This window comes from Martes martes, assembly GCF_963455335.1.
Source record: "Martes martes genome assembly, chromosome: 6".
Classification (NCBI taxonomy): Eukaryota; Metazoa; Chordata; class Mammalia; order Carnivora; family Mustelidae; genus Martes; species Martes martes.
In genome coordinates, this window is record NC_137893.1 from 68,850,834 (window position 1) to 68,990,158 (window position 139,325).

General features: G+C 39.2%; 2 protein-coding genes across 3 annotated transcripts; one reads left to right on the forward strand and one right to left on the reverse strand.

The window, feature by feature from the left end:
- The first annotated feature begins 2,734 nt into the window (after nt 1–2,734).
- On the forward strand, nt 2,735–5,898 carry CCN2 (cellular communication network factor 2). Its single transcript, XM_080806896.1, has 5 exons — nt 2,735–3,035; nt 3,157–3,379; nt 3,563–3,814; nt 3,950–4,161; nt 4,550–5,898. Exons 1-5 carry the CDS (start codon nt 2,970–2,972, stop codon nt 4,844–4,846), a joined length of 1,050 nt encoding a protein of 349 aa, XP_080663022.1. The 5' UTR covers nt 2,735–2,969; the 3' UTR covers nt 4,847–5,898.
- Nucleotides 5,899–45,633: 39,735 nt separating this feature from the next.
- Nucleotides 45,634–117,013, reverse strand: ENPP1 (ectonucleotide pyrophosphatase/phosphodiesterase 1; the record flags this gene model as incomplete). 2 transcript variants are annotated; one of them, XM_080806496.1, is made up of 25 exons in its annotated part: nt 45,634–46,500; nt 49,449–49,611; nt 51,594–51,726; nt 52,600–52,680; nt 53,815–53,944; nt 55,523–55,677; nt 57,322–57,373; nt 58,450–58,619; nt 59,754–59,841; nt 60,546–60,615; nt 61,917–62,044; nt 62,989–63,020; nt 64,843–64,974; nt 65,942–66,050; nt 68,397–68,469; nt 68,993–69,058; nt 70,491–70,600; nt 71,657–71,776; nt 73,016–73,095; nt 74,972–75,069; nt 77,252–77,312; nt 78,191–78,316; nt 79,113–79,229; nt 80,698–80,770; nt 116,774–117,013. In XM_080806496.1, 25 exons carry the CDS (start codon nt 117,011–117,013, stop codon nt 46,330–46,332), a joined length of 2,778 nt encoding a protein of 925 aa, XP_080662622.1. In that variant the 3' UTR covers nt 45,634–46,329. The 2 variants fall into 2 exon arrangements, with proteins under 2 accessions (XP_080662622.1, XP_080662623.1); XM_080806497.1 differs by having other exon boundaries at nt 45,640–46,497.
- Nucleotides 117,014–139,325: the final 22,312 nt, after the last annotated feature.

Sequence of the window (139,325 nt, forward strand, 5' to 3'; positions counted from 1 at the left end):
GGAATTTTGATCATAAAGCCTCACTCTAACCTTATAATGCCCAACATTATTTTTCCTATTCTGAGATTCCATGTTCTATATATTTCAGTATATTTCCTCTTAGCCAATACTAAAACCATCCATTTGGAGCTAACTAAGGACTTTTAGAGACTTCGAGGGACCATGTGAATTTTATAGTAAAACCATATTCTTTTTATAATGTTTTGTTGTTTTTAACAACCCAGCAGAATGGTGGTATCCATGCTACATTTGTGGAGGAAAAGGAAATCAAGAAAAATGGTGGGGGGCGGGGGGAACACCAACTCCCTAAGAACTTTAATCCAATTAACCATCATTAAATCCTGGGAAATAAAACATTCTCATTATCCTCATTCTAATAATGTCAGCTTGGAAATATGGCTCTTACTTCCTTAAGATTTGTGAATGGCAGTTCTAAGAATATAAACCAGGTCACCTAACTGTAAGCCAGTCCAGCAATTTATCCCTTCCATGAATGAAAGTCTCCACTCTCCTGTACATGAGGCTATTGGTGGTGGCTCTCAGACTCTCCAGGGCATTCAAAAATTCCCAACCATTCTCCCATCTACCTCACCCCCGCAAGCCACGAGAGATCACCACCAAGCCCACATCCCACCTTAGGTGAGGCTCCGACTTCACATCCCTACCCTTCCCCAACTACCACACCTTCCCAACCATTAGTGGCAGACATAATTCGGTGTTTAGGTCTTGAAAGATTTCACTGTGGCTTCCCACATATTTTGGACTTTAAAAATTATCCACGAGGGAAGAAGTTGGGGGCCAAGTTGCCTTTAATACACATGTGGCTATTAACATAACTTGGAATGTTCCATCTTTAAATAGGAAATTTTAGGCCTCTTCTCTTTGAGGAATGCTTGGAAGGAACACTAAATAACAATGTTGAAAATTCTTCTGAGCTTCAGAGTCCCCCCCCCACCCCCCTTTGCTGGCCACTCACACTTGACAGGCAACTACACTGTACAACATGGGCACTGCTTAGGGAGGTAATTGTGTACAGATGATGTGGTCGATGCTGAAGTTGGAGTGGTTCTTTTCTTCTTGGCTCTTTTTCAATAGAATGAACTGAAATAGTAAAAAAAAAAAATGCGGCCACTTTAAACAGGCTGTTTTCAAATTAGAAATCTGTAGTGTTGTTTCTCAATCCTCATCTTTGCATCAGGAACAGGTGTCTTTATCTTAAACCTATCCAGTGAAACATCAACAACTGAAATGAGTTTACTCACTGGTAACATCAGTGTCAAATGATTTGGCCCCACAATGGGGGGGGGGGGGAAGGCAGGGCCCTAGAATCACTCTTTACATAAATGGTAACTGGAATTAACAACAACAACAACAAAAGCAGTTAAACCATAGATTCTAAATGAAAGCATGGTTAATTAAGTCCTTAGTGAAGCTAACTAGCAATACTAAGAAATGGAAATGTGCTTAGACTTTATCTGCTGTGTTTGACTTCTGTGCACAAGCAGAGAGAATGAAACCTGTTGTTTCCTTGACCTGATCTCACTCCACCAGGCTGCAGTCTCCTTGGATAGTAAAAAGTCACAATCGCTATTCATAGAAGTGTAGAGAGTTATTACTAAATTATCTTATTCACTGACACTCTTAGTTTATAACCAGCAATATTAGGGTCCACTGTTCTTGTTAATATTATCAGATTTTTTTACTGCAAGACAAACCAAGTCCAATCCACATTCGAAGATTATAGGTTTCAGTATTAAAAAATCACCCATTTCTCAAAGACCCAAACTGAATTTAGAACACCCCAAGTAAATCCCAAGCTTCTTGCTGGCCCTGCTATCTGGTTCCCCTCTTTTCCCAACACCCAGGGCCTCTACCTACTCAACACGTAATCATTTGCTCTGACATAACAACAGATCCACTTTTCTGGAAATACTGATCCGCATTCATCTCTTTTTTTTCTTCCCTATACCCCCAACAATAAGACTGTTACATTTATTAAGAGAAAACAAAGCAAGAGTGCTGGAAATCTCCCCTGGAAAACTGCATCCATACTCTTGACCTCTGGCTTTGTTCTCTTTTTTTGTCCCGCAATAGGCATCCAGACCGTTATCTCAAGTGAGAAAAGACCAAATTCCTACATCTCCCATATGGAATGTAGACTTCGCAGGTAGGCTTCTTGGAGATCTGAGCTGGTCAAAAGCAACTAACTCCTTTTCTGCTCCCTGAAGAGTGTCAAAAGGCAGACAGCCTCTAAAATTAAAATATTATAAAAATAATACAAAGGAAACCCTTTGGAATTTTTTTAGGACTCCCTGCTGTTAGCCTCTTCGGCTACCTACCTCCTAAAAAGCATTTATGTCAGTGGGTAGAGCTGGAACAGCTATTCGAAACAGAAGGGAGTGGAATGAAAAAATAATAGTAATTGCTGATGTATTTTTCAATGATATAAATCAGGAGTAGTGGGAAGAAACATGGGGAAAAATCCTATTTGGTGCTGGAAATACTGAGCCTTTTTTTTTTTTTTTTTTAAGCCGGAGTGTGCCAGCTTTTTCAGACGGGAGGAATGCTGAGTGTCAAGGGGTCAGGATCAATCCGGTGTGAGTTGATGAGGCAGGAAGGTGGGGAGGAATGCGAGGAATGTCCCTGTTTGTGTAGGACTCCATTCAGCTCATTGGCGAGCCGGGGCCGCCCTGAGCGTATAAAAGCCGCGGGCCGCCCGCCTCAGCCTCACACAACAACTCTTCCCGCAGAGAGGAGGCAGCCAGTGCAACTCCAACCCCGGCCACCGACCGCCTCCCCCACCTCCGACGGCAGCCGCCCTGGCCCGACAGCTCCCAGACCGCAGCCCGGAGCGCCCAGACACCGACCTCCGGCCCGAGCCCACGACCCTGCGCCGGGACCGCCGCGCCCACCCCATCACCGCCACCGCCGCGCCCTCTGCCCGGTCCGTCCCGCCCGCCGCGCCCACCATGTCCGCCGCCGGCCTGGGCCCCGTCCGCTGCGCCTTCGTGCTCCTGCTCGCTCTCTGCTGCCGGGTAAGCCGAGAGCCCCGCGGCGGCGGCGGCCGGCGCCCGGGGGAGGGCGTGCGGGCGGGGCGGGGCAGTGCCCGGGGCGCCCGGCGGCGTGCGCCCGCTGACCGCCCCCTCCTCCCCGCAGCACGCCGCCGGCCAGGACTGCGGCGGCCCTTGCCAGTGTGCGGCCGCGCCGGCGCCCAGCTGCCCGGCCGGCGTCAGCCTCGTACTGGACGGCTGCGGCTGCTGCCGCGTGTGCGCCAAGCAACTGGGCGAGCTGTGCACGGAGCGCGACCCTTGCGACCCGCACAAGGGCCTCTTCTGCGACTTCGGCTCTCCGGCCAACCGCAAGATCGGCGTGTGCACCGGTAAGAGCTGCGGCCCGCGCCCCTCACCGCCTCCCCCGGCGGGGGTGCAGGGAGCCCCGGTGTCCCGGGCGCCCCCCAACCCCACCCCTGGAGCCCTGCTCCCCCCGCATCCCCGACTCGCCTACTGCTACCGATGCCTGACACTTGCATCCCACTCCCCCTTATTCCCTCTGTCTCCTTCAGCTAAAGATGGTGCCCCCTGCGTCTTTGGAGGAACGGTCTACCGGAGTGGAGAGTCCTTCCAGAGCAGCTGCAAGTACCAGTGCACTTGCCTGGACGGGGCAGTGGGCTGCGTGCCCCTGTGCAGCATGGACGTCCGCCTGCCCAGCCCTGACTGCCCCTTCCCGCGGAGGGTCAAGCTGCCCGGGAAATGCTGCGAGGAGTGGGTGTGCGATGAGCCCAAGGACCACACGGTGGTTGGCCCTGCCCTTGCCGGTGAGTGGAACCTGCCTCTCAGTCACTGTTGTGATCCTACCCCCAGGGGCTGAGTCCTCCCTAACTTTGCCAAGGGAAGGGGGAAATGTCTTATCCTGGCTTCTTACCTTGTGTTTGGGTGCTCTGCTCTCACAGCTTACCGACTGGAAGACACGTTTGGCCCAGACCCAACTATGATCCGGGCCAACTGCCTGGTCCAGACCACAGAGTGGAGTGCCTGTTCCAAGACCTGTGGGATGGGCATCTCCACCCGCGTTACCAATGACAACGCCTTCTGCAGGCTGGAGAAGCAGAGCCGCCTCTGCATGGTCAGGCCTTGCGAAGCTGACCTGGAAGAAAACATTAAGGTACATTTTCTGTTCCTATTAATCAGTTTTCTTGGGATCGTAATGGACAGGACCAAAGTTGGGTCTCACCGCCCTGGTTATTATAGACCTTTTATCTCCAAAAATATCTAACCATGGAGCTGTTTTGCTGGAATGAGATGTTGTGTAATTGGAACCACCAGCTTTCCACTAGGAAATTCTCCACACTGTTAGTTAATTCAAGACATCCCAAGAGAGGCTGTCACTATTTTTGGAAAACTGGCAAATGAGACGCAAACGTCCTCTCTTCAAAATATAAACAAAAGTCAGACAACTTAAGACTAAAACACACAGAGCTTGAAGAAAGCCACGCCCCTTATAGAGTCATTGATTTTTTTTTCTTCTTCTTCTTCTGCTTTGTCTTCCTTAGAAGGGCAAAAAGTGCATCCGTACCCCCAAAATCTCCAAGCCTGTCAAGTTTGAGCTTTCTGGCTGTACCAGTGTGAAGATGTACCGGGCTAAGTTCTGTGGCGTCTGCACCGATGGCCGGTGCTGCACCCCCCACAGAACCACCACTCTTCCTGTGGAGTTCAAGTGCCCCGACGGGGAGCTCATGAAGAAGAACATGATGTTCATCAAGACCTGTGCCTGCCATTACAACTGTCCCGGAGACAATGACATCTTTGAGTCCCTGTACTACAGGAAGATGTATGGAGACATGGCATAAAGCCAGAGAGTGTGAGAGACGTTGACTCATTAGGGTATAACTTGAACTGATTCGCATCTCATTTTTGTGTAAACACGATTTCAGTAGTGCAAGTTATTTAAATCTGTTTTTCTAACTGGGAGAAAGAAAAAGTCCCACCAATTTCAAAATATTGTGCCATGTGACCTTCAAATAGTCTATCAACCCAGACACTGGTTTGAAGAAAGTTAAAACTTGACAGTGGGACTACATTAGCACATAGCACTAGAATGTATACGGAGGTGTGGCTTTGGGAGCAGTGGGAGGGCACCTATAGAAACTATTATCATCTTCAAGTAGTAGGTGCCTGGTCTTTGTGGAGTGTAATTGAGAAGGGAAATTTTAGCATGCTCACTGACCTCCAGCGACAGCTAGGATGTGCGTTCTCTAGCCTTCATGAGGCTGGGTCAAGTTCTTCTTTAAGTCAGAACACAGATTCAGCTCTGACATTCTGGTTTGAATGATACTGTTCAGGAATCAGAATCCTGTCTATTAGACTGGACAGCTTGTGGCAGCGTATTTGTCTGTAACAAGCCAGAATTTTTTTTTATTGATACTGTAAATAATGTGTGTATATATATATATTTGTACAGTTATCTAAGTTAATTTAAAGTTGTTTGTGCCTTTTTGTTTATGTTTTTAACGCTTTGATATTTCAAATGTTAGCCTCAATTCTGAACACCATAGGTAGGACGTAAAGCTTGTCTGATAATTCAAAGCATGAAATGGATATTCAAATGGAAATTCTGCTCAGAGAGATAGTCCATCAAAACAGATGTTTACTGAATATGGGGCAGTGATGTCCTTGGAAGTCTGATCTGTCAGTTGGAAATGTGGTAGCCTCACTATTAATGAACAAGTAGCCTTTATGAAAACACAAGTGGCTCTGTATAGCTGATCAGTTTTTCCACCTGGAAGCATTTGTTTCTACTTTGACTATGACTGTTTTTTGGACAGTTTACTCATTGAGAATGTGACCAAAAGTTACATGTTTGCACCTTTCTAGTTGAAAATAAAGTATATATTTTTTCTATAAAAAATGTGGTTATTCACTTATTCTTCTAAACGTTTGAGTTTTTCTTGAGTATATATGGGAAGCTTTTATTTGTCTTAGAACAATTCATCTATAACTTTTTAAATCTCTTATCATATATACTGATAAATTGGTTAATCAGTTCAGTAGACTTTTACATAAACTATTTCACACTGAATCGAGTGTCACAAACTTGCAGGCATACGCTGTGTGCGTGTGTGTGTGTGTGTGTGTGTGTGTATATAGATAGTAGATAGATATACTGAGCACACAGGCATTTTGTTACCTTCACAGTACTCTATAGACATTTAAATTAAATTCTCTTTAGGTAATTTTAGTCTCCAACAACCCCTATTGATTACACTTGGTCCTGTTTACATTTAATACCTCTGGCCATTGAAGGGATTTAATTTACAACCTTTCACATCACCAGCTAGTCTATGTGCCTTACACATAGGAAAGATTGTAACTAGTTTTTGAGTTTGTATGCTCTACTATAGATCTATTTCTGAACTTCAATAATCTTACTGTTAAATCTGCAAAGGATAAAATCTGCATTTAAATGGAACCATTTGATAAATTGCATTTTTGTATAATTCTGTTTTCAGTGGCCATGATAACCAATCAGAAATAGATGATGGCCCAAGTAGAAAAGGAGCATAATTTCTATTAACATTAATGGAAATTTGTCTTCAATTAAAAGCAACTCCTTCATTGCCCCAAGCTTTGGATTATCAGATTTCAAGATCAATAGCTTAGCAAGTGGCTGGTAAGTGACAAAATGAAATTGTTCAAGAAGCCTGGAAATGATACTGGACCACTGCAGGCTTCTACCAAAAAGTCAACTGAAGTAAATGGCAAACAAAAATATTCCAAAGACAACCAAAAGTACGGTTTTCTCCACATCGATATAGCTGTGAAATGGGGGGAGAGGGGGGTGTTGCAGACAAACTAACCCATCACAGGGTAATTAGCAATGTTGTAGTGCCAGCGTCATTCCAGGAGACAAAAATACATCTGAAAATAAAGACTAGTTCTACAAACAGTGCCCCTGCCACAAACCAAAAGGAAACCCTCCCATGTTCAAAATGTGCAAAGTATTTCTGGTCAAAACACTGGACTTTAAGGATACACCCACATATGTATATAACAACACTGTTGGCAGCTGTACCCCACTTCCCCAAATAAACCCACATGTACACACACACACACACACACACACACACACACACAGAGTACACAGGCTAGTCTGCATGTTCTTTCTGGTAATATACTCTGAGATGCAAAGATGAAGGGCCATAGTAAATGAGCCTGAGTGTTTTATATGTTTTTAAAGATTTTATTTATTTATTTATTTATTTACTTATTTGAGAGAGAGTGAGAGAGAGAACACAAGCAGGGGGAAGGGCAGGGGCAGAGGGAGAAGCAGACTCTCACTGAGCAGGGAGCCCAACATGGGGCTCAATACCAAGACCCTGAGATAATGACCCAAGCCAAAAGCAGATGCTCAACTGAGTGAACCACCCAGCCACCCCAAGCCTGAGTGTTTTAAAAAGAGTTTGAGAATTCTGGGAAGGTAGAATTAGTAACAGAAGCATATATTTTAAAGTTTTCAATTTCCCACATAAAAACAGAATAACTATATTGCAATATCAAAATCCCATGGGCATATTTACAACAAAATCCCATGGGCAATATTTACAACAAAATATTTACAAAATATTTACAACAAAATGCAAGGCATCCCTTTAATCCCAAAATGTTAGCGGGAGAAAATCATTAACCGCCAGCAGATGTCCACTGTGTCAGCGTACATATGGGAACAAAGAAATGCAACAGGATATTGGATACTTCTGAGAAGAGAGCTCCAAAATAGCCAACAGTGAAGTGTGGGAGACCAATTTGAGGGTAGGGGTTCTGCCCAGTCAAATAAATCTTACAAACCAGAGCTCCCACAGGAGGACTCTGTGCTTGTGGGAATGGAATCAAAATTGAGATTTGTTGTCAGAGACAACAAAGACATTGAAAGAGAAGGTCTAGGTAAAAATGAGGAGAGAAACAAATGTGCAAAATCTGAAGAAGCAAACTGCCATATTTATAAAATCACATGAAAACAATAAAAGAGGGATCTCTATGAAGTTCAGAAAGCTGTCTAAACCAAGCGTCCTTACTGAATAAAATTCAAGAAAATTAATTTCACATAAAAATAGGAAAACAAAATTATCAAAGCCAAATCCCATACATTATTACATGAAAATAATAAAGGGCATAGTAAATATTTACAGATAATGAAAGTATGTCAGAAATACATGCGAGGAAAAAAAAAATCAAAACTATATTATTTCAAAAGAACATTAAGAAAATGAAAGTAGACATAAATGATAAAAAGGAAACAACTAAGAATATAAATCAGAGTTAGTCAAACTTAAAAATATGTTGATAAAACTCAGTAAAGAATTGGAAATTTAAAAAAATCAAATAAGAAGGAACAAAAGAATGAATAAATACAACAGATAATTCTTTAAGAGAATATATGGTTGAAGAGGAGGGAAATTTTTTAAATAAAATAAAGGAGGGGAGTGCCTGGATGGCTCAGTCATTAAGCTTCTGCTTTTGGCTCAGGTCATGATCCCAGGGTCCTGGGATTGAGCCCTGCGTTGGGCTCCCTGCTCAGCAGGGAGGCTTCTTCTCTGTCTCTCTCTGCCTGCTGCTCCCTCTGCTTGTGTTCCCTCTCTTGCTATGTCCCTCTCTGTTAAATAAATAAATAAATAAATAAAATCTTTTAAAAAAATGAATGAAAGTGTTCCAAGAAAAATTGGTAAGTATTGTAGATAGGCAAAGAAGATCTAACATACGGAGAGCAGGAGGTCCTGGAAAAGAAAATAAAATCTATAAATCAAGAAAACTTTACGGAAATAAAAAGTGATTTGAAAACATATTGAAAGAACATCCCATGTACCTAGTAAAATTCACCAACACCAAAATGTATTCTAGTAAAATTTCTGAAATATAAAGAAAAAGGAAAAATCATCAGAACATCTAGGCAAAGAGAACAGAAATCTTTTAAATAAAAGAAAACTCATCATCAGGCTTTTTGATAGCAGCTCTCTCCCTCCCTTCCTTCCTTCCTTCCTTCCTTTTAGCAATGCTTTATGCCAAGAAAGTGGATTAACATTTAGGATGCTCAAAGAAAGAAAATATGAATTAAAGAATTTTTATCCTCCAGAACTGACATTCAAACAGACAAACTGCCAAAAAACATGCAAGAATTGGGGCACCTGGATGGCTCATTTGGTTGAACAGTCAATTCTTGATTTCAGCTCAGGTCATGATCTCAAGGTTGTGAGATCAAGCCCCACATCTGGGTGTGGAACCTGCTTGGGAGTCTTTCTCCTCCTTCCCTGCCCGTGGTCTTAATAAATAAATAAATAAATAAAATTAGAATAAAACATGTGAGAATTCATAGCATATTGTTCCTATGGGCCCTTTTTGAAAAACCCTACTAGAGAAAAAATTCAGAAAACAAAATTGCCTGAGAGATATTAATGTAAAAACTGGTATATGAATATTAAATACAACTTATCTTGAGGACTAAGATTAAAAGAAGGTTAAAGAGGAGAACATATAGTGTAGAGTGGGTATACATATCATGTTCTATCATGTAGAATGCAACCATATAGGGTGGGGGAGAATGGACATAGTGGATGCCTCCCCCCAAATACTTAACTGATTTTATTGGTGGTGGTGGTATTGTTATTCAGAGACTATTGGGTGTATAATATGGGATAAGCAAGTGAACCATTATGGATATTCTAATTCTATCCCTAGTGTCAGTGAGTACTGGGATTCTTAGTGAGGAAGAGTCAAAATACAGATATAATATAAAAGTGGTTAAGTTCCATATTTCTTAATTTGAACTAGAAATATCAGCATAAACTTGTGATATGTCTTATCTCCTAACACACACACATTAATTTTTTCCTACATCTGCTCCCTGAAAAGGCTTAGATACAAGAACAACTTAAAAGGAATGAGCACCCCTAGTCCACTATTGTGCTCTTGAAATACTGTTTTCCACTGAAAGAAACTAAGGTTTCTTGGAGAATGGCCTCCAGGTCTAGCACAAGGAATGTGTATGATAAATACATTTATTCAAGGACTACCTTTTCATATTGGATAAAAATGAAGCTAACAAGAACTGTAAAGATCATATCAAAAAGGTACAGGAGGCAAATTTAAAAGACTACTATTAAAGGTGGGACAATTTGGGGTGACTGAGTGGCTCAGTGGGTTAAGCCTCTGCCTTCAGCTCAGGTCATGACCCCAGGGTCCTGGGATTGAGCTCCACATTGGACTCTCTGTTCAGCAGGGAGCCTGCTTCCCCCTCTCTCTCTGCCTGCCTCTCTGCCTACTTGTGATCTCTCTCTCTCTCTATCAAATAAATAAATAAATAAATAAATGAAATCTTAAAAAGAAAAAAAAAAAAGAAAAAAAAAAAAAGAAAGCATCTGCTTTCAGCTCAGGTCATGATCCCAGGGTTCTGGGCTCCCTGTTCAGCAGGGAGTCTGCTTCTCCCTCTACCCCTCCCCCCTGCTTGTGATCTATCTCTCTTTCTCTCTTTCTTAAGCGCCCCCTCTCTCTCTCTCAAATAAATAAATAGAATCTTAAAAAAAAATAAAATAAAGGTGGGGCAATTTGAGTAGCTATAAGGACAAGAATTGCCATACATTAAGGCCATCAACTCTCCTTAAATTCTTAGTTCATTCTGATAGTTAAAGAAAAACACCTAATTGGTGACCTGAGAATGACAGAGAACCTATTCATTTTACACAAGCTCTCTGATATTTCAGTATCAGATTTTTGGTACTCTACACATTTTACAGCACCTCAGAAGTACTCAGCCTAATCTGTACCAACAACTCCAGACATAACCCCAAGATGACTTTTAAAAGAAATAAATCTCTTAATTTATGGTAATCATCTCATGATGGTTAGTTTAAAGTAATTTTATATTCTTTTAAAATAATCTTCTGTATTTTTCCAAATTCTCAGACATGAACACACATTATTTTATAATCAGAAAAAAGATTTTTTAAAATAAATCTTTCCTCTCCTTACTAAAAAATAGCAGAGAATATGACAAAATATGCTTGAAGTTTTCATGATTTGGGGTTTAATAAACTGTTCACAACATATAAATAAATAAGTGGCTTCGTTATTCAAGCCACTATTCCTTAATTAGCTGTGTGCCTAGGAGCATGGGCAACATGCCTGTAGCCTCTAGAGAATCCATATATATTCGTACATATTGGTGTATTTTTGTACCTTATTCTCCCATGCCATAAATGAAATCACGGAAGATTTTCCTTCATAAGTTTTTAATAATTATTCTTTAACTCATGAATCATACTGATTATATATAGACTGTTGCTAAGACTAAGCATAAACTGTGTAAAATATATTCTTAAAATACAAAGTCAAATTCCAAATCCAAATATAGGATCTGAAGAAACAGACATGAAGACCCATCATCTATATCAGATGTTTAAAGATACTTTAAAAAGAGGAAGAAATGTCGAGTTAGTAAGAAATATTATTGATTAACTAGAATTTATATCTCAAGAACATAAAGCATATTAAGACTTGCTTTTGTGCAACAAATGCTAACAATTTTTGTCAGCGCGGTGAATGTATGTAATTCAGACCAGTATAGTAACTGGAAAACTGTATGTCAGTATCTACGAAAGTGAAATACAAAACTACCTGTGACACAGTAAACTTCCATTCTTAGATATCAATCCAAGAGAAATGAACAAAATAAATAAACAAAATTCTCAAAGCAGTTCCATCCATCCCCAAGCCGAAAACAACCCAAATGTGTATCAACAGGAAAATGGATAGAATGCAGGATATTCATACAGAGGAATAACACACATCAATTAAAAAAAAAAAAAGAACCACTGACATGCAGAATGAAAGAAAGCAAATACAAAAGAATATACACTGTATGATTTCATTTTCATGACACTGAAGGGTAGGGAACACTAATGAATGGTGATAGAATTCAGAATACTGTTTTTTTTTTTCTCCCCACTCTGAATTACTCTCTAGCTAATTTTTTTCTGGTCTGGGGTCAGTATGTCTTACCCTCTTTCTAGTGAGGAATTATGAAGTACTGCAAATGACATTAAATCCAGTAGTTTAGAAAAATTACAACATGAATGCTTTTCTTTTTTGCATTTTATTTATTTGTTGATTTTTAAACTTTATCCATAATTTCAGCTGATGAATCCCAGTGTGAAGATTCTTTCATGTCATTCATAATTTTTAACTTAGAGTTATTAGGCAAGTTTGCATATTTAGGTTAAGAAATTCTAAAAGGTCTGGGGCAATTTCCAGGACTATGTTTGCATAGATGCCTCAATGTAGAGATGTGATGGGAGAAAGGAAGTATTTGGGGGATGAGCCAGACACTATAGTTCCATGGACTTTGAGAGGGAGTTATGGGCTTTATAGGGTGACTTTTGGGAGATAACCTTCTAGGGAAGACAGGGGCTCCCCTGGAGCGCTAGGAAAGTCAGTTCATGTGTTCTGCCTCAGTAAATGGCAAAAGAAAGTGGGAAAGACAGTAGACATGGCATCCTGAGTGCTATTATACACACTCGTAGTTCATTCATACAATATGGGTGGCTTTCATGGTTTCTGGTTTGAGTCTTTGTCAATTTTCTACAATCTGTTGTGGTAGTCTTTGTGTCACACTATTCCAAACATGGTATAGTTGTCTCGTGACCTTCTACACACACAGATTGTTCAGCTAACTGGAGTACATAGGGGATCCCACAATGAGAAAAGACACATCAGTCTTTCAAGCCAGAAGCCCGGCATCTCCATCCGTGGGATTCTTCTGCCAGAGGTCTGCGGAGTAGCCAGTGGAGATAAAAAGAACTCTGGAAAAACAGCGTCACATTATAACTGCCCCTAAAACGTGAACAGGGAGCCTTTTAAGAGCTGGCCTTGAGGAACGATGCTGGAAGTCTAAGGGTCCCATTAGCTACTGAGGAAAACCAGGAGCTTTTTTGAGAAGGTCTTTGGAATTCAAGTTCTTTAAAATTTAACATTTTAGGGACGCCTGGGTGGCTCAGTTGGTTAAGCGGCTGCCTTCGGCTCAGGTCATGATCCCAGCGTCCTGGGATCAAGTCCCACATCAGGCTCCTTGCTCCGCAGGGAGCCTGCTTCTCCCTCTGCCACTCTGTCTGCCTGTGCTCGTGCTCTCTCTCTCTCTCTCTCTCTCTCTGACAAATAAATAAATAAAATCTTTAAAAAAAATAAAATAAAATAAAATTTAGCATTTTAAGTTTTAATGGTATTGCAAGGAAATAGAAGTCAGGAGCTACAGGCAATCGCTTGGAGCAGTGTTCACCAGCAGGAAGATCTGCTGGGAGGTATTGCCACTGGTTAGGACCTGTGACAATGTGGGTGGCCACTGGAAGCTGCTGCTATGGAAACTCGTGCTAACCACTGTTGGAAGGAGTGGTCAATGGAAACTGCCATGGCCAAGAACAACAGATCCAAGAGCCAAGAGGCTCTACTGGGAACGTCGACTAGAAGCATTACGTGTCCCTAATAGAAAGCTGTGTCTGGGGTAACCTACCTGAGTTTGGGGGGAGGAGGTGGTTTGTTTCCTTTAAACATGCTTAGCTGAGTCATTCTTGATGTTAAGGGAAAAAAAAAGTATACTATTGGTCTCATTGCGCTCCAAACTAAAAGCATCATAATTTCCCTCAAACCCAGCTTCTCCATGTGATTCTGCATTTCCCCTAATAGCACTATTAATCTACTTGTTTCCCAAGTGGAAACACTCTGTGATCATGGAATCCTCCACTTCCATTTTTCCCACGCTCAGATATTTTAACTTTTGTTTATAAACTCATTTATAGGGAAAGTAGTCTCAGACCCAGTCACAGTGGGCTCCATGCGTTCATGAGTTTTACCTCCAGGAGGTCTGTGAATATTGAAGGAAAATCCCCTCTTGCTTCATTCAGAGGAAAGGGAAAATTAACCATTTTTAAATATACCGAAGCACTCTCTTCTTAACAAGGTCAGCCTTCTGGAGAAATTATTTTTATCACAGCCTAGCCTATTGGGGTTTTTTCAGAACTTAACCTATCTACAGAAAGATAAATACCTAATTCCAGAATCCTCTAGCTATGTGGCCACACCTAAGGAGTGAAAATAAAAACTGAGAAGTATTGGTGAAGTTCACAGGGGCACAAGCTCACCAAAGGACTGAGACCTAATCCTAAAACTATAGAATGCTTCCCCTCCCCCTACATCTTATGACTATGTTACTAAGGGCTTATTTTCTGTAGTTTCTTTTATTCAGTACATCATGTGTACCTTCCACAAAATATTACAAATCATAGGGCACCTGGGTGGTCCAGTCAGTTAAGGGTCTGCCTTTGGTTCATGTCAAGATCTCAGAGTCCTGGGATCGAATCCTGTATTGGGCTCTCTGCTCAGTGGGGAGCCTGCTTTTCCCTCTCGCTCTCTATCTGTGCTATCTCTCAAATAAATAAATAAAATCTTTAAAAAATACTAATGTCTACTTTCAGACTACAACAGAATTAAACTAGAAATCAGTAACAGAAAGCTAGCTAGAACATCCCCTAGTACCTGTAGATTCAACAATACACTTCTCAATCACACATGGGTCACAGAAAAAAATCTCAAGGGAAATTTTAAAATATTTTGAACTAAATGACTGTCTAAGCAGAGCTTCCGGGACCCAAGTAGTCACTGGGTATTTCTGTCATTTCTGCCTCTTCTTAACCTCTCAGATGCTTCAGTGAGGAGTGGAAACCACTAAGGTCATTCTTTTCTCTCTCTGAAAGCTTCATAAACTGATACTGGGTTGGTCGCTCCTCCATCGTATTTCACTTTGATGGTTGAAAGCTACTTCTGCGAGCTATCCTGTCTTCACAAATCTCTAGACAAAAAGTAGGTACTAATCTCTATTCACGTGCTTCCAAACTGAAAAAATTCTAAACCATCTTCCAACTTTCCATGTTCATCATTCTTATCACAGATCTCACTATTTGTTGCCAATGACATTTGTTTGGGGCTGCTAATTAGCTTTCCTGTTCCTCCACAATTTTCCCTCATTAATGTCACCACCTTAGTATCTCTGGTCCCATAAGTTTGATGCTCCAAAACAGGAAGCAAAAATTATTGTCAAGGTAAACACTATCCTTTCAACGTAGCATTCGAAATCTTCCACAAATTGATATCAAAGGACCTAATCAGAATAATCTCCTATGACTTTGGTATACTTCTTATGCCAAAAACCAAACAGACTTACTCGTATTTCCTAAATAGTTTCACTCTGACTCAATCTAGTCGCTCTATCTGTAAAATTCTTTCACAGCTCCTTCCATAACTGTGTGCATGCGCACACGCACGCTTACATACACATTTTTATTACAAGTTTTTATTTAAATTCCAGTTAACATACTGTGTAATATTAGTGTCAGGCATAGGATTTAGTGATTCATTACTTACATACAATGTCCAGTGCTCATCACAAGTCCTGTCCTTAATACCCATCACCCATTGAAGCCACCCCCAGCATATATTTACATATAAATCAACCCTACCCACCTTTTAAGCTCTTCCCATAAGTCACTTCCATGAACCCTCTCACCTGCAATGCCTCTTTTTCCTTTAAATGCTCTACGAAACACTCTGTTTATAACTGTTTTATGTCACTTAGATCATTTTAATCCATACTCTAGTTCTTTGCTGTCCAGATGGTAGACATAGACACATATGGTTATTAAATTTGAGAAAATAAAAATTAAATAAAATATGAAATTCAGGTTCTTTGTGACACTAGACATGTATCAAATGCTGAGGAATGACATGTGGCTACTGGATTCCACATTGGATGATACAGATGTAGAACACTTTCATCATCTGTGAGCACAGTCAGCTTTACCCCAAGCACCTAGGCTAAAAGCTGGGCAATGATGGTTCCACCAATGCAATGATCAGCAATTTTTTTTCTATAGAAGTTCCCATAATAAATGCTTTACCCTTTGGTAAAAAGTATGGCCCATACAGTATCTGTTTATTTGACTCTACAGTTAGAGCTTAGAAGCAGTCATGGATATCACATCAACAAATAGGTATAGCTATGTACCAATAAATCTTTCTTTACAAAATAGAAAGATGAGCCAGATTGCACCTCCAGGCCATAGTTTGCTGACTCTTGCGCTAGAGAGAAATTGAGTACAATTATCAAGATGGAAGTCAGGGAACAAGAACAAACAACAAATGTCTACTATATAAGTAATATAGTATAGATATGCCTATTTTCTGGGTCTTTGAGCCATCTCCTCCTTTATAATAAGAATCTTAACAGATGACTTTTAGGAGGCTGCTTTTCTTCCAAATTTACCCAGCTTCAAATCCAAATGTTCTACTGAGTGTCCAGGGGGCTCTTGCAACTCTTAGAACCCAGGAGAAAGAGTGATAGCTGTCATGGTAACAAGCCTGTGGACAGTGGCAGCTCCAGTAAAAAAATAATTTGCCTCTAGACTACAACAATTTCATATGTTAAGACATGCAATGTCTCCCCCTCAGCCTCCCCCAGATAATCTGCTACTTTCCCAATCTTTCCCATGACAGGTAATGGTACTGCCTTTTACCTAATCATCCAGGCCAAAGCTGAAGTGTCATCCTTGACTTTTTTCTGCTCACACTGCAGAGTTAGCCAGTCACCAAGTTCTATATCCAGATTACATACTGAATCTGACCCCTTCTTCCTACCTTCACTGCCACAACTCCCATCCGTGACACTACAGACCCTCTCCTAGGTTCCTCAAAGAACCTCCCCATGGGACTCCCTCCTGCTTGTTCTTCTACTATCCTTTCTCTATTCAGCAGTGAGAGTGATCTTTCTCAAACATAAATCTTCCCATGGCTTCCCATTAGAATAAAATCCAAATTCCTTAGCATAGTTCACAAGGCTTTCATGACCTAGACTTTCTCAACCTTCCCAGTGACAATGACTTCTTTCATTCCAGCAAAGTTGTCTTCTGGCCATTCATTAAATTCCCTGTGCTCAGCTCTGTCTCATGGCTATTCCCTCCACCTAGGCAGACCTTGTCCTGAGAATTTCTAAATCCACTAAAACAAGGTGTTCTCTTATTCTCTACCATATCTGCAGGGTACAGAACGGTACTAGAGATAGTCATTAAATATTTTCTGAATGAATGAATATAGAGAATATGGTAAGACAAATGTGGGTGAATTTATAGACAATGGAATAACGCAAAAATGTGCCAATCAATGCAATAATTCCAAGGTTCCAAAAGACAGATATCTCTGCTTTGTTTCACTCCCTAGTCAGGTGGCTACATTAAGAAAACTTAAAAGCAACATTCACTCATGGGGTGCCTGGTGGCTCAGTGGGTTAAAGCCTCTACCTTCGGCTCGGGTCATGGTCCCAGAGTCCTGGGATCGAGCCCTGCATCAGGCTCTCTGCTCGTCAGGGAGCCTGCTTCCTCCTCTCTCTGCCTGCCTCTCTGTCTACTTGTGACCTCTGTCTGTCAAATAAATAAATAAATAAAATCTTTAAAAAAAAAAAAGTAGCATTCACTCGATACATAAAAATAAACCAGAAACAACAACAACAAATCTTAGTAGTTGCTACTCTGCTGTGATTGATGAAAGGTTATGTTCTCTGAGTCAAGGTACTTCATTTATCTAGAGTTCAGAAAAACAGCTTCCCACCACAGAGAAATAAGGACCAAACTAAATTAAGCCACTGGGAAATGAGTTGACTTAATTAATGCTGATTTTCTCAGAAGTGCAGAAAGAATTTTGCAAAGAATTCCTAACACTAGCAAAATTGGCAACAAAGAATCTTTCACACTTGTAATTGAAAAACGTAAAATGCCTATGTCAGTAAATCCCAAAAGATATCATTAAGGACAAATAAGCCACTTTATTAGCCATTGAAACAGTTCCATGACCTCACTCCAGGCATCCTGACATGGACTGTTGTGGCTATGTGACATGGGTGGCACAAGGATTAACTTTAATGTTAACTTTCTAATACCATGCTAATTACTGTAAAGTATGTACAACATAATTATGGAGAGAGTGGAACATGCTGGTTTTCTTTATTGCTGATTAAAACAAAACTCTTTTTTTTTTTTTTTTTTTTTTTTTTTTCAAATTAGTCCAATGAAAGGACAATGAGTATAGCCCTCTCTCTCTCAGGGGATCTTTCTTCCCGAACACCCGCATTAATCAGCTCTCCTGGAGTGACAAACCAATCCCATATCTCATGGCTTTTACCAACAAAATTTTATTTCTTACACAATTCCATGTTAGCAGCTGCACCTCAGCAGCTGTGGCTCTGCTCCCACGTGCCTTCTCATGCCAGGATCCAGGCTAAAGGAACAGCCCCTATTTGAGACACAACATCATTATTAGGCTGAAGGTAAAGGACAGGAGATGGAGCCAAATCACACAAGGGCCCTTAAAAGCTGTTGCTTGCATGTGGCATTCACACTTCCATTGGGTGGAGCAAATCACATGGCCAAGCTGATAGGGGCAGGAAATGTATTGTACCCATAGGCTGGCTCAGCAAGTTACATGACAATAAGTGGGAATGGATACACACCCTACAGGGAGGGGAATGAGTCAGCAGAGACAATAACACAAGCTACCCAAGAGCCAGGAGCGCAGTCATGCTGAATTATCCTTCCCCTGAATTTTACAATGTTTGAGCTTCTGCGGCCTCCTACAGTTTTTAACTCCTTAATGAAATCCTTGGCCTTGAGTTCCATTCTATTCCTCTGTTCAATTCTGTTCTCCCATAAGGCACAAGAATGTAACCCACCTCTTTTTTGTAGACTCTACTACCTAACTACTAGGTACCAGACCCACTTGTCGTCTTATGTAATCCTCTGTGTGTTCAAATAAATAGAAGTCTGAGACACTAGTGAAGTTGCCAGATTTCTCACTGCTAGAAATTGATATGTCCGGGATGTGAATTCCACTGACTTTCCAACACATCATACTGTTACTATGTGAAGCTGTCTTGTCCAGGAAAGGGAAAGGCTGAATATTGGCTGGGTGGAGAGTGGTTTCCAGGGTCATTTTAAGGCCTTGGTAAGCTTTGAATTCTTTTACTATGGAGGCTCCACTCTGCATCATATAAAACATATCAAAACAAACCCTCATCCCACACTAAATATAATTTGCAGCTATAAATTTTTTTGAAAGGATGTTTATAATTTTACTTTTAAAATTATTTGGCTACAGGTAGCATTTGATTTATGGTTGGCTATGATTTGTTAGTTATTACTATGTATACTTAGGAAGTATTTCAAAGTAAGAAATCCCAACTTCCAAAATTATATTCAAATGCAACGAAATTTATATAAATACTAAAATTGACAAGACAGTTGACATACAGTTATATCTGTAGATTTTAATTAATAGCTTATTACTTTAAAAAAATTTTTTTACTTTATTTGAAGCCCATACATGTTGTTTTTTTCCCCAGGACTCAAACATTTTTCTCAGTCTCTGAGAAGCTCGTAGGCTCCAGGATTTGTGCCTATGTTGCTCAATGGATTGAATAGCCCCGAAGATGATTTATCCCAGAACCATTCTGGGTGAGGAAAAACGCATCCTCAAAACACGGAGTCCAAGAAAAGACAAAGCCTTGAGAAAAAACTAAAATAAGTCAAATATTGTCAAAAAAATCAAAGAATAGAATCTATGTGTGAGAGAGCAGGACAAAAGCGAGAAATCTGAGCTTAAACCTGAGGAATGGGAATGAGTGGGAGGGAGGGGGAAGGGAGTACTTACACAGAGAGATCACTGTAGGCACTGGTGTCTCTGTGCCCTCTGTGGAGATGGGCCTGCTAGAAAGCTGGCATTTAAGAATGGCATCTTTCTGTGGTTGACCTGGGCCAAAAAAATGTGCCTTCACATTCTCACTCCAGGTGACTATTCCCCAGGACTTCAGAACTCCTGCACTGGCACAGTTCTTACCCTCCTAAGTTTTCTGAGAGCTGTACCTCCCCTTCTGGTCTCCTTCCTTGCAGGAGGGACTCCCTTCCCTGAGTTTCCTCCCTTGGACCTTTGGCTGTCCTGAATTTAGAATGAAGGGCCATTGACTCTGATCCTGGAAAAGACCGCATCTTTTCTGATATGTTTCTTTCTTCTTGACTGGACTTATCCAATGGAAATCGTCTGTTCTGTTGTTGAGGCAGATTCCTTCTGTGGGTGAAGTTGATTTCTGCTCCCGAGATTCAAAGTGATGTTCATGTCCACACTCTCTCCCTTATACTTCCACTAACTTTCTCCTAGTGCCATATGGCCTCAACAATGAAAGGGTGTCTCTGTGCTGGAACAGCTCATCCCTCTAACTTTTCCCCTTTCCCACTGAATTCATGTTTCCAGTCTGAAGAAAACCACTAGGTTTTCATTTGATTTCAAAGCAGAGATGATGGATGTATCATCAGTAAAACTGTTTCTATAGCTTCTCTCTAATGGTAAAACCAAGTGTCTGTTTACCTAATGCCTACAAAAGAACTTCTGGAACATAATTTTTTTTAAACTAAAAAGAAATATTTTTTTCGTCTATAGTAATGAGACCTGTTTGATGAGGAGTTTGATGACCCTGTTTGATTATGAGTCTGACTCCCAGGCCTTATCTCATCCCTTCTTGACCGTGGTGGATGAGGATAAGATTTTTTTCTCAAGCTGTCTCTGATCATGGAGTCATTATGTAGGTATGTCCAAGGTAAAACTCTTCCCAAAAGAAGTATCCTCAGAGACAAGTTGGCTGCCTGCCCTGCCAGATGTGGAGAAAGGTTGAGGAGATGGAGCAGAGCACGTCAAGAAGGAGGCTAATGGAGGGAGAATCTGGAGCTAAGGGTGACCTCTATGTCTCAACCCATCCCACCAGGCTTCAGGTGAGGAGGCATCTGACCTGACAGTAACACTAGAGGCCACTGGCTGTGCGTGACAGTGTGAGTGGCGTCCCTTGGAATTACACAGTGCACCATCTTTGCAATTGCCCACTGTGGACCTGACAAAGGGACCTCAGCCTAGCAACAGAGAAATGGTGTTGGAAGCAGGACAAGCCAGCAGAGGGCAGAGCCTCTGTTGTGCTGGGATTCAGAACAGGAAAAGCCAACCTGTGGGTCTGGAAGAGACCTCATAGTTTGAGAATTGATGGAAGTAACTTTACCACAGTGATGTCCCGAATGGCAATTGTTGAGCATTTGAAATGTGTCGAGTGTAACTGAGAAACTAATTTTTAAATTTATTTAATTTTAATTAATTTTAAATTGATATTCAATGCAGTTGTTGGAAAATTTCATGTGACTGGAATAACTTGGGCATGTGAATCTGTTTTTCAGCTTTAAATTTACGCAATCTAAATGCATCACATGTTTGTCCCCAAAATTTAGTGTCTAAATTGAGATGCGCTATAAATGCAAAATACACACCAGATTTCACAGACTAAGTATGAAAGAAAGGTAAAATATTCAATCATTTTATATAATATCATGTTAAAATAATAATGTTATATTGGGTTAAATAAAATATATCATTAATTATTAAAATTAAAAAGTAATTAAAGATTAATGTATTATTAAATGTATTCATATAGTAACTTAATATATACTTACATATAAATGTCAATCATTTACATATTTTATATAAAACAGATAATTACATATGTAAAATTAATGTGTTTAAGAATAAATTAATATATCATTACAATTAATACATTTTTCTTGTTTCTTTTTACTTTTTAAGCATGACTTCTAGAAACTTAAAACTTACATGTGGTTCACATTTCTATCACCTATTCCTGTGTGTCCTCTAAATTATTTAAAAGTTTAATTTTTCATGGTAAAATACTATATGAACTATTGAATAACCTCTTCTCCACTTCCAAACATGCCAAGAACATCTTCTCCTATGAATAGGTATCATCTGTGATCTCATCTGTGCTAAAATATATGAGACATCCTTGTTTATTGGCATGAGCTTCTTGCTGAGAAGGCTGCATGAGTTGAATCTCCATTCCTTAACCAGACTTTTTCCTAAAATATTGAGGGTGGAGAGCTAACAAGTGGCAGAGTCCTGGACCATTCAATGACATGTGTCTCCAGATGTCTACTCCAGGAGTAGAGTCGTGGATGACATATTTATGAGCTAAACCTTGGCATCTGCCCTGGCTGCAGGAATGAGAACAGACTATTGTCTCTCAGTGGTAGCTGTGAGCTATTCTCTTGCACAGGCTTATGATCAAGCAATAACACTATTTTTAGGAGGTGACTCTGTATAGTTGACAAATCCTGCAATAGTCACAGACTGCCTCTAAGCAACTAACACAAAACAGATCGATGAGACTCGCTGCATTTAAAGAAGTATGAGAGAACAGGGAGTAATAAAGTCTCAAAACAGATTTTCTTGTAAGAAACTTTCCCCTTACATGTCAACTTCAGAAGTTCAACTCAAATATAACCAACCTAGACTTTTCATCCATAAAGGATAATTATTTTGTACATGTGCCGACATAGACTAACACAGAAAAGCTTTATGACTTCTCAAATTTTCAGGTCCCAAAGCAATAGTTAATGGCACCCATATTCCTTGCAGAGTAAAAATTGTTCAGAAACAATACTCCCTGACAATTCTACATCTCGGAGAGGTAGCACGGTAGTGTGGAAAAATCACGAGTTTCTAGTGCCTCAAAGGCTGGCATTTAAATCCTGAATGCACATTCACTGGTTGTGTGACCTTAGAATATAATTAAAGCTTCCTAAACCTCAGTTTTCCCATCTGTAAAAAGAAGCAATAATAAATGCCTTATACTTCAATATGAATATTAAATTTATTTGATATTTGCATTCAGTGGATTCTCTCAAGTACTCACATAGTAACTTATACATAATAACCAATCAGTAAATATTCTTTTTTTTCCCACCTCATATTACTTGAACATCTAATCTGGTTAGTGAATACACAGGTAAAAGAGAAAAGATAAGGAGAAAATTGAAATAAAGCCCAGCACCATGCCAGTGTACACTAATAGGACAACATGTTGTCTGTTTTTTTTTTCTTTCTACTTGCTTATAATTATTTAGTTTTAAAAGATATTTTAGTGGAAGTCTACTGAAATATAATCATTTGTTCTTTCCTTTAATTATACTGATATTTGTTGTCATCTAAACATGTCTTTAGGAATTCCTGGGTGTCTCAGTGAGTAAAGCACCTGCCTTTGGCTCAGGTCATGATCCCAGGGTCCTGGGATGGAGTCCCACATAGGGCTCCTTGCTCAGTAGGGAGCCTGCTTCCCTCTCTGCCTGCTGCTCCCCCTGCTTGTACTCTCTCTCTCTGACAAGTAAATAAATAAAGTATTTTTTTTTAAGTAGAAAAAAAGTAAAAATGTCTGGAAATTGACAAAATATAATTCCCGTATATTAAACCTGCAAAGATGCCAGATGAGGAACTGAGTCTCTACATTCAAGAATTAATCAATAAAACAAGATGGAAGTATACACTTATTTTGGGGGCTTTATTACACATCATATCAAACATATTAAAATACACCCATAATCTTAATTAAACACCCTGTATAGATAATTATGAGAACTGAAATTAGCTCACTAACTGGCATGTTGTTTTGTGTTACAGATAGTAAATGAGCTAGTTATTAAATCTGATTTACAGTTTGGTATTTTCTTCTTTGACATGGAGATCAAACCTGTTTATCAAATTACAAATATTTTGTAGGCCTGAGAAAACTTTTGTCCCTGGGCAAGTGTTTATCTGGAATACCCAACAGATGAAAGTCCCTAACGTGTTCTAGGGCAGGGCTTCCCATACTTCAGTGATCACCAGAATCCCTGCAATACTTATTAAAATAAAAACTGCTGGCTCCCACCTTCTGAATTTTTGACTCAGGAGGTCTGGGGTGAGATCTGAGATTTGCATTTCTAACATGTTCCCTAGGGATGCTGTTACTCTTGATCTAGGGACCACAGTTCAGAAATGTACTAGAATCCTGACATTCTAGGACAGACCCCTAGTGAGGGGAACTGCACTTGTATAAGCGAGGATGTGTGGAGCATCACAGAGGATATTTGGTTTTTACCTCAAATTGCTTACTGTGTGGCAAAACTTAGTGTCTGAAAGACATGGTGTTGGTGCAAGGACCAGTGTAGTTCCATTTTTTTAATCCAATTGTAGAATTCTCTTCGGAAAGTCACTTCCCGTCTCTGGGCTTCCAAGGTGTCTGCGTAGAGTGGGTGTGGAGTGTCAGTGAATTCTGAAATGGTAAGGCACGACATCGATGAACGTGATTCTTTTTCTTAGGACTGAAAATGAAAAGAAAGGAGAGCTTCCTAGCCCTGGAAGAATATATGCCATCTGAACACTATTGCAAAGCAGAAGGGCAGGACAAATCTGGATGAGAAGGAGCCAGTGTGGCACAGTGTTTGGCTGAGACTAAAGGCCTTCTTCTGTCACAGCTTTAGAACACAGACAGCTGCTGAAAATCTGGGAGGGAACTAAAAGAGCTGTAATCTTGCTGTCCAAATGAGGATACCAGCAAGGAAGAAACTGTGGGAGTCAACAACTGGTCGACCCAGCAGAACCCATGTCAACAGAAACACCGTGTGACAATGACTGACAATAGCTATGCTGAGGGACAGAACCATTCTCTCAGTCCAGGGCTTTGGAAGAGGACTGCCTCCCTTTGTACTCAATAATCCCTAGGAGTTCTTGAATAATTTGTTGGTGGGAGTGGAGCCTCAAAAGAGAGACATTGGGCTCTTTTAAGACAGGTGCTTAGATTTAAAGGGATAACACAGAATAAGAAAGAAAAGTGATTATATTTGTATGCTAAAATTGGTGATTTGGTTCATGCCTGAGCTGTATTATTTGTTTCTGCCATGGGGAGGATCAGTAGGACTCAATTTTCTATATCCCAGACCCGGAAAGATCCAAATAATCAGATAAGAAACAGCTGTCACAGGTATTAATACCCTGTTGTCATATGTGTCTATGGATGCTAAGGACTGCTTGAATGACATCAGGTATTAAGGATTTGCTGGATAGATTTCTGGTTTTTGGAAAGTAGAGAACTTGAACATTCTCCCACTACAAAGCTAGAAATTCTGGGTAAAATATAACCAACATTCTTTAAAATGCATTGTTGAGCTCTCAAGAAAAAAAAGGGGGGAATTTTATAGAACTTTCAAATTATAAGAAATTTAAAAAGCAAAGCTATGAGTGCAAAATAACACAGAGGCTACCTTGGAAGGGAAGAGGGTTTCCAGTCCAGTAACCAAAAGTCTGGGATCTTAGCACCCACATAAGCACAGAATATGAAGCCCTTATACCAGGAGGTGGTGATGAAAATAAGACCACCACCTTATGCTTTTCCCCCAAAGGCCTGACTACTTAAAAGTGTGGCCTAGGAAAAAACCAAAAACTAGAAAACCATTAGCACAGGAGAAAAAGTTTTGTCTGACTGAATAGGAAAAGTCCCTTCTGGCATGCATAACCATTGGCATCCCATGAGCTGTCTGAAGTTTGAAATAGCCCTATTTATGTAGTCTGGTTAGAGGGTTAATATAAAGTTGGTTTTACAATGCTAATGTCCTCAGTGTAGCTGACTAAAGCAAAGTGGAAATCTTTGTGAAGAGACATGTTCCCAAGGAGGCTGTGAATCAGTTCCGTAGATAAAGATGAATTCACAATTCAAAATTACAAAACATATATTAAAAGAATCTCTCGGGGTGCCTGGGTGGCTCAGTGGGTTAAGCCTCTGCCTTCGGCTCAGGTCATGATCTCAGGGTCCTGGGATCGAGCCCCACATTGGGGTCTCTGCTCTGCAGGGAGCCTGCTTCCCTTCTCTCTCTGCCTGCCTCTCTGCCTACTTGTGATCTCTCTCTCTCTCTCTCTCTGTCAAATAAATAAATAAAATCTTTAAAAAAAAAAAAAGAATCTCTCATAAGGGAATGTTAGGGCAGAAAAATTGGACTTTTAGATCCCTAAGAATTAACAAAAAAGAGAAATAGAACAACATTTTGGGACAGGGTGGGGATGAGAAATAGGTCTCTACTCTGCAAATGGGAATGACAGCTAGCGGCTCCCCGAGCTGTGTTGAGAGGACCCAGAGGCCATGTCCAGGCTCAATGGAAAAGCCTCATTGTCATGTATGGTGTTCTCTTCCTATCAGAAAAGCTTGCTTGTTTTTTTTGTTTTGTTTTGTTTTGTTTTTTGTTTGTTTGTTTGTTTTTTAAATCTCTCTCATCAGGAATGACAGGATCTCTCAGCGATGAAAAAGTTTGTGACCAAAAGAGAAAGAAGTCGCAGCGAAATGTCAGGTCCTTCCCCAGCTCAGTCCCTCCTGTATGTTCCCATTGCACTCTGTACACCTGTTTTGATCACTTTCAGGGACTAAGGTTAGAAGCTTACAAATCTGTCTCCAGCAGGACACAGTGAGCTCCCTGGAGAAAGAGGAACAATATTTCATCCAAGTGTGTCTCCCTTGGGCCGACCGAAGTCCTTAGCACCTAGCATGGGTTTAAGGAAGGTGTGCAAAATTTTACTGAAGAAGAGGGGTGAGTGAGCAGAATTAAAAGCCAGAAGGCAGAATCATTTCTAACATAAGTGATCACCTCATTCTCTACATCGTCTTCCCAAAGGAGAACCATTCACCCTATCCAGAGCATCCAAAAAAAAAAAAAAAAAAAAAGACTCACATGTTCATTTTTGTATCCTTTCCCTCCCCCAGCACCTGTCACTATTTTTTGCACATAACAGGTGCTCAACACTTTTTGGGTAATTGATTGATAGGTCAGCTTTCCCAAAACAAAGCTTCTTGAACTACCTGTCTTTCTGGAATCCTTGAATCCATGGCTTGCGTGGTGATAACATTTGGTTAGAGGTATAGAAAGCAGCAGTCAGCCCTAGGAGAACCATCCCAGTGGGGCACAGGAAGTCGGCTAATGAAAGGGTGAGCAGGAGAACTGCCTCATAGGCCACGTAAAAAGCCACTATTTTTACTCTTCAAGGTATTTTCCACTTCAGGATTGTTGACTTTTCTTCCTTGATCTATCTCTTATTTCCCAGTTCAGTCTCAGGCTTGCTTTCTTCCAGTTTCAAACCAAAATTCCCTCCCCAGAGATATCTCTCCAAACATGGTTTTATGAGGAAGGCTAACAGAGCCGGGCTGTGGGCATCTTTGATACGGATGAGAGCACAAACAGCCCTCTCGCCTCCAAGGAGGGCTGCCAAACAGGCCGCCACTTTAAATAGACAGAACTCCAGCTCTGCCGGCCTTGCCCTCCTCCTGTTCATCATGCCCCACATCCGAAATCTCTATCCATCATTCACACTCCTGTTTGGTCTGGACAAGGGAGTGACTTTGGCAAGGCTCTCAGAATATTCCTCATGACCTCCGGCATTCCTCTTTGCGGTCTAGCCAACCACAGGGGATTCATTCAGTTTCCCATTTTTAACAGAATTTCAGGAGTTAGTGGACCAATTTCAAGACTTCTGTCTTGAGAGATCAGATTACTTAGAGTGGCAGAATCAGAAGGATAAGGAGAGAAAAGCTCCATGGGGGGTGGGGGGATGGCATTGGAACAAGAGCTGAAGGAAGTGGGGAAGACACCTATGGGGACAGGGAGAAGCAGACACAAGGACAGAGAAGGTGGGAGTTAGCTATGGGCGTACCAAGGACCTCAGTGTAAGTAAAGTGTGACAAATATAACTGGACGAATGAAGATGAGGAATAAAAAAATCATGTTAATAAGTTGGTTGGGGTCAGAGGTGAAAGTAGAAGAAGTACAAAGTTATTTTGTGGCAATCCCCAAACCACACCCATGTCACTATCAGCTATGCGCCAAGTTCTACCGTAGCCACTGAGGTTCCATGATGTCTCAGACACAGCCCTCAAAGTCCCCTCTAGGAACCTACAGTCTACTATCTAGTCAGGAGACTCTTGGGAAACACACATTACAGAATAAGGCTATTTTAACCTGCAATGAACAAAGTGCCTCAGGAAGCCAGAGGTACAGGGAAAGTGGGCATGGGGGGTGGGAGAGCAAGTTCAATGTCCCTACAGGACATTCACCCCTACAGGTGAATTTTGTTTTGGCTTTTATATTTTGACCACCTTCACTCATTTTCCCTACCCCCACCAATCTGTTCTCTGTTTCTATGAATTCAGGTTTTTTTGTTTGTTTGTTTGCTTTTTTAGATTTCACATATAAGTGAGATCATACAGTCTTTGTCTTTCTCTGCCTGACTGATTTCTCCTAGCATAATGCCCTCAGTGTCCATTCATGTTGTTGCAAATGGCAAGTTTTGTTTCTTTTTTATGGCTGAATAATATTTCATTGCATATAGATACCATGTTTTCTTTATTTCTTTATCCATCAATGGACACTTAGTTTGTTTCCATGTCTTGGCTCTTGTAAATAATGCTGCATTCAACGTGGGGGTGCAGATATCCCTTCAAGATAGTGATTTTTTTTTCCTTTGGATATATACCCAGAAGGGGGATTGCTGGCTAATATGATAGTTCTATTGGTAATTTTTTGAGGAACCTCCATACTCTTTTCCATAATGGCTGTACCAACTTACATTTCCACCAATAGGGCAGAGAGTTTCCCTTTTCTCTACATCTTCACCAATACTTACTATCTTGTCTTTTTGATGATAGTCTTCTAAAAGGTGTGAGGTTTTCATGTTGTTTGTGGTTCTGGTTTGCATTTCCATGATGATTAGTGATGTTGAACACATTTTCATGTACCTGTTGAATGTCTTTTTTTTTTTTTTAAAGATTTTATTTATTTATTTGACAGGGAGAAATCACAAGCAGGCAGAGAGGCAGGCAGAGAGGGCGGGGGATGCAGGCTCCCCACTGAGCAGAGAGTCCGATGTGGGGCTCCATCCCAAGACCCTGGGATTATGACCTGAGTCAAAGGCAGAGGCTTTACCCCACTGAGCCACCCAGGCACCCCTGCTGAATGTCCTTTAGACAAATGTCTACTCAGTTCCTTTGCCCATTTTAAAATTCAATTATTATTAGTATTGTTATTAAGTTTTCTGGGTTCCCTTATATATTTTGGATATGAACTCCTTTCAGACATATGGTTTGCAAATATGTGAGTTCCTTATTTATTTTGGATATTGATCCTTTATCAGATATATGGTGTACATTTTTTTTCTATTCTATAGGTTGCTTCTTAATCTTAATGATCATTTCTTTTGTTGTGCAGAAGCTTTTTTTTTTTTTAAGATTTTATTTATTTATTTGACACAGAGAGAGAGAGAGATCACAAGTAGGCGGAGAGGCAGGCAGAGAGAGAAGGGGAAGCAGGCTCTCTGCTGAGCAGAGAGCCGGATGCGGGGCTCGATCCCAGAATCCTGAGCTCATGACCTGAGCCAAAGGCAGAGGCTTAACCCACTGAGTCACCCAGGTGCCCCTGTGCAGAAACGTTTTAGTTGATATAGTCTCACTCACTTATTTTTGCTTTTGTTGCTTTGTGCTTTCAGTGTCATAGCCAAAATATCCTTGCCAAGACCCATGTCAAGAAGATTTACCCCTCGGTTTTCTTCTAAGCATTTAATGGTGTGAGGTCTTACATTTAAGTTTTCAATTGATTTTGAGTTTAATTTAGTGAGTGGTGTAAAATAGGGGTCCAGTGTCATTCTTTTATATGTGAACATCCCATTTTCCTGCAACTATTTGTTAAAGAGACTGTCTTTCTCCATCGAATATTCTTTGATAATATTAGTTGACGATGGGAGGAGATGAATTTGAACTGGGCTTTGGAGAGTGAGATAACCAGAGGTTTGGGAATTAATAGGACACTTGAGTAGGAGAAGAAATATAGTTAAGGGACAAAACAGCCATGTCTGAATTAGTGGAATACAGGTAAATATTTAACAGCCAGCCGAAAGAGGTGGAAGGTCCTGGTTTACAGCAACAGAAAATTTCTGGTGCAAATGCTTCCATGAAAGCCAATTTCAAACAACCAATGTGAAGTCCATCAGCTTGCAAAATCCCTGACAAATTAGCAGTTGGCTCTGTTGAACCCCTAGAAGCTGGCCCCATCACACCCTTGCCTAGTTTGAACATACTAAATTTGAGATGATTGTCAGACATCTAGATGAAGGTGTCTGGTAAGAACTACAAGTCTTTTGTTCCTCTGAGAAGCTGCGCTAAGGCAAGGTCTTCAAAGTCTCAAGGGTCTGCTATATTTGGGGAAAGGGGCACTGAGAAGTGAAGCTCTTAGCCTCATGTGCCTATTCAAGGAAAGTAGATGTGTTCTAAATCTGTTTTATGCTTAGAGTAACTATCACTTCGTCAATTTAGAGGCACCAAATAGAAGAGTATTTCAGATTATATTCACATTGAAAGCTAGCTGCAGATCAGCACCATGTCCAATATGCTTTTGGAATTACGTTTCCAAATGTCCCGGCTCCTAGGTTCTGTACCTAGATGCCTGTTACAGATTTTCCATAATCTCTTACTGCCACCTGGTGGGTGAAGGGGTGCAGCACCCAAGGTCAAATGACCTAAGCATCAGTTGATCTACATAGTTATAACTTTCGGGCTATACAACTAGATACTCTAGTGTCATTGTTATTGTTAAAGGGAAAGCCATTTGGAAGAAGATAGTCCCCGCAGTTCAGAGAAATGTACCCGGTGGCAACTTCAGTTATTGCTGGCCGTTCTCAGAGTTTCAACATGGCTGGTGAAGATCTCCGCTGATTTGCCCAGACTTCAGTGACCTTTGAGATACAAGGGAAGGCACTTCTTGCATAGGATGCTCCTGTAAATAGCTCCTCTTAGTGGTCAGTGCTCTGGATGGATACTCAAACAGACACACCATGGTTCCCAAGGAATTTCTATGGCATCCGTACATTTAGTTCATATGTCCCTAGCATTTCCTAAATTTAAAGATATCCTATGGTGATATATCACTGAGATCTAAGGATATTTTTAAAAGTTCGTTTTATCCACTTTATTCTATCAATAAGACGAGAGTCTTTTTTGGCAAAGTCATTATGCCAAAAAACAAAAACAAAAACAAAAAAACAAAACGCCACACCAATTTTATATATACCCAATTATAAGGGCCAACTAACCATTTGCTGATTTATTTTCTTTTCTTTAATTCATAAGGATGAGAACTTCCTTATGAAAAGAAAAACAAGAGACGACACAAAAGGTATTTCAATTTAATTGGTTAGGTAACTAAAAATGTAATCACTGTTTTTCATATAATTACCACAAGGTGAAATTTAAAATTATTTATGAATATGCTCATATGGTTATTATAAAATCTGACTAGGAATGCCAGTTTTCAGTATTATTTATTTTTCCCAATTTTTAAAAAAACTTAACTGTTTTTACACACAAAAAGAATACTCATCTTAAACATAGCAACTAACGTTCAGATTTAATTTGAGCAAAATTAAATAAAATGTCATTTCTTGCATTTTAGAATGGTAGATAAATGATTACATACGTTTCTATCAAGAGAAAACACCAACATTTGTCAAAAAGACTACAACTAACATCATTGTTAAGGGTGAAAGACAATGTTTCGGGGTGCCTGCGTGGCTCAGTTGGTTAAGCAACTGCCTTCGGCTCAGGTCATGATCCGAGAGCCCCGGGATCGAGTCCCACATCGGGCTCCCTGCTCAGCGGGGAGTCTGCTTCTCCCACTGACCTCTCTCCTCTCATGCTCTCTCTCTCTCATTCTCTCTCTCTCAAATAAATAAATAAAATCTTTAAAAAAAAAAAAGAATGAAAGAAATACAATGTTTCCCTGCTAGGACTGGGAACAAGGTAAAAATTCCGCTCACCACTATGACTTCCCATGATCCTCTAAATTCCAGCCGGTGAAATAAAACAATAAGAAAGGAAATAAAAGGAAGATAGATTGGATACAAGGAAAAAACTGTCCTCGTTTGCAGGTGTTATGATGGCCTACATAAAAAATCCCAAGGAATGTGTCCCGAAAGTCAGACACAAATTGTGATGTATTTCTACAAAGTTCCACCAAGTGTGCCTGCCTCTCCTGCCTCCCCTCCCACCTCCTTCTTCTCTGCAGCCTCTGCCACCCCTGAGACAGCAGGACCCCAACTCCTCTTACTCCTTCTTTATGATGTTCCACTTACACGTAATGAATAGTAAATAATCATCATGCCATATAGTTCAGCAACCCGTCTGTTGCATATGTATGAGTGCCTTCATGTGAAAATCTAATAACTATGGCAAGAACTGTACGAGATGTTTTTGTGTCTTCCTTATTATCAACTAAGTCATTGTATAGAACATTGTGTGTAAGACTGGTATGGAAGTGGATAGCCTACCCTCAAGTAGGCATCAGGTGAGTGATATTTAACATAGAATAACTAATGTGTAAGTTTTCTTCCTGTTTTATAACTTTGTTTTTAAAGAATTATCTTGTCATACAGTATGACATAATTGGAGAAATGGTAGGTCAGCTCCTAACACACACAAGTTTTTTTTTTTTTGAGACCATAACAATGTTTCCAATGGCTGTATGGTAAATAGGACTGTAATGTTGTATGCTATGAAATTTTATGATGATCTATTACTGTAGAAGCTAGGCTACTGGGAAGCAATCATGTTGATTGTACAAGGCTACCATAAAGCAATCATATTGCTACTTCTTCATTTTTGCTGCATGAATCATGACACCTGTAAATAAATATGAATTTCTTCCTCACATTATCTCTTCATTTTTTATGTCTAGTGTTAGTAGTATGTGTAACATTTACACATATGATACAAATAAGATAATATTTATGTAGGTAGGGCAGAGATTTATCCTGTAAATGGATGACAAATCCTTGCAGTATGGATAAGTACATACTATCCTGTAAGTGTATATTCTCTTCCTTATGATTTTATTAGTAACATTAATAACATTTTCTTTTCTTTAGCTTACTTTATTCCAAGAATACAGTGTGCAATACATAACATACGAAATATGTATTAACTATTTATGCTTACTGATAAGGCTTCTGGTCAACAGTAGGCTATTAGTAGGTAAGTCTTGGGGAAGTCAAAAGTTGTATGAGGACTTTTTGATTTTACTGGGGTTGGCACCACAAACCCCCACACTGTTCAAGGGTCAACTGTAATTATTTAAAAATAAAAAAACTGCTTAAAAAAATCCAACTAGAAAAAAATGCTCATTGACAATTAATATATATGTACCGATATATGGTCAGATAACCTCTTATTACTGAATTCTAAGGGCAAGAATCCAATATACAAATTATACCTCTACTGAACTCTTTCACTGCCCTGTTTATGCCCCAATTCTCATACTCCAGTACATGAGCAACTTCTTAACTCCTTAATGCCTTTGATTTAATGATTCACATGTGTATATCATTCTATTAGGTGTCAAACCCAGGTCCACACCAACGTCATCTTTGAAACCTGAGTGTATAGTACAGCGCCTGGCCTATATTAGGGTTATATAAAGTCAGTGAATGAATGAGCTAGAGCCAAATAAACTGTATGTTAATTTGAAGAAATGGAAGAACGAATGCATGAAAAATTTCAGATAACGGCAACAAGAGTTTACAGGAAATATTGTGGTGAATGGAAAGGCAGACATTTTCACGACAGGAAAATCTTATAGGGAATGTTCCTCACTCTAGCTGCCCTGGTCTTTTCTAAAACTGAACAATTCCAAGATGACCAGCAGGGGGAGAACTACTCCTTAGTTTAGAGTCAGAATCGGAACCATTTAACAGGTATCTCCAGCTTTTTGAAAGTTCACATTAGGCAAATTTGCTTTTACAAAATAAACCTACATGAGTACCTGTTTTTGCTAACCAAAAGAAATAAGAAGAGGATCTTTGGCTTTAAAAAAAAAAAAAAAAAGCAAAAGGAGCATTCAGCATTTGTTTTGCAGTGCATCTTTACCAGGGCAGCACCCGCAGCTGCAAGGGGGGCTCACACCCCCAGCAGGGAGAGGGGCTCACACTTCCCAGCAGCAAGAAGAGCTCAGCCAAGTTCCTTCCCCGGAACTACCCTCATCATCTCAGCATCAAATTGCCACAGCTTAGAACCGTATGTGAGCATCTGTGTTTTATCCCGATTTATTTTGTGCCTGTTAGCGAGAAGGGTCTTAAGGTATCAGAAAAGCCTAAGAGGGGTCACCTGGATGACTCAGTCGGTTAAGCGTCTGCTTTCAGCTCAGGGCATGATCTGAGGGTCTTTGGACCCAGTCCCATTTCAGGCTCCTTGCTGGGTGGGGAGCCTGCTTCTCCCTCTCCCTGCTTGTGTGCTCTCTCTCTGGCAAATAAATACATAAAATCTTTTAAAAAAGAAAAAGAAAGAATGAAATAAAGAAAGGAAGGAAGAAAAGCCTAAGAGAAGATATTTTTTGGGTCGGGCAATGCTCAAAACAATTTCCACATAAGTTAATGGTCATTGCTTCTTGTCTGTATGCCATTTCTACTTAGGAAAAGCTTCACAGGAACGTTCCACTTTCGGGGAGTGGGGGAGACCCATATTTGTGGCTCTGGTAATTTCCTATGTTCAATTTTATCCAATGCCGGCATTTTGGGGCTAACAACGTTTCTAAAGTGACAGTTGTTTTCTGGTATTTTTACTGCTGTTACACTTACTGCTGTGAAGCATAGTCATAAACTTGCTGATTCCCCCGTCCACAATCAGGGCTTACCATCTATTCTGTCATCATGTCCTTCTCCTTCCTCATTTTTAAAAAAAAAATTATGGTAAAACAAATAAAAACATATAACACAAAAGTTGCCTTCTTAACCATTTAAGTGCACAGTTTCATAGAGGTAAGTATATTAATATTGCTGTTCAACAGATCTACAGAAATTTTCCATCTTGCAAAATTGAAGCTCTGTACCTATTAAATAACTCACATATCCTTCCTCTTCCCATCCCCTGGGAACTACTTTCTACCTTCTGTTTCTATGAGTTTGACTGCTCTCGAAGGTTCATGTACATAGAACTGTACAATATTGGTTTTTTGTGTTTGGCATATTTTACTTAGCCTAATGTCCTCAAGGTTCATCTATGCTGGAGCATGTGATGGATTTTTCTTCCTTTTTAAGGCTGCATAATATTTTATTGTATGTATAGACCACATTTTCTTTATCCATTCATCTGTCAATGTACATTTCAGTTGCTTTCACCTCTTGGATATTGTGAATAGTTCTGCTACAAACATGGTTTGCATCAACATGGCTTTTTAAGTATAAAATCGATCCACACACACAAAAGACGTGGGTCTCAATTTTTAACTCAGCCTTGTTGTTTTCACAAACAACAGAAGATAGATTTTTGAAGCATCCCGACATTCTTAGCACATAATAACATAGGTGGTCCTTTCCTCTGCCTTCAACAGTCTTTGTACCATTTTCCAGCCTCTGCCTACTGCCTGGTCCCAAAGCCAATGCCACACATTTCAAGTTGCACTTAGTACCACCTACTCTCAGGTATCAAATCTAATGCATTGCATAAAAACACTCCAAGACACAGTAGCTTAAAAGAATGATTTAATAATTCTCATGATTCTATGGTTGTGCTTAGCAGGGTGGTTCTTCTGGTGGTCTCCTTGGGGTCATTCACACCACTGCAGCCATCAGGCAGCTCTATTAGGGCTGGAGGGCATGGAATGGCCTTACCCTCTCATCAGGGGCCTTGGTGCCAGCTGTGAACCGAGGCTCTCTTCTACACTGTCTCTTATCATCCAGTGGGTTGGCCCTGACTTCCTTCACTGGTGGTAGGAACATTTTCAGAGCCCAAAGCATAAGGTGCAAGGACCCTTAAGGACAATCTCATAAGTGGAAAAATGTCACTCTGGCCACATTCTATAGGTCAAAGCAAGTGCCAAGGCTAGCCCACATTTGAAGTTTGAAGCAACAAGGTCACACTGAGAAGAAGCATGCAGGACAGAAAGAGCAAACTCTATTCCAATGGTGAAATGGGGAATGTAATGAGACTGTTCTGGGAGAAAACCCAGGGACATAGGGAAAGAGAAAAAGTGGTTGACAGAGATGTGCAATCTTTTGAGCATGCACTAAGTTGAGGAAATGAACCACAGTCCAAGTGTTTCCAACACAGGAACTGTTTATACCCCAACAAGGTGAACAGTTGTATGAGACACAATCTCAGAAGAGGGAAGGAAACAAAATATCATAGAAAGTCGAAGATAACTTCAAGTCCTCTTTTCTCCCACCACTACTCGAACCTTGGGCTTCCAAAAAAAAAAAAAAAAAAAGGATAGGAAGCAAAATATTTCTCCCTGAAACCATAGTTTAAAGGAATAAACAAATGACTGTCAGATACAATTGGAAGATGGTCACCAACTCCATCTCTGAGTAAAACAGAATGTCAAACAGGGGTAAGATAAAAAGAAATGGCATTAAACTCAGCAAATATACTCTGGACTAAAACAGGAGGGAGGAGGGACGCCTGGGTGGCTCAGTGGGTTGGGCCTCTGCCTTCGGCTCAGGTCATGATCTCAGGGTCCTGGGATCAAGTCCCGCATCAGGCTCTCTGCTCAGCAGGGAGCCTGCTTCCCCCTCTTCTCTCTCTCTGCCTGCTTCTCTGCCTGCTTGTGATCTCTCTCTGTCCATGAATAAATAAAAATCTTTAAAAAATAAAAAAAAATAAAAAACAGGAGGGAGGGAGGGAAGAAAGGAAGGAAACAGGCAGAGTGGGAGGGGAGGAAGGAACGTTTATTTCATCTATTCTGCCTAGATGAAAACATAGGTCAAACGATAAAAAGAAAATAGACACATGGATCCAATAAATAAAAATAAATTCAAAGAAGATATGATAAAACAATAAAAGGTTTTTTAAAAAATATTTTATTTATTTATTTGAGAGAGAACAGGCAAAAGTGGCACAGGGGAGGGGGAGCAGAGGGAGAAGCAGACTCCCCACTGAGCAGGGAGCCTGATGTGGAACCCCATCCCAGCACCTCGGGATCATGACCTGAACCAAAGGCCGATGTTTAACTGACTGAGCCACCCAGATACTCCTAAAAGGAGATTTTAAAAGAGAGGATAGCATGCCTAAAGAAGTAATACACAAATAATAAATTACAAATAGCAAAGAAGAGAATAAACATGCTGAAAAATGGAATCAGGGGCAGACAGGGATCCTTGAGATAATCACAGTGATTGGAAATATATTTAAGAAAGATTAATGCAATAATCGAGAAGCTAATAAACGGATCCAGGATGTTAACAGTACGAGGCTGTGTGAGATGATGGTTATTTTGCTCCTTACGCTTTACAGTACATTTTTACATTTCCAAAATAAAAATGAAATCTGTCAGTGAGGAAATCATTGTTCTTTTTTAAAAAGAGAGGTTAATGGAAGACGGGGAGGTGGTCAGAAACCAGGTTATTGGAGTTTCAAACAAGGGGAGAAGTTAGTGAGGAAATAACATCAGGGAATGTAAGCCAGGCACCTGTTGGTCCTGTCTCACTGGACCCTGAACTCCAGGGACAGATGCAACATGGCAGACGCTGTAGGGAAATGGAAGGACAAGGACATACTCAAAAGCAGAAAGATGGCAGCAGCGAGAGGTGGGAATCACAGATGTGTGGCTGAGGAAGAAAGGTTAATAACAAGGAAAACAAAGCCCTGGAGGAAGTGAGAATTCAGGTCTGAGAAAATAAAAAGGAATCACACTTTCTCCATGAGAGACAAGAAGGAAGGTATGTAGGTGTGAACCCAGAAGCTTGGAAGGGAAAGGAAGATGGCAGAAGACAAACGTTTTGTGTAATCTGGAGGAATTCAAGTCCAAATGTGCTTTTCGGAACTGTGTTAATCTCATCACAGTGAACAGCAATGTGATGAGGGAATATCATTCACAAAGTGTTAATACGCATCTATTGATACCCGAGGTGCTGGACATTTTCTGCTCTTTGGATGCTTATCATCACATATACAGAAATGGGTGAAGACACTTCAAATACATTATAAGATTCAAGAGTTATTTTTTTTTCTAAACAAATTCTACTGATTTTTTTTCCACATTATATAAGTAGTAAACTATAGAGGAATAAAAAAGTGAGGATCACAGTAAGCCCCAACATGCAGATATAATCCCTGTAAATATTTTACGGCATCAACTTCCAGAGACAACAAGAGGGGAGAAACTGAACAGGAAAGATATAGAAGAGGAAGGGAAGGAAGAGGGATTTTAGTTTTCCTTTCACCAAAATGGATACATTGTTATATGCTATTTTAGAAGCTCTCATTGTTGATTGCTGTATTGTGAAGTTTTCCACTTTAGTAGACTTAGATAAAGAACACATCTCTGAGAATATTCTATTGTAAGAATACATTATACTAGTACTATTTTCTCCAACAAGAGTCAACCATTTCAACTGAGCATCATTTGAGGTCTTCCTACAATTGTACAATGGCTTCCTCAGAATAATCTGAGGGAGCTGATACATGAGCCATAGTTTATGAACAGTTTTTAGACTTTTGGAATGCAATTATCAAATTACCTTCATCTGGGCCATAACAACTTGTGTAGCCACCCTCAAGGTGCCACTACTGCAGACTAACTTCGCAGCACTGGAGATCCGCATCTTTTAAAATTCCCACATGGTAAGCCCCAAAATAATGTCACTTGCATATTTTTAAGAGCTAAAACATTTTTATGTTTTTGTTTTTTACAGCTCTTTTCCTTATGAATTTTTTTTTAAGATTTTTATTTTATTTATTTGTCAGAGAGAGAGAGGGAGAGAGAGCGAACGAGCACAGGCAGGCAGAGTGGCAGGCAGAGGCAGAGGGAGAAGCAGGCTCCCTGCCGAGCAAGGAGCCCAATGCGGGACTCGATCCCAGGACGCTGGGATCATGTCCTGAGCCGAAGGCAGCCGCCTAACCAACTGAGCCACCCAGGCATCCCAACCTTATGAATGTTTTAATGTAGACTTTTGCCCACTCTTCACTTGAGAGTTAACATTTTTTGGTTTTGCTTTTAAGTGTTTTTATTTTTTTTTAAGATTTTATTTATTTATTTGACAGAGAGAGAGATCACAAGTAGGCAGAAAGGCAGGCAGAGAGAGACGGGGAAGCAGGCTCTCTACTGAGCAGAGAGCCCGATGTGGGGCTCGATCCCAGGACCCTGAGATCATGACCTGAGCCGAAGGCAGAGGCTTAATCCACTGAGCCACCGAGGCGCCCTTAAGTGCTCTTTTTAAATGGTCATATTTCATGCTATTAATACGCTATTAATGAATTTAATTCTGACTTGGAATTCGGTTGCTGATGGAGTAGAACTTGACGAATCCGAACATTTTCAACATATTCTTCAAGGAGGCAGTGTGACCTGCTGTTTAAGTATATGAGCCTAACTAAGACCTGGGCTCCAATTCCTGCCAGTGATAACCCACCAGCCAGAGCTAGGATTAGTATCTTCACTTTACAGAACTGTTGAGAAAATTTATATCAATCATTTAGCACAATGTCTGGAACCAAAGAAACACCCAGTTAAGTAAGTTACTATTGTAATTATCACCATATTTGATCTAGTTTCAGAGATGTCTTTGTTATCATAATAATGTGACTGATTCATTGGATAAATGAATAATCAAATTTGTTATGGTCAACCTTCCATGATGGAAAGGGAGGATTTCGCATCACTAGTACTTCTCTGTCCGTCACTATGTTAGCCAATGTGAGATACCATGGCCCTGAATTTCAAAGATAGTGAGAAGAGGTAGGAAAATCTCTCTCCTCTGGAGTACAGCAAAGTTGCCTCAAAATGTTTGTTCTAGATGCTTCAGCAGGGTTGTTACCGCCAACTTATTTCATCCAGGCTGATGTGTTTTTCCTCAAAGCAAAAGCTATTCCCTAAAGTTGATGGATGTGAGGACTGAGAGATGCCCCCATGTGTCTCCACATTTGCCAGTAAACATTTACAACAGCTCTTTGTGGCTGGATGGACATTACACACCTTGTAGAGAGGTTCTCATATGAGATGTCAAAACTCTGAGAAGTTCATTCTTTTCCTCTTCAGTTCACCACGCATGACACTTCCCACAGTAAAGTCAATGAAACTGTGAGTCAATGAAACTGTATAGTCCACGAAAGGCATTCTTGATCTTATATGTATTGTTTTTTTATTTTTATATTCATATTAGATTTATTTTTAAAATTCTACCTTGTGTACTAGGAAGATATCTAGAGATGCACTCCTTTTGAAACATACCCCAGGGAAAACACTGTCTGGTATTTAAAAACTAGGGATGCAAAGAATAATTAATGTCAGTGTGGTTGTCCTCTAGCTGCATTTCAATAACCTGTGATTCCTGAGCTGTCTTAAATGGATATTTTGGTAGGATCAGCTTATTGGGTTTTATTCATCTGGACATTGTCTTTATTAACCAACTACTATGTGTCAGGCACTGTTCTAGAAACACTGGCTAAAAGATTATGTCTGTTCTCAATGACAGATGACTTTGGAGACAAGACAAAGAAATTCCTGAAAAGGAATCTATCAATTTAAAACACATATGCTTAAATGTCAAATGAGAGTTACAACCACTGGGGGAAAAATCCCACAGGACTGAGTTGTATATCTTATGAAACAGCAAACCCTTGACATAAATCTCATCAAAGTTATAGTTTTAGGGAAGAAACCCGAAGGGTATAGTCTTAGCAAATGTAACAAAAGATCACCAGCTGGAAATGCTTAGATAGTGCAGCTTCTTGGGATTTCTTAATTTCCTTATGATGTTTGTGTAATGTGTTCTCTTTAGGATAAGATCCTGCCACATCCAGAAGCCCTAGGTGGAAGCAAATGATTCTCTTACACCCATAACCACATCACCCTGAAATTACTTCCTTGTATGGCTGCAGACTACCTTTAGCAAGCCATGCATTTGGACCAAGTATCAGGGGCTGAGTATAATTTCTTACTAGATCACAGTGCGATCTAATAACATTTTGTGCAGATTAAAGGACAATAAAATGCATCACACACAGGCAGCTGGTCGCAATTACAGAACAATGACTAGCCTGAAGTCCTGTGCTCTGTCATCCCCAATGTCTGGGAGGGTCTGATCACATGACCATGTTTTAGGGGTAAAGAGAAGACAACTAGTGTCAAAAGGATATAGGCCTTGGGCTAGATCTTGAAATCAAGGTAAAATGTTGGTAAGCACCAAGGGGGCAGGCATCTTGTCTATTCTGTTCCCCAATTTAACCCTAATGTTCATTTCCTTAACAGAGTTAACACAGCTTTGAAATCTGTTGTCAATCTTGATCTAATTGAATCTAACCTAGTTGAACGTGATAAAAGTGTCCTATTGAATTAAACAGTGGTGAGATCTTAAAAACACAAGTACACAAAGGCCTCACAGGTTAACCACTGTTTCTGTACTTTCATAAAAGTGAGTAACGCTTCAAAACAGTGACATTGTGTCAAGATCTTGAATAGTTTATGATAGAGAATGCAAAATTGTAGGTTTCGATCTGAGATTTTTTAGATTGTAAAAATTTGAGCAGGCAGATCTGTTCATTGAACTGAGAAAATTTTGGTCTCATTTATTTAAAATAATCTCCAGTCTCTGTTAACTTATAAAACTTCAGTTCTGAAAGTTTCACTTGTGTTATATTACACTTAGCACAATGTCATTTAAGTGTAGGCATAAAAAACTTTGATAGTGAGAAATACCCAGATTTCTTAGGGCAAAATTATTAAGAGATATAAAAACCTCATTATCTGGATATTTATTGTTTTGTATCTCTAGTCTGTGAAAGCTGAAGCCTATTCTGAATTTGATATATAACGAAATTCTATACGAGTTTTAAGTGAGTGTGTTATTTTTATTAAAATCTCTCTCCCTGAGTTCAGGTTTTATGGGCAAGTATGAAGTTAAGCTTAGAACTATGACACTGGGATGGAATGAAAGGTGCATTTTTTTCTGTTGCTTCCTTTTGACATCTCATGTGGGTAATACAGATTCCAGAGATTCTTTAATTTCTAGCAGACTACAGTTTCTACCATGGCTGCAATTTCTACTAAATATCTTTATTTTTCCTTTAATTGCTGTTTATGGAAAGGATAAGTACAAAAATTTCACGTTGAAATAAAATCTATGGAAGTTACAAATTAGATACTTTCCCTCTGGTTTCAGACCATTCTAAAAACTAGAAGGATATTTATACATGCTTTTTTTTTTTTTTTTTAACCTAGAAGTATGATTGCAAATAATTAAAATGCTGAAAACAAGGATATAGGTCACAAATCAGAAATAGATGTTTACTCTGTGACCCTGACATGAACTTTGGATCTTTTTCCTCCTTCCAACAATACAGTCGGGGTTAATTGTCTACAGTCCCTGCATGCAGTATCATCCTGGGAAAACACCACCACCCGGTTCCCTGTCCCCACCCTACACACACACACAATACACACAAAAGCAGCAAAGATTCTGTATATAAAATTTTTATTGGTAAATCCACATTTCTTAGTTTGGAGACATATTCTACAGACTTCCCCTCTCCCTTATAGATTGCCAAAAATCAAGGAAAATGTCATTGGACTGTAGCCATGTTACAATTTTACCTAACCCTTATAAAATCACCTGTGATAGGCTTTGGCATGAAGTGTAATAACCACATTTAGTTTCAAAGTTCAAATGCCTGTTCCTGATATAGATAAGCAGGTACCCACAGGGCAAGGCAGGACAGTCAATGCAGCTAATGACAGAAAAAAGTCAATGTTGGGGCTGGTAACAGCCTTTTCTGGAGGACTGGGTGATCTTAGATACAGTCTCATCCACCTTCTCTCCTGAAACAGGATGGGGCCAGCTGGCCTAACAGCCCTCTACACACTGACCTACCCTGCTGAACATTCGCCTTCCCCCCACCTAAGGTTTGCATTCTTTTTTCTGAAACTTCCAAATAATTTTTAAGTTCCACTTGATTCTTTGCTTTGTCATGAGTGGGCTGAATTAGCTATGAAATTTTATATGGAAGTTACTTATCTCATTTAAGAAGTACTGATCAGAGGCATGGCAATAAAGTAAGGGGAAAATAAAGGTTTTGCGTTGCATATGAAAAGCAAAGAACAGCCTTTATTATAGACAGTAGGCTAAAGACATTTTCATATATAGCCATGTAAATTTACCATTCAAATTGGGGGACTGGAAGCCAGTCACATCTTTTAAATTGATCAAACAGTCAAAGGAGAGATCTGTTTCAAGACAAGAAAAGAAAAAGAACATCGTGTCTGAAGAAAACAAACTAAGTAGGAACAGATGTGGATGCTCTTTACTTTAGAGTCAGCATAGCATTAATAGTCTGGCTTTTAAGAGCAGGAGATGATTATAACAAAGCAAGAAAAATAAAGTAGTTGTATGTCATAAGTTGGTCATAGCAACACTTGTAGAAAATATCAGAAGAGTAAATGGGAAAATCCCAAAAAGTATCCATCCAAAGGATGTTAGGATGTCCTTTCCTTACCTGTTCACCTGAAGAGCTCCAATATGCACCAAGTTCTAGCCCAAATGTCACCACCTCTGGGAGTCACTGCTGAGACCGTCAAGCAACATCCAGTGTCTCCTCTGTCCTCCCTAGCAGATGGCTCTGCCTATGGCTCCATTAAAACAATTACCACCCCTTAGGGATCATCTATACTTCTGCTCTGTCCTCTCCCTCTCTAGTTTCAGGATTATTAGTAAGGATTATTACTTGTCTTTCTTTGTATTCCTGGTGACTGGCAAAGGGGAGAGGCATCTACCTCTTTAATCAAGATCTGCTAAGAGGCTTTACATAGAGGCAATCATGTGTCTGCATGTGTTTTGAATACATAAAAATCAATGAGACACTTCTATAAAGTAGATATCCTTCTGCTAAATGCAGATAAGAAGCTTAGATATTATATATGAAACAAAAAAAGTATTCTGAAAGGTGGAGAGAAGTCAAGCAGGCTAGGGACCTTGGGACCCAAGGGACAAAACTGTGATGAGTTCCCCTGTGTTTTTGCTTTTTAGCTCAGATGTCCCAGACTTGGAGCTGAAGTGGTGAAATGGCAACAGAGCACATGTAAAGAAGAAAAGGTCTGTTCTCCAGCCAAAGGACTGGAAGAGTAATGGCCTAGCAAGAGAGAAAACAGGAAATGCTCCACTCTAGCAAACGCTACTGGAAAGACCATAGACCCAAACAGGCCAGTAAAGGCCAAGTGGGGAGCCTAGACTTCCAGCCTCGATGGGCTGTCATGCAGTACCCTAACTCCCCTGACAGGGTGGGATCTGAGAGGGTTGAGTAAGCAACTGGTCAATTCATCCCCACCTGGTCATAATGAAGCATCCCCAGCATTCCTGCCCACGGTATCAGTGGACACCACAGGGGAGCAGTGACAAGGCCCCCTGCACACCCCAGGCAGGAAGGCATCAATGGAGGCCCAGTGGGGAACTGAATTCCCACCCTGCGCAGCAATGACATGGGTCCCATCTTGTTCCAAGTGTCACTGGAGGCTGAGTGGGAAACCTGGACTTGTAGCTACACCTTGGAGGAACTACACAGTGCCCCTAAGTCCCCCACTAGACTGATGTCAGAGAAAGTCAGCTAAAACAGAAGGTTTAAATAAGATCCACAGTCATGTAACATCTAAAATATTCAGGTTTCCACCGAAAATCATTCATCATGCCAAGAACCAGGAAAATCTTTTTGAATGAAAAAAAGATAACAGATGCCAACCCTGAGATGACACAGATGCTGGCATTATTTGAAAAGAATTTTGCAGCAGCCATTGCAAAAATGCTTCAGTGAGTATCTATGAATTATACAGAATAAATGAAAAAATAAAAAATCTTATCAAAAAAATAAAAATTCTCAGCAAAGAAATACATGATATAAAGAAGAACCAAATGGAAATTTTAGGGAAAAAAATTAAAAATAGAAAACTCAATGGGGGGGTGCTCAATAACAAAATGGATTAGAGAAAGAAAATAACCAGTAAACTTAAAGACAGGACAATAGAAATGACCCAAACTGAACAACAGAGAGAAGACAGATAGGAAAAAAGCAATATACAAACCCTCAGGACCCTATGGGACTATAACAAAAACCAACAAAACTTCCTAAATTATTAAATAATTTTTAGTACAAATTATATTATCTAAAGGATTTTATGGCCTGTAGTCTGTTCAAGAATGATCATCATAGGAAGGACAAATAAAAAAATTTTGGTGGACTAATATAACACCTAAATCAAACCCACATAGCCTACAAGTGACGGAAGCCCTTGAAGGTTCACAGGTATACTCACACTAAAAGGTACAGTCTATGTGGAGGAGAGGTCAGGTTCATTTATCATGACCACAAAGAAGATGTAAAGCAATGGTTATACATTCTTTCCAAACCCAAGAAACTTCAAGATAAACAGCTCAGCACAGTTCTGCTGCTGGTGGGGTCATTTTGGGGCACAGAGGAAAACATTCCTGCCGTCTTGATGGAAAATGCTGCCAGGCATGCATTGGCAAGTTCTCTGAAGTTCCATGAAGACATTTTTAATAGTCTAAAATAACCACTTTTAGAGCTATTTTCAACCTATGTTCACTACCAGTGAATGGGATGGGAATATCTTTCTTTCTTTTTGTACAAATGCAGAATAAAATTTTATAGCAGGTAGACAGACTGAATTACTCAATTCACAGATCTTCCCTCAAAGTTTAACTTATTAAAAACATTAAATCCGAGGAAGCCCAATCACAATTTACAAAAAACCAAACCCACAGGATTACATATTTTGGTTTTGAATGGGTGTCGGCAAAGACAGAAAGAGGGCCTTGAAACATTTTTGCTTCTGCTAATTTTTTTCAGTTAAAACTCAAATGAATGAAACTCCAAGTTGGAAAGAATCCAGAATCACCTTTAAATCCTTGTGAAAATACTAAGGTAAAACAGGCTATTCCAATCCTATCCATTAATGCTGAGCTTGCCAGTTCCATAGAAGTTTATTAGTGAAAACAAAATTCAAATATCTGGCATCCAGACAATGTTCACAGCTACTTTTGCCCTTAAGAGAAGTAGAAGAGCAGTTTTAGGTATGGTGTGTCTTTATTCCCCAAGTTGGAACAATTCTTACACATTCAAACATGTGCGAGACTCAGTAAGAGTATTTTCCTACTGCCGGGCGGAGGCCGCGAGGTTCCCTGAGATCGTTGTTATCACAGAGGATTCTCAGCTCTAACTCTGGTCGGCAGTTTCCAAACAAGGCAACAGCGTGAATAGAGGACTGTATAAAATAAAGGCTCTTTCAAAAACATTTATGGTTTTGGAATAAAAAAAATATCAGTCTTCTTGGTCAAAGGTTGGCAACCGTGTTTTCAACTTTAGAATGTCTGCAATGGGCTCTTTTCGTTCTTGAAGGAAGCTGAGTCCAGTGATGAGTTCGACGTCCGTGATCCGAGCTCTGTGTAATTTCAGTAACTCCTCCACCCATGACGACTCGTGCTTCCCCTGCTATGAAGGTGGGGGGAAAAGAAACGTCACTGGAGAACAATCCGCGTTCCCTACCAGCACTCCTTCTTCCCATTTCAGTGAGTTCTGACCCTCTGGCTCCCAAATGGCAGATGCTCTGAGCTTTGTCGGCATGATCCCTGTTCTTGAAGAGCTCACCATCTAATATATATGATGCGTCTTTGTTGAATTAGATGTGGGAATTCCCAAATTTCCCAATTTGGGGAAAGGCAAGTATATGTGGAATCAGTGCTCACGTATTGCATTGGTGCAAGAAACGTCAACAGTGTGACGTTGACTGTTGGAAAACAAAAGCAACGTGGCATGGTGGAAAGAACATGGGGATGAGCGCAAAGAAACTCAGACCAAAGTCCGGGTCCTACCATTACCGTACCATGTAAACTGAGGCCAGTTATTTAACATCTGAATCTTGATTCTCTTACCTGCTCCTCCCTTACAGGAGTGTTTTGAGGATTAAATATGATGATGTGTGTAAGTGCACTAAAAGAACACCTGTTCTTATCAGAACCAGTTACGTACATGGGTGCAATGAAGAGAGGGTTGGGGGGTGCAGTAAAACGCAGCTCCATTTCTGGGGAAGTAGTGAAGTCTCAGCTAATAGATCAAATGATAAGTAAAGGCACATGCTCTGACACATGCAAGCAGAGCAGGTAGCTGAGGCAGGGAGCAAAGATGGAAATCATACATTCATGGTAAGTATGCGTTTCTCTGAATATGGCTCCTGGAGGAGGTCAGATGAAGAAGGTATCCACTGGTTGGTGGGCTGCGATTGTCCATTAAAGACATCCTCCAATAAAGACTTCTGTACCCTTGGGACATTATTAGTTGGAAATGATAAATACAGACTTTCCACATAAAAGGGGAATAGACCAATAATCTCCATTTTCCCATTAGCCTCCAATCATCACTGTATCCAGGGCTACTTACTGCCCCACTCAGTCTCCTTCTCTGCAATAACCTTCACTCTGGCTCTTGGAGGAATAACCCTGACTCAGCGGACTACTTGGCCAGTAGATATTTTCCATCTGTCCCAACATATACATGAATAGATAAAAATTACAGGCAAGGCATCTGATGTCTCAGGCCAATGTACTGCTAATCATTAGTCACTACTTCAGAGATGAAATAGAAGGAATCCGTCAAGATGTGTGATATACCTTCAAATAATCGTCTCCCTGGTTCACGTCCAATATTTAGTGTCTTCTAGGTACACTGCTATTATAGAATTTGATAAAATATTTGCATTTAAGATAGTGGCACAATAGTTTTGGGAATGGTAGAGATGGTGAAAAGGAACTCAGAGCTTCACTCATGATACCTGGCATCATTTTGGTCAGGGAGACCTCAGCATAAGTCTCTTTGAGAAGAGGGCCCAGAATTTAGACATGATATCTAGAGAAGAAACCATCTTTGGCCCACGTGTGCCACATGCTAAGAATAGTGGTGAAGGAAGACAGGAAAGGTCTGGGTCCCTCGTAGTGTTATTGACCCAAGACTGTCTACTTCCAGACATCCTGTCACCTGAGGTACCCGTTAATTGCTCAAGTCACTGTAAACGGGTTCTCCATTATTTGCTGCAGAACATACTAACTGATAACTTTAGTGACAATTCAATCTCTTGAGGAAGAGAAAGCAATGAAGAAGGGAACACTTAGTATGTATCCCACGGTGTCCACAACAGTGACCAGCTGGTAGATGTAGCTGCCCAAAGGACATCCACATAGGTAAAACCCTGTTATTCCTTTCTTAATCCTGAAGCATAAGGAAAAAGAACTTAATGAGAAATATGTTCTATGAGGACTGGTCAATTCATTCTCAGTTTATCAGAGAAACAATTAAATAAGAGAATATCTTCATGAATTTTAATGAATGACACAGACTCTTAGATCAGGGATGACAATGGATCTCTGTATTCTACTCCTGGGCCCACGGCAGAAGCTACTGTCTGCTTTGTTCACTGCTGTGTCCTCTGGACTAAGAGTACCTGGAAACATGTATTTATTAAAGGAATGAATGGCTGGATCCAAGAAAGGATCAATGAATAAATGCAGGGAGGAATGAATGAGTGATGAGAGCACTCTCTCCTGCTGAGCTCAGACTGGGGCCTCAACATCCTTTTGCCCAAAGGACTCCCAACTAAACCACCCATTCAAAGGAGGCTGGTGAGAAAGCTACGTCGCTTTGCCAACTTAGGTCTACACTTACATTGTGCAACTTCGACGGACAAAAAAAGAAAAATGGGAGGGAAAAAAAACAACTAGAAAAAAAACTAGAAAAAAACAACAACTAGAAAATCTGGGAAGTACTCTGGAAGAAAAAAAAAATTGGCTCACTATGGGGGAAAAAAACTTCCCTAAAATTTTAATACAGTCTTGATGTTCGAAGACTAGGTTTTGTTTGTTTGTTTTGGTTTTTTTTTTAAAATTCTGAGCAAATAAGATTAAAACAATTATTTCCAAACACTGAATGACAAATGAATAAGAAAAGATAATTAGGAACAAACATGACTTTTATAATAAAGTGATATAAAGAAAATTAATCTGAAATACTAGCTAACCATAACTTTAGGACTAATTTATAACAGTGCTGACACTTTAGGAATTATAAATCCAGGTTTCAAACAAAAATAAATTCGTAGTTCAAATAAACCTAGAATTTAGTGGCTAAACGGTATGCAGGCACTAAGTTTTTACATTTTGATTTGTTTTTTGTGTTTTAATAGGCAAGGGTGGTCCTCTCCAAAGATATACCATCTCAGAGTATCAAATTTAAAATCATCCTGCAAAGTACAAGTAAAAGCACACTCTTTCAAAGTACGTGCATATTCACATTCCGTTTTCACTCACAGTGATGTCAGACACGACACACGCAAATATACTTATATTCATATGGTCAACGTTTAAGGTGATACATGAACAAAGGCTACTTACCACACAGCTCTCACTATTGTCAGTCCTGTGAGGCAAAATGAAAGCTAAGGTGTCTAACTCATCACACTGGGAGGGAGTCTGGAATGTGTTTTTACAACTTGTCAGCACAATGAAGAAGTGAGTTGGGATCAGAATTTCTTGATTACGGATGAGTCTGCTGTTTCTGGAAAATATGACAATCTTCACTTTAAGAAAGAAATAACTCTCTTCTTTTTAGTGACTATTTCGGTAAAGTATATTTTTAATACAATGAATCTAAAAATAAAATTAAGTCAAATAATTAAATATATTGTAAGAAGTTAGTAATCATAATACCTCAACATGTTCTGCTAAATTGAAAACAAGTTAGAAGACAGGTAAACACAAGCCAAATAATTTTTATTTTCTATAAAAATTTACTGAACTTCAGAATTTTTTTTTTTAGTTCTACCTTAAGACACTGGAATTGAGACATGAAAGAAAAAAATATATCTTTCTAGAACATCTTTCTACAACCAAGATTCTGAAGCATTATTGATAGCCTTTTCAACTCTGTGCAGCTATGCAAAGACAGGAGACAGAGAGGAAAGTAGTGTGGGATTTTTTTCTATTCCAGCCCTTCCAGAGAAGTCATGTTTCTGTGAACTCTCCCTTGTTTTAAAGGGATTTCCTTTCTCAGGGCATCTGGGTGGCTCAGTGGGTTAAAGCCTCTGCCTTCTGCTGCTCAGGTCATGATCCCAGGGTCCTGGGATCGTGCAGCGCGTGGGACTCTCTGCTCGGCAGGGAGCCTGCTTCCTCCTCTCTCTCTCTGCCTGCCTCTCTGCCTACTTGTGATCTCTGTCTGTCAAATAAATAAAAATCTTAAAAAAATGGGATTTCCTTTCTCATCCCAGTAACTTCTTTTAAATTGCAGGATATTCTTCAAGATGTCCCAAGTAATACCTTACCTCATCTTAATTCTGCTTCCTTTGTTCTGAAAGCTAGGTTTATTTATTTGTTTTTCAGCATCTTTCCAAATTTAGGGTAGTGGAAGCCTCATCTTCAATTGTAATCTTACGTGGAACCATAACATATAAAACTGATTAAAATGGAGAGCTCTGGTGGAATGCGAAGATATGAAGCTCTCTCTCTCTCTAAGATTTTATTTCTTTGAGAGAGAGAGTGAGCAAGCACAAGAAGGGAGAGGGTCAGAGGGAGGAGCAAACTCCTTGCTGAGCAGGGAGCCCGATGCAGGACTCGATTCTGGGACTTCAGGATTATGACCTGAGCAGAAAGTGGTCACTTAACCGACTGAGCCACCCAGGCGCCCCTGAAGTTCTCCTCTTTACTTACTCTACTGCTGTGATCTCAGGCAGTTATGGTGGGTCCCTTACGACTCAAGGGATATAGTAAAAAACAAAACAAAAGCCTGTCATTTGACAAACTACATTATAAATTAATGTGTCACAGATAAACGTGTGTGAAGAATCGTCCCTGAACCTGCCTGAGAGAGAAGTTCTCAGGAACGAGCTGCACCTCCCCTGACATCTCATTCTCTTTATCCTGTGCCTTAATAGTAATACTGCTTCAAAAAACCATGCTGTTATTGTTTTATGAAAGATCAAATGGTTTCTAAAACATTCTGCTGCTATACTTTACAAAAACAGCACCCACTGGTGGTTTCTTTCAAGATGGTCACTCAGGCTCCCCCTAAAAAAGGGTAAAAAAGGGTAGATAAACTGTGACATTTGCCCAAGGCCCTTGGACACTGCAGCTTTATAATTCTGCTGATGCTTCCAGGCAGGATGCCTCTAGCCACACCACAAGGTTCCTTATCTTCTGGCCAGCAGTACTTAATGAAGACGGTATCTCAACAATTAGCCGCACACAGAGATTTTAAATAGGGATATTACCTTCTTCACAGATGGCAGAGTTCAGTGTTTAATCTGAGCTCAGGAATTACTCATCTAAGCAGAGTCGAGGAGAAACACTCCTTCTTTCCTCTAAAAAAAATTTTACTGAACACGGAGCAAAACATCGTAAGATATTTCAAGGGGTTTCCGGTGTAAACAGAAATGTCTTGTCTGTCAACGCAAACAGTATCAGACAGAAAAGGCTCCGTAGACTCAATTGGATGGTTATCCCACAAGATGGCTGTTTTTAAGAGTAAATGAAATATGTTCTTACTGCTTCAGCATCTCTGAGGAATCATAACATCCATCGTAATCAGAGTCAAACACAGGCCCGCTGACCACATTGACGCCATTTCTTTCTTCCGCATACCGTTGCAGAAGGGTGCCGTGGAAGTAGCGCCATATTACTGGAACAAGAAGGGCGTCAGTGTAGGTTCCAGAGAACAAAAGTGCCATGCTGTCATGTGAAATAACTCAACAACCTTATTCAAAGTTAGCATCTGTAATAATTACAGACAAAGCCAAATGTGGCTTGAGTCTTAGTGTGAGGCTAAAAACCCACTATTCAGCTCTGGCTTTTGGCCAGAAGAGACAAACGCTGAATTCAACACTATTTTGGGCATCCCTGACTATATGCCTCACCATGAACATAAAGAAACAAGGCAGGTTATTCAGATTTACTGTTAATATCTGAAATTCCCTTTGAAATATTCATAAGTATTCAACACGTAAATAAGAGTAAAAAATTTCCTTGCATGTAAATTAGAGTAAAAAATTTCCTTGTATACTCCATATTTTGAAATTCTATGTCACCCGAAGAATAATTTAAATTTATTTTTGTAAGAGTTCTAAGTACAACGATAGTTAATAATGACGCAAAAATCTATTCATTTCAAGGTCAAAAACAATTATCAACAACTCCCAAAAGTTAAATGGGAAAACAAACTGAAAGTTAATGTGTTAGTAGACTATAGAAGCCAGATAACTTAGGAAGAATGTTACATACTTTTTCCATCAAAAAATGCTGTTTACAAACAAGTAAATACAGAGTAGAATAATAGGTATTAGAATATATCATAATTCTAATAGCTGTAGAATTTTTGTGTACTGGTATCGTCAAAGTTAAGAATGTGTAAGAATGTATACCTCTAAGAACATACACCTAAAAGAACATGCTTGACAGTCATTTAATTTAGAGGATCAGTCTTAATAATATAAACTATGCCTATAATATATGGAAATTCATGGAAATTGTGAGATACAGGGTTAAAATTTTTTACCTTGAAAACTCTGGTACATTGGCACTATATTAGTATTAAGCAATGCTTCAGAATATAGTTGATCTGAACCTTTATTTAGTTCTATAAAGAAAGCAAAAAAAGACAATTATTTCATTCTTCATGAATAACATTAGAAATCATACTTTCTCATAGGAGGGTACTTGAAAAATTAGCTGAGTATCACCTTAAACCCATAAAACATTCCTAAGTACAGGGTCAAGGGAAAGTGCAATGTGTTTGGTCAGGTCCCTTAAAAAAGTAAAATACTTAGATCTTTTCTTCCTCAAGATGAATTTATCAAAGAAATAAAAGCTTAATAACAGCCTAAATTAAACATATACAAATTTTACCTTATTTGCCTATTTCAATTAACAATGTATTGTTTTGACAACCCTCTTTCCTTAAACTCTTCAACGCTAAGAAGGAAAAAGAGATTATCTGGCTTCAGAACAACACCTATTACCCAGAAAAAACATCGCAGGATTTCTGCCTCAAAATGCTGTACAAGGCGTCTTTGTAGGGATTTTCGGCTTAGAGTTGGTCTATTTTCATAAAGCAATAGCCAAGTTCTGACTTCAGACACTTACTCTGGGGACTGGCTGGATATGGAGAATATTTGAGCACCTGGAGCCTTCTGCTCTTTGCCTTTTAAGGCCAGCCTGAAAATGTCTTCTCATTAACACACAAATGTGCCACATTTAAAAACAGAACACTTAACTTCAAAAAGGAAAAAAAAAAAGCTCTTCCCTAGCAGCTCCATTTCTGTGAAAGAGCAAGCACCCTTAGGCTCTGCCTATCCCTACTTCTCAGGTGAATTACATTTTTCCTTCTTTAAAAAACATTTATTTATTTATTTGAGAGAGAGAAAGAGAGAGGGAGAATGAGTGAAGAGCAGGGGTGAGGGGCTGGGAAGGGCAGAGCCCAGAGGGAGAAGCAGGCTCCCCGCTGAGCAGGGAGCCCAACATCCCTGGACTCTGGGATCATGTCCTGAGCCAAAGGCAGATGCTAAATGGTTCATCCAAGCAAAAGCTAAAAAGCTGTCTAAAAGTCAAGCTTCAGACACTTTAAAATTGTTCCCTAAGAGTTATAGTTCTCATTCACCATTTTCACCAATAAAAAAACAACAAGATGATGCACCCGGCCTCATAAGGAAAAGAAAAGGAAGAAGAGAAAGAGGCCAAGAGAAAGGGCAAGGTCAGGGAGGTAGAAACTTACGTGGTGGGTAGAGGAACCCATAGCTCAGTTCAGCGTTATTTTTATAAAAGGAACACTTATGGACAGGACTAAGAGAAATTCGAAGATCCTGGTAAAGACAGTTGGAAAAGTCTTCTGCAGAGAAACTGTCCTGAAAAACAAAATGAAAAGGTGTCAGGCATCTAGAAGAAAAGAAGATGGCTTTATGAGTAGCTGAAGATGCGTCACACCATTTGAAAACAGAGCTCTGGCTGTCCTTCACCATTATCCCATTTTTCTAATAGTATACTCATTTTTTTCTAGGATGCAAAAACTATTTTATGATAGTAAGGATATTAGTCATTTATCACATATGCGCAAATATTTTCCTATAATGCTGGGCTAATTCAGTGTATCATGGTTTTTTTTTTTTTTTGGTCAACTGCAAGCTTTTATATACTGAAATACTGATTTTGGGGGGATCTGAGCCTATCTATCTTCCATACACAACTGCACAGACTCCAGCTGGGGGTGGGGAGCCACTGAAACATTGTAGCACAAAAACCTCAGGAGCACTGAGGACTGAATTTAAGCAGCTTTGATTACATAAATCAACCGAACATTTGAACAGAATCAAAGAACATTGTAATCATGGCATGAAACAACAGTAAATCTGATGGGAACCTACAAAACACTGGGCAGACTCCTACCTATCACAAAGTCAAGTAAAAAACGTGTTTACAGTGTTGGGAGACCGTCTTCAAAATTAGAACAATCAAACTGATGGTAGAAACTTTACGGAATTATGTGAGTATGTGTGGGTGCATAATATATATATTTTTAACAAAGAAATTACATATATACACACACACAGCCTTCTCTTTTTATTTGGCATTCTCAGTGACTATTAACAATAGTTTTATTTTTTAAATCCTGCTGCTACCCTCCATTAAGCTCTCTCAGATCCCGTTTCCACCCCTTAAGGGCATCCTGTAGCTTGCCAGACATTCAGTTTCTGAAAATCTGGTTGGTCTAGTTTAAAACTTCAATTTGATTAAAATCTCAATCTCATCCCCTCCCCCATTTCTCTTTCAAGGCTTATCTTCTGTTTTTCTTTCCACCACAGCATCCAGGGGGCAGGGGCGAGGGGGAATGGTGGTCTTATTCTGGGCTATTTGCCCCACCCCCAACCCCCAACTCTTTTCAAGGCCTTCTTGTGTTCTGGGAGGTGCACAGATCCTTGGCCTCTCTCTGGTCTGGTCTGGGTTGGCGGGGGGGGGGGGGGTCTTCCTGTAGGTGGTATATGTGGAGAGATCACTAAGCTTTTATGACCTTGCCCATCAGTGAGGGCCCCCTAAGGTGAACACAGTGGAGGAAAATCCAGACAGGGAAAATATAGCTATGTATTTAGAGATGAATCATTGCGCCTGACAGCAAAATTGATTTCATAAAATTATAAATTAGAATCCTAAAATATTAAATCAAACACAAAGCAAGGGAGAAACTTTTATTGCATGCACACCCCTCATTTCACACAAGAAGGCATCCGCTTGGAGTCTTAGAGTCACACAGCGAGTTCGTGGTCAGGCTAGAACGAGAACTTAATCTTCTAACTCACAGTTCAGTGATCTTCTAATTCAGAAACTGATGAGAGAGCCAAGATTAACTGACCCAAACTAACTCGGCTTTCAATGTTTTGCTTAATAATTTGAAATAATCACACATAGCTAAAGAGGCAACCAATACTTGCATTTCTGTGGACAGTGTAAGAGGTCCAAAGGGGCATCAGGATGTCATGGCTGTAAGCACTCACGAACTGGTGCTGGTAGAGGAGACAGACTGAGGTGTTCCTCTGCAGGACTCTGGGTCTTCCGTAAGGTAAAGTGCTGCGCTTAATAACCTTCTCTTGGGTTGTAGGGGAAAAATGAAACCACCATTCAAACATACATACTGTGAATATATACTATGAATATAACTTACAGTATATATTCTGTATACACATACAGAATATATTTTACATATATATATATAGTGAACATATAAGAACATACTTCCTTATATACTCTATGAGAGTATATAAGCATCCATTCATCCAATTCTCTACTTAACCCTACTGAAAAGTTATTTTTAACTGTAAAATAAAACCAAACACAAAGAGCAGAACCATAAAGAGTAAACAAAAGGGATTCACTGTAGTTTTTGCCTATGAAGATTCTGAAAGATGAATGTAATATCAACATATCACAAGAGAACAGTATGTGAGATTGCTACAAATTTCAGCATTAGGACTTTAAAAATATTGCTAAAATTCTTCAACAGTAATTTAATGATTAGTCTCCAGGGAAAACTCCAGACAGAGAAGTTTCTGGATGAGATGGGTGCTTAGAAAGCAAAAATTCACAACCAAAATTATGAGACTGAGCTGAATAAAACAGTAATAGTATATAGACCATTTACTGTACTTTTTCCAAGTGCCAAGTGCTTTGTAAAGTCCTTTGTGTACATCACCTAATTTAATTCTTACATAACCCTACGAATTAAGGTTATATGCCCATTGTACAGATGAGAAAACAGTAGTTTACAGAGAAAGAATACTTTTCCATGGACATATAGTTCCTATGCTCATATTCAAACACAGATCAGTTCCAGAAATGCAATCCTTTACCAGAAAGTTTTGTCATCACAAGACCATCAAAGATATCTCTAAACATTTAGAGATTTTTATTTTTATTTTATTTTATTTTTGAGAAAGAGAGAAAGGGAGAGCACATGTGAGCAGGGGGAGGAGCAGAGGGAGAGGGAGAGAATCCCAAGCAGACTCCACACCCAGTGTGAAGTTCAATGTGGGGCTCAATCTCAGGACCCTAAGATTGTGACCTGACCCAAAATCAAAGAGCCAGATGCTTAACTGACTGAGCCATCCCAGGTGCCCCACATTTACAGAGGTTTTTATATAGGCAAATTCAACTTGGGAATTATGCAGAATTTGCCTTCTTATTACAGAAGGAAAAAACTGAGCCAAGTGACAAGGATCAGAGACTATATCGAAGTGTATCAGAGACTGTATCAAAGTGAGGCTGAACATCCCAGTCACAACTGACAAATGTTAGCAGTTGTCTGTATATTAAGCATACTCTTCACTCAAAAGTTACAAAGAAATAACTTTAGATAAACAAGCCAATTTATACTCTCATATAATGAACTAAGAAGCAGATGAGATAGAAATCTAACAGGTGTTTACAATGGAAATCTATAAATCTATAAATCTATAAAAATCTTCAAGATCTCAAACCACCTCCACTATGTTCATAAAGAGTGATTTAGCTTCCACTAAATATATGATGTGCTGTAAATATCCCTCCCTTCCGTATGATGGACAGTCTAGACCATCAAGCAAAGGCATCTCCATGTTTCCTCAGGTGGTCTCCACTACCACCTTTAGGTTACTGTTTGTTCTTAACTAATGCCCCCAAACCAATGTTCTGTGGTTGACCTGGCTGAGAAAAAGCCCGCTTTTACATTCCAAACTCAAGGGTAAACATGTCTTACCTTCTGCCACAGTCAAATTCAACTGTATCTCAAAATCCACAACTGGTAAGACCTAAAAAGTTAATAGTATGATTTTAAGCAATGAGAGACACGAGGTTTCGTTTTGTTCTATTTTTGTTTTGAGACATGTTTCGGTCTTGTAACAAACAACTTCTGCAGCATAATTATCCCATTATGGGACAAAGATAAAGCCATCTTGTACAAGTCAAACTTATTATTTTGACAAGAGGATAAGAGTTCAGATGACAACTGCAACAAGACAGGACTGCTACCCAAGCACAGCACTATGAATGAAAAACAAGAGTCGCTCCTTTATCATTTTTATCACTGCTCTCAGAGTCTTTCTACAAGCCTAGAACAAAATGGAAAGCATATCCCAACTGTTCCCCAAATCTCTATCTTTAGGGACACTATCAGTTTTTTTAAAAAAAGATTTTATTTATTTATTTGAAAGCGAGAGAGAGAAAGAGATCACAAGTAGGCAGAGAAGCAGGCAGAGAGAAGGGGAAGCAGGCACCCTGCTGAGCAGAGAGCCTGATGTGGGACTCGATCCCAGGACCCTGAGATCATAACCTGAGCTGAAGGCAGAGGCTTAACCCACAAAGCCACTCAGGTGCCCCTAGGGACACTTGTCACATATTTTCATTGTTCACTTGTCACATATTTTCATCTTCTTACAACTATATGTTAAGACAGGAATAAAAAAGAAAGAGTGCCATATATCCATTTCATACTCCCCCAAAATGTGATTTTCCCTCTAAATTTAAAATTAATTGAGAGATATTTTAGAGAAGGAAAACTATGATTGGTTGATAATCAAGCCCTCACTGCTAGGATAACAGCACAGACTCCATGATTCAGGATGCTCCAGGACTTGGCTAGATTTCTCCCAGCCTGCATCCAAGTCAAGTCATAGAACCAAGGGATAAAGACGGAGGTGAAAATGCAAAAACTAGGAACAGGAAAAATAAACAATAAGACGGCAGCATGTGTTCCATCAGAATTAAACATACACAGATATTTATGCCTACTCACAGATTTCAATTTGATCAGTAAGTGTTTCTATGGCATAAGCTATGCAGAGGGCACCATAAGATCCAACTGGGCTACGCTTTGGTCAGTACTTACTGAGGGATGGCATGAGCAGTCAAGGTTACGTCTGGGGCTTCTTGCGAAGGGGCACCGCACCACAGGGTGGACTTCTCTGGGATTCTCTGGGGTGTAAACGGGATTCTTTAGAAGGTGGTTAAGACTCCCATGAGTTCCATTATTAGGAGCAGGTGTCAAATTCAGTAAATCTGCATGATTCCAAGAATGGTAAATGGTTACTTAGAGGTTCAAAAACAAGTAAATAGAAGACTTAGCCCATGATTTTTATTTTTTTAAACCCAATCTATGCAAGAGTTCTTTACTTTCCACCTAAAATAAAACTATGAAATGCTCTTGAATTTTAGAGCCTTCATGACTATGCTATTCTTAATAACGGGGTTTTAATGGGATTACTGATATGTATGTACACTGTACTTCTCTATGGAAACTTGTGAATTTCAGTGTGTATGACTAGAGTAACCTCCATGCATGCTTATTATATGCCAGTCACTGTGCTAACGTATTTTTCTTACTTAATCCTCAAAACAATTTAATAAGTTATTGCTGATATTTGGCAGATGAGTAATTACAGTGTTGTGCCTAAGGCCTCAAAGCTACTAACGGAGTAAGACCCAGGATTCAAAACCAGCTTTGTCTGAGTCTGACTCATGCTCTTGGCAATAACCACAGCAAACACTTCTATAGGAAAACACTTAGGATATGCCAGGCACTGTTTTAAGTGCTTCAGGACATATGAATTCATTTAAGCATATAGGCTCCCACTAAAAGAATTACACTGAGGACATATTTAAGGTTTGCAAACTCCCAGTACCATTGTCAAGAAAAGGAAGTAATATTTAAAGCACAATATCCAACCATAAAAGTACTAATGAAGAAAGTACAGGGTAAACGAAGAATATTATCTAATGGAACCTACTCCATTTCCTGACATTGTCATCCATGCAAGTATTACTGCTACCAGAGGTTCCGCCTGGTTTGGGTCCCCTTCACAGACTCCAAACTCTTCCTCAGGCTTCCACCCCAGACCTGTTTCAACTGCCATATAATGAAGCCCATGGCCTGGCGAACTGGTAGGCATGGGTGACATACGGCCCTCCCTCCTCTGAGTGCCCCACTTTACCTGTGTACAGCCTCGTGGAAGAAATGTAAGTCATCAGATGGCACAATCCCCATATTTTTTTTCAGTGACTCTGGGTCAGGAAGAAGGAGGTCTGGCTCCCCTCATCATCATCTCCACACAGATGCCCACCATTGACCTACTTTTGGTTATCCCATTCCAGCTCTGTTTTCAGAAGAAATGAAGGAAGCCTGTTCCCACTTACCACACATTAAATTATAGACTTCGATATTTTCAAAGGAATCAACTTCAAAGCGGTGCTTAAATCCAGGTCCGTAGCCAATAAAGAGGGCCTAGATGGGCCAGAAAAGTAACAGTGTGTCAATTCATTTCCCCTGCTTATGCAGCTGGTGACAAAAAAGTATTTTATATTATCCATGCTGTACATATATAAACTGGTTAACATAATGGGAAAACTACCGTGTCCATGGACTTGGTGGGATACTGACTGAACCCATGTTGCACATCTAATCTAAGGACATGTGGGATACTTCTCTCAGCTTTGACTTGACAGTCAGAATGGAATGGATGATGAAATCATTGTTCATCTGTGAAATGTGATATAAATGTCACTCTGCCCATTTCACACAGTGCTACAGGCATCAAATTAAATTACTGTTATGAGTATATTATGAAATTGTGAATTTATAGGTAACTGTAAGATATTATCTTCATTTAGAACAAAAATATGATACCTTTTCTCCTATTAAATCACTAGTTTTCATTTACAATGTGGCGATATTCTTAATGGAGCACAAGTATATACAAAATAACTATTAGAAATTTAGTATGAGGTAAAAGTCACATGTTCATGAAACATGAATATAAAATTTTAATGTAATGTAATACCCAAAGTAAAACAGTTCTATAAAATTATAAGCTACACTAATTCTCATTCAACACACACAATCACACTCCACGTTTCTAAGTGTATAACTTTATATAGTTTTCTTCAGATATAAATCATTATTTTTTTAAGCATAACAAGTTTACTTACTTGCATATTTGAAAATAAATTGTCAGAACCATGGAATCCATTTCCACAATGTTCCTTTTCTGAAGGAGTCCTAATTTTGACATAACACGAATTAATGATGCAAAGTCTATTCACAGTGTCAGATTTATAATCATGACATTATTTCTGCTCATAAGGAATAAGTTACTATTTGGCTAAACCAAAAAAAAGGTAAACGAAACCACTGAGCTTGGAAAGCATTAAGGGGTCACCCTTATCTTTTATTTTGTAGATAAATCAACTGCATAAGCAGTGTGGCACAGATGGGAAAAATCACTAGCATTGACACAGAACTAGTTCTGAACCCTGACTATGCTATTTAACCAGCTGTGACTTTGGCAAGTTAGTTATCTTCTTCTGGTTTCAATTTCATCATGTTGGGTTGTTTGTACGAAATAAATGGCTTAGTCTAAAGAAATCTTTGGAATACAGGAAATGTCTGCAAAATATTAGTATATTATTAATATGAGGTAAGGACAATCCTTTTCTTCATATTTTTCTTCCAAACACTAAAAGCACAGCTCTCTAGTGAAAGGAGAGAGACAGTGAAATGTTGTTCACTGCTTAGGTTTTGCTTTACAGCATGGCTTCCTGGCAACCATCAAAAGAGTTAATTACCATGTTTTGAGATATTAACAATATTAACCATCCAAATAATTTTCTAACACACCAAAAAACCTAGGTGAAAAAACAACTCTAAGAAGAAAATAATTGCTCGTTATTATAAAGAGCTTTTACCAATTGTTTGCTGGATTTAAAGGTATTATTAGGATAGCTGTCATGTGCAGAAGAGATACAATGGTTAAATGGTAATGCAAATGTAGACCGTAAGAAATAATCAATATGCAAGCCTAATATGAGACAAGACTCTTTTTCCCATTATTCACTGCCAAAAAGATAGAAAGGAAAATATAGAATTCCTATCTTCAAAGTAGAAATAAAGATTGATTTTGGCTTTTACAATGAAAAAAAAAAAAGAAAGAAAGAATCAGTATGGATGTGAGCAGAGCAGCAGTTCCTAGCTGGGGGTTGATGGCCCTCCCCCTAGGGAACTTCTGTCAAAGTCTGGAGCCATTTTGGTTGGCACAACTCTGAGAAGGGTGCTTTTTCATCTAATTGGTAAAAGCCAGGGATTGCTTTCAAACATCCTACAATGCACAGGACAGCTCCCCACAACAGAGAATTATCTGACCCAAAAGGTCAACAGGCCAAGGTTGAGAAACCCTGGGAAAGAGCGGAGAGAATCACATTTGTACAGTTTTCATATAACACCATTGTTGGAAAGGGTCCAATGGGTACATTGAATTACTAACATATCAGGGCTACGTTTACCTGGAAACCATCAGAACTTACAATGCAAGTTGCCACTTAGGGTCCAAATAGAATGTCAAGGGCTCAATCCTGTCATTTTTGGCAAAGTGCAAACGCTTTGGTAAGAAATGTTTCAGGTAAGGTTTGAAGTGCTGGTTTGGTTCCCGGCACTGAAATTATAGAAGGTAAAGAAAAACTCTTATTTCCATATTTTCTTACATGTAAACTTCTCTTGAAATTGTTTAATTCTATATGAATTTTTTCTGATAAAAATTTTACCAGCCTGCGTAATAAGCCACAGATACAAAAATAATTGTGTTCTTACTACTTATACAATGTACCAGCTGACCATTCCCAACAATTCAATACTCACATTTTTTACAGGAAATTAGATCTGATGCATAAAAACCCCAAAACTCTTAGACTATGTCACTCAATTTTATATGATTTACTGCTGATGATATTCTTTTCAAACACTTGTAACTACAATGTTAAGAATTTTCTTTAACACTTAAAACATGCCAAGTAAAAACAAAATGCACTATAGATAATTCATCACCGAGACAAAACTTATTTTTTAAGTGGGCATAAAAAAGACTGGTAGGAAATATTTAATAATGCTAATAGTACCTATGGTGATATAGCTATAAATTTTTTTCCTTCTGTTTTTTTCCAATTATTTCTTTACCTTCATAAAAATTAAACCATGACAATAAATGGATTCTTAAAAACTTTTTTTGGAAGATTTATTTATTTATTTGAGAAAGTGGGAGAGAGTGAGGGGGGAAGGGGCAAAGGGAAAGGAAGGAACAGATTCCCTGGTGAGCAGGGAGGCTGACATGGGCTCAATCCCAGGACTCTGAGATCATGACCTGAGCTGAAAAGCACACGTTTAACCCTCTGAGCCACCAGCCATCCCCTTAAAAACTTTCAATGCCAGCTTATTGGGACATGTCCTTAAAGATCTTTAAAAATAACAGTGCATCTAAATTCTGGCCTACATACTCAAAAATTCTAATGCTAAAATCCCAAGAACAGATACTGAACCTCTTTTCTAAATGTATCTTAAACAAAACTAACAATAACTAGATCGTGAAAACATAAAGATACTCACAGAAAGATTTCTGGCAAGGTCTTCATAATCAACTGAAGGGGGGCAAAGATTAAGAGTTAATTGTTGATGGTATGCTACAATTAAAAATAAAACAAAAATGCTGAAGTCAGACTCAAATTCTACTCTTAAATACCAAAACAAGTTTCAAACAGCTTATTGAAATCATTACATATTAGTTATTGGCAAGAATGAGAGAGATTGTTAGGAACCACTCCATGCTTGTGAAATTGTGTCATACTGTTAAATGAAAAGGCAAGTTACAGAGTATCTATCTATCCATTCATCTGTTCATCCATATGTGTGTCCATCTATCTGACCATCCATCTATCTGTCCATGCATCTAGATCTAGTACGATGGCCTGGTATAAAAATTAAGAAACAAACACATCTTATATAAGCATACCAGATATCTGGGAAGACCTATTCCAAGCCTAGCAACGTTTATCTCTAGAAAGAGGAAATGAGTTGTGAATAATGGAGGTTTGGGGAAACTGCTACCTTTTTCTTTACATATTTTGATATTCGATAATTCCAGAATTTTCAAATAAAAAGGACACGGGAACCTTAGAAGAGAGGGCAAACAGACTAGTTTTGAAACTGAATTTGCATAGCAAGACCACAGATGTAGTGTACTCTGGACTACAAATCAGTAAGTGTGTAGCTTTCCAAAGATTCTTCCATCTGTACTTTACGTAAGCTTGAGAAAATTATTCAGATAAAAGAACATGTATTGTATACATATCTTATGTCTGTATATTGGTAAATAAATACAGATATAGTTTTTGCTTTAACTTGAAAGACAGAGGCCTAATGAGGTAAGGGTGTCATCAAAGCTTAGCCATCCCATCCTAAATAGTTCTGGGCACTGACCCCACCTGTATAGTTCTTGTAACAGGCTCTGTAACAACCGTATACCACTTTTATAAATTAAAACAAAATACTAATTAAAACTTGCCAGGCATGTACAGAGTCTACACTGAGTGTCACTATGTTAATATCTGCATGAACACTTTCCTACAGTAAACTCTATTTCTCCCTGTGAATATTCAATAGTTCTATGGAAACATACAGCATGCAGTGCCCAAACCTAACCAGTTCCAAGAAATGTCACACAAGCTTTCTCTTTCTGTTTCAAAGTTAACTGTAACAGAAAGCTAAACAAGACTTGCTGGTGGTATCTGAAAGTTACCAAAGACAGCAATCAGAAAGTAGGCAATAACAGAGGTGGAAACAGTTAGGAAATGGACCTCACTTGCAAAAGAATTAATATTTTTAGAAAATTTCCTGGCAGTTGGGGTTCCACATGTAGTCAAGAAAGAATGTGAAATTTCTTCTTTTCTGTTTACAAAACACATTCTTACTGTGTTTTGGAATGGTCAAGGAAAGTCATTTCTGAGGACAGAAACCAGTTGTTTATAGAATTTTAAGAACTACAGAAGTGCCAACATTCCCTCTCATAATAGAATATTACTCCATAACAACTCTAAGCTATTTTAATGGAATGTCATTAATTAAACTTGAATACATGTAACCGAACTTTTCAGGTTTTTTTTTTTTTTTAGTACAAGTAATCTCAAACCTAACACAAGTAAAACGCACACTATAACATAAAATTGTACTAAGCTCATCAAATAATATGCTTAGCAATGAATAACAAAGATAAGTGGTTAGACCTGTGTCCTCACACCCAGTGCCTTTATAAAATCTTTCTGGATGCAGAAGACCTGCATTGGAGAATTAATCATGAAAAGGAAATTAAGTTTAACCATTGCACTTTAGTGTAGAGATAGAATAATTTAGAGGAATGTATTCTGAATGTAATCATATTCAAAGTTAGCAACCAAATATACTTACATGAAAAGTACTTATCTGGGACATCAGAGGGTCTCAAACGAGCTGCAGGTCCATATATAATTTTAATATCTTTAACATCTCCCAAATATTTATTCAGATACACATATTTCTTGCAACTGCCTTGTTCCATACCTGGGAGAAAAAAATTCTCAAACATGTTGGAATTTTAATAAGGAATTTTATATGAAGAAGAGAATTTCTTTCACTTCCAGAATTTAATTCAATAACTATGTGCTGAGTGCTCACGTTAGTTAAATATCTAACAGGTAAGTCACAGAATTTCAGCCATATATACCACTTCACCTCCCCCCCAAAAAAACCTTTTTCCCTTCCTTCATCCACAATTAGTTTAATATTTCTTATTTATGTATAATCTTTTTATGAGGAAGAATATCACAGTTTCAAACTGAAGAGAAATGCCTACTCATTTTCCCCAGATCACCTAGAATATGAATGATAGCATAAAATTCTCAGTCTCATTCCAGAACTGTAGCTTCTTTGGAACAGAACTTCTTACAATCATTTCTAGAAATAGCTTTTAGGAACTATTTCTGAAGCAAACAATAACAACAAGAAAAAAAAACAAAAAGAAAGTTGTTTTCTATTTTCTTATGCACTCATTGCTTCTGTACTCCCAAGGCTGTTACACAAACATGTTCTAAAGGTCATAGTAAGAAAAATGAAATTAACATAGTGCTAGAATTAATTTATACTGCTTCTAAATTCAGACTTCTCATGCTAAAGAAAATAAGAAAAGCACATAATAATGTGTTCAAGTTAAATCTAGAACTGTTAGACTAGATTTACCAAAATTTAATATTAAATACTTTTTTTTTTAGCTATCTAAAATTCCTGGTGTAAACCTTCCCCAAATCAGGAGATGGGTGCACTGTTATTGATAGGCTCTTAGGTTTCTGTGAATTCTGTGTTTTAGCTGTACTTTATGTCTAATATAATTTTTCCTAAAACTTTCCACAAAAAACTACATTAAAAAATTAACTATAACAATCAGAAGAAATCACGTCACAATAACTAATCAAGGAAACTTTCTTGGGAACACCATTTAACCTGAAGGGTAAATGATGTAAAGTCAGATTACCATGATCTGAAATAAGGATAAGGTTCAGGCATCGATGCAAGTTCAGCTCTTTCAGACCATCCATCAGCATGCCAACCATGTTGTCAACCCTCTGCAATGCTCTGATGACCTACGAAAGGGAAGCGATTTCATGTGATGGATTCCATACTAATGGCTATTTCTACATAAAGCTATCTCTGTTAATACAGGGAAGGTTCAGTGGATGCAAATATTACGATGGACTGATTTACATTAAACTAAGCCAGGGCAGGTAAGGCAATGCCCATTAACAGAAGAAGGGCCAAAAAAAAGTGGGGGGGACCCAAATCCCACATGTGCTCAGTTATAAGTATTGGGAATGACACCAGGGGATCTGATTGTCTAACCTGTCAAAAACGTTAAAATTATTCATGAAATGCTTTTTACAGTTCTTATATTGTTTTTTATTTTTAAAATTAGAACTAGGAATACAACTCATTATTTCCTTACAAATTACATGTATTTTGCATATGTTGTATCGCAAAGGCACAGAAGAGCAAATGGTTTTAGCAACTTGCTTAACTTGCTTTTCTCCTCTCCTTGCAAAACCACCTGAGGAAAATTCTTGGCAGTTCTACATGTGTTTTCTGCTGTGCATCAAATCTGTCTTGTCTCTATGGTCAATTAATTTCACTGCAATATGAAACAAGCTCCCTTAATGCGGTCTTTCACTTGCTCAAAGCTACCCAAGTAATTCAAATTGGAATTTTTAAGTATTAAAATAAAGTGGGTTTCAATGTGCCAGTAATATTAGAATTTAACAGAGGTTACAAGTTGGTGACTAGGATATAAAAAGCAATGCGCTCAATCTTGAATGCAGATGAATCAGAAAAGTAGTACTTAGGCAAATCTTCAGTGAAATTAGAAAAGGCAGCACTGACTTTACAATTCACATGATCTGATAATCAGACAATTACAAAATGATCCTTAGACTTATTTGTAGCCAAACTGACCTGGATGGGACACTAAGTTCCCTTAGTGAATGAATAAATCAAACCGACATAAGGCTGACAAGAAGCTTCTCCCTTTCACCGATGATAATATGGTTGCACTGTCCGCCATGTGTCTTCCATACCCCACGTCTAAGGAGCATTTGTGCTTAGTTGAAGGACAGAAGCAAAGCAAGGGCACATGGAATTACTAACTACATTAGAGCTACTACGGATGGATTTTGATGGAAAGATCTAGAGAGTAAATATAGACCTAGGTTGAGGGTCAACTTCCCTCTCTCTTCATACTCTGTTAGCTGACAAGATGGCCCCCCAAAAAACCTATGCTCTAAGGGGGCAAATCTGGAGTAAACCCAGGGAAAGGGAAACCAGGAGAAGACAGATTAAGCAGGTGTTTTAAACTCAAGTGAGAAAAATGAGCCTATATTCTCCCCTACTGCTGTTGCTGAAGCAAGAATTTAGAGCAAGCAGCACTCTCAAAACCAGAGCTGGCAACAGACACATGAAGATAGGCTCTGTTCTAGACTCTGCACTAAAGAGTCCTTGAGGCTCACAAACGATCCAGCTTGGGGGTGAAATTCTAGCTATTCCTAGTCTTTTATCTCCTAGAGTCACATGGAGAAAAAGATAACAAAGAGTCTGAGATTAGGGACGCCAGCTACACTGATTCTCCTTTCCTCGTGACCAACAATACGCACAGATTCTTACTTCTTGTTTCTTTTCAGATCTCAGGTCACAGATAAAATATACATCATAAGAAAAGTCAGCTTAGAGATACAAAGAAAGTAGCTCAAATCATTTTCTGTTCTAATGCTTCCTCTGCTCCAAGATACAAAAATCATATGGCCACACAAACACTGAAAGCAGTATTTGATCTTTTAAAGCACTATACCGATGACAACATAGCCAGGAGTGAGCTAAGCTCCTTAAAGAGTGTCAGGTCAAATACACTGACAGCCTTAGGCCATGAGCTGTTTCTCTATCTCTAGCTTCCTAGTAACTGCTCAATAAAACCATAGTAATTTCAAATTCTCTATAGTTTTGACAAAATTTCCTTTTTTTTTTTTTGATGCCTAGGCTCTGTTGTGAACATGAGCTCAGACATTAGAGATATATCTCCTAGGGTAGAGAGGTCACGGGAGGCTTCTTGTGGCATCTAATTCTCTCATATTAAATAGAAAATTAGTCTTTTACATTTATAACATTTCCAAAGACCCCTTACTTTTTAGGTTGATACAGGGAGAAACGGAGTGGATAAAGACTTTGGAATTGAGCATATGGAATTTACCATCAGTTTGAGTTAGCACTGTCGAAAGTACAGACGAGACAAATTCTCCCTACCATTATTTTTATGAGAGCTCATCCTTTGGTTTAATAAAATTGTGTTTACTACTCATTCCAGAATCATGGAATCTTAGAGACTGGTCTAAAAACCTGCTTCAAAGCAAGGTTTAGTTAGAAGCAATAACTGATGAAACGATACTTACTTCACTGCTGACCGGTCCATATGAATGACCTGAAGAATCTGGTTCTTCTAAATACAGAGTGTAAAAGTGTGGTCTAAATCAAACAGCATCAAAATGTAATATTTTATAAACACATTGTAAAACAGAACGGAAAAAATAACTTAACAATTGATAGTGATTAAAAAGTCTACAACAGGGCGCCTGGGTGGCTCAGTGGGTTAAGCCTCTGCCTTCAGCTCAGGTCATGATCTCAGGGTCCTGGGATCGAGTTCCGCACCGGGCTCTCCGCTCAGCAGGGAGCCTGCCTTCCCCCCTCTCTCTGCCTGGCTCTCTGCCTACTTGTGATCTCTCTTTGTCAAATAAATAAATAAAATCTTTTCTTAATAAATAAATAAATAAATAAAAATAAAAAGTCTACAACACTGGGATAACATTTCTAAACTTGCTGAGAAATTATTCACAGGTTTGGAGTTCTTCAAAATGCTCCGTAAAAAGAGTTCATTTGGATACAAAATGCCAGAGACAAGTGCAAAGTTTTCTTGCAGCTCATTTTAAACTATTGTGTAATTTCTATAAAACAAAGGAGTATTTCCCATAGAAATTGGGCCTCTACATACCTTTCATCTTTAGGAAGCTGCAACCACTTAAGAATAGTTAAAATCCTTTCTTCAAAAGGTATTGAGCTAAAATTAAGAACAAGCAAAATGAAACAATTTGCGACAATTGTTCAGTTTAAAATATCAGTGATTTTCTTACACAAAATAGCACTGAGAGACTAAAACAATCCCATGCGTTAACTGTGTTTGAAGCAATGCAGAAGTTTTATTTGAAAACTCAATAAAGGAACAAAGGTTAAGCTTTACACATAATTACACAAATTAATTCCTTAGCCCGTGTTAATATAAGCTATGCTCAGACTCAACTAAAACAAAGTCTGTTCTACAGAAATGCTTTACTCAGCAATGCAAAAGGAAAATAGAACCTTTTTTTTTTTTTTATTGGGGAAGCTGGGGGCACCTGGGTGGCTCAGTTATTAAGCGTCTGCCTTCAGCTCTGGTCATGCTCCCAGGGTCCTGGGATCCAGCCCTGCATTGGGCTCCTTGCTCAGCAGGAAGCCTGCTTCTCCCTCTCCCGCTCCCCTTGCTTGTGTTTCCTCTCTTCCTGTGTCTCTCTCTGTCAAATAAATAAATAAATCTTTAAAAAAAGAATTGGGGGGGGCGCCTGGATGGCTCAGTGGGTTAAGTCACTGCCTTCAGCGGGGGTGATGATCTCAGGGTCCTGGGATTGAGCCCCGCATCGGGCTCTCTGCTCAGCAGGGAGACTACTTCCCCCCCCCCTCTCTGCTTGCCTCTCTGCCTACTTGTGATCTGTGTCTATCAAATAAATAAATAAAATCTTAAAGAAAAAAAGAAAGAAACAAAGAAAGAATTGGGGAGCCTGTAGGGGCACCTGGGGGGCGCAGTCTGTTAAGCGTATGACTCTCGATTTCAGCTCAGCCATGATCTCAGGGACATGAGACCAAGTCCCGTGCCTGGCTCCTCACTGGGTGATAAGTCTGCTTGAGATTCTCTCTCTCCCTTTCCCTCTGCACCTCCCCCTGCTCACACATTCTCTCTCTCTCAAATAAGTAAATTTTTAAGGAAAATGAATAAATAAATAAGTGAATGAATGAATATTTGCTTCTTGTATCTACTTGCGGATGTTATTCCTATATCTGAGAACAACAGTTGCTACCAGGTGAAGAACCCATGTGTCGATACATTCTATAAGGCGTACCTCTTGGACATCTCATTTGCTCATGACTCTTAAAAAGCCACAGTCACCACAACTTCCTATTTTATTCCTGCCCAAAGATCTGAATGCAAACTCCAACATGTTACCAGCACTTCTTAGAAAACCTCTAGAAAAAACTCAGTCTAGTTTTGCTGTCCATCCATCTATCCAAAACTTACGTACCCTCCATCTCAAAGGTAGCTGAGATAGAGTTCTTATTCTGACTGTTCTCATGTTTCAGCCAACACATCACAGAAATGCTGGAACTTAGCACTTGATAAAAAGGAGAAGCTGAGATTTAGAACAAATGAGCTGTTCTGAAAAAAGTGCGTGTATACATACCCATTATAAATTTTATAGATGTCTGGAAAAATTCCATTAATTTCCACATCTGATCCTGGCCAAAAAAAGGTGCCACTTTTCAGGCCTTGATATTTCGTGGTGAGCCAAATCTGGGGAAGAGAGTGAACACAAGTCAGAAAACTACACAACCGTGCATCTGTTAGGCAAGTATGTGTTCATGGGACATCAGCGCATTCCCCCCAAGTGCTACAGGATTTCTGGAGTGAAGGAGCTTCAGCAGTGAGACTACAGAATAATCAACAGGACACTGGACAGAAGCAACATGAAATGAAATAGAGAGTACTTAACCTAAAAAATATAGACGCCATCAGCTGGAAACCTCTGCAACTTTCAGAGCCCTAGCCTTTGATTTTAACAGGCTCCCCTTGCAAGAAAAAAATATTCCCAAACACACATGTGTTTAATTTTTGACATTTTTGTTATGTGACTAACACATATTAAGCACTTCCTGCCAATTACAATTCTAAATAGTATCCCCAGAAGCATCCCAATTATTAATTTGGTTAATCCTCACAATAACCCCCTGAGGTAATTAATGGTATCATCTACAGTATAAATATAAGAAAACTGAGCCGCTGAAAGAATAATTTGCCCAAAGTTACACAGTTTCAAATATCAGCACTAAAATATGAATTTATACCCTGTAAATTAAACATCATGCTTTTTTTTCCTTCTAAGAGGAATATGGAGACTATCCAAAAAGACCCCACAGAATTTTTGTGGCAGTTTTTTTAAAAATACAAAGAACACATATAAATAATGGCCAGAAGGAATCTTCTCAGCATATACAAATGACGTCAGAGTTTACCTCCTTCAGAAACAGTTAGTTTTGTATGGATCAAAATATGGCCCCCAGACCACAGCTACAAACTACTGGTACAAGAAGGTAGAATTAAGCAGAAAAGAAAAAAGGTTCAGAATTTCCCCACCCAGCTATGAAATAAAACTACACCACTGCACAATGATACAAGATTTAGGATTATCAGCATTCTCCTTCATGTACAAAAGGATGGCCACAGACAGGATCAATGACATGGGTTATTAAAAGCTCCAGGGAATCTGTTATTTTACTCTGATTGAAAGAGATGAGAATAATTTAAAAAACAAACTATTTTAGTAGCTAAAACAAACAACAAATAACTCACTGGTTCTCCTTTGTACCACACAGGATTAAATTTCTCCTTACTTTTAAGTGCAAAGAAAGCGTTAATTTTGGGATCATATATTTTATTGTCAATTATGCCATGGGATTCTGGATAAAGTCCCTAAAAAATAGAAAAACAGGTTTTATGCAAGTTGTGAGGGGTTTTTTTTTCATTTTTTATTTTTTATTAACATATAATGTATTATTAGCCCCAGGGGTACAGGTCTGTGAATCACCAGGTTTACACACTTCACAGCACTCACCATAGCACATACCTCCCCAATGTTCATAACCCAACCACCCTCAAGTTCTCAGTTTTTTAACGTGAAATAAAGTTCAAGAACGAAAGCGTCGAAGAGAAAACAGGTAACTGAAGCTGCAAGAAGCTTAACGTAGTTTAAGGAGAGAAGCACAAAACAACACGACTGTCAAAACACAACCAACCACTCAAGATTTTATAACATAGTAGTTGCATTTTAAATTATGTAACAGGAGAAAATATGTTAGGAATGGTATGGATGAGGAGCTATATAAATAGGCAGCCTCCCCAATTTTTTTTAAAGATTTTATTTTTATGTATTTATTTATTTGAGAAAGACAGAGTGCAAATGGTGGGGGAGGAGCAGAGGGATAGGGGCAGGCGGACTCGGCACTGAGCCGAGTCCAATGTGGCCCGGATTTCATAGCCCTGAGATCACGACCTGGGCCAAAATCAAGAGTCAAATGCTTAACCAACTGAGCTATCCAAGCACCCCTACAGCTTCCCCAATTTTTTTTAAAAAGTGTCCTATTTTCCTTTTGCATTGCTGAGTAAAGCATTTCTGTAGAACAAATTTTAGGTGAGTCTGAGCATAGCTTGTATTAACACAGGCTAAAGAATTAATTTCCGGACTTCAACCATAATGCCTAATGAATTTGACTGTTTTTCTGGACTCCAATTAAACTGGGGAACTTTGAAACAGGGCTGCAATCCTACCGAGAGTCAGGCAAACTGGACTGCTTAAACTTATACCTCAAGGTGATCGGAAAGACAAGTTGAGAACCCATAAATGTAGGACAAATCTGTAAAATAGAGCAAGCTACAAAACTATAAGAAGAAACAAGACACAAAAATTGGAGAATCTTAAACTGAAAGGAAACCAAGAAGAGTCTTTAGTCACTTCTTTTCAAGATGGAAAAACTGAGCCCAGAAGGTAAAGTGACCTTCCCCAAATTACAGATAATTAGTGGCAAAGACTAAGTTTCCTCACTTAACCACCTATTGGAAAAGAAGTGATCTGATGTCTAATTATTGCCTCAAAAAATGCAACATTTACGTTTCTCTTCTGTGAACATACAAAAGTTGAAACTTGGAGCTTACCGTGACAATGCTGTAGTGATTGGGAAAAGTTTTTGTTGGATATACTGGTCTCATGTTTTTGGCGTATGTTCCACAGTTTTCTATAAGGGAAACAAATTAAAGATTGTTATTAAATGCAACTGACAATCTGTTTACTTCATCTAGCTTTCCTACCAAATAAGTCTAAACAGCTTTAAAAAAATAACCCAGGAGGGATTTATAACCATATAAAAATTTAGACTTAATTATAAAGCAACATTGTAGAATCAAATTCAATGTTAAGAGTTAATTTTTCTCAAAAAAATATTGAACAAAATAATTAAGCCAATGAAAGAATTATCCCATACTCACCAATAACATTAAGTTCCAGAAGGAGCAGGTACAATAATGACACCTACTATATCTCTGTCTGGTATTACTTAGTGGTCATATTCCTAAGTTATAAGAGGTAGTTAAAAAAAAAAAAAAAAAAACTGCACTGATGCCAAAATCTGCAAAATTAAAACAAGGCTGAAGCAGCAGCTGGGGGGACAGTGTCTCAGTGTGAAAATCCAGAACCAGCTATGTCTGCACAAACTCAACACAGCTCTCAAGACAAAAGGCATCTTTTGGCTTCATGCTGGAGAAAGCACAGAAGTCAGACTGCTCTGGATTTAGCCTCGGTGTTGTACTCACAGTGTCATGCTCCTTTTCTCCTGCCTCTACTATTGAGAAAAAAAACTACAAAAACTAATGATTCTAGCATTTCAATAAATCACTGCTGAAAATGTTCCTCCAATTAGCAAGTGTCTATCTCAATGCCTTCCAAATAGTGCAGAGTTACAGGGTATGTCCCCTAAGTATCCAAAGCTAGGGCTTAGACTGATTGTGTGCTGATTTCTTTTAAAACTTCACATACAGTACCCACGACTCCTTAATTCTGAACCCGGGATGCCATGTTTGGTGCCATGGAAACAAACAGACCCCCTAAGGGTCACAAAGGACCAGAATCAGGCCTCAAAGCCCGTGGGCCTAACTGCTAAGAACAGAGCCTTCCTTGACCATGCCTGTTTTTTGCTAAAGATTTTTTTTCACGTCAATGATTACTTATAAAAATTATTTTCTTCTAGGTAGAAATTAAAAAGAGAAATTTTAAAAAAGTTTCCCCAAAATTATTTTGGTTCATCATAAAAGAAGTAAAAAAATGCACATGTGTAATTACTGAGAGTGATTTTCATATTTAAACTAATCTCATATACTCAAGGCTAGTAAATAATATTTTAGAATTCCAGAACACTAAAATCATTGTATTAACTTCTATTTCAGCCTTGTATTACACTGTAACTACTTAACTACTGATCACTGATAATGAGCAAAGTTCTACCGTTTTTATGCCCATATGCAATTTTTTCCTTTCTCAATAAACAGTGATGATACAAGTGATACCCATATAACTGGGGGTTAACGTGATTTAAAACTTGAGCATTAATATTAAGACCACTCTACTACTGCATCAATAACTAAGAGAAAAATCATTCAATTAAGGCCTTGTATGAGGCAAAGAAATTGGAAGGATGCTACACAATACTATAGGATAACTAGCAAATATTCTACGCTACTAGAATCATATCAGAAATACCTTCAGTTTTGAAAATTCCATTTTAAGATGTAATAAATATCAAATAAATGATTTTTCCACAAAAGGAATCCAAAATTCTAAGAAAAAATACATACATACATACATACGGGTATCTAGTGTGTGTGTGTGTGTGTGTGTGTGTGTGTGTATAAACTGTATTACCTTAGAAGTATTTAAAAGGCAGCTTCAAAGTAATTATAATATTGGAGACTAATTCCTTATCATCGGGTTCAACTATTTCATCGTAGTGATGTTTGGTAAAACACATTCTGCCAGTATTTTTCCAAAGAAAGCCCGCATCCCTAGTCTATCTCCCTGAAACAGTGACACTCCCAATAGCGAACTCCGAAGTTACTCACTTAGTTTGCTAATAACAGGAAGAAGGCCACCCCAGGTGTGTAAATATTCTGCCCTGAATCCATCCAAGGAAAATAAGAGGGTCGGAGGCATTTCAAACCTGGATAATGCGAAAGGGGAAAAAAATGTTTAAAAAAGCAGATGGAAGACACACATCCAGTGAAGGTTCTTTTCCTTCCTTGGCACAAGTCCAGTGAAGATTTCTCACTTAGGTCAGCATGTGATCTAAAGGACTAACAAGTTCAGCAAGCATCCTTATAAAGGAGATTTCACATTGATATGCATATACATGCTTTTACATTTCATTATCTGTATGATATATACATATATCATCAAATAGGATTTCTCAAGCACTCAGACCATGTTGAGCCACTGTATGGAGACTATCATTCATAGTCCCTGCTATTTCAAAAGCTGGACCCAAAGCTACTAAAATATAATAATATTTTCCCAGTTTGCAGAATGTTAATAAATAGCATTTTCTAAATTACATTTTTATTTCCAGTTTTTTCCTGAACAACCACTTTCTGATATCATCTCTATGTGAATCTGCTAGATGGTAGCTCATATCACATAAATTATATATATAAAATTTAGTTTTTAAATTTACTATATTTAAAAGACAGTACTATTTAGTAGAGACGTTTGAAATGTATTCATTACTTCTTAATAAACAAACAACAAGGGAATGACCCAAAGCTAGGAATAAACAATGAGGGTATGTGTGCGTGCACACATGCACACACACACACACACACACACACACACACACACACACACACAATGTATGTGGTGTGGAAGTCCAAAGGAGGAAAAAGATTTACAGTGATGTGCTCAGTCAAGGAGAACAACTATGGGCAGCTGTTATACGGCCAAACCAGAACAGGCATGGTTCAGAACTTCTGAACTTCTAATAATACCTGGTGGACGATAGGAGAGTTATAGATCACAGGCTAACCATAGAAGAACTTTCCACTTACAGTTTACTCAGTAATTTAAAATTTGACAGTAAATGCCTAACTTTGCCTTGCCCTTTTTCAATTCTACCTCCTCCTCAGCTTACTCTCACACACAAACGCAAAAGGAAGAAGAAAAAAAAATTGGTATGTAATTTCCACTAACTCGTGTTTGCACCATAGCTCAGTAAGAAGATTCCAGAATCAGATGCATAGGGTCTCAATGGTCCATCATTGTATAAAATCATTTGTATTCACTCAACATAAAACATAAACTACTCATTGTGCCACCAGGTAGGTAAATACTTCTAGTATTGTAACACAGGTTCCTAATTACAATCTCATTGTAAAGAAAGGAACAGTTACATTTCCACTAAAAGGATCAATATTACAACCAAAAAATCATGATCAGTATATAGAAGGAAAAGAAAGATTCAAAATTCACTCAATCTAAATTTTCCAATAAATCTTGGACTTAAAGGATAGCACAAAGTATAAGAGAGGTCCCTTTGAAAAAAGTCTCTTCTACTGTAATTTTTTGGTTTGGGTTTAGTTTTTGCTGTAGCTACTACTGTTGTTTTAAACAAAAAAGTACTCTCTCATTCAAAAGAAAAAAATACACATCCTACAAAGCAAAAATAAATTATATACACAAAAAAATAAGCTAAAGCACAGCTTTAAAAATTTTAATAGTTTGGGAAAAAATGATGACTTTAAAAAGGTAAAAATGTATTTCTGAAGATGAATAATTCAAATTATACGAGGTAAGAGATCTCAAGTGGAGCAGAGATAAATGTATGTAACATCTTCATAAAACCCGCCCCACCATGAATTGCACACAAATTTTTCTGATGGCCTAGTGTACATAAGGTACTGTGAAAAATACTTTAAGGGCAAAAAGAACCAAAATGAAATATAAAAATTATGCAACATTCTCTCACAGATACATTGCTTATCCCTCAAATTTATAAGTGAACCAAAATACAAAAAATTAAAAGAAAACTGTAAAGTAATTTGCTACAGATTTAACTCTCAAAGCTACAAATGAAAGTAAAGGGTCTTCCTTCCTAAGGAGAAAGACAAAAGATTTCCACCCACTGCTCATGAACACTACAGACTAAGTAGTCACAATCTCTCTTTTTTCTGTTAGCTTCTGGAAGGGGAGGTCATTCCATAATTAACTCTACACCACCGGTGTCCAACACAAGGCCTAACTAAAAATGCCATTTAATGAACCAATGATCGGTTATTATTTTTATCTTTTCAATTTGGAAAGAGAAAAAAAATAGTACCTCAGAAAAATAGTATTTCAGAACATCATCTTACCCTGCTGGACACTGTGGCTCATTAATGTTCTCACATGTTTCTTCTACCCAACTTTTCTCTCCTAAAATATTTTCAAGAAATAAAACAAGATGAACACACTGAACAGTACTAATGATTGTGATGCTGGGAGACATATTATGACAGAGTCCAAAACCAAAATGTTAACAGATATATAGATAATATGGGGCATGATTCTAGGAAAATACAACAAATACAGAAAGATACTCTGTTTCATGGTAAGAGTTAGTTGATATCAGAAAGAAAAAAAATGTGTAATTGTAAGACTAAAACATATTACTGTATTCGTGAGAGCTGAGAGGCATCTTTTTCACTCTCGAGTTGTTAGTATTTTCAGGCAAAATTTACACGCCTCCTTTTATCCACCCAACAACATCTTCTAGTACTAAATCCTCGATATCATAGTTCCTCTCATATCAATTGCAAAGAACCCTGGGACAAAACATCAGGATAGCATCCATTTACATAATATCCTATGACCCTGGGCTGTAATTTCACATCTATTCTTTCAAAACGTGGCAGATACTGTCCTCATTCACTATGAGGGCACCTGGGACATGTCAGCCAGGACTGCAAAAGACATCCTTCCACAAGGCAGCATGAAATATGGAGCTGATGTCACAATAACATGAAGGGGGCGGTAGCGGGAGAGGGAGTGACTATGGCTAGAACAAGATTTGCCAAGTGTAGACAGTAGTAATTCTTTACCCGATGGATGGGTACAAAATTCACTGTGTCCTTTCTTTACTCACGTGTTTGAATCTTTCCTTAGTAAAATGTTTTTTAAATGTTTTCTCAGCCAACATAGTTGATCCCTAGGTAAGACTCGTGGTGTAAAAAACGACCCCTCTGCAAAACCCCACCGCCACCGAGGACGACGGCGGGCTGCCGTGGAACAAGACGGATGCGTGGAGAGCTGACCTCGGCACACAGCGCTGTAGTTGATACAGCAGTCGCCCTTGTCCCTGCAGTCATCGGAACAGGAGCAAAGGCTTCTGGACAACCTTTTCTCACCACATCTGAATTTGCTGCAAGTCCATATACGTTCTAGAAACAAACAACAAAATACAACAATTCAACACATCTGACATGGACCCAGACTTGCTCTCTTCTGGAGCAGGATCCACAAGACACCGTGAACACATTCATAACTTGTAGTTCCTCACAGAGCCTTCCACCGCAGTGGTCGAGCTGAACCAACAGACAGAAAACGTGCAAGGAACAATTGCTATCATGTTACTAAAAAGAAAAGAATTTCATCATTTTAAAACATGGACAAACATTATTATTGTATAATTCAGGCTTTTTCCTCCAACCATTTTCAGGGTTCTCAAAATTTAATCTGAACCTAGCCCATTCTCATTTAAATATTAAATATGCAAGTCATATGTAGAGAAATCCAAATCAAACTGAGAACATTTCCATATTCTGATGATTTTATTTTGAAGTGTCAGTAGACATGTAAGTACACTGAAACTAATGTAACATTCTGTGTCAACTCTACACTTCAATAAAAAGAAGTAGATGTCTAAGAACTCTTGTTTTAATGAGCCCACACTAAAAATATTCAAATATTTCAAGCAGTCTTTTGACGTTAGTTTAAGTGCAAATTAGATTATACTGGCTTTCAGCATACGTTAAAACGAGGCATGGTTTGGCTAGCCATAAAGGGTTGAATAAGGCAAAACTTGTGACATTTTTTTCTCTAAGGAAATACAAAGGCCAAATTTTTAAAAATCTCAAATGAGTTAGATAAATCACATACCTAAAAGATGCAGAACTTATCTCTGATCTTTTACTAATGTCCATGGCCCCTTCTTTTTCCCTGCATGTTTTTATTTACCTGGTTCTATACACGTCTCCTGGTAATCCAGACAGCAGTTTCCAAGGTCAACGCAAGCAACATCACAGCGGCAATTCCCAAATGTTCTCTCAAAGCAGCGACCTTTGCAACTTTTAACTGAAAATAGTGAATACTGCATTAGAGCTTTCAGATCACAGAAGCACAAAACAATCAACTAATAGACTTAAGATAGATAGATTCAAATCCTACCTGACAAAACACGGATGGTGCAATAAAGGTACCCAAGAATCTTTTCAGAAAATACACACAGAAAGTGGCACAACTAAAAGGCACAGAGTTTTGATTTTATCTCTTGTCATAGAGAAATAGAACTTTTAAAACTGATTACAAACCCGACTGGGGCTTTTAAGACTTGAATCATTACAGCACAATAAGAAAAGTCAGAAGGAGGACTTGTGCTGAATGTTTTACACTCAGAAAAGATTGGCTTAAACAGCCATAATGTTCTCTAAAATTTCGTATGTGAGATAAGATTTTAAAAGTGATTCTCTGAATATTTCAGAAAGAGAAAGAATGCCTGACATACCCCACCCCCAGTCTTGGTTTATAAAAGAGATAATGTAATGTCCCTATGCGAACTTTCTGCTGGAGTGACCCTCCCCCATCACCCAAAACACCCATTTAGCCTTCAGGCCCAGCCTGATGGGTGAACTCCCCAGTCAAGGTCTGATTTCCTTTTTTTAAGCTTTTATGAAACCTTGTCCTTACCCCCTCCCACTCCCCCCATCCCCGTCACTCCTTCCAACTGAACTAGGGCATTTGGTTAATAGCCTGGTCTCACACTAGACTCCCAGCTTCCTAAGGACAAAGACCACACGTGGATTTTGCCCAGCATACTGTATCCCAGCAGCCCACAAGATGCTGGGCTATAGTTGGTACTAGCAAGTTTTTGTTAAAACGGATACATGGTGGCTATGGAAGGAAGACTTTTTATTAAAAACAATAATTTTATAACTGTTTACTACATACTTAGAAAAAGCTAGGTTTTCATTAGATTACTAAAATCCACTTGTAAGATAATACAAATCCAACAGAAAAAAGCAATAATCCTAGCTCCTGACCACCAAGGTCCACGATTTTAAAAGCCGTGAGGGCACGTGTAAGTTTCGGGTTGCCCAGTGACACGGAATGGTTACCTAGTAACCCTGCCAGGACTGCTTCAGAGACTAACTCCCTGGGGAAAAAGAGTGTCCTAGGAGTCCCTGGAGAGAGGCAGGGAGAGGGCTCCATGGGCCCAGCACCAGAATCTTTAGGCCATATTTGCTTGTTTGTTTGAATTTTTTTGTTGTTGTTTTGGGGTTTTCTCTTTGTTTGGTGGACTTTTTTGTTCCAAGCCCCTCTTCGTTGTTTTAGGATGCAGTTTTGCAAATAAATAAAATTTTATATGGCTAATTCAATGAAAGAGCTTCAAGAAGGCTCAAATCAGCATCAAGTCTGCCATAACTATGGACCACCCACAGATTAGGATATAATGCTTTTCTCAATCACATTCTGAAGAAGTCTAAATAGCAACACACATACACACACGTGTGTGTGCATGTGAATTACTGTAGTAATTAATTACCTTCTTTGGCACAGCTTGGCTTCAACCCAAATATACAACCAAGGATTGTTGTTAACACACAGACTGACAATACCTGTAGAGAGAGAAAAAAAAATTATATGGCTTCAAACCCTTTTATTTCATCAAATGTTTCTAAAGTTGCTGGTACTGCTCTGTCTCCTGATGTCTCCTGATGTCGGGTCACACGGATGTCTGTGTTTTGTGAAAATTCAAACTCCACACTTAGGCTTTGTGCATTTTTCGATATGTATATTACACTTCAAGAAAACATTTACTTAAGTGTTAGCAAATGAATCTATGCCATCGAAGATGAATGCTTCCAGAAACTTCCCAGTGAATGCAAATGAATCCAGTCAGAGAATTTGGAAATAATTAAGGGAAGGAGAGAGGAAAACAATCTATTTAAAGGTTCCTTTTCTTAATTCTTTCTTAATTCTTCATTTTTTCTTAATTCTTTCTAATTTGTTAATCTATAAAAGGCAATATGAGACTAGCCGATGCCTCTTTTACATAATTTAACTACACAAACCTAAACAATATCCTCACATGCCCCATGCCCCACAGCAGCTTGTGGGAACAGGCACTACTAGACAGGACTGGGCACCTGCACTGTGGGCCCAAACATTACCACAAACTGGTTGTGTAACTTGGGGGAGATCACTTACATGCTCTAGACATCAGATTACTCCCCTATACAACTAAAGGGCTAGACTACATGGATCTCCAAAAATCTTTTCAGCTCTAACATTTTGCCACTTTCTCATTCTCCACTCTTGGGGCCTTTGGCATTTTAAGATAGATAGATACACCAGAAAGAATTTTTACTTGAGAATCAGAAAAGGAGAAAGAAAAAAAAAAATCCAGAGAACAACCCTCAATATTTTTAGCAGCATAGAGTTTCCTTGACAGATCTCTGGAATCTCACTTTGCAGGAAAATCCAACAAACCATGCATTCGGTACCAACTGTGTGTAAAGCCTGAATTATGCACAGGAAAGAGGAAGAAATGCCTCAGGGAGCTTCTATCTATGCGGGAAAAGGTAAGTATGACAGCATAAATGGCTCATATTTGGCAGGTGCTAGGAGCAACTCCCATTCCACAGTTGTTTCAAGGAGAAAGGTTGCGGTAGTTGGAGAGAATGAGATCAGAGAAGGCTTCATGGGGAAAAGCTTTAGCCAGGACTCTGAAAGGGGGAGATGATGGTATGATGTGGTAGATGATCTGATAGAGAACACTTGTAGGAGGAAGGACAATATCAGGAGAGTTCTGAAGGAAGAAATGGAAGGCAGGAAATGAACAACGAGCAGCCCATTTTGGCGAGAACAAAGAATATGCAAAGGGGAAAGGATGTAGTGACAGGTGGAGTGGTGTTTCCCCAAAGCCAAGCTAAAGAGATAACAGAGACCAGAAGAATGGGTAAATGGGACAGGGTGGACGGTGGGTGCAGGCTTTTATGAACTCGCTCCCTCAAATGGGACACCAAGTTTAACTGTATGTGCCAGTTGCCAGGTTAAGTATGGGATACTCAGTAATAAAATAGACATGACCTTTGTCCTTGAGGTGCCTAATGTCAAGTGACTGCAAGAACTAAAGAGAAAGGAAATAATAAGTAAACTGAATTGGCAGGTCTGACTTATTTCAGAAGAAAATGAGGGTGAAGGAAGGGGGAGCAAGAATATAGTGGGTCACAGGCACCTGGGTGGCTTGGTCAGTTAAGTGCCTGCCTTTGGCTCAGGTCATGATCCCAGGGTCCTGGGTAGAGTCCCACAGCAGACTCCTTGCTCAGCAGGGAGGCTGCTTCTCCCTCTGCCTGCCTCTCCCCCATCTGTGCTTGCTCTCTCTCTCTCTCTTTCTGACAAATAAAATCCTTTAAAAAAAAAAAGGATATAGTGGGCCTCAAACACAACAGGGTCTAGGTGAAGTCTTTCCCCTAGGAAATCAAAAACCTAAGTGTATGTATAGCCACTGAAATAGGGAGTCACCAGAGGAAGAGGTTGGAAAAACAAGTAAACAATGGCAAACAGAACAAGGTACTAGCAGAGAGCACTAACAGATTCCCCTAAACCTTCCATGGTGGTGTAAGCAGTCACAAACATATGAAAGGTAATTTTTAAGTCTCTATCAAAAACACCAAAAACTCTTTCTGTCGGTTACGAACATTTAGGGAAATGAAAAAATTGTAAAACTCATCTGTATTTAGTAAACTATAATTTAAAACATGGAGAATTAAAGTCTTCATGATAATAAACTTATGAAGAACGTTTGAACAGTGCTTTATCTTCTTGTCATACAACTTACAATACAGAGTAAATATCTTTTCCAGGCCTTGGCAAACCACCACATTCCTTTCCAAGCTTAATTTTCCATGTTTTAACCTTTGGACTTTTAATAACGTGAAGTATCTCCATGAGTTCCTTTAATATGCATTCTTTTTTTTTTTTTTTAAGATTTTATTTATTTATTTATTTGACAGACTGAGAAAGAGAGAGAGAGAGAGATCACAACTAGGCAGAGAGGCAGGCAGGCAGGCAGAGAGGGAGAGGCGGGCTCCCCGCCGAACAGAGAGGCCAATGTGGGGCTCGATCCCAGGACCCTGGGATCATGACCTGAGCCAAAGGCAGAGGCTTAACCCACTAAGCCACCCAGGTGCCCCCCTTTAATATGAATTCTTGTGCCAGTGTCCCTTGCTCTAGGACATCCTCATCCTCTCCATCATGACCATCCTCCTCACTATGTAGGTAAACTCACCATCACTAAGCTCCTCTGGCTGCATAGCTAGCTACAGTCTGTGGAACAGAGGCAGTGTTAACACTTCCACGGTTGGCTTTTTCTTCCAGAACCCCATTTACATGTGAGCTGAATTTCACTTCTGGCATTATCACTTTTCTTTCCATTTCTGAATTTTTACCTTTATCAGCTAATTTTCTCTTTCAATCATCCATCTGTATAAAATGTCATGTACATTTACCACCCACGGACAAGGAAGCAACACAATCACTTGCTTTGCTGTCTGTGAATGACCGACGGATGCATAGTAACAATCACTGACAGACTTTAGAAGAAGCCATGTTGGTCACTAGCCGCCATATGCATCTGTTATTTACATGGTGATTTATGGGCTGAAAAAGCTAGCAGCAAAGACTGTACTCAATGCAACTCCTCACAGTTAATAAATCTTGGTAACTGAAACTTGAACCATGTTGTTGGGGGACTGGTGTTCATGAATTAAACTGTGGTAACTGAAAGTGAGCATGCCACAGGGTCATGTAAATCTACGGTCATCTGTACTCTCACAAGGGCAAGAGAATTGTCCAAGGATGCTTATTTCAAAACTGTTTGTCTTCACAACAAACACGCACAAACAAAAAACGAGAAATAAGCTCGTTTTAAGAAACTGGCTTAAAAAGTCAGTTTAATCTACACAATCTCAGGAGGATAGCCTCAAAGATAGGCAACGTCAGAAGAAGGCTGAGAGGAAGATACAAAAAACCAACGAAACTGAGATACAGCCAGAGGAAGTTAGAAGCCGCTGGTGATGGACATCCTCAATTTTCTTGGGCAAGTAAGAATATCTCCTGGGAGTGAAGAAGTCTTGCCGGGGCCTTGTAACGAGGGGCATAAGACATCCCAAGTGAAGAATGGTTGCAAATCCATGGTGCAAAGGAGACTGAGTCAACAAGAGAAGACTGCAAAGACCTTCATGCTCTGGGAGCCCAGCTGAACCTGAAATCATGGATTATAAATGATCCAAGTAGCCTGGAATTTCCAAGCTGGGAGTGGAGGGATGGGACAAAAAGATAACATGGCATGGGGAGAAAGGAAGGCAGGGGAAACTGAGCAGAAAAGCTGACAAGAGTCAAATTATGGCTGCAGTGGCTGAACAGGGTTGGGACCATAGGGACACAAATGTGAGAACTGGGAGAAGATAGGGGATCAGGCAAGTGTGGGAGTGGGAATGAGGGAGGGAGCAAGGAATGAGGAAGAATGGAAGTCATGAGCCTAAAAGGAATTTTAGAGTCTGGGTTCTCAGAAGTGGGACAGCCTGGAATGGAGATGAAACTAAAAGGAGAAACCTGAAATTGGCATAAAATGCTTGTTGGAAGTAAGAAGACCCAAAAGTTCTACTACTTATGCTAATAATCAGAGTTAAATTTATACCAACAAATTAAAAAAATCACAGGAGAACTTTATTTATATTCTGAAATGTATTTGCTTAAAATACACATTCCCTCACTGCTGTAAGAAATTTAGTCATGGAGATATATTACCAACAACTGTACTGTTCTTTCTAAACGTAAAACAGAATGCGTGAACGGTTTTGTTACGATGACGTTTCATCTTGAGGAAAACTACAGGACGATCTGGCAGTAGGCAAGCATTTAAATCCCAAGCATTAGGGAGGAGTGCCTGGCTAGCTCCATCTGCAGAGTGCACACCTCCCAATCTTGGGTCAGTGAGTTCGAAGTCCCTGATGGGCAAAGAGGCAACTTAAAAAAAAAGAAGAAGAAGAACAACAACAACAACTAAGTGGGTGATCAAGTCAGACTGTGAGTTAGACTGTGAGGGAAAAATCAATGTTCAACAGTCACTACGTGTCACACAGTTAACATCCAATAGAAATACCTTGTGAAAAAATACTGCTTCTAGCAGCCAAATGTATCTAGAAAATAAATCCAATAACTTAAAAGCCTAGATGATGAAAACTACAAAACTTTATTAAAAGCAATAAAAAGGTGAATAAAAAGAGAAAAATGAAATACACAGAATTCTCAATTGGGGCGCCTCGGTGGCTCAGTCAATTAAGCATCCGACTTTGGATGTCAAGGTTGGGAGTTAAGCCCCACAAAATACAAATCAAAATAAGTAAGTAAATGGTAAGCATGGGTTTAAAACACACATGATATATGCAATCTCCACCCTCCTGTTAAGCTGATGGGGAATGATTTTTTTTTTTTTCATTACCTCTTCATTGTTAAAAGATGTTACTTAGATTTATCTTTTTAAAAAGATTTTATTTACTTATTTATTTATTTGAGAGAGTCAGAGAGAGCACCAGTGGGGAGGAGAGGGAGAAGCAGGCTCCCTGCTGAGTCAGGAGCCTGCCGCAGGGCTTGATCCCAGGACCCTGAGATCATGACCTGAGCCGAAGGCGATACTTAATGGACAGAGCCACCCAGGTGCCCCTAAATTTATCTTTTATAAGATAATGAAAAGCATGGAAACGAAACAAAAATATGACAATAGGGACAATCAATTCTCATCTACAATCACATCCATAAAAGGTGAAACTTAGATCACCTACTACTGTGTTATACAATACCCAATCAGAATAGTTTTTAATAGGAAATTTCAGAGCTCTGAAATCTAATTCAATTTTAATTTCTTCTCAAAGTGGTTTAAGAAAGCAATGTCAGGGACGCCCAGGTGGCTCAGCTGGACAAATAATTGTTGAGCTGAAAATCAGCCAACTGTGACTTCAGGCAGTTAAGGATCTGCTTTTGGCTCAGGTCATGATCTCAGGGTTCTGGGACAGAGACCCAGCGTGGGAATCCCTGCTGAACAGGAAGTCCGCTTCTCCCTCTGCCCCTCCCCAACCCTTCGTTTGCGTGTGCGCTCTCTCTCTCAAATAAATAATTTTTTTTTTAAAAGCAATGTCAAAATTCACTACTCATTTTTACCTCTGTAACAATTTAGGTAGTTTTCATATTTTGATACTCTCTTAAAAATTAGAGACAAAACATTTTATCTTAGAACACATGGAACTACCAGACACACAAGAGAAATTATTGGAATGTTTTGCCTCTACATTAGAAGGATATTTATTTGAGAGTTTCCTGCTTGTTTAGTTGGGATACTTAAATCATTAGGCCTTTCTTGGACATTTAGTTAACCAAAAGAAATAGATATAAAGAAAGCACTCATTTTTTTTTCTCAGATTCCTTCAAATACAGTGGCATTAATATAACAGATATTACTCTTTATTGAGAATTCATTCACATATGAGTGTCTACTTGTATGCAGTCCCTTTACTAAAGGCCAGAGAGACAAATGAAAGCAACAGAAATGGAGCAGGGGAGGGAGGGTGGAGCATGGAAATGAATGACTACAATGGAATGGGACAAGAGCTATAGCAGAAATATGTAAAAAATGTTAACATGCTAATAGCACAGTGGAGAGAAAAAAAGGAGAAAGGTGATTAAAAAAACAAAAAATAAAAAACAGAAAACACTTCACAAGAAGAGACTTGGAGAGAAAGGGATTTCCCCCTCTGTCAATAAACAGGTGTTTTAGTGTCCACGACATGTGCTGTATTTAGGTTCTGTGGGTAAGCACAAAAATAAAACAAAAAATTATTTGTGGCGAAATCCCTAATCTCAGAGTTTACCATCTAATCGGGCTGAAAACTCTAGTTTATTGATGATAAAGACAGGAAATGGTGAGAAGCAGCCTAAGAATTAAATCTCATGGTAGCAACAACGTGTGCAATTGGCACCTCATGCAAAGCCAGAGGGATACAGAAACTACCACCAGCCTAGGAGACAAAAGGAATGGTGTAATAAGCATCACTTCTCCAGCACCATGCAGGAGGCACTGTTCTCAGAGTTTCAGATCAAATCATTTCATCTTCACAATAACATTGAGGCAGATTATTGACATTAACCCAGTTTAAGGAAACTGAGCCGCAGAGAGCTGACAAGTCACAGGGGCAAGATTTGAACTTGGGCAACCAGGCTGTAAAGCAGTGGGGCAGTGGGGGACATGGGAGTGGCTGAAAGGGGGTCATAGTCTGGGGGTCAGTCAGTGGGGGAACTGCTGGGGCATTTAAACATAGAAGTGATATGACTGGATTTATAAATTCTAGAAAAATCCTTTGGCAATGTTGTGGTAGGCTCTGGTATGAGTCCAAGTGTGAAGTTAAGAGCCTGGACTCACCCACCTCTCCTTTCTCAGGAGATGCTCTGTCCTCCTCTGTCCTCCTCACTCCCAAGCACTACAGCCTTCACCATGTTCCATGAGATGGATCTGTCTCTGACTAGACTGTGAGTTCCAGGGAGGGGTAATTAACTCATTTCTGTACTCTCTGTGTGTAGTATGGTGCCCAGCACACAGTAAGCATTCAACCAATAATTGCTGAGCTGAAAATGAGCAAACTGTGACTTCATCAAACAAAATTTAAGAGAAAACCATACACCTATCCCTTTTCTTTATCTGACTTGACAGGGTCCATCTAAGTGCCTTGATATCTATTCTATATAAATGATGCCTACAATAAATATAAATGAAAAACATTTTTCTAGGAAATAGTAGACTGGTATTTGATAGATCTCATATTCACATATGACAGATGAATTGTAAATGCTCATCCAAGGTGAAGATGAATTAGCTGAACCATCACATTGCTTATCAATCTTCTGACCTTTAAGCATAGCTGCATGCTCTCTGACGAAAACTTTGTGAGAACCCAGTTCTATACAGGGCTGAGTCTTCAGGCAAAAATTTTTTTCCTAGAAGATGAGTATTAGATCCTCAGAAACTTCCACAGGGCATCTGAAGGGATACCAGAGAAAATGTCATATCCTTGAGGAACTTTCAACTATTACAGAGTTCAAAATATCCTTCAGAACAACTGCTTGAGTGGATTTAGGAACTTTTGAAAGAAATAGTTCTAACTTCTGCTTAGCCTTTTACAAACTCAGTATTATTTTAGTTATGTTTGACTTAACTGAAGATTCTCTCAAATGGAAGTGACATTTTACATAAAGCAATTTATATGAATGAGCAAATGAAAATGAGGAAGGAGACACCAAACACTGACCAAGTCCATCTCTCTGGGGCAAACCTCACATTAAAACTCTGAAGAAGTTGATTTCTGCCTGGTAGAAAGAGTTTTAGGTTCAAAACGGCTATGGTTCAAATCCCACCTCTCTTAATTCATTTTGTCAGCATTCAACAAATATTTCTTGAGAGACTACTACATGTGAAGATTGATCTAATGCTGGGACTACACCAGTGAACGAAATGATTTCAGTGTTCTCATGGAGCTTGTGTTCCAGTGACTTCTAGACAACCACAAACTGTGTGACTTAGAAGCATTTCATATCACCATTAAACCTTATTTTTAAAAAAGCTCTAAAGGGGTGATAATACCTACCTCTCAAAATTGGCACAAGCTTTGGGCATAAAGTACAGAAAGTGCCCAGATTGATGACTGTGACACAGAAGTGTTCAATAAATGATGGTCCCTACCAGGAATAGCTAACTCACTAAGAGCACTTGAGCCCATTAAAGATTCAGGGACAACATAACCAATGTTTAAGCAAACTACAGGGTATTCTTTTTAATATGCTGGTAAAAGAAATGCCATAAACTAGTATATTAACATTTCCCCTCCCCCTTATTTTTTCGGCAGAAATCTGTTTTCAACAGCTGCTGAAGACCATGCAATGGTTTAAAAAAAATCTACCCAAAAGATACACTAGAGTGAGAAAGAAAGCAAAGTGTTGTTTTTCACGGAATGATGGTACTGGTATTTTTAATTATATCTATACAGCAGCTCTCCAACCAATGTTGATGAAAAAGGGATCCATGTAAACAACAATTTGTATATTAGAGTACTACAGATCTGTGTCTGCACACTTAACAAAGTACAGCCTTTGATCCAAGCACTGTGAGTATAAGAACACCTTAAAATATTCATATTCTTTTGCTCAAAAATTACACTTCTTGCAGCTTATCCTAAGATAAAAATTTATGTACAAATATTTATTACAAATGTTTACATGTAGCACCACTTACAAGAAAAAAATAGACATATACACAATCTCCAATAGAAAATGGCTAAAGAAAATATATTTATGTAATTGAATATTATATAGTCATTAACAATGATGATGTAGAAGAAATTTTACAGCATGGGGAAAGATACACTAATGACTACAAATTGCAAGTAATAAAATAAAATGGGCAGTGTGGTCCTAACTTTCTATTATACACTATAGACCCTTTTTTTTTTTTTTTTTTTTTTGGAAAGACAGAGATCACAAGTAGGCAGAGATGTAAGCAAAGAGAGAGGAGGAAGCTCCCTGCTGAGCAGAGAGCCCAATGTGGGGCTCGATCCCAGGACCCTGGGATCATGACCTGAGCTGAAGGCAGAGGCTTTAACCCACTGAGCCACCAAAGGCACCCCACATGATATACCTTTTATAAATAGTCTTATCTCTGCCTGATAGGCTCGCAAGTGATTTTTTTTTCCTCTTGGTACTTTTATTTTCCAAATTTTCCACAATGAACCCATATGCCAGAGGACCAAGGGCACTAGGATGTAGGTATTAGTGACCCAGAGTAAAGTTTTCCTATTCTGGAATTTTAGGGATCTTCAGCCCTACCAGAAGCTCCTCCCTGTCCATTTTACTCTAAGCAAACTCGAATCAACAAATTCTGCCTCCATTCAACCTACCTAATCCCACAGTCTTTTTTTTTTTTTTTGGTAGTATTTATTTATTTGAGAGAGAGAGAAAGAGAGCAAATGTGTGTGAGCAGAAGGGGCAAAGGGAAAGAATCTCAAGCAGACTCCAGGCTGAGCTGAGCATGGAGCACCTGAGATCATGATGTGAGCTGAGATCAAGTTGGACACTTAACCATCTGAGCCTCCCAGGAACCCCCCCAATCCCTCATTTTTAACTATCAGTGAACAGCCATGATTCACCATTCATTTGAAGTCACCCTACAACACCAGATAAACAGAAAGTATAAGATCAACACGAAGGGAAAAAAAAGGGAGAGGAAGAGAAAAATATATTAAAAATAAACACCTAATTAGTATCTCAGTGGGATTCAAAAAGATATATGCAAATCTTAAAATCAAAAGTCCTAATATCAAGCATCCAGAATAATAAAAGGCTCATACTTATTCACATCATTTTAAAACTCCATGACAACTTCAAAAAAATAAATTTAAGAAGAGCAATAAAGAGGTATAAGATCAGAGTTAGTGTTTCCTTGGAGGTTTAGTAGAATTCATTGGTGAAGCTCTCTGGGCCTAGAAAGATCTGTATAAGTTTATTAATTTTCTGGATCAATCTCTTCATGGGTTATAAAATTATTTATTTTCTAATTTTTCTTGAGCCAGTTTTGGTTAGTTATTCTTCTTCTTGGACTTTTTCACTTCATATACATTTTCAAATATATTGATAGAAAGTGATTTATAATAGCTTTTTGTTATTTCTTCAGTGTCTATAGATCTGTTTGTGGTCCTTCTTCCATTCCTCCTTTCCTGTCCTAATGAGGCTCCCCAGAAGTAATACTCCTTTTTAAAGAATCTACTTCTTGCTTTGCTGGTCTTCTCTTTTATTGGCTTATTTTTTTATTTTACTGATTTCTGGTCTTATCTTTATTTTTTTCTTTCCTTCAGTAGCCTATGTTTAATTTCCATTTTGTTTTGGGTTTTTTCCCAAGTTATTAATATGGCTATTTAGGTTATAGCTTTACAGACTTTCTTCTTCTTTAATATTACTTTTATTCTAATTTTTAAACTCCTTAAGTCATTGTTGTTCTATAAGTTCATTTAGATTTACCCAAGTATTTATGACTTCATTCATTTTAACACATTTTCCTTTGCACCTTTTAACTGGAATCATCTGGAATGTATTTCCTTCTGCCTAAAGTATTTCTTTCAGAATTTTCCTGATGGCAGATCCTCTCAGTATTTGTTACTTTATACATGACTTTATTTTGTTCTCATTCTTGAAAGGTATTTCTTCTGGGTACATAATTGCAGTTTCGCAATTATCTTCCTTCAGCACAGTGAAGATGTGGCTACACTACCTTATGCTTATAATCATTGCTACTGAGAGTTCAGCTGTCTGTTGCACTTTTGAAGGAAATGTCTTTTTTTCCCAATACCTTTAAAATCTTTTTATTTTTACTTTCATATTCTGCAATGTTGTTCTGTCATTTGTTGATACGTATTTCTTTTATTTATCCTGCTTAAGAGTCAAGGAGCTACTTAAATCTGAGGATTGGTATCTTTCATCAGTTCTAGAAAACTGTCATCTCTTCAGATAGTATGCATTAAAGGAAAAATGGATATTAATGGGAAAACATCAAATTATAAAAAGTGACCTGGAAAGTCTTTAAAGAACCAAATAAAATTTATGGGAATAAACAAATGAACAAAATTCAGTGCCAAGGATTCACATCAGAAGAGACACAGTGAAAAACAGAATTAATAAGCTGGAAGGTAGTTCAGAAAGCATCATCTAACATGTATCACAAAAAGAAAGATCACAGGAAATTACCCTACTTCACTATTATTTTCTCTATATTTTCTTTTTTTTTTAATAAGTGAATTTTTATTTTTTTAATTTAAATTTAACTAATTACCATATGATACATTATTTGTTTCAGGGATACAGGTTTATGATTCATCAGTCTTATATAATAGCCAGTACTCATTACAACACATACCCTCCCCAATACTAAGATTTTTTTTTAATTTTTAAATTTTTTTAAATTTTTTTTTGGGGGGTGGGGAGGCAGATGGAGAGAGAGAATCTTAAGCAGGCTCCAAACCCAGCATGGAGCCTGTTACAGGGCTCAATCTCACAACCCTGAGATCGTGGCAAGCCGAAATCAAGAGTTGGACACTTAACTGACTTGAACCACCCAAGCGCTATTTCTTCTATATTTTCTTCAAAAGTAGTCAAGAGTTTTATAATCTGCATCTGATAACAATACCATCTGAAGTGCCTGCTTCTGAAATAGGGTATTTCTGATGGGTTTTGCTCACTGTGCCATTTTCCTCTATGTGCCAGGTTGTTTGTGTTCTGTTCATTGACATTGAAAATTTTCAGGATTCTTTAGAAGCCGGGGATGGAAGTATTTTCTTCCAAAAAGGATTTGTATTTGCTTCTGCCAAAAACACAGATAGAAAAACTTCAAGTTTGAGACCACCTTTATAGTTTAAGGTAGATAAAGTGAAATCAACTTACATATATCTTTATTTATGGGAAATAAACCATAAATTACACAATAGCTAGGTCTTTCACAGACTGTTCTAACTTCATACAACATAATACATATGTAACACATTCATAACAATTCATAGCATATAAGATAAATAAGCATGCACAATTTTTATATAGAATGAAATTATGACTTCAAAACTTTATTTCTGATTTATGACAGCTTCCAGAAATGTACGTTTTATATTTCTGTCTCTTTTTTCTATTGTCAAGCTCATCAAATTCAGTTTAAGAAATATTAACGTTTGCTTGTACCATATCAGGGAATATCCAGTATGGTAAGTGTCTTAAATAAAATGTCCTTTATCCTCACAATTATGTTAGATCTGGCAATTATGGAAATAGTGATATTTTTTATTATCTCATTAACAAGACTCAATTAATAATCAGAGAAAAGTCATTGTAGTAATATTTATCATCGGATGACTAGTACAGGTTGAAGACTAGAATTTGTAGACAAAAGGAGGAGTAGATGCTAAAGCAAAAGAGAAGTCATTTTTTGAAGTTTTAAGCAATAACTAGCAATTTATTAAAGCATACAGACACACACACACACACACAATGACAGCAAAACCCAAAAAATATGTAGAGTCATGGTAGGCAAGGCTATCTGTTACCAAACCACTGCTTCTAAGAGCAACTAGAAGGACCAATCAGAAGACTAATGACAACATAACAGAGGGGAAACAATTTGGTGGTTCCTTTGGATCTGCAAAGATCCGTGCTATGAGGCACAGCTTGTTACTACCTGCTCAAACCCAGCTGCTGAAGTACTTCTAGAACCCCTCTATTACAAGCAAGCTAACATCACAAACTACAGCACTGTTTCTCAGAGAGATTCCTAGTACTGCAGATAAAAAAAAATCTCCGCCCCATAGACACTAGCATAGCACTTTCCTCAAACATGAAAGGGAAAATATTGGCTTTAAAATAGCGCTATTAAAAAAACACAAAATAAAATAAAATGAGCATGATTAAGACCGGAGTCCATAAAAACAAGCTTCAAAGACATATCACAGAAATTCTGGACCTTCTAAAACTCCATCATCAATTCCTTTTTTTTTTTTATAATACCAATTAAGAGAACTACTGGATGTATGCTAACACTTCAAACAGTACTTGCTTCTAATTTGTCAGAAATAGTGTTATCAATCTGTTGGATTTTTTTTAATGGCAAATATGTCTCATATTTAATAAAGGGGGAAATCATAGCAGGCCTAGTTTAATAGACTTTATAAACCTAGATTCTGGTTGTGAGTAAGGAGAACTGTTCCCCAGTGAAAATCCATACACTCTTCTTTGGAATATTTGTGTTCTTTTTTCATATCTTTAAAAAGAAAGTAGGGGCGCCTGGGTGGCTCAGTGGGTTAAAGCCTCTGCCTTCGGCTCGGGTCATGATCTCAGGGTCCTGGGATCGAGCCCCGCATCCGGCTCTCTGCTCGGCAGGGAGCCTGCTTCCCTCCTCTCTCCCTCTCTGCCTGCCTCTCTGCCTAGTTGTGATCTCTGTCTGTCAAATAAATAAATAAAATCTTTAAAAAAAATAAATAAATAAAAAGAAAGAAGATAAAATCAGAAGGAGGTAGAACAGTTTAGTAAGACACAATTATTATTTTAAATACTGGCTCTCTTAAATGCTAGCATATATCACGCTGGAGCTCTAGGCATTTAACCCTTTCCTAAGTGAGAAAGAAAGGAAAACAGCAAATAGGTATTTTGTAACAATCAGGTATGATACAATGTTCATGAAAGACAGAAAAGACAATGCCCCCAATCTAACATAAATCTGTTAGGAGATGATGATAAAAGAACATGCAGTTAAGGGGCGCCTGGGTGGCTCAGTGGGTTAAAGCCGCTGCCTTCGGCTCAGGTCATGATCCCAGCGTCCTGGGATTGAGCCCCGCATCCGGCTCTCTGCTCAGCAGGGAGCCTGCTTCCTCCTTTCTCTCTCTGCCTATTTGTGATCTGTCTGTCAGATAAATAAATAAAATCTTAAAAAAAAAACCATGCAGTTAAAACAATTATTTTGAATAAACACATTTCATATTTGGTTGAACTAGTCTCTTGCGGTGATAAAATATGAGATTCTTCGCTAAACTAGAATTAGTGGGTCGGAAAGGGGTTTTTTGGCACCTCTGATATTTAAGCAAATAGTCATTTCATCAATTCCCTGATTTTCAAAGACATATTCTAATTAAGCAAACATCTGAAGAAAAGTACCAAAGAAAGCTCATATCAACAGCCAATAGGGGCTGGTGATGATAATTAAAAAATAACTTTTTTAGGACAGGTTAAAATAAAATATCAAATTAAAAGGGTGGGAAATAAAAAGTAGAAACAATGTGATTAACTTTACCATAATCCACAAGGAAACTATTAAAATCTTAACCATTTTTGATTAAAAATGTAAGTATGGCAAAATTGTGGCCCTAATCACAAAAGACCAATAACTCTCATGGCTTTATATCCAAATAAGGATATGTATTACATTTGGAGCTCTGTGATACCAAGGAAGCCGCATCATCTATCGTCCCCACATTGGGTTGGACTGAGTATTTTCTATGCTCCCTGACAAATCTAAAATATCTATGAATCTACTTCTGACAATTGATCCTACCTTTATTTGGATCACATCTCCTATACCCTCCTCTCTTAAGGAATTTTACCCTAACTATATACATGTATTAAGATTCTTGACTGACTCTGGAAAACAGTATGGAGGTTCATCAAAAAGTTAAAAATAGAACTAACCAAAGATTCAGCAATTGCACTACTACATATTTACCCAAAGGATACAAAAATAGTGATTTGAAGGAAACATGCACCCCGATGTTTGTAACAGTATTATCAATAACAGCCAAATTATGGAAAGAGCCCAAACGTCCATCAACTGATGAATGGATAAAGAAGTTGTGGTCTACACACACACACACACACACACACACACACACACACACACGACAATCCTCAGCCATGAAAAAGAATGAAATCTTGCCATTTGCTACAACATGGATGGAACTAGAGAGTATTATGCTAAGTGAAATAAGTCAGTCAGAGAAAGACAAATACCGTATGATTTCCCTCATCTGTGGAATTTAAGAAACAAAACAGATGAACATAGAGTAAAAAAAAGAGAGGCAAACCAAGAAAGACTCTTAACTACAGAGAACAAACTGAGGGTTGCTGGAGGAGAGGTGGGCAGGTGGATGGTCTAAATGGGTGATGGGTGTTAAGGGGGACACGTGGGATGAGCCCCGGGTATTATAAGTGATAAATCACTAAATTCTATTCCTGAAACTAGTATGACACAGTATGTTAATTGAATCAGAAGTGGGAGTCAAGAAGTCACTTGAGACATAGCCAAAATTTTTCCTAGAATGCTGCAAAGTCTCCAGAGAACTGAGTTATCTGGGGCAGCAACTCTTTTTCCTATTATATTCATTTAATATCTTTCCAGTTTTAACAAGAAATAACTGACATACATCACCATAAGTTTAAGGCATAAAACATGATGGTCTAATTGATATATATTGTGAAATCATTACAATAGGTCTAACATTGATCATCTCATAGATATCATAAAAAGAAAAACTTGTTCATTTATTTCTGTTTCAAAAAGTACCAAGCCCGGGGTGCCTGGGTGGCTCGGTTGGTTGGGCGACTGCCTTCGGCTCGGGTTGTGATCTTGGAGTCCCGGGATCGAGTCCCACATTGGGCTACCTGCTCGGCGGGGGATCTGCTTCTCCCTCTGACCCTTCCCCTTCTCATGCTCTCTCTCATTCTCTCTCTCAAGCCCTTCAAAGAGAAGACTACCCAGTATTTGTAACTTCTGGCTGAGTAAGCAAATCACTTCTCTCAGAGCTCACCAATTGCTTTCACAGACCGTTTCTCTCTAAAATTAAAGGTCAAGACGTAAAGCAGCAGCCATTTGGTGGTATAAAGTCATGGTTTCAGGAAAGAGACTTAGCTTTAATGGCAATTTCACTCCATGACCTGTATTCCTGCCCTGAGTTTTGAGATGTGATCACCTAATCCACAAGATGAGTAACAAAATTCCTCAAAATGAAGCAGGATCACTCTTAAAAGGGCTGGAGGGGAACTCCTCAGATACAGTCTCCTGCCACTAAAACTTCCATTTATATCCACAAATGGAAACTGCCCACAAGGGATCACAGAATTATTAAACAGCCACACTTTGTTCTTGGTTTGATGGTTTCTTTAACTGTGGTTTGTTTTCAGTTAGCAAGATACATTTTTGTGGCTTCTCTTCATGTAATCTTCTCACTTACTTTAGTCTCTTAAGAAATGCAGTCTATTGAGATAAGATCTTGAGGAAAGTGTTTAGTAAACAGGATTTCTATCTCTTGACTTAAAATAAAATGAGGGGGCCCCTCCATGGCTCAGTTGGTTAAATGTCCTCAAACTCTTGATATTGGCTCAGATCATGATCTCAAGGTCATGAGGGCGTGGAGCCTGCTTTAGAGTCTCTCTCTCCCTGTTTCTCTCCCGCCCCACTCATGCTCTCTCTCCCTCTCTCTAAAGAATAAATAAATAAAGTTTCAGGGGTGTCTGGGTGGCTCAGGCAGTTAAGCATCTACCTTTGGCTCAGGTCACGATCCCAGGGTCCTGGGACCCAGCCCCGCATAGGGCTCCCTGCTCAACAGGGAGCCGGCTTCTCCCTCTGCCTCTGCCTACTGTTCTCGCTTGTGCCCTCTGTCCATCAGATAAATAAATAAAATCTTAAAATATATATATATATATATATATATATATATATAAAGTTTCAAAATAAAAGGACAGATGGAATAAGTATTTAAAAGTTCAACATGAGGGGCACCTGGGTGGCTCAGTGGGTTAAAGCCTCTGCCTTCAGCTCGGGTCATGGTCCCAGGGTCCTGGGATCGAGCCCCGCATCGGGCTCTCTGCTCAGCGGGAAGCCTGCTTCCCTTCCTCTCTCTCTGCCTGCCTCTCAGCCTACTTGTGATCTCTGTCTGTCAAATAAATAAAAAAAAATTCAACATGAAACCACTAGAAGAAAAATATGAGCAAATATTTTTATAATTTTAGGGTGGTGAACACCATTATAAGGTTGGTGCAAAATCCAGAAATTAGAATGGAGAAGTTAATATATTTGATCCATAAAAATAAGGAATGTCTGCAATGCCAAAGAAAAAGAACATCAGCCATAAGAAAAATGGGGTGAGGGACACTAGGATAAAATGTTTTCGACAGGGGGAGCCAGGGAGGCTCAGCCAGTTAAACATCTGACTCTTGGTTTCGGCTCAGGTCATGATTTCAGGGTTGTGGGACCGAGTCCCATGGTGGGCTCTATGATCAGTGCAGAGTCTGCTGTAGATTCCCTCCCTTACCTTCTCCTTCTGCCCCTCCACTGCTCCCCTCTCAAATAAATAAATAAAATCATTTGAAAAAATCAGACATTTTGAACAGGTTAAAGTCCCTGATAGATTATGAGCATATAACCAAGTAGAGAAAGATAATCTGCAGTTTTAATATACCAAAAGTAATAAACTAGTTTATCCAAAGTAAAACGGCCAATAAAATTATGACTTTCACCTTCATTACAAGTCGAAGAACTGTCAAGAGTTCTTTTTTAGCCAACGAAATGAACAATTAACAAAAAGATTAATAATTGCAAGTGTTGGCAAGGATGTAAGGAAAAACACGCACTTTCTCACTGCCTTCATAGAAGTATATGCTCTTTTCTCAAAGGTCATTTAGATTCATCTACCTAAAATCAAAATGTGCATAACCTCCACTCCTGCAATTCCAAATTTAATAATGTATCTGATAGAAATTTTCACACAAGCGAAAGTCTATGCAGAGACATTTATTTATTACAGCATTATTTGTAATAGCAAAAGTGTGCAAAGAATCTAAACTTCTGATAACAGACAACTGAATAAATGTAATGCATTATGATAAACCTAAACGACATAAAACACTGATCAATTCTTGGCAAATTATGTAAATCCATCACTGAAATGCTTACACTTAAAGCCTTCAGCCCCCATGTAAGCAGTCTACTCTGAGGCTATCAGACCATAAGCTCAAATTACCCTATGCATAGATCTAGACCCTGTGAGGTCCTGAAACTACATGAAATGACGGTTGAGATGCCTAGCCGGCACGTATGTGCTCCATCTCCAGCTGCCGCAACTCCAGCCGCCATCTGACTACAACCACATGACGGACACTGAGTGAACCATATCTGCTCTGCTAAGCTTCCGCCAAAGTCCTGACCCATCAAATACCACCAGAGGGTTTTGAGTCTATAAAATTGATGACCAGACACTGAGAAGAAAGGAATTTATGAAGCTGGCAGAACCAACTAGTACGCTCTCTGAGCACAGGAGAGCACATGCTTACTTTTCCTTCCCCCAGGATTTTATGCCTCCATCATTCCCAAGGTAAAATGACCCATGGAGGCATTTAAGAGTTGACTCTGCTTAAAGCACACAAATGGTCAGCTTCAATCTGATTCTTCATCACTTCATGGAACGAAGGGAAATGCCTGAAAAATACTACACAGAGCAACATAGGGATGGGAGTGATGTGAGGCATATTTTGCTTCCTTTGGTAAAGGCACAGAGAATTTAGGCACAAACATTTCTGTAAGTCCACTCCTAATTTTCAAGTGGAAAGCAGACTTTTGGTTATGAGTATCAAGAATATTAGTAAACATTTAGGGGAAAAAAGTAGAACAAGATGAGACTGGAAGTCTGAAACATCTTGTAGCATCAGAAAGTAAATGAAGTGCTAAACACACACACACACACAGAGTGATGGGAGGGATGTCAAAAGGTACAAACTTTCAGTTATAAAATAAAAAAGTCCCGGGGATGGGGCACGTGGGTGGCTCAGTGGGTTAAAGCCTCTCAGCTCAGGTCATGATCCCGGGGTCCTGGGATCGAGCCCCGCATCAGGCTCTCTGCTCAGCGGGAAGCCTACTTCCTCCTCTATCTCTGCCTGCCTCTCTGCCTACTTGTGATCTCTGTCTGTCAAATAAATAAATAAAAATCTTTAAAAAAAAAAAAGTCCCGGGGATGTAATTAATGTACAGCATGGCAACTATAATTAAAAATACTCTGTTATATATTTGAAAGTTGTTAAGGGCAAATCTTAGAAGTTCTCATCACAAGACAAAAAAATTTGTAACTATATGTAATGATGGATGCTAACTAGACTTGCTGTAGTGATCACTTTGCAATACACCTATGTATTGAATCATCATGTTGTACAACTGGAACTAATATAGAGTTACATGCCAATTATACCTCAAGAAAAAAATTACAATCCAATTACCCAGTGTATGAACATCTCCATTTCACAACATCGTAACCCTCACTATTTTGAAATTAAAGCAACTTTGTCAACTACAATTTAAAAAAAAAGTAAACTATAATTTAATTTTAAAAAGCTGTTAATCCATAAAGAAAACAATATTAGTAAACATTTAGGAGAGAAAATAGAACAAGATGAGTTTGAAAGTCAGAAACATTCTGTAGTACTAGAAAGAAAGGAAGTGTTAAACACACACACACACACACACACAGTGATGGGGTAGGTCAAAGGGACACAAGGGCCACTCCCAATGGCCAAAAGCAGAACAATTTGAAAACCAGAACAATTTGAGCAAAAATACATAGAATGGATTTTTGGATTATAATCCAAAGGATAAAATAAATATCAGTAAGTACAAACTGAAATAAACAAATGACTGAATAAATAATAAGTTGAGAAGAACAGACAAATCTCCCATACAGAAGAATTCCAAATAATTTATGTAGATACTCCACCCTCCAGGTAGAACTTACTCTAGTCTAATAAAAGTGTTGGTTAGGATTCCACAGTACAGGACGGAAAAGTACAAAAAGGAGTATCTCTAGCAATGAGAACACTGAAAAACACGACCTCAGTGGTCTGCCTCCCAAAAGTGAACATTCCCACTGTAATCATGAGAAAAATGTAAGACAAATCCCAGTTGCAGGACATTCCACAAAAGACATGACTAGTATTCCTCAAAATTGTCAAGGTCATCAAAACAAGAAAAGGCTGAGAAACACAGCCAAGAGGAACCTACAGAGATGTAACAACCAAAAGTAATGTGGTATTCCTGGATGGAATATGGGAACAAACAAAACAGGTCATCAGGGAAAACTAAGGAAATAGGAATAGAGCATGGACTTCAGTTAATAAGGCTTTATCAGCACGGGTTCATTGTTTGGGACAAATGCACCATAATAATGCGAAATGTTCTTTCCACAGTTTGGCGACCGTGGCCATTGCTGCTATAAACATTGGGGTACAGATGGCCCTTCTTTTCACTACATCTGTATCTTTGGGGTAAATACCCAGCAGTGCAATTGCAGGGTCATAGGGAAGCTCTATTTTTAATTTCCTGAGGAATCTCCACACTGTTCTCCAAAGTGGCTGCACCAGTTTGCATTCCCACCAACAGTGTAAGAGGGTTCCCCTTTCTCCACATCCTCTCCAACACACGTTGTTTCCTGTCTTGCTAATTTTGGCCATTCTAACTGGTGTAAGGTCGCCAAACTGTGGAAAGAACCAAGATGCCCTTCAACGGATGAATGGATAAGGAAGATGTGGTCCATATACACTATGGAGTATTATGCCTCCATCAGAAAGGACGAATACCCAACTTTTGTAGCAACATGGACAGGACTGGAAGAGATTATGCTGAGTGAAATAAGTCAAACAGAGAAAGTCAAGTATCATATGGTTTCACTTATTGGTGGAGCATAACAAATAATATAGAGGACAAGGGTAGATGGAGAGGAGAAGGGAGTTGAGGGAAATTGGAAGGGGAGGTGAACCATGAGAGACTATGGACTCTGAAAAACAACCTGAGGGTTTTGAAGGGGCGGGGTGGGAGGGTGGGGGAACCAGGTGGTGGGTATTAGGGAGGGCACAGATTGCATGGAGCACTGGGTGTGGTGAAAAAACAATGAATACTGTTACGCTGAAAATAAATAAAAATTTTAATTTAAAAAAAAAATAATGCGAAATGTTAATCATCCCAGCTCTGGTTTCACCAACCTTTTCCCTCTGCCCCTCCTGCCCTTAAGGTGGTAGCAGGTTCTTTCTGTTACCCTTTATGGGGCTGCCTCATTGCCACACCAGTCCATTTGGCCTTCAGTCCTTCCAACAGCTTTGCAACTTATGTCTTATATTAAATTCTCTTTTTTTTTTTTTAAAGATTTTGTTTATTTATTTGACACAGAGAGACACAGTGAGGGAGGGAAACAAGCAGGGGCAGTGGGAGAGGGAGAAGCAAGCCTTAGGCTGAGCAGGGAGCCTGATGTGGTGCTTGATCCCAGGACTCTGGGATCATGACCTGAGCTGAAGGCAGACACTTAATGACTGAGCCACCCAGGTGCCCCTATATTAAATTCTCTTGATGAAATTATCAAGAATGGTCTTTGTTTTTCTGACTGGATGCTGGCCATACAGCAAGAGCTAGCTCGTGCTCTCTCTCTCTCTCTCTCTCTCTCTCTCTCACACACACACACACACACACACCCCAAGGCATAATCTAAAGGCATAATCTAAACTAATCTGAATATAGGCAAAGAAGTTTCCATTTTGAGGATTCATTTGTTTTTAATTCTCTATCTCCTAGATACAAAAAAAAATTTTTTTTAATTAAGTCTTGCTTCAGCTGGATTTCAAGGAAAAAAAATCACTCCCAAAATAATCATGAAAAAGGTTTATTTCTTTTGAAGCTACAATCAAGAAAGATATGAGTCATTAAATTAAAAGTACTATTAAATGATTTTAGAAAAAAAATGTTTCAAGTTAAGCTCATGAGATAGAAGAGACAGGAAAACTAGTTCATTTATGGGACAGGAAAGCCCTTTCTACCCCCAGGCCAAGCACAAAACAGATGGGCTAAAAGGTTAAGGAGCCATGGATTTTATCCAAAAGCCAGTTTTTCTTGCCTAGGCAGGTATCTTGCCTTCACAGATGGTAGGTCAGAGATAAAACACAAAAAATGGAGAAAAGACATTGTGCTCAGGTAAATTTCTGTGATTGGTTTCTGCTTCCCCTCCCACCCCAAATAGTTTTTGTACCATAATGAGGAGAGCAACTTGTATTTATTCTTGAAAGATAGTCTGGGGGGGGGGGTAACAGACAACAAAAAAGACAACTATCCAGAAGATTCCTGGCAAGTCTTCCCAAGGACAGGAAATGGGAATAACAAGGAGATAACACCATAGTTACTCAATCACAATTACAGTAGAAACTTAAGACAGAACATAAAAACTGGTAAGGGATACACGGGTTTATAATTTAGGAAGGAACATAATTTTAGAAATGTGTCACCTTTTAATGCGTATATTTAGGCTTAAGTCAACTTAATTACACTCAATCATCTGGATAAAAAAAAATCCTAAAATTACACTTGTAAGAACATTCACAAAGTAAACCTTTTGAGTAATTTCTTTTGTTCCAACCGATGTTTTCTGAACAAAGAACATTTCTTCTATGTACATGTTCATTATTACCTGCTGGAAGAACTATAAAAGTGGAAAAAAAAAAAAACCAGCCCTATAATATCACAACCTTCTAGCAACAGAAGTTTGTAAGATGCTAATGTTCTCTTTGTCTCTATTACCTAGCCTGGTATTGACTAGCTCTTCACTGTGGAACACTTGAAAAGTGGCTGGTGTGACAGGAACTGAATTCCTTTTTACTTAACCTTAATTAATGTAAGTTTTAATTTGAATAGCTACTTGTGGAACTTACAACCCAGCGGAAAAGAGAAAGTAGTTATGAAACAGCCAAGTAAAAAAGTAAAAGCATATTCTTTCTTCGGCCACCATGTTCTTTAATTTGTCCCTACTGATGTAGTTGAATGCCAGTGATCTGGTGTTGGTGGGGTGTGGTCCAGAGCTGATGATTGAATTCTTGGGATGTCTTTGGGACAACACGGTAGCTTTATTAAATCACACGACCCGTGGGCAGAAAGCTGCTGCACCAGTTAAGTGTGGTGACCAATTATATAGTTGGGAGTTAGGAGAGGTAAGGAAAAGGGAGGTTTTCTGAAGAACTTTTGTGTGCTGAAGAAGACCTACAAGATACTGGAATCCACTGTCAAGTTCAGGTTGTTTTTCCCTCTAGCAAAGCATTAACATGAAGGTCGTTGCCAGTTTCCTTCTGGAAGTTAGGTTATTGATAAGAATGCATTTTTCTTATAAATCACTAAGACATTTTGTAAACTGACAGAGGCTCCCGCCATTTTGGACTATAACTTCTATTAGTTAACCATTTGTTTTTTTCCTTCCCTTAGTTTTAGGGCAGGCAGGAGTGTCTGAGGAATGTCACACGGATCCCACCTGCATGCGGGTTGGAGGGGGTCAGCTCCTGCTTAGCCCTCAACTGGCCCTCTGCTCCCTCATCACTACCACTAAAGCTAAAATGATCATTCCAAAATGTACATCAAATTTTGTCACTAACAATGAAAATAGAAATAAAAACAGAAGAATACATCACTGATTTCCAAGTGCTCTTGAAACAAAAAGCAAAATCCATATAGCAGTCTGCAAGGTCCTCTCTGGACCTGGCCCCAGGACCCCTCTCCTTACCAGCTGCCCTGCTCTCCTCCCAATTCCGGGATGGACCACTCCTGGCTATCCCAGGGCCTTCGTACTTGGAGCCACCCCCCTTTGGAAGCCTCTTCTGCATACCAGTCACTTCCCCCAGGGCACCTTCAACCTCTGTAACTAAACCACCTTCCCTTCAGGACTCCCCTCAGGGCCTTGGGTAAGCCTTTGAGGCAGCTTTTATCACTGAGACAATCTTACAGATTCTTTGATAACTCTCTGGTCCTGTGGCGATGGAACACGAGAACAAGGAGGAAGTCTTTCCCTTCCCCAACCGCCATTTAGACGCCAGCTTCTTGCAGGAGACTGACTGGTCACACAGTAGGAACTTGAAATAGTTAAATAAGTTACCCACCCTAACAATAACAATTAACCCTAATCTAGCACCTACACTCTCTCACATACTTTCCTAATTAGTTTAGGTATATTAATTCATTTAATCTTTAAACTAATGAGGTAGCTAGCTACTGTTTTTATCCCCATTTTGCAGGTGAGGAAACAAGGCACAGGGAAGCTAAGGGACTTGCCCAAGGGCACACAGAAGTTCCAGACAAAGGTGAGTTTTCACTCCAGTAGTCTGGCCCTTTAGCGCTCAACTCTATGACCTCTATATAAGTAAGGAGCAACTGAGTGCTTCAGAGACAGGGGAGACGGAGCCAACGACCAGCTAAGGAACGCTCCTCTTGGATCCCAGGGAAAGTAGTCAGGTAAGAGAAAGGGGGATAAAAAAAAAAAAAAATTATCACTCTTGGGGTAGGAAACAGAAATAATCAATACAAAATGTATCTGGAAAACAGTGCAATTCTGGACTATAATGGAAGGTATGTTCAGCAGAGCTGGGACACTGTGGAACAGGCATCTTTGGAGATCTTGGCTAACTCTCAGTTGGCACAGTACCATAAGAGCAGAAGTTGAAAATTTTCTGAGTCTTTCAAATATCTAAGTCCAAGTTAGGCATACAATATATGCATGTCCCATATACTACAGAAGGGACACAGAGTCCCACTGACTTGTGGGTCCCAGAACCAGACTTACCAGCCTTTGCCTGTGCTCCCTCTTACATCACGCAATGGCGCCAATCCAAGGAGGAAGAGTGCTTCACATCGATCCTGACAAAGAGTCAACTCCATAGAGGCACTTATAAAAATCACCAAATACTTCAATAGCTCTTACCACGCACAAGGGTCTGCTCTAAGTGTTTCACAAATACTGACTGATCAGTGACTGACACAGTATGTCACTGGCCTCCAGCGCCGCTGGGAATGGATGAAGCTGTTGGTGCCCAGCCCCCATCTGGTAACACTGTTACTGAAGCAATGAGAAAGGCAGAAAGAAGACTGAGCTTAGAGGTACTGCACCTACCCTTATTTGTTATGTTTAGGAAAACTCACCATTCAGCCATAAGAGACCTGAGCAGTGGAGGTGAGGCTCAGGAATGACTAAAACAAAAACAAAAAGTGTTGTAAACATTTTTTTAATTCTTGAGGACTGAGTAAGTCTGAGGTATCAGCAGAGATGCTTTCAAAGATGGCCCCATGAACTAGCAAAATAAAAGTCTTGAAACCCTATTCCTGAAAGATGAAAAATCTGTCTAGCAATAACAAAATCTAATAATGGAATATAAATGAAAAAAAGGAAATGGAGCAGTATCTGTTGTATGATCCCATTTTTGTTTAAAAAAAGTAATACAAAGAAAAGTCCTGAGGTAGGAAACAAAAACAAACTTTACTAGCAGATAATAAGAATGCAATCTTTATTTTCTTCCTTATGCCTGCCCACATTTTCTGAATTTTCTGTAGTATGCAGTATTTTTATAACGAGGGGAAAATACTACAAGCTCTCTATACAAAGATTTTAGACCTAGAAGAAACCCACCTAATCCAAAACCCTTGAACTGTGGTTAAAGAAACTGAGAGTCAGAGAAGCAAAGCCAATGTTCAAAGGTCACACGGCAGCTAATTCTTGTGACTCCAAGTTTCAGACTCTTCACGTACCTAGCCCTCAAGACATGCTTGAATCAGCCCAGAAAAATCACTGTTCTCTTTTCCAAGTTTCCGAGAGATGAGAAATGTGTCGATACTCTTATGTTTCAACATTCCTCACATTTACTTCTTTGGAGCTGATCGGTAAGGCATTTTAGTGTACGAGTTGTTCTGTAGTTCTCTTGTTAATTCAAGAGACAAGACCCACATAGTATTCATAATGCTAACCACACCCTTCCCACCTGAATAAACTTCATTCACCTGTTTCCTAGCCTCCAGAAGATTCTAATCTCAGTGATGCCCGGTGGCATTCACAGGAAACCAACGTGTTTGGATGACGAAGTATTATGGAATAAACTCTGTGCCAAGGACACTGAACATGATTCAAAGCCACCTGAAAAAGTCCTGCTCCAAGATTTCTTTGTTTTGGTTTTGTGTCAAGTGTGCTGTGGATGGTTGAGAAGATACTGGCAGTGGAAACTCTGACATGAAAAGCTCTGTTTGATGATGCAGTGCAGAAGTGACATCTCCCTGACACTGCGATCGATGGATGTCTGAATTGGAAGGAAATCTGCACGTTATCAGTAAAGGCAGAAGACTGGCTCTGCGGAGAGCAATAAAGGACAATTAAAGGACAAGCCAAGGCAGAGTAAGGAAGAGGCAGTTAAAGTGCAAGAAGCAAATGAGAGTACAGGTCAGTTCCTGAGACACGGAAACTGGGCACATGGAGGTGGGTTAGAGACCCTGTACATCATGTCTGCACAACAAGGGCGATGGGCTATTTTATATTTGTTAAGAGTTTATTCGTTTATTTGACAGAGAGAGACAGCGAGAGAGGGAACACAAGCAGGGGGGAGAGGGAGAGGGAGAAGCAGCCTTCCTGCAGAGCAGGGAGTTGGATGCAGGGCTCCATCCCAGGATCCTGGGATCATGATCTGAGCCTGAGCCAAAGGCAGCCACCTAACAACTGAGCCACCCAGGCACCCCTCAACAGGCACCATTAATCAAGGCACCCTGAGGTCCAAGGAAAGAATAGGGCCAAAGGCAACCGAGCAGTTGCACCATTTCAACCCAAAGCCAACACAGGGGAGTAATTTTTTCTGAAGCACAGCCTCATGTATGAAATGTGGAGAAGCACAAAGGTCAATGGGCACCCCCAGCTAGAGAAATTTGGGTTGGTGGGCCTTCTGCACCCCTTCATCATCCTTAGGGAGCACTGCTCCTCAATCTTGAATGTGTAGACAAATACCTGGGGATCCGCATAAGTGCAGATTCTAGTTTGGTGGGTCTGGGGTGGGGCCCAAGATTCTGCACTGTGTACAAGGGTCAAGAAGATGACGCTGATCTTCCAGCCTGCGGACTACACTTTGGGTAGAAAGGCGGTGCATGCTGTCTGAGTAAGGAAAAACAAAGAACTCAGTCACACTGAAGCTTATCGGTAATCACAAGAAAAATGACCACTTATTCAGAGCACATTTTGTGTCCAATTTTTATATGCTACTTAATTCTCCTTACGCCATCCTATGTTTGGATCATCTCTATTTTATTGTTGTGGAGGCTGACAGTCAGGAAACTTAAGTCATTTGCCAACATTCAAACAGCTAATGACAGTTCCGGGATTTAAACTGAAATCTGTCTGACTTCAAAACTATTTATCAATAAAGTACAGGGATAAAATTAATAGAATTTTGAGAAATTCTTAGAAAGTCCCTCAAGTTTCTCTGAGCCATAATTTTTCATCCCTAACATGGTGATCATGGCAGAGCTGTGGTTTAGACCAAAAAGAGGCAGTAGATGTAGAAGTATTTTGAAATCTAGAAATGATCTTATATAGAGTAAGTCATAACTAGCTGATTCTTTTAATATCTCTAAGTCTCATTTAAGAATTTTATTTATTTATCTGACAGAGCACAAGCAGGGGGAGCAGCAGGCAGAGAGAGAAGGAGAGGCAAACTCCCCGCTAAGCAGGGAGCCCAATGTGGGGCTCGATCCCAGCACCCTGGGGATCATGACCTGAGCCAAAGGCAGACACTTAACTGACTGAGCCACCCAGGAACCCCTCATTTCTTAAAATAGTACTGAATGTATATACCTTTCCTTAAAGCTGATATTCTTAAAACTTAGTTGGTCTCCGACTTCCTTTATATTCTTACAGAGGATCCTAAGAAGCCTTTTTCACACAATTGTGGACATTCTTTAAAACCACACCAAAATTCTACAAGTGGTAATCTCTTAAAGGCAAAATACAACATAAAACTTGAGACAATATTAATATATTTTTCATATGATGACACTAAAATCCAATAGTCTATCTTGCACTTTGAATGAAACTTGCACCCATTCATAGTTTAATAAATCCTCCACTGGTCCCTTGGAAAATACTGGTTTACCAAGTTATGCAGTTCTTCCAAATGTTGACACAATGTCTTACACCTTATGGAAAAAAACCAACACTCCTTACAATTTCCATCAATTTCTTCAGAAAAGTCTTTTTTTTTTTAAAGGTTTTATCTATTTATTCAAGAGAGAGAGTGAGAGAACACAAGCAGAGGGAGTGGCAAAGGGCGAGGGAGAAGCAGGCTTCCTTGATGAGCAGTGAGCCCCATGCTGGGGCTGGATTCCAGGATCCCAGGATCATGACCTGAGCCGAAGGCAGATGCTTAACTGACTGAGCCACGCAGGCGCCCCTTCTTTGGAAAGTCTTTAAAAACTGGGAAGCTATCAGTTGTACAAGAGAAGATATAAGGTTCTCCAAAATTCTAATTTTTGCTGAAAAGACTGGGTTTTATCATGGGCAACAGATACCTTAATTTGTTTTCCTTGAAGAGACAAGCTAACATTACATATTTTGAGAAAATGTGTGCCAAATACGAAAGCCTGAATAACAGTGCATCAGTTGTTCTTTCAAATAAAAATGATGTTCTGTGAAAAAAGGTAGCTAGTTCAGCTCACAGCTCAATCACAGAGTTTCCCGCCAGAAAACCACAGCTCTTCAGTGTGCGGCAGATTGTGGACAAGTACTTCCCATCTCACACCTACTGAAGAGATCTGTCACTCAGGGTTGAGATTTAAGAAGACTTGCCTCACTGAGGACAGTTTTACTTTTATCTAGTACATTCTTTTAAGCAAAACTGACTTCTTTGTGGTGTAATCCCAAGTGCAGAACTACTGGTCTAGTCGCCCATTGCCTGGATGTGGGCTAAGGGGACAGCAGTGCCATTGCTTTAATCCCATCAGCGTAAAGGTCGGCCCCATGAAAAGGGCAAAGGACATCACACTATTGTTAAATTGCTTGGAATTCAGGATCCCCCTGAAGGGCTTAACTTTCCCCTGGGACCCACACACCGGTCTGAGAGCTGCTGCCTGAAATATTTTGGCTTTTGAAACTTTGTTCTACCTGTGTTGTCTTTTGCTTATAAAACATATTTTATTCAAAATAAAGGTAATCTGGAGCAACGGGAGACTCTGTGTGGGAACATTTCATAATGACAATTGTACTTATTTTGCTGTACAACACCACGGTAAAAATGAGTTCCTTGCTGCGTCTATCTCTCCGTGACAGACCACATGCCCCATATGCTTGCTAATGTCACAAAGCTTTTCAAGGGAGAGAAATCAGCTCTAGGAACAAGGTACCTTCTCTGAATTATTTCCTGAAAACCAAGACAGGATGCTCTTGAAGGATCTCAAACCACACCTGTGATAGAACGTCTCCCACCTAAATCTACATCAAGTCCTAAGACACAGTGAGAAGATGATCCATCCACAAAACAGGTATGTTCGTGAAAATCCACTTCCTCCACAATGACTTTCTATCAGGCCTCTCCATTTTCCTAGTCTAGTACATTTAAAAATGTATTCAGAAGGAAACTCAAAGAAGATGAAAACCACTCCCCCCCCCCAATTTGTAGACACTGGAAGCTCAGAGTAACATGTGTTATTGACATCACCATGATAAAAAGGCAAACGAATGGGATGCCATCAGCAATTAACCCAGAATAAAAGTCTGTAGTTAAGTCCTTTTAGTTATCCAAGTTTTCTACTCCCAAATGCTATGGACTTTCGCCTGTAAATCTGACCCACTGCTTCTAGAAGTGGAGTAAATGAACCAAGTCCCTCTGAAGAACTCGAGGTACTTAATCTATTACAAGGAGTCTTTGGGTCCATTCCTATCTTGGTCTGCTCAAATTGCTGTGGCAAAATGTCGCAGACTCGGTGGCTTAAACCACAGAGATTCTCACAGTTCTACAGGCCGGCAAGTCAAGGATGAAGACCCTTCTTCCTGGCTTCTGTCATTCATGATGTCTTCACAGGACCTTTTCTTAGGGTGTGCCAGAGAGGGGTATGGGGGAGGGGAGGGAAGGAGACGGTTCCTGTAAGGCTACTAATCCCATCATGACAGCCCCACCCTCAGGACCTCAGCAAAGTCTAATCACCTCCCATAGGCCCCATATCTAAATATCATGACATTGGGGAGTTATGACTTCACCATGTGAATTTGGGAAGGACACAGACATTTAGCCCATAACAATTTCAAGCCTCTACACCACAGCCTCTGGGAGCGGAGCCCAGCAATCCGTTGTCCTTAACAGTTTCCGGCATGCTGTTTTCCTAAGCATGCTGCAGTTTGAGAAACCTGATTGCACCCCTGTGAGCCTGTTTTTCTAATCTGTCAACAAGGACTGATTGTCATTATACCTTCCTGTTCCAGAGTTGCCGACATGCTGAGGATCAATTTAAAATATACGGGAAAATGCTTTCCTAAAGTGCAAAGTGCCTTGTGAATAATAATCACCTAAACCTTTACCACCAACATTTCCACCAAATCTTCTTCTAAAAACTAAAAGCAGGAGTGCCTGGGTGGTTCTGTCAGTTAAATGTCCCACTCTTGATTTTGGCTCAGGTCATGATCTCAGGGTTGTGAGATCGGGGAGTCTGTTTAAGATTCTCTCTCCCCCTCTCCCTTGGCCCCTCCCTTTCTCTCTCCGACTAATAAAAAAGAATAAATAAAATTAAAAAAAATAAAAACTAAAAGTGAGGGGCACTTCGGTAGCTCTGTCAATTAAGCATCTGACTCTTGGTTTTGGCTCAGGTCATGATCTCAGGGTCCTTACATCAAGCCCAATCTTAGGTTCCCCACTCCATGGTGAGTCTGGTTGAGATTCTCTCCCTCTCCCTCCGTCCCTCCCCTCTCTCTAAAATGAATAATATAAATGAATAAATAAATAATCTTAAGAAAAACTAAAAATGAAGAATAAAATAAAGATTATTATAGATGTTAATTCTTATAATTAAACCTCAAATAACTAAAATACTCGGGAAATAGAGTGTTCTAGTTAATATGTAGCTGAACATTCTGGTCACTCTTCTGAAAAACCCTTTTAAATATATTATTATACATTATTCCCATGGTAAATACATACTTAGATTTTATTTGATGCCAAAGGACTTTTATTTGAGTCAGCTTTCTGAGTATCAGTTTTTGCTGCATAAGACGTGGGCTTAGAAAGAGTAATCTATGGGGGCACCTGGGTGGCTCAGTGGGTTAAAGCCTCTGCCTTCGGCTCGGGTTATGATCCCAGGGTTCTGGGATCAAGCCCCACATCGGGCTCTCTGCTTAGCAGGGAGCCTGCTTCCCCCTCTCTCTCTGCCTGCCTCTCTGCCTACTTGCGATCTCTATCTGTGAAATAAATAAAATATTAAAAAAAAAAAAAAAAGAAAGAGTAATCTATGTTCTACCTTGAACTCATTGTTTACTTTCTATTGGCGATATTTCATAGTTGATAAAGTCATGTTTATTTTAACCAAAAGTACATCTCTAATTACAAGTTGTATTCTAAAAGCTTATATATTCCTAAATCATTTGAATCATTTGAAATGCTTCTCTACCAAAATAAATAAATAAATATATATATATATATATATACATATATCACAATTAAGTTCTTTAGCTTGAAAAGCCCTAATACAGATGAAATACATTTGCTATGAGTTAGAAGTCACAAGGATATTTTGCAATGAAATTGATCAAACCCAGTCTGAATACAAAACTATTTTCATTTACCTTAATGTTGGTAACTGAGAAAAAAAGTTAACTGGAAGAAGATGAGAAAGCAATAGATAAAAATTTCTATAAATAAGGATGCCTGGTGACTCAGCCGGTTAGGCATCTGCCTTCCACTCAGGTCATGATTCCAGGGTCCTGGGATCAAGTCCTACATTGGACTCCTTGCTCAATGGGGAGACTGCTTCTCCCTCTGCCTACCGCTCTCCCTGCTTGTGCTGTCTCTCTTTCTCTCTGACAAATAAATTCTTAAAAAAAAAAAAATTCCGTAACTATTTTCAATGGGTCAATGGTCCTCAGTTCTTGACTATACAGAATGCACAAGGTCTCTCAACACAGCCATTAGGGATTCTCTTCAGAGTCATGAATAGGATATAATGGAGGCAGGACACAGCAAAACTGTTGTCCAGAGTGAACTGAACAAGCGGAATGCAAGGGAATAAAGACAGTGTTGAAAGGATGGTTGTGTACCCGTGGAGCGGACACTGCTGAGGTACCAATGGTGAAAGAGAAAGAGACCAGCATGGGACTCAGGGCAGAAAGGAAGTAACTGAAAGCAATGCTGAAGGAAATAGTACCCCGCAAAAGCCAAGAAGACTGAATGTGGGTATGAGAGCAAAGTCACCAACACAGAAGAGGCCTCGGTGCAAGTAAAGCAGACTCTCATTTGCACCCGCAAGATGACCTAACCTGGATGGCCACACTGGGGCTGTCTGTACCTGAGAGGAAGGCGGGTGGGCAGATCCCATTTCTGAACCCACGTGATCACAGAGGCTGTGTCTGGCCTGTCCTAAGGCATGCTGGCCTTGCTGGAAACTTTTGTTTATAGCTCCTTCACTGCCTCTTTGATCTCCCAAGGCCCTAATGAAATGCTATCCCTGTTTTGATGTTACTCCTGAATGGCTACCCAAGCGCCGTATGGATTAGCGCATCTATATTTAGATTCCTGACTTTCAACTGGCCATATAGTCTGTGATTGTATAGTCAGTCTTCCCATCTGGCCCTTTTCCAAAGCGAAGTGCCCCTTGGTCTAAGTAAAAATGCAGTGCATTCATTCATTAGACCAAAAGGCAACACTGAGTATCAGGCGCTGTCTGAGGCCCAGCGGTGAACACAGTCATCTTGCTTGCCTCCTAGAAACGTTTGATTCATTTTCTCACAACATGTGAAACAAACACCAAAAGGGGTAAGTGGGAGACTTCTCTGGGCTCGAAGATGCTCTGGTCATTTTGAAATACGCTAAACAATGGTTGGATGGATATTAAATTTCAACAACGCAAGCGCAATGCCGATTCCTAGTCCCATTAAGAGCAGAGAATTAGGGGCACCTAGTGGCTCACTGAGTTAAGCAATCAGCTGAACTCTTTAATTTCGGCTCAAGTCCTTGATCTCAGAGTTGTGAGATGGAGTCCCACATCGGACTCTGCATGAGATTCTCTCTTATCCTCTCCATCTGTCCCTCCCACCGCTCAGGCTCCCTAAATAGATAGATAGATAGATAGATAGATAAAACCCTTAAAAAAAAAAAAGAGCAGAGAATTATCTTGAATGTTCTCCATACCCTATTTTAGAGATAAGGTAATGTGTTGTAAAAAGGGGAGAAAAGCTTTACTGAATTAGTAACTTTAATACCGAAACTTCTGATAAACAAGGGCGACCTCTGCCACTTACAAAGAACTCTTTCACTGAAAGATGAAAAGTGGTCTTTAACCACCACCACCACAAAGCCCTTTACACACAGGTGGACCTGTATTCATATGCACCACAGAAGGTCACAAATAGAAAATAACACTGTAGAAGGACACACTCACTGGTCAATGGAAAAAGGTACTACACTGGGGCTGAGAATTCTCTGCCCTCTAAAATGACACCAGAGTAAAGATTATTTCAAATAAATCTTCAAGTCTGACCTCAGTGGAAGTCAAAATTTCAGTTCAAAATTTAATTTGGAACTAAGGAAAGGCATCCAGTATTTACCACATCTGCTGGAGCATCTCCAGAGTAATACTTCTACTTGCCCTCTGAGTTTTCCGCAGTCTGGCTTGGTGCCTGGGCATGAGCATTTCCAGGGCCGGGGGCCAAAAGCCACTAGAGCCTGCAATTCTTTCTCTGGACTCAAACACCGTACCAAAGAGAAGCAAGGGTAGAACAGGATCTTCCCCTCTCCATCCATTCTCACATTACTGCATCATTTAAGATGATCTGAAATATCTTCAGAAAAATGCCAAGCTGCCACTGATTCTCTTTGGAGGGCAACTCATGTAGTTATCCTGCTAGATAGAAACTGTCTGGCTGAGGACCAGCTCAGTGGAGAGCCTCTACTAATCTCAACCCGGGTTGCCATCAGTCAATCCATTTCTTCAGCTTTATGAAAATTGTGTGGATGTTTAACTTGAAAAAAGGAATCCTATAATTGCAGCTCCTTTCTAGAAGACTTGTCCCAGAACTTTCTGATGTCAATTGTCAAATTCCTTCTGGAGACTTTTCCCTTTAAAAGTGCATCATTTTGGGGTGGAGGGGGAGGGGAGAAGCAGGGTACTGAAGTAGGGAAGAAAAAGAAGGATGGGTAAAAGGTTCCACATTCACCTGAGTTACTAATTAAGATTTCAAAAACATTGCCATGAGTTTAGGTATATATTTAATGTCCCACAGTATTTCATCAAAGACATAAGGTAAGAATTCTTTGACGATTCGTGTTACAACAAAGACCCCACCTAGTGGGATAAGAAACATTCATGACTGTATGAATGTGAAAGGAAGACCTCAGACAGTTCCATGTCCAGTACCCTGGTTACATCATGAGAGCACAATGGAATGCTGTTTGGCCAGCTGATGGTGTGTGTCAAAGACTGAAATGCACATTTCAAAGGTAGACCTTTGCTGATACCTATTGTGGAGCTATAAGGAAATGAGTAGGAAAAGGTTTAAAAACTGAATATAGCAATTGGCAATTCAGCAACCTTCCAAGGCTATAGGCATTTAGAAATGATTTCACATTAAAACTGCACACAGATTCATTGTATGATTATTGAACACCTGGTAGCGTGCTAAACACCTGAAAATATGGATACTAAATAGTTTTAGTGATCATGTTATAGAAGCGAAGGTTGACCATTAACACAAAGAGAAAAGGTGACTCAAAAGACCAAAAGTAAGTTCTCATCCTGATGCAAAAATATATGTTGAGATACAAACATTATGTGGTTTGTGACTCTTTGAACCTTAGGCTAAAGTTTTAATTACTGAGTATATGATACCATCTCTTTAGTCTAGGAATGTTGGTTCCTCAAAGTATTGTAACATCTCCATGATACCTAAAATACAGTCAAAATGGAAATGTTTATGAAAGTAGATTTCAAATATCAGAAAAGATACTCTCTACACAGCATTGTTCAATCATAAGGTAAGTGATATTACTCCCACATAATGCAATAAAAATGATTATGTCTCCTTGTAACTTTCAATTTACTTCCCCACAAACATCGTTCCCATTGGATCTTCATAATAATCCTGTGCAATGGAGGTGATGTTCTCATTTTAACAAATAAGAAACTGAGGTCTGGGAGAGTTATACAAGGCCTCAGCAATTACTGGCTAAGCCAAGAACCCAGTCTCTGACTGTCAGCACAGCATTTCCTACCATAGGAATGAACCCCACACCCTGCCCGCCACATTACATCAAATTTACCTTGGATCCTGCAACTGTCATAATACAATAGCAGAGGAATAATGGCTACTTTTGTTAGCATGAAAAACCGTGTAACCTACTGTTAAAAGAGTGGACAAAGAATCGTCAGCGTTTCTTCACATTCGCATAACATGAATATTGATGGGATTTCTGTACAGCTGCAAGGAAATTCCTAAGCAGAGCCAAAAGAAAAGGCATTTCCTAAAGAACTCTGTTAAATCTTTTCAAATGAAATCAGTTAATGCAAAGAAAGTCATCAACATTACCCCCAGAGTCGCCCAAAAAAGATTAAAAAGGAAAAAAAAAAAAAAAAAACTGTTGGTCTTTCCGAAGACCAACAACTTTCGGGCTGGTCATTTTTCCCTTCTAAAAACTTCGTATTCTGCTGGGGGACGAGAGGTATTTCTAAAGATGGCCATTTTAGCAGCCCGGTTTCCTAAACGGGGCGCTCAGAAGCATCCGTGGCACACGTGAGCGCGAACGGCTCCCCCAGGGGCAAAGAGCAGGAACCGAGCAGGGAGCAGGGCTGCGAGCCCGAAGGCGAGCGCGTGCAGGCGAAGAAGAGCGGCCGCAGCGCTGCCTCTCTCCGGGTCCCCGGTGCTGACCGCGCTCGGGGCGCAGAAGCCGGGCGCCGCCCTCCCCGCCCTCCCGGGCGCCGGGCCGGACCGCGCACCTACCAGCGAGAGCACCTTATAGGTGTTGGGGTCTTTGGCCGTGCGGGCGCTCGCCGCCTTCTCCAGCGGCTCCTCCCCCAGGTCCATGGGGGCCAGCAAGGACTCAGCCGCCTGGCCGTCCCCGGGCGCCGCGGCCGCGCGACCGGCGCTCGGGTCGCGGCCGTTCCCCGCCGGGCCCTCCCGGGGAGGGCGGCCGCCTTCGCCGCCGCTGCTCCCGCCCCCCGCGCTGCCGCCGCGCTCCATCGTGGCCCCCGGCGCTCCGGCCCCGCCGCCCGGCCGCGCCTTTAATAGGCTCCGCGCCGGCCCCGCCCCGCCCGCCGCCGCGCCCGCCCCTCGCCGCCCGACCCCTGGCCCGGCGCCCGCCGCCCAGCGCTAGAAGTGAGGGGAAAGCAGCTCAACGCCCCGGATTATTTGGCTTCCTGTCTGATTTCGGGCACTCTGCGTGTCGGTTATTTTGGGTCCTTTACGTGGGCGCGTCTTTAACTTCCCCCAAAGCCTTCCCCTCCCCGCGCCCCGGGGCACCTTCCGAACACTTGCAGGAATCGCCCTGCGTGGCCTCGCGGCGCGGGCTGGGCTGGAATTGCAGAGTGTGGTCTGCAGAGGGCATGAGATCATGGGGCCTCAAAATAGAGCGGGAGGCGGAGGAGAAGGATGCAGCCGCGGCCGGTGCGGCTTCTCAGCGGCGCGAGAGCGGAGTCGGGCCACCTGTGTCTGTGCTGCGACGCGCGGAGAGGCTGGAAGGGTCGGGGGTGGGACGAGGCGACCTTTTTCTCCTGCGTAGAAGCAAGCGAAAATTCCCTCAAAGTCCTGCTACCCACTGCTCAGCTACTCTGGGAAAGGAATAATCCACCTTAAAATACCTGGTGTAACTAAAGCACTCATACATCAGGGAAACTCGGTTTTCCGCGGTTTTATGTGGTTTCTGGGTTTTTCTTGCTGATCTCGCCTTCATATATTTACTTACTAGTTCCTTTAGTCTTTCTGTGGTGAAGGCTTCAAAGTGTCAATGCTGCCTCATCCTGAGGTTGACGCTGATCCTTGGTTAGCAGTATTGAACATTTTATATTTTGATAATTTATTTTTAAACGAGGACACGAACGGTAAACTATAATTCTTGATGGGTTTTGATTCACCTTTGATTCTACAACTTTCACTTTTCCTTCCTCATCAGAAAAACCACAAGTGTGTAGTGAAGTGATTCCTGTCGGTCAAGGGCAAACCAGTGACTTTCAACTGCTTTGCGATGCCAGGGACCGACTTTGGGGACCAAAGAAAGTTTTACATTCCAAAGACAATCGTCAATTCATTTTGACTGCCCAAATGTATACAAACATTCTTTTTAAAAAAAAATGAGAATAGAGGGGTGCCTGCGTGGCTCAGGAGTTAAGCATCTGCCTTGGGCTCAGGTCATGATCCCAGGGTCCTGGGGTCCAACCCCATATTGGGTTCCCTGCTTGCTGGGAAGCCTGCTTCTCCCTCTCCCACTCCCCTTGCTTGTGTTCCCTCTCTCGCTGTCTCTCTCTCTGTGTCAAATAAATAAAATCTTAAAAAAAAAAAAAACTGAGGATGGATATTTAACAGATATAAAGTGTGTGTTACTCCCTTTAAAATAGTCAAATTTGGGACGCCTGAGTGGCTCAGTTGGTTAGGCAGCTGCCTTCGGCTCATGTCATGATCCCAGCATCCTGGGATCGAGTCCCACATCGGGCTCCTTGCTCACCGGGGAGCCTGCTTCTCCCTCTGCCTCTGTCTGCCAGTGCTTGCTTGCACGCTCTCAATCTCTCTCTCTGACAAATAAATAAATAAAATCTTTAAAAAAAAATAAAATAGTCAAATTTAAGATGCTTTCTATTTATATTGACTCATTCATTCATTCACTTAGTAATGAATCTTTCAATTCACTCTTTGGCTTCCAACTATGTATACCATACCAAGATGAATAAAAGTACACATTTCTCAAGTAGTTGAAGGGGGTGAAGACAATAAACAGCAACAACAAAAAATTAAAACCCAAGTCCTAGATGCATAATAGAGTTACAAATAAGATATTTTCAAAGTTTAGTGAAAAGGTAATTGACATCTGGAAGAGGTAAAAGCCATCCCTCAAAACATGACTGAGCTCTTTTTTCTTTCTTTCTTTCTTTCTTTTTTTTTTTTTTTTGTTTAATTACCTTTGAGTCAGCTTACAAACCACCCAAGAGAAACAGGTTTTCACTATTTCATAGTCACATATTTTTTACCCCAAACTTGGCTCCAAATTTTCCTTTAACTGTTTCCAAAAATCTGATTCAAGGACAAAGATTTGTGCCACAGAGACTGGTCAAATGAGTGTCAAAACTTCGAAAAGAAACTCAACAGAAACTTCCAGCGTGGCTTTGAATCTGACAAAACAAATGGAATCTGTATATTGATCATAGACATCCCAAGGCAAGGAAGGAATCACTCTCCAGACTTTCCCCTGTGGGAAAAGAGAGCACAAAGAGTCAGTCTGCAGAGGCACAAACTCAACTTCCATCAATGAGTGAGGTGCCCCCTGCAGGTGACCCATGGGCTCTTGTGACAAGGGTGAAGGTTCACATAGGATCCTGTCCCTGCCCCTTGTAGTCAGATAGATTTCTCAAGAGAAACAGGAAATTTAGATGTCTGTGTGAATTCTCCAGATCGCAAAATTTTTGTCTACAAAATTCAGAAAAACAATTTCTTTAAACACTCGAAAGGTCAAACAAAATGTAACGCATCTGCAGGGTGGGCCTGGCAAACAGGCCACCAGGATGTGGCCTCTGCCTTACACTCTGGCCTCGCTGGAGCCTGTCAGGCTTCCATGGGTAACTATAAAAGTCTCACTGAAATTTTAAAATCAGAGGACTATGAATGGATGGCTTGAGTAGGCCACTTATCTTGCTTCACTACAGACATCGCCATACCTGTAGAGACGTCTTGCCTTGGTCTTGTTTCTACTCCAAATAGTCTGAGGGACAGCTTCACCCTCCAAAGTACAACAGACCTTTCCTGGTTAGTGCAAGGTTAGTAATGACTGTTTCATCCTTGGTCCTAAATGACTCTGCTTGAATGATTGAAGACTGTAATCTAGTACAGCAGTAAAGAGGACAGTCTAAGAGTTTATAAGATTCATGGGGGGCCTGGGTGGCCTCTGCCTTTGGCTCAGGTCATGATCTCAGGGTCCTGGGACTGAGCCCTACATGGGGCTCCTTGCTCAGCAGTGAGCCTGCTTCCCCCTCTCCCACTCGTCCAGCTTGTATTCCCTCTCTTGCTGTGTCTCTTTCTGTCAAATAAGTAAAAATAAAACCTTTTTTTTTTTGAAAAAAAGAGTTTATAAGATTCCTTAAGTTTTATTCTGCAGAAGTATGTAAACACTTCTCCCTCAGTGCCTGAAACTTGAGACACTGATAAGACCAAAACACCAAATAAAACCAACTTATCTGTGTTTGAAGGATGACTTCTTGACGTGAGGAACAGTTCTTCTTGGCTCTGAAAAATGGAAATTATTTTAGTAATTATTTTACCAGCTGTTCCAGAGCTGATCCAGCTTTCTCCAATTCCCAGTAAAACACGAAGGACATCTAGCCCAGCCTAAAAAGAAAAAAAGAAACAAACAAAAAAAAACCCCCACCACATGGCCCTTTAATCTTCCTAATATATAGAAAAAATTATTTTCCACATGTTAATTTGTTTTTAAGATTTTGTTCAACATCCTTGCTCTTTCCTTTTTGTAAGTACAAACATGATGCTCCCTGGGAGAAGCTTGGATAACTACATGACCTTGTGCAGATTACAAGAACTCTCTGAGTCTTGGCTTCCTCATTGATAAAATGGTGTTACAAATAATACCATAAAATTACATAGTTTTCTCCAAATGCCAACAAGATGTGTAACATTTCCCCAACTTACACAAAAATGTAAATGTCTCCTTTCATATATATTTTTAAAGATTTTATTTATTTATTTTTTTGACAGATAGAGCAGGAGAGCATAGGCAGGGGGAGTAGCAGAGGGAGAGGGATAAGCAGGCCCCCCGCTGAGCAGGGAGCCTGATATGGGGCTTAATCCCAGGACTCCGGGATCATGATCTGAGCCAATGGCAGTCACTTAACTGACTGGGCCACCCAGGTGCCCCTCCTTTCCATATTTCAGTCACTCAACTCACATCCCTAACAAAGAGTATAAAACAATTTCATTTTCACATACACAATCCATGATCTATACTTAATTTCTGGAAAGGTTTGAGAGCTGCCAGTAAGAATGCATCTGCAAAGGGGGAGCCCATGGGGTCAGGAAGAGATGCTTGCCCCTCTGGGATGGAGGAGAGATGGCTTGTTATCAGGCAGATAGCAAAATGAGTGAAGTGTAAAATGCAATTGAAAGTAATAAAAACTGTGGAAACATGGAAAACACATATCCCATCTAGAGGGAGCTGCTGTCCAGGCCTTCACTTTCTGGTTGTCTGCAGTCTTTGCCACTTCCCGTTGTCCCTTATATTTCATTTCCAGCAAAACCTCAGGGTGCCAATAATCTGCATGTATGTCTGGTCTCTCGGCATGTACCCTTATGTCTTCTGAAATGATGTTGGTAAATGGCTGACTTGTTTTCTTGGCTCCAACAGATCTCAGAACTTCTTTCAGCTCAGATACTTCTCAGCACAGCCACATCCTCCATCCAACCACGGTCTGAGCTCTTTATATTTGACTCTCTGAATTAGGGTCACCTTATCACTAACTGTAAGGTTTACGGCGTAACTCCATTGGCTCTCAGCTCAGTACTTTCCACATCCCCACAATGTATGCAGGAACTTGTGAATTGTTCCCTCTGTCCAGGAAAGTCAATGAAAGCTCCAGAGTACTCCTCAGATTCTGCCTGACTGTATTAGTGAGGGGAGCAATCTGTCAACAGTTCCTCCCGCAGGCTCCAACAGGAAGTAGAATAAATGTATCTGTACTTCAGGCTTTCTGCGTGACCTACCTAAGGCTTACCCCCACCCAGGATTTCAGCTCACAAAAGGTAAAGCTTGAGGACATGTAAATAGCATAAACATGACTTGAATTTCAGAAGAAGATGGAGTGTGGAGTTTAGAAAAAAACGATTTGAAGAAATAATGGAACAAAATAATTGAATAAATAGAGGCTCCTGGGTGCCTCAGTTGGTTAAACGTAGGCCTTCAGCTCAGATTATGATCCCAGGATCCTGGGATTGAGCCCCACAGCGGGCTCCCTGCTTGGTGGGGCCTGCTTCTCCCTCTCCCTCTGTCACTCCTCCAATGACACCACACCAATACTGAGATCTATACAAAGGCATAAGAAATATGGGAAATTGTAAATATTTGGATAAATATAAGGAATTTTTTCTCGTGTAATCTTTTGTTAAAAAGATTTATTTATTTGAGAAGGAGCACACCCACAAGTGTGCACATGTGCAAGGTGGGGAGGGGGGGGTGAGTGAAAGAATCCTCGAGGAGACTCCCCCTGAGCAAGAGGCCAACTCTGGTCTCGCTGGATCTCAAAACTCTGAGATCACGACCTGAGCTGAAATCAAGAGCCTGCTACCTACCCCAAGGAGCAACCCAGGTGCTCCTCTCATATAATATCTTTAAAATAGAATTTATTTGAGCAAAATTAATGATAGCTCGTCATGGGGTTGGCAGTATATATAAAAGTAAAAGACATGACAGCAATCGCACACAAGATGGGAGGCTGAAATGGAAATTTACTGTTGGAAAGTTAATGGAGGATAAGTTATGACATGTTCAAACTGCAACTTTAGGTCAACTACTTATAAAATAAAAACAAAGAGCTAATATATCAATATTGGAGATAAAATGAAATCATAATTAATTATACAAACTAACCCCCAAACGGGGAAAAGAAGAAAAAAGAAACAAACAAAAAATGAGAAAATAGAAAATAAATAACATGGTATATTTAAATCTACTTACATTGACAATAACCTTAAGAACAAATGGGTTAAAATCTACCTTAACTAAAGGGAAAGTTTCCATATTGAATAAAAATGCAAGACCCAGCTTTATGCACAAGATACCCACTTTAACAGTAAAGACAGGTAGGATGAAAGGAAAAGATGGAAAAAGATATGCCATGAAACACTGATCAAAAGAACCTAGCATATTACAATGGTTTTACACAAAGTACTTTTTAAAAAATTACCAAGGATAAAAGACACTTTCTTATGATAAAGGAGACAGTTTATCAAGAAAATATCCTAACCTCAAATGTGTGTATGCACTTAATCAGAGTATATTAAGCAAAACTGTGTAAATTTGAAAAAAAACAAAAGAAATCTACAGTAATACTTAATGATTTCAACATTCCTCTCAGTAACCGATGGAACAAACAGAACACCAGCAAAGATACAGAAGAGTTAAATGACAATATCAACCAAACTGATGAAGCTGGCATATATACAAAACTCCACCCAACAGCCAAACACACATTTTTTTCATGTGCTATGGTATATGAACCAATATAGACTATAAGATAAGCCTCAGTATATTTAAAGGATGGTAATCTACAAAATATGTTCTCTGAACATGACAGATTTAACCTAAAAATAAAAACATTCCCAAATATTTGGCGCTGAGATAGCATACTACTCCAAAAAAAACCTTGAGTCAAAGAAGAAATCACAAGAGAAAATAGAAAATATTTTTAACTTAATGAAAACGAAAACACAGTGAATCAAAATTTGTCATAAGCAGCTAAATCAATAGTTATAGGAAATGTCATGACATTTAAACTTATGTTAGAAAGAAGTCTCAGGAGCTTGGGTGGCTCTGTCAGTTAAGTGTCCAACTCTTGATTTTGGCTCAGTTTGTGATCTCAGGGTTGTGAGATCAAGCCCCACATTGGGCTCTGTGCTGAGCATGGAGGCTGCTTAAAATTCTCTCTCTTCCTCTCCCTCTGCCCCTCCCCACCTTTCCCTCCCTACAAAAGAAGAAGGAGGAGGAGGAGGCAGAGCAGGGGGAGGAGAAGGGGCAAGGGGGAGGAGAAGAAAAAAAGTCCCAAATGAATGATTTAGAATGAGGTGAATGAATTAAATCTAGAGAAGCTGAGGGAAGGAAGTAGTAAGGAGAAGAATAGAAATCAATGAAATTGAAAACAGAAATAAGTGAAGAAAATCAATGACACCAAAAATGTTTCTTTGAAAAGCTTAATCAAATTGATAAAAAAAACCCTAGTTAGACTTACCAGGAAAAAAAAGAGAGAAGTCACAAATTCCCAATATTGTGAATGAATGAGGTGATACAACCACTAGGAATCCTCCAAACATTAAAAGGATACAGGAATAATATGAATAATTGTATGTGAAATTCTTGAAAGGCAAACCTGTAGTGACAGAAAGCATGTCAGTGTTGACTGTGAGTGGGCACAGAGGACTTTCTGGAGTGATGGAAATGCTTTATATCATGATTGTGGTGGTTACATGACTCCATCCATACATCTGCCAAAACCCATGAAATAGCACACCTAAAATCAAAGAATCTTTCTGCATACAAAATAGGCCTCAATAAGTCCGATTTTTAAAAATTAAAAAAATAAAGTAATGCAAGCAGGGACTTCTGGGCAAAGGTGATGGATCAAACATATGTATTTTCTTTCACTTTCTCTGAAACCACACTCAAACAACAGAATGACTTGTTACAGGCATATATCCACCTGACAAAGAGAACTGGAGAAGAGATGACCAAATAGCACAACATCAGGTGGAAAAACAAGTGGACACTTGGTAACTGCTTTAGGAGACCAAAGAAAGTGTAACCCTAAACCAAAAGTAAAGAAAGCCAAGATGCAACTAGATTTATATATAAAATGGGCTGTACTGGGTACTTCTGTTAGAGCATAGAAAGGTCAGACCTAAAAACGGGACTATTGGTTGGCTCAAGAAGCATGGAGAAGGGGGCGCCTGGGTGGCTCAGTTGGTTAAGTGACTGCCTTCGGCTCGGGTCATGATTCCAGGGTCCTCGGATCGAGCCCCGCATCGGGCTCCCTGTTTAGCAGACAGCCTGTTTCTTTCTCTCCCTCTGCCTGCTGCTCTGCTTACTTGTGCTCTCTCTCTATCTCTCTGTCAAATAAATAAATAAAATCTTTAAAAAAAAAAAAAAAGAAGCATGAAGAAGGCCAGAGTCTCACCCTGACCCCATGCAGTTGGTCTCTCTCTTCTCCCTTATCAACAGAACTGGATGTTTATTCTGTGGAGAAAATAAAACACAGTCTTTGGACTCGAGGACTCCAGAACTGAGGGTAAGAAATTACCATATTCATTTATTTAACTAGTTACCACTATAGGGAACACATTTATTGATTATCTACTGTATAGCAAGGGCTGTACTAGAAACACTGGCAATAAAAGCAAACAAAAATACAAAGAATTGTCTATCATCACAAGAAGCTCCTAGTTTGGTGGGAAAGACAGAAATCTTGACAGTTCATTGTGAAATAGCAGGTTGAATGCTATGAATGGACAGCACAATGTGTTAGGGCCCACAGAAAGGATACGGATCCCAAACTGAAGGGCCAGAGACCTGATGATCATCGTCGCTTATGCCCCCTCTAGTCTACTTTAGAAAACCTGTTCCACGGAGAGCCACCAGAAGGGGCATAGCGCCGCCCATTTAGTCATGACTGATTTGACCAGAAACAAGCCTCACAAGAAATCTGGCCCATCCATTGGTTCTGCCGTGACTGAGGTTGTCTCTGATTTGAGCTGTGAGGTTTTCTGTAGTTGAGAATTTTGCATCAGGCATAGCATGATGTAGAAAGAGGAGCTAACCGGTGCGCAAGCTGAGCGATCAGGGGAATGTGTTCTCTCCAAGGGAAGTGGAGTCCAGAGGGAACATGATGGAACCTCTGGATTTTCAGCACCTCAGCCCAGGACTTGGACAGCTCAGCTCTACTTTATGTCCTATCTTTGGATTTTACCTAGTGTTGCGTTCTTAAAGGAACGCCCCTCCTTTTTTGCCTTTAGTTGTTTGTGTGTGTGTGTTTTTGTTTGTTTTGTTTTTTCTTTTTGCCTCCAGTGGGTTTCTTTCCTTATGTACAAAAAGACTAGAAGAGGGATCACGTGAAACCTCCTGAAGAAAAGGATGCCCCGGCAAATCTTGAAGAACTGGTAAGGGTTAAGTCAGGCTAAGAAAGGGAGAATGGGATCCCAGGATGAAGGAGAAGCCCATACAAAGACTCACAAATCTGAGAAAGTGTGGCTCCTTCCAGAAACTGCACCACAAGCAGTTGGGTACCGTGCAGGCATGACAACTGGAGAGAAAGAGACAAGAAATGTGCAGTCGGCATCTAGGTGCTGAATGGATAAGGTGACGAAGTAAACTCTTGGCCTCATTCATGTCCTCATTTCTGTAACTCAGAGTAGTTAAATAAGATGACCAGAAAGTTTGGCAAGGCAATTAAAAGACAATGAGTTGTGGTGTTCCGGTTCCAGGAGAAACATTTACAGCAGTGTGGTTATGTGTAAATATCCTACTTAGAAAATTAATTCAGGGGGGAAAACTTTCAAAATATCTTCTTTTTCTCATGAGCACTATGAGAATTCATTTTAATAAATTAAATGTAAGATGAATGGATTGGTAATTATTCACAGGTCTCAAACTTTCCATGTGAATCTAAAACAAAATAATTCTGAGTCTTTGCTAAAAATTGAGAATTGAAATTAAGATTAATGTTCTTATAACAGAAAAAACTAATTACCCAGAAGTCTCCATATTTTTGAGATTATCATACTTCTTTATAAAGAAAAATGAAGGTCTTAAACTTGCAGAATTTTTTTTTAATTTATTTGAGAGAGAGAATGAGAAACAGCATGAGAGGGGAGAGGGTCAGAGGGAGAAGCAGGCTTCCCGCTGAGCCAGGAGCCCAATGGGATCCCGGGACTCTGGGATCATGACCTGAGCTGAAGGCAGTCACTTAACCAACTGAGCCACAGGTGCCCCTAAACTTATTTTTTTTTAAAGATTTTATTTATTTTTTTGACAGAGAGAAAGATCACAAGTAGGCAGAGAGAGGCAGAGAGAGGAAGGGAAGCAGGCCCCCCGCCCAGCAGAAAGCCCGATGTGGGGCGCGATCCCAGGACCCTGGGATCATGACCCGAGCCGAAGGCAGAGGCTTTAACCCACTGAGCCACCCAGGTGCCCGCCCCTAAACTTATTAAAGCATGCACATTAAAGTGGAAAAAGTTGAATTTTCAGGGAAAAAAATTATGAACAATTAATTCTGTTTACTCCTGGCCTTATATTTCTTGATCTTAGAAGTCCTCCTAGGATTAATAAAACATATACTAAAAATTTAACTGTTTTAGGGGAGCCTGGATGGCTCAGTCAGTTAAGCATCTGCCTTGAGCCCAAATCATGATCTTGGGGTCCTGGGTTGGAGCCCCACATCTTTGGACTCCCGGCTCAGTGGAGATCCTGCTTCTCCCTCGCCTTCTGCCCCTCCCCCTGCTTTGTTCTCTGGCTCTTTCTCTCTCTCTATCAAATAAAATCTTTAAAAAAATTTAACTGTATTAGTAAAATTAAATAAAATCAAGGTGAAGATACACTTTAATATGCATAACTATTAAATAGAAAAAATATTTTACATATTTTTACATCTAAAGATTTGCTGATCTATTCTTTATTATAATGCATTCAAATGCACATACACATATGTATATCTTTCTATGTCTATACATTCATCCATTGCACAACTACAGGAAACAATTTGACAGTAGTAAACAACATATTTGAAGGAACATGTAACTTTCAGTTTCTGAAGTCGTAATCAGGTCTTTGACGAACTGAAATACTAAACAAATTTATTTGATCTGGCATGGAAACTAACAATAATAATATTAATTTATTTTATTGATTGTCACCGTGTACTGGTCATGGTACTGGAGACTTATATGTGCTTTTTTCCCACCCCTTTTTTATTCATTTACTTATTCATTCACTTATTTATTTATTCCTTTATTCACTTAATATTTATTGAATTCCTACCATAAACCAAGTGTTAGTATAGGCTCAGTCTACAAGGGTAAAAGAACATCAATCTTCTGAAGGAGTTTAAGAGTATAATAAAAGGAGATAGATATTAATCAAATAAGTGTTGAGAATTATATTTAAAAATTGTAATAGACACTATGATGAAAAGGTACAAGGGGCTAGAAGGTAGATACTAGAGTATCTGAACTAATCTGTGGTAGGGGAAGGATGTGACCAAAAGAATCCCTGAGAAAATGATGCTCGGAACAAAATTTGAAAGATAAGTAGGGCTTAACTACAGGAAGTGAAAATGAGACCACGGACCCAGATGATTTTGAAACATGCTTACACTGGTTTTGTAACATCTGTATAGAGGAAGAAATGAGATAAATGGACCACGAGTTGTAAACTGGAGACCTCTCAGGTATCCGTTCTTTATCTGCCAATTATATGGGCTCCTTTTTATACATGAGAATAATTCAAGATTTCAACATCCCCCCAACATTGCCAGAAATAGTTTTGGGATCCATATGGGGAGACACTAGAATTAACAAGTGAAAAAAAGAAACACAAAATTTGAAAGGGATAATAACAATAATACACCTTGGAAATGTGATTCGAGTATATGCATTTTGAAAATAGGAAGAGAAATAGTAAATTGGATGAAATATATTTGATTCAAATATGTATTTTGAAAATAAGGGAGTCACATAAACGAGAAAAGTTATACATTCAACAGGAGATCCAAAAGGAAAGTAAGTCACAGAAGGGAGTTGAGAAAAGAAATCTGTAAGATATTTTTTTGTTTTGTTTTACCTTGAGTTCTGAAGCACTACAAGTAACAAGTGGTCTATAGGAGTTGTAAGAAGAAATTAAACGTCCTGTGCTTTGTTTGCCTCCATCAGATAAAGTTATACTTTCAGAGCTATTTCATAGGAACGAATGCTTGGCAAATTAAAAAAAAAAAAAAAAAGTAAAAAAAAAAAGTAATGTAAAGATTTATTTTGGCTTTCTTTACATTTTGTTGTAAGTGTAAGTGTAAGTTCTTTTTTTTTTTTTAATTTGACAGAGATCACAAGTAGGCAGAGAGGCAGGCAGAGAGAGGAGGAAGCAGACTCCCTGCAGAGCAGTGAGCTCTATGTGGGGCTCGATCCCAGAACCCTGAGACCATGACCTGAGCTGAAGGCAGAGGCTTTAACCCACTGAGCCACCCAGGCGCCCCGTAAGTGTAAGCTCTTAACACTTTGTAAGAAGAAATTAAACGTCCTGTGCTTTTTCTGCCTCTATCACATAAAGTTATACTTTCAGAGCTATTTCATAGGAATGAATGCTTGACAAATTAAAAAAAAAAAAGTAATGTAAAGATTTATTTTGGCTTTTTTTACACTTTGCTCAGAATAAAAATATTTGAACTTTGGAAGTTGCAAATTGTAAACTGTATCAAAATTTTATTTTAGTAAATGATTACATGTCTTTCAAAATAGGAGGCTGTAGACTCTGTGGGTCACAGTGTTAGGTCTTTGGCAATTGGCTTCCCAGCTCAAAGAGGAGGCTGCCATGTGAGCAGAATAGTCTGGCCCCCCTCTCCAGCAGTTGCTCTATTGTAAACACAAATGAAGTAACCCCAAGGAGAGGCAAAAGGACTTTAAGGATTCACTCAGGCATGCTCTTCTGCTCTCTGGAAGTAAGCCACGATTGAGATTGTCTAGAAAACAGCTGTTGATGACAAACCCATCTGAAAAGCAGCTGAGACACCAAGTTGCTTTTTCTGAGCAAAGGCTTAAAGCCAATGGGATCTCTAACAGGCATTGATACAAACAACCGTGGGTGCCTTGTAGAGCCTTGTTGCTATGTGACTCTATGCAGGGAGAAAATAAATGATGATAAACAAAAAAATAATACTTATGGGGCTGATGGGGTTTAGGGAAGGCTGCCCCAGAATACGCTATTTTGGCATATTATTTGAATTAAAGTTACTTGAGACACAGCCAGTACAAGAAGAGGGCTCTGACTCTCTTTTCTGTCTCTCTGAAAGCAGGAAATAAATCTCCCAGGTGAAAGACACCTTCCCTGCATCAGGATATAGAGACATCCTTATTTCTAGAGAGCGGGAATTCAAAGCCAAGCAACCTTTTTGTAAACAAACTCTGCTTAGTTTCCTCACTAATGAGTACTCAAATCTAAGTTTCCTTGTCCTGCCAGTTCTTCACAAATGTATTGTTTCTTTGTCTAAAAGGTATAAAAGCTTCCTTCATTGGTCACATCTTTGGGTCTCTTATTCTTATGGGGCTCAGTATATACAAAATTCAAGGTGTTTTTCTCCCATTAATCTATGCTATGTTAATTTAAGTATTGGACGAGCCGAAAGAACCAAGAGGGGTTGGAGGAAACTATCTGCTCCCTAACAGTCCTTTCACAGTGGGCAGGATACTTATGACATGCTCCAGGGTTATAATTGAAGGATCCTAGGGCCTCTGACTAGCACCCGCAGAAAGTAAGAATTCTTACCACATCTGCCTCCCAGGTCTCTGTCTGTAGGATTCCATGGAAGCAAAAGTGATGAAATCCCTTTTGCCCTTTTTCTAAATTTAGGTTATCAGAAGAAAATATTTGTGGAACTAGTTCCTGAGGTATAATGACTCTGGTGAAGATTTTAGATGAGTGCTGTCATTTTGTATTGATCTTTTCCTTCCAGACATGGCTACGATTTCTCTTTGTTCCTATTATATCATTCATCATAAGGAGGAAAAATCAAAGGGTAAAACTCAGGTAGAGACCCTATAAGCCTGTTGTTTGAGCTGGCCTCACAGACTGATGAGTTTACAGTTCCATCAGACCAATGTCTGTTTACGAAAATGTTGCTGTGGGTCCCTTGTGTAAAAACTGAATGAGACTTTTCCTTTTGTCTTGTTCTATGTCTTGAGCGTGTGCTTTTATGACCAATGAGAATATTCTTTCTGGTCTCCACCATCTGGAAGATGGACTCAGTAGGGTTCACTTTGGTGGTCAGTTGAACGGACCAGGTTTCCAAGACACAAAACTACAAACAGCATTCCCTTTGTCTAGCAATGCCAGCTCTCAGGTGAATTGTCATGACAGGTCCCAGTCCATAAGGGGCTTTTGTCATCTCAACCTTTGTTGTCTGCTAGTGCTAAAAAGTCTCATTTCTATAGCATCTGCCCAATGTCACAGATTAGCGGGTCTGTGACTGGAGAGGCATCTCACGTTCCAATAAGAGACCAAAAACAGCATTTTCACTGCACCATCCTTATTGCCTATGCAATAAAGTCTTTTGCTTTCTTAGGCTGTCACGATATGTGAGGGCTGCATCTTTTGTATTCTCTTATAGGATGCCTCTTGCATTTTTGGTGAGGGAAAAAAAAAGCTTATTGGTTTAAGTCACTCTTTGGATTAGTATAAGATTCTATTCATCAATGATTAAAAATGGATCCTTTGAATGGGAAAAAGTGCTATATTTTAGAGAACCTAATCAATTGTCTTATGGGTACCTATGGAAAGACCAAATTAAAAAGTGAACACAAAAAATATGATGGCTAACCTTAGGGACTCCATTAACAAGATTAAAGAATAGAAATTAAACTTAAAATTAAAGTCCACATCCAATATAAATTCCCCTTCTTAAAATCTCGCCCCATCTCCTCAGACTCTCTTAACTCCTCAAACTCCTCCACTTTCCCCAGAAAATCCCTTAAAAACCTCAGCAGCTTGTTTTAGCTTCCCTTTCTCTACAAGATTTCCAGAGTACTCCAGCCTAATCTGTAAGCCCAAGGTCTACAGGTCACTCATGTAAATGCCAAAAGCCAGGAACTCAATTCAGAAACACAAAGGATGAGCAATAAGGTTCATTTTGTTGGACTTTATAGCCAGACATTGCCAGCTTCAGGTCTTCCTAAGCAATGTCTTTTGTGACTATATCTAAAATGCCCTCCCAAAGAATTCATATTCTCTGGACAAGAGAACATAGAAGTCTTTTGATTTCCATCTTAGTTGGAAATTTTTCAACTGACTGAAAAAGGCAAATTCAAAATAAAGTGGTAGAGTGGGTAAATCAACTTCTAAGCACTACAATGGTAAAGACTACCCAATTCTTTGAAGATAGCTTATGGGAATACAGATTTTTTAAAAAGTTAAAATCAATGATTTTTAACTCATGTATGGACTCTCCAGAAAAACAAAAGCATGACTCTGTAAGCAATCAGAATCCACTCAGATCCCTTCTTATTTGCCTTCAGACTTTTGCAGATATTATAAAGAAACCAAGATATTGAAAACAAAATTGTTCTGTACTTAAGAAAACGAAGAGGGATGCCTGGGTGGCTCAGTCAGTTAAGTGTCTGACTTCAGCTTGGGTCATGATCCCAGCATCCTGGGATCGAGTCCCATGTCAGGCTCCTTGCTCAGTGGGGAGCCTGCTTCTCCCTCTGCCTGCCTCTCCCCCTGCTTGTGCTCTCTCCCTCTCTCTGACAAATAAATACAATCTGAAAAAAAAAAAGTTTTCAGTTTTTACCATTAAATAGTAAAAAAAAAGAGAGAGAGAGAGAGAGCGAGAGAGAAAGGTAAAGGAGGAAAATTTAAATAGTAATTACTTCAGGTTTCTGGTAATAAATGTATCTCAAAACTCTGAGGAAAAAACTTATTGTTTCTCTGTTCCTTGAAGTTACAGATCTCATGCCTTTAACATGTAAATACAGCCCACTAACACCTGAGACTAAGGTGGGGGGGGGTTGGAGTGTGGGTGGAGGGGGTTTAGGTAGGGGAGAAAGAGGACTTTAAAAAAATACAAATGCTGAAAAGGCATCTTTGCCCAAATGCTAGACCACAGCTTCCTTAAGATTGCTTCCAGTGACAAATAGAAATCTGAAGTCTTCTCCACAAATAGTAAAAAGCTTTAGCTAACTGAATGGATACACGTACTCTGTTTATCCATCAGTAAACTAGTAAATTTTATATTGTTATACCTGATTCATGACTAAATGTTTCAAATTAAAGCTATAGGGTCTCTGTTTATGTTTGTCTATATGTATGTCTATAATATGTACATTACAAATATGGTATTTTTCTACCTCTGGATGGCATTGCCAAAGTTAATTCATAAAAGAGCTCTGTTTAATTGGCTTAAAATTAAGTGCTTATAAATTATTTATAGTTCTCAGAAAAAAAAAAGAAAGAAAGAACCCTACTGCTTTTCAAAATCACATATCCTGGGAAAATATTTGATATTAAAGCAAGTTTAAGCTTGTTGGTTGAATGATTACGGACATGTCTTTAGAGTTCTCAGCATTCAACATAATGCTTTTTTTTTTTTTTTTTAAACCATCAGAAGGGACTAATGGCTTCTTTTTTTTTTCTTTTTTTTTTAGATTTTTTAATTTATTTATTTGACAGACAGAGATTACAAGTAGGTGGAGAGGCAGGCAGAAAGGGGAGGAAGCAGGCTCCCCACTGAACAGAGAACCCGATGCGGGGCTCGATTCCAGGACCCTGGGATCATGACCTGAGTCAAAGGCAGAGGCTTTAACCCACTGAGGCACCCAGGTGCCCCTCAGCATAATGTCTTTATTCTACCTCGGTTTACTAAAAGTTAAGTAAACTCATGTTATCTCTGTTACAAAATTTGTCAGCAAGAAAAAAACAAACCTAAGATACTGGCTAGCTGCTTTAATTTCTCAAGAAATTCTGATGAGGAATCTAAGTATGATTGTTAAGAACACATGAGTTAAATAAATGCCAAGTGAAAAGTTTTAGAAAGTGAACTTTTCAGCAATGATTGCATTATGAAATGTCTACTTATAGTTTTCTGAATCTACTTGGTAACTTCCAGAACTTCAACCCTTAAGATTTTGCTAAGTTAAATTAAATTGTGGGGACTTATTGAGTGTCTAGATCATTTCCAAGTAAGATGAATAGTGAAATATTAATTGCTGAACAAGTCTAGGTTTACTTACTTTTGATCGCTTTTTACAAAGGAACTAAAGTGATTTGGGTGTATTAGTGATTATGTCTTGTATTATGTTAAATAAATTGTGCTATAAGGAAATGAATGCTTCTAGAAATTATGAAATGTATTTATAATTTTGGCAATCTAAGAATACTGATGTAATAGCTCATAATTGTTTACTTTAAATTTTCACTAGAAATTAAGGTTTCTAAGGCTTACAAATTCTACTTAATATAATTAAGGCTACTAGAAATAAGGGAAATAACTCTGTATGCGAGAAAAGTAGGTTATATGTTTTTAGAAATCAAATATACAAGGAATAAAGATGCATTTCTGTGGAGGGGGAAAAAAAGTAATTTTGTCCTAAAGCAAAGCTGATTATTTCTGAACAGGAAAGATAACAAGGGACAAATTAAAATAAACACAGAAAGTTGTACAAGGTTTATGAAAAAGGAATCTTCGGGAAACAATTTTATATGTGATCAAATTAGATACGATTGAATTAATTTGTTTTAAGGGTTTTTTTTTAAATTAAGCTTGAATATCAATACTGTACCTATGTCAAACCAGAACAGAACTTTCTTTCATCTCCTAAACTGACAAATAAGTCCGCTTGGACTATTGGTCTGCTCCTCATAAAAGTTTATGCTACTCCTAAGAGATAATAAAATGTTTTTCTTCACCTTTTAAAGTAATATGATTAGAAAACAAGAGTTCTATGTTTTCCCAAAACAATTTCCTGTATTTATCAGGTCTTTAATTACTAAAGAAAACCTAGTCCTCTTGATATTCAAAGAGCTAAGTTTTGCTTAGAACTATGTAAGCTTCTTCTTTTTTTTTTAAGATTTTATTTATGTATTTGAGGGGGGAGAGAGAGAAAAAGAGACAGAGAGAAAGAACATGAGCAGAGGGAGGAAGAAGCAGACTCTCTGCTGAGCTGAGCGGAGAGCACGAAATGAAGCTCTACCACAGGACCCCAGGATCACGACCCAAGCTAAAGGCAGACAACTGACTGAACCTCCCAGGCACCCTGGGAACTATGTAACCTTCTGTATTTGCCTATGAGGTCTGTAACTGGTTAAATAGATAACTAGGGATTGTTTCACAGTGACCTATGATTCTAAAGCCTTTTGATATTTTTGACAAACTTCCCCCAAATCAAATTCTAAATAGCCTTTTGACCTCAAAGTTAGAGAAATTTAAGAGGATCCCTGGAGCATCTCAAAAGATTTATTCTCTCTTCTTGTAAATGAGAAATGTCACACAAGTTAGGCTTATTCAGTATGTTAAATTACATGGGAAGCATTGTCAAATAAGCGATGATAACCCTTCTTAGGTTATATGGTATAAGTGAATGTAAATAATATGAGTGCTCTAAAAATCATAGAAAATTCCTAGAATTCTGATACATCCTAGTATAATGTTATCAATCATAATTCCAGTTATTATTATCTTAAAATGTTGTGTGTCACAGAAATAAATAATCTTGTCAAATTCTCTCATCAATTGCATTGTAATGAACTCTCATCAGATATTTAATTATGGCTATTTTAAGTCTTTTTTTTTTAACTTATAGGCTGTTATTGTTTTATTCAGATGCTTTTACAAAAGCTTCCTGCAAATTTGTTTCATCTTCAGAGAAATTCATGGGAAGAAATCTGACAAATACTCTAGAACACAGTCTACTGATAACTTTTCAGACCTTATCACTGAACTAAATAAGAATTTATAGATGCCTCACTGGGGAAACCAATGGCTTCCTAAAACTTCTGACAAAAGACAGATCAATAAGAATTACTTACAAGGGACTGACTGAACTGAGAAGGATGATTATAATTTTTATGATTTTTCCTTTGAAACATTGCTAATTTTTTAATGTTTTTGTCTTCCAGATCTAAAGAAACCTTTTTGTCTTTTTTTTTTTTTAGATTTTATTTATTTATTTGACAGACAGAGATCACAAGTAGGCAGAGAGGCAGGCAGAGAGAGAGGAGGAAGCAGGCTCCCTGCTGAGCAGAGAGCCCGATGTGAAGCTCGATCCCAGGACCCTGAGATCATGACCTGAGCCGAAGACAGAGGCTTTAACCCACTGAGCCACCCAGGCACCCCCTTTTTGTCTTTTTCTTAAGCTTCCTAAGATTTAGACCAAAGAGAAAACATTTATCTTTTCTTCCCTACCTGATCCCTCTAAATTTGGCAACTCTCAGTGAATATTTTTTATATGTTTATGGCAATATAATTATTTGCATAAGTTCAATAAAAATCCACATTTCACATACTTTGTCATTGTTTTCATTGCATCATTTCTGTGATGTGCCAAAGACATCCTAAGTACTTATGTGGCCAACTGTTTTGTGGAATCCCAGAGTAGTCACAAGATCTACTAAAAAAAAAAATACTTCTTTCTCAGACTCCAACATGTTGGCTAATTCTGTCTCCGAAATATATTTACTCACACAACTTCCTCCGTTGATTGCAGATATTATTAGAGGATTCTTGTTTGAAGAGTCGAGATTCTCTTTGGCTGACGAGAAGGGAAAGGGGAGCAGGAAGGAAGGAACGCGCATTACTGAGTTGTGCCTGATATCCATCGATCCCCACTGGACTGCACCAAAATATATTTTGTTGAAGGGTCTGCTGTTGTTTGTAAAGGTAGTTGAAGAAGTGTCATTTTGTGGTGAGAAAAGGCTTTGGAATCAGAACACTTTGGTGGGAGCCCTGGTTTCTCTATTTAATGGTTGGAAGACCTAGCCAATTTACCTAACTTCTGTCTGCTTTGGTTTCCACATTTGAAAAATTGGGAAAATAATACGATCTGTTCTGCCCATCTCAGAAAGGCTATTTGAAATACAATGAAGATTATGAACATGAAAGCACTTCGTAGGGGCGCCTGGGTGGCTCAGTGGGTTAAAGCCTCTGCCTTCCGCTCAGGTCATGATCCCAGGGTCCTGGGATTGAGCCCTGCATCGGGCTCTCTGCATAGCGGGGAGCCTGCTCCCTCCGCTCTCTCTCTCTGCCTACTTGTGATCTCTGTCTGTCAAATAAATAAATAAAATCTTTAAAAAAAAATACTTTGTAAGTTTTAAGGGACCATTAGTGTTGGTGCTGATGTTCCTGTTACAATTACTGTGGAGTAGTTGCAAACTGAAGCCAAACCATTTATTTGTAAAGGGTGAATTTGCCATTTTGGGGTGGTGATTCGTTTACCCAAAAATTCCTAGAATTTCATTTTTTAGTTTCAAATTAAGTATTGGTAAGCCTAACTTGTAGATGGTACATACTTAAAATTAATGATCATTTTTAATTTCATGCCATGACTACTGAAAAAAAGATTCCTTCCCTGAAGAAAGCTTTACAGGTTCTAACCACAGAGGCAAACCAGTTTTTTCTTAATTGCTCCAAAGGACAATCTATCCTGGGTGATAATTGTGTAAATTTGAAGATCTGTGTGAGGATCCAAAGTAAATGTCTAAATATACAAAACTCTATGCAAGAAAATAACCTTTTATTTCAAAATAAAATTTGAGTTTAAAAATAAAAGTCAGTGTGCTTTTTTAGAAGATCTATGATAAGATAAACAGACCTGCCCTCCCTTTCCCCAACCCTGACAATAATGACTTTCATTCCTAAAGAGATCACATAAGACTTCTTTGTTGCTTACTATAATTTCTTTTTGACCCCATCCTGACCTATTTTTACTCCCTTTATACCTCTTATTCCAAGGTGACATCAGCTTTCAGGTAAAAAGCAATATTCAAATATCTTTTCATAAGGAAGATTCTGGATGTTCCTTGATGCTTGCCCCGCTTTCAATATCCCCTGTGTTTTTCTTTCCAGGGATATATTATTATTGTATGCTATACATAAGATAGCTTGTATATCATACAATAATTTTGCTGATGTTAAATTATCCTTTGGTTAATAGTAGAAATAAGTATTTGAAAGATATCATACTATTTTTTTAAAAGTATTTTGTTTTTCTTTTCTTTTTTATTGAAGTATAATTGACATATAATATTATATTAGTTTTAGGTGTTCACTGTCGTGGTTCAACATTTATAGACACTACAAAAATGATCACCATAATAAGTCTAGTTACCATCTGTCACCCTACAGAGTTAATACAATATTATTGTCCATATTCCCTGTGCTGGACATTCCATTCCCATAATTTCATTTTATAACTGAAAATTTGTACCTTTTGATCCTCTTTACCTATCTTGCGCCCCGCCCCCCCGCCTCCAGCCAACCTCTTCTCCTCTGGCAATCATCAGTCTGTTCTCTGTATCTGTGAGTCTGGTTTTATTTTATTTTGTTTATTCATTCCTTTTATCTTATAGTTTCCACATCTAAGTGAAACCGTATAATATTTGTTTTCCTCTATCTGGCTTATTTCACTTAGCATAGTACCCTCTGGATCCATCCATGTTGTCAATAATGGTAAAATTTCATTCTTTTCCTTTCCTTTTTTTTTCTTTCTTTCTTTCTTTCTTTCTTTCTTTCTTTCAGAGAGAGAAAGAGTGCATATGTCCCATGAGAGGTGGGCTGAGGAGCAGAGGAAGAGGGAGAGAGAGATTTGTAAGCCAGCTCCACACAGAGCTCAATCTCATGACCCTGATATTATGACCTGAGCTGAAATCAAAGTCAGACGCTTAACTGACTGAGCCACTCAAGTGCCCCAAGATCTTCTGCCCCTTTTAAAATGAGATTTGTTGTTTTTCTTTTTATCGAGTTGTATGAGTTCTTTATAGTTTTTGGATATTAGCCCCTTATCCAATATATGATTTGCAAATATTTTCTCCCATTCAGTAGGTTGCTTTTCATTTCATTGATAGGTTCCTCTGCTGTGTAAAGCTTTTTTAGTTTGTTATAGTCCCATTTGTTTAGTGTCACTTTTGTTGCCCTTGTCTGTGCAGTCAGGTCCAAAAAAATATCACTAACACCCTTGTCAAGAAGCTTGCAGCCTATATTTGCTTCTAGGAGTTTTATGTTTTCAGGTCTCACATTCAAGTATTGAATCTATTTTGAGCTAATTTTTGTGTATGGTGTAAGAAAATGATTCAGGTTCATTCTTTTGTATGTAGTGGTTATTGAACCAACACTAGTTATTGAAGACACTGTCTTTTTCCCATCATGCATTTTTCCCGGCTTTGTCATAGATGAATTGATCATATATGTGTAGGTTTATTTCTGAGCTCTCAATTCTGAAAAACAGCCCTTTGAAATGATTTTCCTGTAAACAGAACAATGTTACAGTGGGAAATAATTAAGATCATAAAAAATAATCACTTGGCTTGCATAGCATCCTAGGTTTCTAAATTTTCCACCAATATTAGAACCAGTCTGTGCACAAGTTTTAAATTTGGGAATTATATTTTGAAAATCGGGGAACCATGGCTTTATTCCATAAATAGCAGGCAAATTAGAAGGGAAGAAAAAAACATGCTTATCAAATGGAATTAATTCCAGTTGGCTGTTTTTTTAAATCAAATCACCAGAATGACTGCCAGATCTATTCCTTAGGTGGCACGCCACAGACTCCTAATAGAACCAAAATAACCGGAGTGTTTATAAAGGTGAACCCTTACAGGGAAGGG

What these genes read in the sequence shown, in the direction of transcription:
- CCN2 (XM_080806896.1), top strand. Translation starts at nt 2,970, where the DNA reads ATGTCCGCCGCCGGCCTGGGCCCCGTCCGCTGCGCCTTCGTGCTCCTG. An exon ending in TGCTCGCTCTCTGCTGCCGG is followed by an intron (nt 3,036 to 3,156) that starts GTAAGCCGAGAG and finishes TCCTCCCCGCAG; the next exon opens with CACGCCGCCGGCCAGGACTG. An exon ending in GGTTGGCCCTGCCCTTGCCG is followed by an intron (nt 3,815 to 3,949) that starts GTGAGTGGAACC and finishes CTGCTCTCACAG; the next exon opens with CTTACCGACTGGAAGACACG.